Genomic DNA, 141,952 nt, shown 5'->3' on the forward strand with positions numbered 1-141,952 from the left:
GAGGTTCAATCTTCAAATGATGTAAGTCAGTTTCAATCAAAAAAATTTGTCCACTTTTATTAGTTACTTAACATGAGCCACCAAGAAGTTGATAAAAAGAAATTAACTCTCTTTCTCTTGTTTGTTTTGTCACCTCTTTGAAGCTTACCAAGCTTCCTGAAAATTCTCTTTGCATGATTGGTGCAATTTTTCTCCTCCTGTCACTATTATTTGCAATAGTGTATTTGACTTTAAAACATATTTGACAGTTTGAAAAACCTTTTTTCAACCCAAACATGGTTCAACTCAGTCTTAAATTACAGTTCCTAGTTTATACTTTATTCATGTGTGACAAGGCACGTACTTAGTTTCGAGCGACATTCTTTGAGATTAATTATTAGATTACTTTACAACTAAACCAACAATTAGGAGATCAAACTGATGAACTATATTCGCTAGGTTTGACCACCCAACCTTTGACATGTGAGTTGATTAAGTCATTAAGAAATTGACTTAGCGTAATCAAGATGTATTAATTAGAAAGGAATATTGTGATGTTTCCCTATACATGAACATGAGCATTGAGGTTGCTAATGGTGTTACTTAAATACCATACAAACTCATACTTTACTGATTGCTGATTAATTTCCTAGAGATCAATAATTATTTTCTAAGTACTATTATAAATTTTTATTGGGGAATCCTCGGGAGCATTCTCCAAGATCAACCATTGGTTTAATGGAGAACCTCAAAACATGGTTTAAGACTAATGTTTTCCTCAAGAATAATGATAAATGCACCTGGTTGGGTACGTAGCTGATGTGGCAAGGGCACAAAATCGCACATCTTTTCCCTGTGTATCCCAATGTAAAAGATCTATGGTTTTGTCTCCTTAATTACTACGTTAGCCATGTATCAAAACTGTGTGCATTCATCATTATTCTATTATTTATAAATCTGACCATCATTTACTTGTCCTTTAAAGACATAATATATATTTATAAAACGTGTGATGTAAGTGATCAAGATCTATTTTGAGTCAATTATTGATCGATTTGGTCAAGAAGTAGAGTTAAAGTTTGAAAATGTAATGTACTTGTAGTTACTTTTGTTCATCATACAAATCTATTCAAACCTATTAATTCAAAAGTGTATCTATCACCTAAGGAGAGGTGTTTACACCTTATAATCATCATCATATCATTTGTTACACTTTACCCAAAATATTGGAGGTGATCATAATGAATCTTATTTCATCGTTTATTTCAAATTATGCATACAACTATGTGATATGTTGTCAAATCGCACTTATAGATGATGACACATGATCAATCTTATCCAACTCGATCGATTATATATATCAGTGAATGGCAGGGGCGAATTGATAATGGGGGCACTTGCCCTCACAAGAATTCTTAAAATTAATTTTTAAGGATTTATGTGTTGTTACAACTAATAACAAAGGCGAAAAAAACATCCATCATTATTGTCCTCACAAAAAATTTTAAATTTAAAAGGTCTTATTACTTACATGCACGTTGACAAAATCGTAACTCCACCATTGTTGATTCGTAATTATTAGGTGATGCAGATTTTCAACTACGTCACGATATCAACACTCACAAATTTTAACTAACTTATCTTAATTCATCTTGTTTAATTACTATGTTATAAGTAAAAAAGTTTTTAAAGAAAGAAAGGCTTTTATTATCAATAAATATTCTATTATTTAAAAAAAAAAAAAAAATTACCATTACTTACAACAGCTGGCCACGGACCTCGGTTTTGAAAGTGAGTGCGGTCCTCTATCATAGTGAGCTCTTCCTTTCTTGGTGGCTTTTGCTTAGTTGGCTATGGTCGACAAGCTCTGACTTGTGTCACCTAAATATTTTGTCTTCTATAAGTCAAAATCAACTCCTTTCTGATCACGCCAACACATACTCAACATCCAACAACTTAAATCGAACACAGCCGTCAAAAGCCCCCCACGTAGTTCGCAAGGGGTGTCAGTGGTCCCCCCACGTCCTCATGGGTTTGACATACATTACACCCTACTACTAGCCAACTACTTTCGTGACATACTTCTTCGTAAATTTTTACTCCCTCTATATTATTATATGAATGTCTTCAAGCTCAAGTTAATAATAAATAATAAAAAATTGGTCTCTTGCACTGCATTTAATTTCTTCTCTTTTTTCAAAGGATCAGATCAGTTCCAAAATTATAAATTAGGATTTCAAGTTTCTTCCAAACCTAATTTATATATATTGTGTTATATGGACTAAATGTCTATGTGACACTCAAAACAAAAACATTATCGGCACTATGAACTCATATATAATAAGAAAATGCTTTATTGCTTGTGTTGGACATTGGGTCTAACACTGAGTTGACCTGGTTGTGCATAAAGAATTGTTGATTTTCTAACTTGTATTTCGATAAAATGAATTTATGGTTATCTGTGCACTGTCAGGTCAACTCAATGTTGGACCTAGTGTCTAACGCAAACAATGTAGCATGACTCTATTAACATGTGATCCCAACTATTATAGCATGGAATCTACTTGTCGGAATTTACCTTAGGTATGGGATATGACCTTGATCTTCTTGATTGCTTGTTTATATGTAAGTCATCTTCATGGATAGCAATCCTATATGTTGTAGAAACTAATCTTTTATTAATAATTCTTAGATGATTAATGCAATACCCTATTGGTTTTATATAGATTCAAAAGTTCTACCAAAGAAAAGACAATCAATTATTCTTATCTAATTGATTATAACTGATTCAAATCTAAATCTTCAAGATATGTGACTAGATGCAATGTAGCAGTAAGCCGAGTCTTGATAAGTTCCTTAAGAAGACTGGGTCAAGAGATTGAAACCCCACAAAGCAATGAATTCCTTGTGGTCACCATCCAGGGTCATGTTGACCATTGACTCAACCAGTTGCAAGTGGACTTTTCGAGGGTCTCACTCAAAAGGTGGGGATACCCACAAGAGGCATAAAAATAAAAATAAAATTATTTTTTAGCAACTTATGAATATTTTTTTTACCTTCCCAAAAAAAGGCCTGTTATGAAGTATGTTCCTTTTACATAACAATAATTAATATAAAGAGTCGCAATATTCTAACTCGAAAATTTTCACTCGGTCTATACTTAGCTCGATCAAAGTGGCAAGTGCATAGAACCATCGATCTTTATCTTCAGGATATGTAAGGAAAAAGATCTACGGTTCTGTGCACTTGCCATGTCAAGCGAGTACACACCACCGAGTGAAAATTTTCGATTATCATGAGTCTAATATAAACTAACCAAACCAAACCTCAGTTCATCTAATAATCGGGTTGGGCCTTTTAAAAAATTGATATATCCAAGAAAAGATCGTATCAAGCAAGACCCACTTGCTTCCAGGCTTATTTTGGACCGGGCTGGGCCAGCCATGGTTTTGCTCTTTGCAAAGCCTTAACCCAAATATTTAGAGAGTCTAAAACCACATCTTTGTCACTGTTAGTGTGTCGTTAATATATTGTAATCGACCTTTGTTAAACATGTCCAATTCATTTAAGTTGACTTTCTCTCCGTTTATTTTTTTTTGTTGGAGTCGTCGTTTGCTATGCTCAATTTATTAGTGCAATGCATCTTGACCATCCAATGTTTAATTTCATAATTAAAGACTTAGTTGACCTTAATATTATTTATAAAAAAAATTCTTTTAATTTCATTGATATACATTTTTCACACATCACTCTAGGGATATATCTCCACTTTTTAATCGTTGAACTATAATTCTATAAGTAATATTTAGCTCTGATTATTCAATCTTTCCATTCTTCCAAATAAGAAATTTGAGATTATGAAAGTAATCGTTCCAAGATACTTCTAGATCATCAGTTTTATTGGACATTCTCTTGTGTGTCATTTCTAACTATATACTTGCATATTTGACTGATTGTGGCAAGTAAAAAAATGTGTAACCATGCTTTCAAAAATCGTTTTGGTATCATCTGTGAGCCGAGCGAATTTCTTAAAGTGAATTGTCTTTCACATTAACGTGTTTGAAATATTGGATGAGTTAATAAAACTCAATCAAGTCAAGCAGACTTTTATATTATTTTAATGTAAATAATTATTCTTTTACTATTCAGATAATTTTTCTTTAAATAAAGATATAATTATGATTGAACATCTACTAATCCACCATATTTATAAAAAAATATAATCATTCGAATATAAATGAATATAGTAAAAACAATAAAAATACAAGTTGAATGGGACAACTCGATATTCATGGTGAAGAGACAAAAAGTGATACCAACATTTAAACTTGTGGACACAATTTTCTCAATCCACCTCAAGATCAGAGCTTGGTTGATGAAGTCCTTGATCTTTGTCTTGAGTACTACTGATCGTACGTGCACTAAACCCTTCAACATCCAAACCAAATTTAAAGAATACTTAAAACGTTTTTTTTTAAGAATTAGATTGCATACCTTTTCCTTTGATCGTTATATTGCATTATAGACAACCTTTCTTGATTAGGTCCTTGAGATTAGGATATTCTTGGGAGTGACTCCCTGACCATTCAAGAGATGCGTTGACTTTCGACAATGTGTCAATGGGACACTTGCTCTGCTAGTTGGACAAGCTTGTGCTGATTGATATCATATGAGAATCCCGAGGATGACACGTGTCAGAATCTTATGATTTTTTTAACTCTCTACAAAACCCATTGGTGGAATCTGAGCTAATGTTCTATTTTGAGTGGGCCGAGTCAAACGGATCGTCCGAGTTTCATGACCAAACTCAAGAGTCGAGGGAACGAAGAATAGAGGATAAACGCAGTGTCAGCTTTGGTCGATTATCTGAGAAGTGAGGGTGCTGGGTGCAGCGGGAGAAGCGAAGGCCATTCTCGTATCTTCGAATTTACCACAAAAACTCTTCGATTTTACTGAAGGTATTTATTTAATCTTTCACATTATCACGTTTTGCCGATCTTCTCTCATAGGGTTTTCGATGTTTATTTAATGATCTCTATCTCATTTGGGTTCTTATTTCAGATCCTTGTTTGAAATGTTAATTGCTTAGTGTTTTTGTAATTCTCGATGTGATTTTGAGCTTCTGTAATCTGTTTAGTTTTCATTTGAAATTTCGTATTTGGTTAATTAGATCAGGATTTACGTTCAAAATGTTGGATTCCAGTGATAGAGATTTGATTTCTGAATTAGGGTTTGATTCGCTCTGTTTGTGATGTAAGAATTGACTTGTTATGTGAGGATTGGAATTGTGATCTATGATTTAGAACAAGAAATCTTTGATCCAGCAACTGGATTCTACATCAGTAACTTAAAAAAAAATAAACATTCTTCTTCAGTAGCTAGAGATTTTGTTTGATAAATGTTTGATTTCTACAAAATGTGAAAATCTAACGAAGATAATGTAAGTTATTTATCCACCCAAAAATGTGGCCGTAGCTTTAATCGACCAGTAGAGCTTTAACCCGTGAGGGATTGGTGTTTGAAGAGTTGGAAACTCCAGAATAAGCACGATTCATATTGTGAGTGGGTGATCGAGATTGGAGAGTGATTCAGAACCACTTTACTTTGATAAATGTGATTACCCCATCCCCCCATTGAAAAGACAAATGTGCTGCTTTCAGTCACAAAGTGACCATCGTTCTGGTCATTTCAATAAAGGTGACTATGGTTTTCCACTAAAGAGGTTCTCAGTGCTCCCCATTTTGACAAAATTAAGGGGGTTACTGTAATCGCTTCCCTTGTTAGATGAAATATGAAGCATGTACTTATTGTAACGAAAAATATATGTGAGTGTTCTTCTCCAAGTAGCAGAATTCTTCTACCTAGAATGAATTTCTAATTTTTGACGATTTTCCCAATCACAACATTGTACCACTTCTTGGGGATTCTGGTAACTAAGTATGTGTTTGGATTAGCTCTAAAATAGTAAAATGAGCTTCCAACTCCAGTGGTGAGCTGGAAGCTCGTTTCTTTGGAGTTGCCTCATGGGTGCTCCAAGCTCCAGCTCAGCTCTCAGCTCTCAGCTCTTGCGGGACCTATTATTACCTAAATTTTCTTTTCCCCTTCTCGGTGCTGGTTCCCAAAAACATAGCACTTCTCCAGCTCTTTCTAAGAGTACTTCATCTTCAACTCTTTCTTGGAGCTGACCCAGACAGACCCTAAGGTCCTTTTTGGAAAGATTCTAGATTCTTTTGTAGATTATATTGATCTCTGAGTTGATTTGAAATTTGTGGAAATTATTCTGAAATGGGTGTTTTCTGATGCAAGGCTGAGAAGCCTGTGGTGGTGTTAAACTGATGTTTGGATAATTAAATGTATCCATTTTTTTTTATAAAAAAAAAATTCTGTGGTCAGAGTTGATTTAGGGAGTCCATGGCGTCGAAGTTGCATTCAATTGCAATCCAACGCAGTTCAAGCCTCACAATTTTTATATGTCTATTGGAACACTGGTAGAGAAGTTTTTTCCTCTAGGTCCGTTTATGTTTCTTGGGGCATTATAGGTTTCTTGATTTGTTATGCTCTAGTTATTATGCTCCTCCATAGACTGATTCCAGGGTCATCTTCTAATTTTTTTAGTCCCTTCTATTTGTAACTGAACATTTACTATAATTTATAGTATTTTTTCAAATTTTCATTTTTAATTAATGTGATGTGCAATTCTGCATGTTTGAGCAAACTACTTGCTTCTTATATGTCTATTGGAACACTGGTAGAGAAGTTTTTTCCTCTGAGGCCGTTTATGTTTCTTGGGGCATTATAGGTTTCTTGATTTGTTATGCTCTAGTTATTATGCTCCTCCATAGACTGATTCCAGGGTCATCTTCTAATTTTTTTAGTCCCTTCTATTTGTAACTGAACATTTACTATAATTTATAGTTATTTTTTCAAATTTTCATTTTTAATTAATGTGATGTACTGCCGCGAGTAAGGTTAGTAACAATATGTAATTATGTATAATTTAGTGAGTTAAGGAGATAGTGAAATTATGTGTTTTAAGATATTCATTCAGGCAAGTGAATGGCAGTTGTTTGTAACTAATAGAGGGAATGGGTGATTGCGAGGGCAGACAGGCCATTACTGGAGAGAGAAAACAAGGACACTCGCTTTCACAATGATCACATGACTGGAGTGGAGACCCGTATGTAACACTCATAGTAGAGGCAACCCTATCTTGGATGGCTGGTGAGCCAATATTCTTTTTTTAGTGAACACTCTGACAGCTGGTATAGGTGTCAATCATAGATGAGTCCTCTGACCACTATAGCAGATCGGAATCTCCTCATCATGTGTGTGTGTGAGTGGGGGGGATGTGTGCGTGTGCGTGTGTGTGTGTGATATATTTATTAAATCAATTGATCTACCCTTTTACCTTTTTGGAAAACTACATAAACTTTTAATGTTTAACTTAATCAGGTGGCACACTACTAACATATTTTCATTATGGGTCCGTTTATTCTTATTCCCTCTTTTCACACCCAACTTCATAGTAATATACACCACCCTAGACTTTTATTGACCCATTTGACCCTTAAAAATGCTTTGTTCATCCCATGACAATAAAAACACTAGGTTGTCAATCATGTTCTTTGTTTGGATTGCTTCTTTAATGAGTGATTGCTTGATAACTTTTAAGTGTGTTATCATGAATTTCTGCTTCATGTGCAAATGCAGCTGGGATAAGTATATGCATATGGATGAAGAGATGGAAGAAGTTGTTGCTTGTTTACGACAAAGGAGTTCACATGGATTTTTCATTTTTTAAAAGTTCTTTGTATAGCTCTTGCCACTATTCTTCTGTACCCATTCACTTCTAGTAGGGAGAGGATGGGCATCTGCTGGCGTACTCGAATAGTGCACTCCAGTGCGGTATGTAGGCGTCTTTACCTTCCATATTACAAATGGATAGTGTATCAATCCATGTTTAGACATTGTTTATTGCTATCTTTATTCTCCTTTATGTTTGTAGTTAGATGTGAATTTTTTCTTAGATCTTCCTACTTGTATATGTTGTGTTCCCTTGCTTAAATGTTGCCACGGTGTGGGAAAAGGTCATCTTGGTTCATATTATTCAAACAACTTTAAGCAGAATCGTGCTAGAAATCCACCAATGGGTGGAACATATCCTCAGCAAGGCTACCTCCCTCCCCAGGCCCCGACGAGTTGGGGCCCACCTGGGCCTCCTCCAGTGCAGCAACTGGGCTACGGCTACATAGAGCCAGGAGCATATCCTTCACCGCCACCTCAGTATGACACGTCCCAACCAACTTACGCTGGCTATCCTCCACAGCCCATCTCCTCTGGATGGGATCAAATACCTGTCCCACCAAGCCAGCAATCCACACAGGGCAGTGGACGGGGGTTCTTCAACTCAAGATGACACCACTGGTTACAATTACCATCAAGCACCAGCTTCTAATTACAATCAGCAGCAGGGGTCCCATGGGGCACCTAATTACTCACAACCACCACTATCTGGGCAGCAGCAAGGCGGCTATCTTCAGTCGGGATATGATCAGCTGCAAGGCTATAATTCAACACCCAGTTATGGGACCGGTGGGGTTAATTCCACCCAAGATATCTCCCCTCAAGGGTGGCCTATCCAAGTGCCACCTGCTCAGCCTCCACCCGCAATGCAAGGTTATACTGGTCAGCAACCTAACACCACCCCCACAAGCTATCCCTCTCAAGGACCAGTACCACCTACTCAGTCAGGTTATCCCTCAACTTCACCACCACCGGGTTATGGAAGTCAACAGCCAACTGGGACTAGCTACGTGCAGTCGTCACCAGTAGCCCAGCATAATTATGGGCCGCCACAAGTTTAGAAGCCTCCTTCTCAGGCAGTTTACGGGCAGACCCCACCATCTAATAGCCAAGGAGGCTATATTCAGGGGGCTGCTGTGCAACCGGGGTATTCACATTCTCAGCACCAATCTGCACAACCTGCTTTGGGGTCAGTGGCTCCTCAGCAAGGTATGTTCAGCAGCCTTATGGTGTACCACCTACAGCCCAACCAGGTTACGGGCAGCAGCAGCAGCCCTATGGCAAGTCTTATGATGGTGGTTACTCACAGCCTCTTGTGCATTCAAGTGACCGCACAGTGGGTGGCAATGTACGTGGGACCATTGATGCAGTAGCACCAGGTACCCAGTCTGTTCAGCAGAAGGGAGTTTCCAAGGCCTCACCTCCAAGTTAGAGGTTATAAGGTAAGTGGATTGTTGTTTTGTCCGACTGTTTGAACTTGACTTGGTTGACTGCTACTACTTGTTCTGAATGTCTTTTTTTTCTCCTTTTTTCTTTTTGTCGATCTAAGATGCTTTTAAATATGTTGTAAAGTGATTGGTATTAGGAACAATGTTGCTTAAATCGGAACCACTATCTTTCCTTCATGCATCAATTTTATCATTTCATTCAAGATATACACCCGTCCCCCCTCCGTCGTGCATTTTCTCCAATCAAAGGTCTCTGATGCTGTATCTCTCCATTGCTGCTTGAAGGGTTAAAAAATGAATAATTTAGTTAAAGACTTTGCATGATTTTGCCAACTCATGGAACTGAAATGCATCAAAACCGCTATTTCCAGAGCCAGTGATGACAATTACCATTCACTATTAAAATTGACACCCCTCCCCCCCACCACCACCCACACACACGCCTGCGCACACAAATTTATTTACTTCATTCTTTACTTATTATTCTGATTTTACGTCGAACTTGACAGCACTCTTAGGATCTGGGAGTGATTCAGCTTTTGAGTTTAAAATGTCCCCGCTTGTTACTGATCACAAACCCTTTCTCTATAAATTTTTTTTTTTTATTTTTAGTAAAATGATAATCTGACGCACTTCTTTTCAGCGTCCCTGACGTGGCAGTTACATAACCATATCTACGGTTCTGTGATGGAGTGTCAGGTTATCACGATACTCTTATTGATAAGGTGGACCGTTGGGATATTAATGTGCATTTTAAATGAACGTAAAATATGAAGTCTTTAGCCAAGTGGAAAATGTTTCTTTTATTTTTATTTTTATATGTTTTTTAATCCAATCTAAATCATAAAGCTTAGTGGCTGAGGTGTTATTTGAGGCAACATTGCAGTCTGTGTTCTTAAGGTGTTGATTGATTCAGCTTCTTAAATCTGCTGTCAGCTTCTACTGTCAGAATCTGCTGTCAAAAGCTAAAACATTGAAAAATATGTTTGATAGAGCTTTGTAAAAGTATTGTGATGTTGACCAGAATCTGGTAATTACTGTTTGATACAGCTTCAAGAATCTGCTGTATTAAAGGTAAAATGACAAGAATACTCATAAGGTTGTTAGTGCACTCAGAATGTATTAAAAATTATCATAATATCCCTATAAATTATCATAATACCCTTATAAATATATAATTACATAAATATATAAAAATAATAAAATTATATAAAAAATTAAAAAAATAATTGTATTAATTTTAAAATTTTTGTAATTCTAAAAAAAAATATAAATTTTTTATAATTTTATAGAAATTTCGGTAGCATCTCCTCTTAAAAATAAACATATAAAATTTTCCTGATAAACAAAATATCTACATAATACACAATTCATAAACAAAATATCTACATAATACACAATTCAACATAATGTACACAAACGCATCAAAAATTACTAAAATACCCCCTATAAATATATAATTATTATATAAATATAGATAAATATAATAAAAATTTATAAAATTTTGATAGCATCTCCTCTTAAAATTGAACATATGAAATTTTTCTTATAAACAAGATACATGCATAGTATGCAATCCAAATTTCACATTTTACATAACACATTCACATTACATCATATATACACAACACATCCACAACCACCACATTTAGATTCTGACATCATTTAAACATAATAATCATAGTTAATATAATAAGTAAAATTGAAATAATAAAAAAAACATGAAAAATATACATCCAACAAATGCATACAAAAGATATTTTTCATTCTTCTTATTTAACTCCGTTACTTTATCTTGATGAACATTATCATTGATAATGTCAATTTCATCTACCCAAAGAAAAGATCCTGTATGTCTCTATAAAGTAAAATAACACATGAATTAATATCAATGTCACCAAATATAAATATGCACCCAACATTAATATCAATACCTATTACCTGTCAAGATGGATACCTATAAAATATCATCCCATAATTTTCTTTTGTTTTAGTTGTGACTAATGTCATCACTCGACCACATGAACAACATGGTGGATACGTATAATTTGCCGTCAATGTTATTCATCATACACAAAGACAATAAATAATAAGCATAGAATCTTCGAAATATACTTAAAAACACTTGAGTCGATATTCCAACATCGTTTAACAGTATTTATAATTACAATACAAAATAAAAATAACAGAATATGAAAATGTATCAATGATTACCAGTAAAAATGATATCAGCTATTAAATCCCTATGTATTTTCATTATTTGTTAACTCTGACGACCTACTAATAGGGGAACTGGATACTCTTAATTAGTGATGCCCTCTTCTTCCACTTCCGTTGACCCTTCTTCTTCGAATCGAGCAAATTCTTCATCGACGATAGCATGTTTTCTGATAAAATTGTGCAATGCCATGCATGCAACAACAATATTTCGTTGTTTGTCCAAATTATATGAACGCATCAACTTCAAGATTGGTCATTTTGCTTTCAAAACCCCAAAGATTCGTTCAATCACGTTCCGAAGTGAAAATGTAAATGATTGAATAGTTCATTTCGATCATTTGCCCGTGATCTCCTATAGTCTTGTAGATGGTATCGACCACCTCGATAAGGTGCGAAATAACTATCCATGAGTGGGTACCCAGTATCTATCAAATAATATTTACATATTATCTAAAAAAATATATTAATTTCTAAGATTGAATATAAACAGATATATTTGAAAAACTTTTAAATACAGACCTGTTGGAGGATATGGAAAATTTAAACTAGGAGTATTCAATGTGTCAAGGAAGACACGTGAATCATTAGTCGACCTTTCTCAACCAACCACCACATGAATGAACATGTCAAACGAACATGTTGTCATTACATTTTGTGTGAGTCCCTTATGTCTTGGATATCGTATTTGTTCCGCTATTGGTACAAATGCACTAATATGCGTTCCGTCTATCGCTCCAATACAATCCTACAAATTTTTAAGGTATATTAATATATAAATATTAATGAAACAAGTATTTTTCAAATATATATATATATATATATTATATATATATATATATATATATATATATAATATGGTAAAAAACGGTAAAAAAACGAGTATTGTTATGGATGTGCGAAGAGACTTCATTGAGGTCGGAAGGTACAATTAAGGACATTGATAAGTTCACCATAGTCAAAAGAACTTTGTTGAAATACTTACTAACCGATTGAACTGAGTGATCAAAACTATTTGCAACTAATTTTTGTCCTTGATTATGTCCTATTATCAATAAAAACATCGCTAGTTGTTCTTCAATAGTAATGTAGCGTTTCATCTTTAGTAGACCTTGAACTTCCAAAATATTACACAGATTCAGAAATACGTGTCGTTCCATTCTAAATAATGAATGACACGTCGCACGATTATCATCCAGTGTTTCCCGTACAAAATCAATCCCTTTAACTGACTATTATTATGTAGCTCCCTATATAAGAAATTCTCGCAATAAAATAAGGAACCTAGGACGCCTCCTGTAGTGATCGTACTTCAAACACTTGAGTCGACAGTATTGGTGGAATCATCATTTGAATCGATGGTATTAACCGTATCAGTTGAATCGATAGTATTCGTGGTATCAACATCTGAATCCATGACCTGCTTATGAATCCATATTAGTAGTATATATCTATCTAACATCAAATAAAATATCTATCTAACAGAAAATATAATATTCACAATATCAATCCAACAGTCAAAAATAACCAATGTATATTGCACTCTATAGGTGCATCATAAAATCCACAAAAATATTGTAGTAACATATAAAACATGTTTAAAAATCTTTTTTAGCCATAAAATCAAACATCTCGCCCTCCAACCACTCAAGACGAATATCTGCTGATCGTAATGCACAAAAAATCTCTCTGAATTGTTTGTTCTTCATAAATATCTTCACCGCATAACGATAGAGAGCACTATTGGTGGGTACATTTGGTAGTTGGTCTAAGAGCTCGATCGACTCTTGAATACTGTATTTTTTAAATAGAGTGGGATTGGCAGAAATGGATATCTGATTGTGAACTGCATCTGCGAGCTTCTCCAATGACTGGTCAATTCGTATAGCAGTAGTCATCTTCTGCCTACGACCTTGAGGTGGTAGAGTATCTCCACTTCTACGTCGAATGTGGACTGTGGGTGAGGGTACAATAGGAGTAGCATCATCCTCAAACTCATCAGCATCATCAGGAGTAAAGTCTAGAGGTGTCTGAGACTTTGGATGCTGGGTCGACATGACATCATCTAGATCATCCTCATCAAGATTCTCATCCTGAGGTACTGATGCAGATGGCATTGTACCAAATGCAGGTGACTACATCCGGTTACCAGTGACATATGTGCCTCCAAAGATGAAATCCAATTGTTTCGCAAACTTCAGAGGTTGCTTTCGAAATATTGCATTTTTTTTTTGATGATGCTATAAAAAATAAAAAACCTTATTTTACATAAAGAGACAAAAATCTTAAAATAAATAAAATGACAAATTAACAAGAAATGTACCTCTAACCACCCATCCCACCACTCATCATTTGCATCTAATATGACATTATCAACATCATAAGAGACGTCAGTATTCGTGCAAATCCTATTCCAACGTCCTCAAATGCCTTTTTGTCTATCCCATTTGTTCTTCATTTGCCCTCTATCGTAATAAACATTAGTTCTTTTATTAAACTCATTAACCAAGAAATCATAACTGGTCTTGTCAAGCACTTTATACGGTCTCTTCCCCTTCTTAACTAATTCATAGCAGATCTCGACCTAAACTTCATGTTGTTTGGGTGTCCAATCTGCTTTTGCATTCTTTGAATTGTTATCTTCCATATGTCAATGGTAATAACAAGAGACGACGGTAGAACGGAATATTAAATGGTCTATTTCAATTAATCATGTAAATTATTTGATTACTTACACCATCTCAACCTACAATTTTTGCACAGTGTATAATCAAAGAGAGAAATCAGGAGGCATTGTCAGGTTATCATATAGATAGTCGGAAGAACGCACAATTCTCAGTCCCATGCTGAGGGAGTCATGTGTTCTCAATCTTTGACTGTACAAAATATAATAATTGTTGTATGTGTGTGTGTGTGTGTGTGTGTGTGTGTCTCAGTCTCACGGTTGTCATTGACTTGGACTATATTTTACACTTGAAAAAATAAATGTAAATGGAAAAAAACCTAGGACTGCTCATTTCAATTACTATTGAATTAGAACCAACTCTCATGTTTTGAACTAACAATCAACAGATGAGACTGAAAAGTCACCAGTTATTTACATGTAACTAACTAAAATTTAAATTTTATCGAGGCCAATTCATAAAGAGATACAAGTTACTTTCATGCATTTAAACAAAGTAATTGCTTACTCAATTGAATATCGTTTTTAAAAATGACTTACGCTAGAGGGCCATACTTTTATTCAAATATAAAAGTTTTCATATTCACCTACAAGTACATAATCACAATGATAATTTCATTACTATTGAAATCATGTTGAAAGAAGTATTAAAATAGTTGTGCAAGGCATAGATGTTGCAAAGCTTAATATTTGAGATAAGACATATATGATGATGACGACAAATAGGGGATGCAACTACTCATGTGAAAGAAGGGATAGCATTCCACTCAAATATAACTATTTATTTATTTATTTATTATTATGGTGAGGATTTACCTCTTCAAAATTGTACATATTCAAAGTACACCAATTAATGTAATCATTGTACCCATTCAAAGTTTTCCATTAAAGGAATCAACACCAATTAATGTAATCATTGTACCCATTCAAAGTTTTCCATTAAAGGAATCATTGTACCTATTAAAAAAATACCTTATTAAAGTAATCGTCCACTTGAGTGCAATTTTTCAAAGCTTTTTGGATCACAACTTTTTTAAAGGTAATTATTGCAACTCTTCAATATGGTACACAACATTTCAAACAAAAAATGTCACTTTCAAATTATTATACATCTTACAATCTCCTACTAGATTGTAATATAGAAACATAATCATACTGATATTATTATGCATATGAAAAGGTATCTTTCAATTTAAACCTTTAGTTAGTGTAAAGATGTCAAAGTTATAATGAATATAATGGTGGCCTAAGCTTAAACTAAGGTTTCTTAATGTCAAAATTGGAAACATCACACACATTATAATATTTAGTTCCAATAAGAAGTTCATATCAATTTTAGTACTATTATGACCTTGTACTACATCCCAGTTTCATGATTATTTTCAAGAATAAACCCCGAGTTCTTGTTAGAAGTGGCACCACTTCAATGTTCATATAAATGAAGTTTCTAAATATATTTCTACTTTAAACTTTATTTGCTAGAAGAAATATACAAGTTTACTGTGTTAAAAGAATATGAATTGAGACAATGAGAGTGCAACAATTGGATTTCAATTGGATTGAGATAGTGACTAATAAAATTGAATTAGGGGGCATGATTTGTTTAACAAACACCAAATCTTGGGGATTAGGCTTTGATGATGATGATTATCCTTAAAATATAATCGAAGATAATAAATTGAGAATGAATAAAAATAAAAATAAAATAATTATTAGAATATTAAAAATAGAAGGAAAAAATTATTTGCCGATGAATTATAAAAAGATACGAAACTCGAAGAACATTAAAATAAATAAAACCAAGTTATTTTTCCAAATTGGAAAATTCTAAGTTATTTTTACAAATTCATTTTATAAACAGAAAAATTCCAAATCGAAAAATTCCAAGTTCTTTTTACAAATTCAAAGAAAAAATATACAAAACAAGCAATAATTCAAACAACAAAACAAGTAACAATTAAAATCAACAACAATTATTCACAAAAATTTCTAACAAAAAAATTTCTTTCAAAAAATTATTTATATTATTTTATTTTAATAAAAATCAACCAAAAATTAGAACCCTAACAGAAAATTTTCTGTTAATCTAACCTGAAATATGCAATTTCGTCAACAATCACACAAATTGAAATCAATGAGAGAGAGAGAGAGAGAGCTCACAGAGATTGGAAAAGGCGTTAATCGAAGAAATGGGTCAAAGGAGGGATTGATTTCGATCTGACTTCGAATCGTCGTCGTCAATGCCGTCGGATTCAATAGGGTTGTTAATGGCGTCGATTTTCGTCTGTGTCTTGATCGGGATTGGGTTCAAAGATGAATGGTGTCGATCGACGGTGGGTTTTCAAGCCTGTGGGTTTCGTTTGATCGAAGCTAACGTCGTCGTCGATGGGTTTCGTTTGAATAAAGATACCGTCGTCAAATGGTTAAATCGGTGCTTCGGTAGTCGTTGTCGTCAATGAGATCAGTCGGCTGTAGAAATCGAAGGGTGAAGTGTGAACGAGATTATAATCACGGACAATGATGGAAATTTTAAAAAAGTCGAAGGGCATAACAGTCATTTCACATCAATACGTTTTAACGCTGTTGCGCGAAACTTCTCCCATCCACTTTTTAAAATAGTGGTAAAAAGTGAAATTTTACGTTAAAAATTTCAAAACGCTGCGTTTTGACGTTTTATCAAATACGGAAAAAAAAAATAAAATGCCACGTTTTAACGCAAACGCCAATAAAATTGCATTTAAAAGCGCAATCAATCGCCCCTAAATCAATGAAAATCTTTGGTGCATGTAAATCTTTTGTAATAATAAGAAGAAAATGAGGAATCTTAAGTCTCGTACCTAATAATATCATCCGATGTACTTTTTATAATACAATACCATCTCCTTGATATGATGATCTCAGCAAGATTACAATATTTACCACGTGGCATATTCTTATGTGTAAGTAGATCTTCTTTGAAGATTCATACCCTTTGATTGTAAAGGCTGCAATCATCTTGCACTGCAAATACTTTTTCCATCATCATTGAAAGGGCCCCACATACCTTACTAGAAACAACTTTTGGATGGTTTTTTTTTTTTATACATGGAAGAGATAATACTTGAAACATTGTAAGTTAATTAGTAGAGAGTTATTAATGATTAACCCTCCTAAGTACAATAGGGTTAAAGAAAATCAACTATGATTCGATCTCCTTTTAACCTTCAAGTATGGATTTTTAGGTATAAAAATCAAAAGTTTCATCTTTATATTTTACAAGACAAGATTAAATAGACTAAAAATACATTACCAGAGGTTAACCGTTTGATGAAGAAATTAAAATAAAGGGGATTTTGGTCTTTGGCTAGAGGTTGAATATGAGGCTATTTAGGACATTTATGTCAGTCTCTCATAGATGACCTCGATAATGGGAGATTTCATCAGTTTCATAATGTTTTAAAAACAAAGTTGATAGTGATCATATCGAAATTTTGCTCAAATGCTTCGTTTGTGACCAATTTGTATTTACTAAATGATTTTTAAATGTATAAAAATAAGATATCAAATAAAAGAAAAGCAAACAAGAAAAAAAAAAGAGAATTATGAACATTTTGTAAATCAATGAAAAAAAAAGATTAAAGATTTTTTGAAAATATTTTATTTTACTTTTTATTTTTAGAGGTTTTCAACTTCTTTTCTTAAAAAAATACGAATAAAAATAATTTTTAATAATAATAATATTTTTATTTTTATTTTTCAAGAATTGGTTCATGAGACCTTGTGGTTCATTTTGTTGGACCATTGAATGAAAACCAATAGTTATTATTTATAAGAGTAATGATTTTCTGACTCCCGCCTGACATATTCAAAATATTCTCCTGATGTGGCATGTGATAGAATCATATATCTTTTTCTTCGGGATACACATCTGCAAATCCCCATAAATATGTGCAATTATGTATCTCGATGCATAAAATCTATTGTTTTGGCAAATACTACCTAGAGAGTATTTTGAGTATATCACATGGGGGAGTCCGATTATCACGATTCTATTTATAAAATACATGGCACATGCCACGTCAATTGAATGTATTTGAGGTTTTGTTTTTGTTCACTCTTTCAAAATAGACCAAACCACCATTTATTTATGAGTCGTGATAAAACGATTCCCGCACGTGGCATACTCAAAATACTCACATGACGTGGGGTGTGCCAGAACCATAGATTTTATGTCTCGAGATACACAATTGTACTTTCTAAAACTTTGTGCAGTTGTGTATCACGATGAAAGAAAATCTATGATTCTGACACAACCCACGTCAGATGAGTATGTCACGTGGTAGAGTCATTTTATCACCATTCTTTATTTATTAATAAAGAATAGTTCTGTGCAGTTGAATATCTCGATGAAAGAAAATCTATGATTCTAGCACAACCCATGTCAAATGAGTATTTTGAGTATACCACGTGGGAGAGTCATTTTATCGCCGTTCTTTATTTATTAATAAAGAATAGTTTACAATTCGAATGCAAATCAATGTTGATGGTTTGTCATTAACATGAAACCATCTATTGTGTATAATATGACATAAATGATGAAATTCCTCTCTCTTTCTCTCTCTCACACACACACACACACATTAAAAGCAAAAAGATTATATATTGTTTTATTGGGCAACCTTTCAAAAACATGTGGGGTCATATTCATCATCATTCATGTTTCAAAACCAATGATGGGTTCTTTAGGATCGCTTAAAAAGGATCTTGAAGTAGGAAAAGAGATTGTAATTGACCAGAACAATGATCTCATTATTCTTAAACAAATAAAATCTTCATTTTTAAAATTCTTAAAAAAATAAATGAAAAATCTTCATGTCTGGTGAGACAATGGATTGATACTTGTCTTTTCAGGATACGCGGAATAATAATATTCTTAGATTTTTTCTTCCATGTTATTTTCTTTTTCTTATTGTTAATTTCTGGGAGACAAACCAATCTTTCCTTCAATCTTAGATCCTATATGTATATAAATAAATATTTTCATGTCTATGCATGTTAGGGACGTATATAGATGCACCATATAAAAAGGTGGTTAGATACATTGAAGCCATCACCCATGAAAAATGTGGTGGAAGATAAGAATCACAAGGTAATAAAAACGAAATAAAAGAACATAGCCACATTAATTTGACATTTCTACATCCACGTATAAGACAAGAACAATACACTTTGATCGCACGGCAAATCATTTGTCATGAAAAATCCTTATTTTCTCATGTTTGATAACTAAATAAATTGAAAAGGACGGAGAAAAGAATTTCCTTCACAATTGAAGGAAAATCTTTTCTTACCTTCCCCCTTAGGAAAACGATTTTTCATGGAATTGTTACTGACTTGTTCTAGCGGTGTAGTGATTGTAATTTATATGTTAGATGTTCTTGACTTGTACCGGTGTAGCTTGTTATAATAAGAGTTCAACTTACCTTATTTAGTAAGATTTCATCTTTACTAAGCGTCCTTGGGCTCACCTTGTGGAATTGAACCCGATGATTTAGGGTTATAAAGGAAAATTTCTACGAATTTAAAAAAAAAATTCACTGTTGAAATTTAATTTCAAGTTTTGGAGTAATGTGAAAGTTTAGAGGTCATCCATTTTCAAAATCTTGGATCAACCTCAGAAAGAATTTTCTTCACACGCATACTTCCCCCCTGTCCATCGGAAAACGATTTGTGACAAAATTGTTGCTAACTTATTGTAATGGTGTCGTCTGTTGGTTATAATTTACACGTTAGATTTTGCTGACTTGTTGTAGCGATGTGACTTGTCGATTGTTGTTATAATGAGAGTCCGACTAAACTTACTAAGTTAGTAAGATTTCACCTTTATTAAAGGTCTTGGGACTCACCTTGTGTCATTTAAAAATATGATCCGGTGCTTCAGGGTTTTAAAGGACAAAATTCTATAAACTTTCAACAAAAAAAAAAATCCAATGTTTTTTAACTGTCGAAATTTAATTTTAAGTTTAGGAGTTATGTGGAAGTTTAGTAGTTATCTATTTTCAAAATCTTGGATCAAGCTCAAAACAAATTGTTTTTTGGAGTTTTTTTTTTTTATCTGAGATTTTCGTGGAAACTTCAAAGCTTGTGGTGTTGGATTGCTGATGTGGTAATCCATTTGAGCAAAAGGGTTATGTGGAAGTTTAGTAGTTGCTTATTTTCAAAATCTTGGATCAAGCTCAAAACAAATTGTTTTTAGGAGTTTTTTTTTATATCTGAGATTTTCGTGGAAACTTCAAAGATTGTGGTGTTGGATTGGTGATGTGGTAATCCATTTGAGCAAAAGGGTTATGTGGAAGTTTAGTAGTTGCTTATTTTCAAAATCTTGGATCAAGCTCAAAACAAATTGTTTTTTGGAGTTTTTTTTTTATATCTGAGATTTTCGTGGAAACTTCAAAGATTGTGGTGTTGGATTGGTGATGTGGTAATCCATTTGAGCAAAAGGGCCTTAGTAAGGCTGAAAATCTTACTAAGTTAGTAAGAAAAAGGGTTTCACTTATAATAATTGAGTCTGCCTAGCCTTGCTAAGTTGGTAAGGATTTTCACCCTTACTAAGGGTCCTTGGATTCACTTTGTGACTTTGAAAAAAAAACATGATCTTCATGATTGTGGAGGACAAAATTCTATGTACTTTGAAAAATCAATTCAAGAAAACTTAATTTTCTCCCTTGAACTTTAATTTTAAAATTTTGACTTAAGTGAAAGTTCGGTAGCTGTCCATTTTTAAAACCTTGGATAAAACCTAAAAGAAAAAGAAAAATTGCAATTTCTTTTTCTAGATCTTCATTTTTTGATGTAATACTTTTGATGAAATCAAGGAACCTTTAGTAATATTTAAAATCTTACCAAGTTAGTAAGGATCATTTGACTCAAATGGATTATCATATTGGCAATCCAACACCTTTCATGGAAAAAATCATATCCCAATTTTTTTTTTCAAAAAAACAATTTATTTTGGGCTTGATCAAGGGTTTTGAAAATGGATGAGTATGGAACTCCCAAATCTAAATAATTTTTCGCAAAATTTTCTATCTGTACTCAAACAGTGGAAAATGATTTGCTATGCAATATTTTCCCTGTAATCAAACATGCCGTTAGTGTTAAAAAGAAATTACATGCAGCCCTGGAATTTTCCTTATACGTCAAAGACCTCCGGTGCTGAAATACCTTTGCTATCCTATTTTGATTTTACTCTCCTGTAATCCTAAAACAAGTTACATAAGGTCATTATAATTTGTATCTCAAATACGAATCTACCATTGACGATGAGATTGTCAGTAATGATAAATGGTATGTGATACATATACATAGTGAAAACTTGTGGATGAGAGTATATGATGATGACAATAATGTCCCTAACCCGTGGACAGTTGTTCATGAATAATGTTGTTGGTGATGATGATGGGCTATAATGATATTATTGTTATCGCCATCCATTCTCATTCGACGTCCATTATAAATTTTGTATTCTATCATAGAATCAGAGCCATTGATATTTAAATATCGGAGCTTGAGACTTTACATTTATACATGCGTGCATGCATTTGTAGATACAAATACACAATCTTATATAAATAAGTCATTTTTTATCCAATCGTAAGATGAGGTGTTTTTTCCTTATGTAGATTTTTTTTTTAAAACTCAAAGGTTGATAGATTGTGATAAAATCTTAAGAACCCATTAATTATGTCTATAAGCCTAAAAAAAACCCTAGAAAAGTTGGAATCTGTGGCTTGGATGGCAGATCTTCATAAAGCTTCTCTTTTGTCTTAATTTTGTTAGAAAATCAGAACTAATCATGTAAGTTGGTATTGTTTGTCAGTTCATCTGAACTTAACTACTCTTAGATATCTTGTCAATTTCCTGTTTGTGCTCTCCAAGTCTGATTTAGATTTCAAGAAATATTTTAGAGTTGATTAATCAAGGATTTGATAAGTCATAGATTGGGAGTGGCATCTGTTGAGAAAACCCAACCACTAATATAAAGAAAGAAAATAAAGAGAAGGAATATATGAAGAGAGAAAACAAATCTTGTGAGATTTAAAAGTAATAATAGAAATGAGAAACATAAACACCCATCTCCTCAACCACCATATTTGATGTAGATCTCATGGAAATTGATATAAGGAAATTAAAGTTTGAAACAACAACAAGAGATATACCAGCTGTCATAGAAGATAAAATCTCCATTTATTAACTTGAGGTTTGATTTTGTTTGCTTTCGTATATACATATAGGTCCTTTGAAAAGGGTTGCCTTCAAACAGTTTTCTTCTTCAACTCTCATCCTTCAAAGATAATAACTAGCTTCATTTTTTTCCTTGAAAAAACAAAAAAACCCTAAATGGCTATAGAGATTGAGAAAACTATTGTTGGGTTATCAAGAATTGCAGTTTCTGATACTCATGGAGAATACTCCCCTTACTTTGCAGGATGGAAAGCTTATGATGAAAACCCTTACGATGAATCGAATAACCCATTGGGAGTCATACAAATGGGTTTAGCAGAAAATCAAGTAAGTTTCAAGAAGATTTGTCAAGTTTCATTATCATGGAAGCCTTATCCCAAAGATTTCGGGTTGGCTAACTGAATCCTATTCCTCCATTCAATTCTGTCCATACCCATGTCTTATATTATTGAAAGTGTGTTCATATCCACTTTCACTACCTCAATCCACGTTCTTCTTTTTTTTGGGTCGTGTTCCATTGGATTCGAGTTGAATACCTCAAATTATTAATTTTATTAGGTGTGATCTTATTAATACTTGCATGTAACCTTTGTTTAATTGTTTTTTGAACAGGTTTCATTCGATTTACTAGAAGAGTACTTGGAAGAACATTCAAAAACAACTTGGGGGAGTGGGATCTCTAGCTTTAGAGAGAATGCTTTATTTCAAGATTACCATGGACTTCAAACTTTTAGAGAGGCAATGGCCGGTTTCATGGAGAAAATTAGAGGTGGAAGAGTGAAATTCAACCCCGAAAGAGTAGTTCTTACTGCCGGTGCAACCGCCGCTAATGAACTACTAACCTTCATTTTAGCAAACCCTGGAGATGCTTTGCTTGTTCCAACTCCATACTATCCAGGGTAAGAATTATCACCCCATAGTCCCATTAAATCTACTGACATTATTATTTGTATTGTTTTTTCCTCTTAATTAATGTTATTGGTGAAATTTGTTTCACAGATTTGATAGAGATCTAAGGTGGAGGACTCGTGTCAAAATTGTTCCAGTATACTGCAATAGCAAGAACGATTTTCGAATTACTCCCCAAGCTTTAGAAGATGCATACAAGAGAGCAGAAGCTATGAACATCAAGGTCAGAGGACTTCTAATAACAAATCCATCAAACCCACTAGGTGCCACTATTGAACGATCGGTCCTCGAAGATATTGTTGATTTTGTTACACGTAAAAACATCCATCTTGTATCGGATGAAATATATTCGGGTTCGGTCTTCTTCCCAAACGAATTCGTAAGCATTGCAGAAATCCTTGAGGCGCGAAATTACAAAGATTCGGGGAGAGTTCACATTGTTTATAGTCTATCTAAAGATCTCGGGCTTCCTGGTTTTAGAGTTGGAACAATTTATTCGTACAACGATAAGGTTGTGATCACTGCAAGAAGGATGTCTAGCTTTAGTTTAGTCTCTTCTCAAACACAGAATCTCTTGGCTTCTATGTTATCAGACACTAAGTTCACAGATAATTACATCAAGACCAATAGAGAGAGACTAAGGAAGAGATACGAATGGATCATCGACGGATTGAAAAAGTGCGGTATCGACTGTTTGCAAGGAAATGCTGGGTTGTTTTGCTGGATGAATTTGAGTCCATTATTGGAGAACAACACAAGAGAAGGTGAATTGGCTCTATGGAATTCATTGTTGCATGAATTGAAGCTGAATATATCACCAGGTTCTTCATGCCATTGTTCTGAACCAGGTTGGTTTAGGGTTTGTTTTGCTAACATGAGCCAGAAGACATTACAAGTTGCACTAAAGAGAATATATGATTTCATGGAGCAAAGAAAGATAAATAGAAATCTACCCTCTTCACATTAATTTTCTTTTTTTTCTCTTTTGTTAATTTTTGGGATTCTTTTGATGGTAAAACCTATTTGAGGTTCAATCTTCAAATGATGTAAGTCAGTTTCAATCAAAAAATTTGTCCACTTTTATTAGTTACTTAACATGAGCCACCAAGAAGTTGATAAAAAGAAATCAACTCTCTCTCTCTCTCTCTCTCTCTCTTGTTTGTTTCGTCACCTCTTTGAAGCTTACCAAGCTTCCTGAAAATTCTCTTTGCATGATTGGTGCAATTTTTCTCCTCCTGTCACCCAAATTTTTATTGGGGAACCCTCGGGAGCATTCTCCATGTTGGTTTAATGGAGAGCCTCAAAACGTGGTTTAAGACTAATGTTTTCCTTAAGAATAATGATGAATGCATGCGGTTGGGTAAGCGGCTGATGTGGCAAGGGCACAAAAACGCACAACTTTTTCCTGTGTATCCTGATGAAAAAGATCTATGGTTATGTATTCTTGCCATGTCAGCCACATATCAAAATCGTGTGCATTCATCATTATTCTATTATTTATAAATCTGACCATCATTTATTTGTCCTTTGAAGACATAATATATATTTATAAAACGTGTGATGTAACTCAAGATGTATTTTGAGTCAATTATTGATCGATTTGGTCAAGAAGTAGAGTTAAAAGTTTGAAAATGTAATGTACTTGTAGTTACTTTTGTTCATCATACAATTATATTCAAACCTATTAATTCAAAAGTGTATCTATCACCTAAGGAGAGGTGTTTACACCTTATAATCATCACATCTGTTAAACTTTATCCAAAATATTGGAAGTGATCATAATGAATCTCATTTAATCATTTATTTCAAATTATGCATACAACTATGTGATATGTTGTCAAATCGCACTTATGATGACACATGATCAATCTTATCCAACTCGATCGATTATATATATCAGTATTGGCAGGGGCGGATTGATAATGGGGGCACTTGCCCTCACAAGAATTGTTAAAATTAATTTTTAAGGATTTATGTGTTGTTACAACTAATAACAAAGGCGAAAAAAAACATCCATCACACTACAACATTTTTGATGTACAGCGGCGGTTTATAACAGCGGATAATTTTATCCGACGCTATATGTACCTTTGTTGCAGCGGATAATTTTATCCGCTATATAAGTTCTTTTTTGCACCGGATAATTTTATCCGCCTCTATAGGAGCCACGCATACGAAAAAATTCACTTGCTAATTCACATACATATAGTAGCGGAAACATTTATCCGCCACTAAAAAATTGATTTTTTTTTTTTTTTCATTCAAAACTTTGTTTAGTGAGTTTTTTTTCGTTTTTTTTTTTAACTTAATATAATAGCGGATTATATTTTCCGCAGCAATAACTACAGCATTTTCATGTTTTTGGCAGCGGATAATTAGTTCTGCCGCGATAGAGATGCATTTATATTCAAATTTTTACAAAATAGCAGCGGATGATTGGTTCCGCCGCGATAGAGACCCATTCATATATGAAAGTCAATTTCATTTTAAGAAGAAATGGCAGCGGATAAATGGTTCCGCCACAACAGAGTCCTATTCATATTGCAAAAAATACCATTTATTTACAAATGGCAGCGGAGAAACCTATCCGTCTGTAAAAAAATTGAGGGAAAATGAAATTTAACAGAGGATCCGTCCGTTTATCTACAAATGGCAGCGGAGAAAACCATCCGTCTGTATAAATCTTGCGGGAAAAATAAATTTGAGCGAGGAAAGAACGAGGCGCGAAAATCATTTTCCCTCTTCCCTCTCATTTTTCCCTTTGTTCCTTCGTCTCTATCACTCACTCTCGTTTTCTCTTAGCTGTTGGTGCTCACGATTACTTCTACAAGCTGGATTGCAGCATCTGGTAAGCTCGCTCTCTCTCTCTCTCTCTCTCTCTCTCTCTCTCTCTCTCTCTCTCTCTTTCATTTTGATCTTTCATTTTTTGCAATTGGTACTCTAAAACCCATCGATTTATATCCGATCCTTCAACACCCATGGATTCAATCCGTAAAGACGACACAAATTTCAAACCCTAGAGTTCCATCGATTTCTTATTTGGATTTCTTCATGTAATTGTGATTTGTTAAACCCATTTCTTTTTTTTTATATTATTATTATTAATTATTTGAATTTGTGTTGGATTGTTGTTGCTCTTTATGGCTCCAATGGAGGATTATAGATCTAATTTTTGAGATTGTGAAGGAGTTTTCAAGGTTTTTTGAGTGTCAAAATATTTTCAAACTCACTACCATATTAATATTTGGAACACTCCTTATTGGAACTATGCACAAAAGTTAGACTTATTGGTTGTTTAGAACCATTGGATTTGAGCATTTTCATCTGCTAACGTTATCTGTCTGATTGTAGCATTTTTTTGGTAGTGAAATCTAACATTGTAACACACCAATCAGGTTGATTTTTTGTTGGGTTTGAAAGAGTGGAACATCTCATTTTTGCTTTTGGAGACCAAACTCTATTTCCATTTTTTTATTTATTTATAAGTATTCTCCAATATTGGAATCAAAGTAATTCTTCCTATGGATTTGCCTCGTGAAAATTCTACACTGATTGTCTTCTACTTTTTTCTTTTTTATATTAGATATGAATGTACTCATCTTTTAAAATAGTCAGTTTTTCATTGCCATTTATCTAACTTGGGAAACTTTTATAGGTATATATACGAATATGGGGTGCCTGATACAGCTTTGCTCGAAAAAAGGAAATGATTAACTATCTAAAATTTAGTGTATTTATGTTATATGAAAATATTTAAGAAAGTTAGTCATATTTTTAAACCTTTTGGACATGCTTGTTTGTGTTATTACTTATCAGGACTTAAAGAATACATATTCACCTTTCTTGCTTTCGTGGTGATTTGTACAAAAAAAAAGTGTTGTTTTTAAGAGAGTAAAGAATTTGTTCAACTCTATGGCGTAGAAGGCCAAGATACCTTTGTATTTGTTGGTCATCCATCAATCTCTATATTTATGGTACCCATTTTTATGATTTTGTCTCTAGGTGTGGAAAAATCATATATGGGTTGTGCTAGTCCTATTGATTTTTTTGTTTTGTCTGATATGTAGGATAGAGTAGCCAAATATATTGGAAAAAAGAAATAGGTTTTTGGTGAATCAAAGGGGGAAGTCACTTAACATAGGGAAGCTTTTTGGTGGAATGATGATGTTCAAAAAGCTGTCAAGTCCAAAAGAAGGGTAAAGTGAAGGACTAGAGGAGGTGAGAAAATTGTTTAACAATAGAATAGATTGAGAAAAACTTCAAAAAGGTGTAAAAATGCTAAAAAGGGAGGCAAAAATAGGGGTGAAGTGAAGGACTAGAGGAGGTGAGAAAGAATTAACAAATGAATAGATTGAGAAAAACTTCAAAAGGTATAAAAATGCTAAAAAGGTATGCAAAATAGGGGAAGAGTGAAGGAAAATGTGTTGACATCATTGAGAATAAGGTTATCGAAAAATGATTTTGATATATGAAAAAAATAGGAATATCAGGAAACAATATGATATTGTTTTGTGTTGGGCAAGTTAGCCATTGAGGCTGTACCATGATAGTCATGATGATGAACAAAGAAAAGAGGTAGAAGCTTCATATTGTCATTTTTGACCCTGAGAATTAGAGTACCTAGTACGTAATTGGTGGGAATATGGGGAAGGAAATGAGCCTCCTTGAAGTTAAAACTTGGTGACTAAGATGGAGAGATGCTTTTGAAATGCTGTGTGACTGATGTCAGATCTTTTTTAAGAGTTTGTTAAAATGTTAGCCCTCTTTTTTAAGTGATTGTTTCAATCCATCATCGAGCATTCACGCATAAACATAGGAAGAGACTTTCCAAATAAATTACTTAAATGGTGTCAAATTCAACTATGTTCCAAGATTAAAATAAAATGGGTGATTAGAGAAACTATAGCATACATGCTTAAATGTGCACCTATAAAAAAGTATTATATGCTCAAAAATTTTATTTGTCTTCTTGTAGTTATTTGCTAGTATTGTAGTATTTAAGAGATTTCTATATAAAATTATAATTTTTCAACTTCTATTAACAGTTGAGGGTTTAAATTTACTTACCTATTAAATGTGTTACACCTGTAACACAACTTGATGAAACTCTTCAATGGAACCTTGAGGTCATGAGTTTAATTTCAACTCACCATACAAGAAAGAAGATAAACAAATTATTAGAAAATCCCTCATGTCGATGCACTGTTACAATTATTTGAGGGTTTTGGATTGATCATGTTGTTATTATGTACTCTTGTCATCCTTGCTGACCATTTCATATCGCTTTTTCACAGTAAGCACTCTTGGAATGTATGCAGAGATCAGGACTCTATATACCACACCACGATAAAATTGCCTATGCTTTGTAAGTAAGGTCATCTGAAAGAGAGAAATTTCAAAAGCATCATAGGTGGGAAACAGAAAACATAGAAGACTTGGACCAATGTCCGATTCAAGATGAGAACATTATCGAGAAACCTGATCCACCAGCCATGACGTTGCTTCATTATTTTATCTCAAGATAACATATCTTTTTTAACTGATGTGCATACATGTGGAAAGGTAAATGTGTGTTTATTCTATGTATTTTGTTTTTTATGTTTGTTTTTGGATGGTTTGCTTTGTGTACTATCATGTTAATTTTCTTTAACGTGGGAAACATTAAAATCTAAGAATTTTTTATGATACTTTAGTGTTTTCAACACATACATTTGGTGAAACATTTCAGTTTTTTTAGTGTCTATTTGGTTATTTTTTCTTTGATCAGAATGTCTTGCAAATGAGAGTGCTCGGAAACTGCAAAGAACAACATTGTGTGAGTTTCCCAATCTGTTTGTTGAAGATATGTTGGTGTGTCCTAATCGGTATGATAGTGAGCTAGAAAGTCTCTAGTTTTCGTGAAAGTTCGTGGATTGATCTAAAAGTGGAAGCAGGTTCAGAAGCAACCATAAACTCAGCTGCAGCCATTGCAGAAGCAGTAACAACAGTCTCAAAGCTCTTCTAAAGGAAGCGGGAAGTGGAGGAAAAAACTACTATTTCTGTTTCTTTTGTCTGGGGTGATTGGGTCCATATGGTTATTTTGATTCATAAACAAGAGTACAATTTTGTAGATGACAGAGATGCTTGCCAACATGTGTGATGAGAGGGCCCGGATGTTGCAAGATCAGTTCAATGTAAGCATAAACCTTGTCCATGCCTTGGTCATTCTCATCTCAACCTTCTACAATTAATCAGGTTATTCTATCTTTTAACCCAAATTTTGGTTTCATTCATTTTTCAGATCTTTTAGGTAGGAATCATGAAGACCCAATAAAATTAATTGATAAGAGTCATGAAGCATTAGGTAATACCCTTTGCACGTAATTACATAGATGAGGATCGAGGTTGGCATGTCTTTGGTTTCAATATTGTATTGTAGGAATTATGATGTTGACTCTCTCTTTTCCACAAAAAACTTTTGCAGCGTATATAGAAAGAACAGGTTTTGAAAGGCCACTAACTAGTGGAGTTGCTTACGCTTTGAAAGCTCTGCATTCTGAGAGAGCAATTTGAGAAGCTGCACAAATGGACAATAAAGAAAATGAAGACAGAGGACCAATCCCCAGTTCAAGATTACATTCTTGAGAAGTTGGATCCTTCACCCATCCACTATGAATATGCACCTATTATATTCTCCCAAGAAACTGTCTCCCATATTGTCTCCTTTGATATGATGTCTGGCAAGGTGTGCTTTCTTTTCATTGCAATTTTGTTTATTTTTTTTACTCTTATTTTAAAATAGGGGTAATAGATGGGGAAATCTAATGCTGGAGCATATATGCAATAACATAGTATGTGTTCATGTGTGTGTGTATGCATAGTTGTACAATCCGTTCCATTTCCATATATGAAGGACTGTCATTAATGAAGGGGTGACATATAACTGTGTAACGTCTTTCATAGTGTCTTCACAAGATCTAATAACATATAGCTAAAAATTTCTTAAATTTTCATAAAATTCCTTCAACTGTGAGAAGTATGTGGGTATCTATAATAGAGGTGCCAAGCCATAGATAGCTTCATGGAGTTCCTTATTAGGTACTACTACTTATCGAAATGTTTGTGAAATAGAAACCTTATATTGCTGTCTAAATGAGATTAATTCTTTTATTTTATTTTATGTTTTCAGTTAGCTTCCTTTCATTCAGTGGATACTTGAACAAGACCCCATCATCCAAAATTGCTTAGTTTTATCATTGCCATGGTTCTGAAATACCAAATGTATTGTTTTTAATTGAGGGTATTTTATGGACTGCTTATGTGTTTGGTGGGCATTATATTATGACCTGCTTATGCCTTTCACTCAATAGTTTGTGGATTCTTGATTACACACTCTTTTCTAAAGTTATCATCTTCATTTCTTAGCTATGAGCACATTTCTTGGTGCTTGACATGGATACAAGGTGTCTGACATGATGCCTTTTGATCGGTATTCTTACATTCGTAAAGCGGATTTTAGATTTTCAATGCTACTTATTGCCTGGTATTTAGATCCCAATGCTGATGTTCTGCATTAGTGGAGTGTGTGAGGCTGCAGACTACAGTCCCCAAAGGTTATCAACTCCTAATCGAGTCCATGGCCAGTGCCTCTTCATACTGCATGCCTTCTTGCCTTCCATCGTGCCATTGAAGTTCGACCTTTCAATTGCACTAAAGGTGTCCTTGAACTGGCAAAGGAACCATCACATTTCTGTGTGGATGAGGTAAATGTATATGGTCAAACATTATATGTATGCCATTTCTTCTTCCAATTGGTGTGAATATTTATTTTCCCCTAGTGGAGTTTATTTCTAAAAACATAACTAGAGGTCTTTCATGTTTGAGCTTATAATTCTCTGGTTATCTGGTCCTCTTTGGCTTCTAGCAAACTTTATTTAGGGCCCATTAGGATGGAACATGAAATATGGCTGATGTTATTTTTTAATGAGCCCCAACTGTGACTTGAATTCATTTGCATGGCTATACCCATTTTCTATTTGAAATTCATATGGAGGTCTTAAAATACAGTTTGCCCTGTTATAGGGGAAATGTGCTTTCTCTCTATAAATGTTAACTCCAATTTCATTTGCACTATGGAGTCTAGTTCTTGTTCAAATGTGGCTTAGTGTCATAGGTACGTTTTGAATAAAAGATTTAAGGCATCGTATAAAACTGTCCCTTTACTCTTTCTTTTAGTTATGCATTATATGGTTGGGCTAAGATCGTCAAATATGGGCTTTTTTCACATAGTGTGTGTGGCCAAGGGCCTCCAATCTTTCTCATTGAGTTGGCCAGCAGCATTTGTTGTTCTTCACGCAGTTTATTTCTTCATCCACTATATATTTGCTCGTCAGGCAGCTCATATTGGAGCCTTGTACTTTTCATTTCTTGCCATGCACTTGGCTTCTGGTGTGCCTGGTGTATTGGCAGTACTAACAGTGGCGTTCAATTCATGTCTTTTTGGTGCAATAACACCTTATTGTAGTGGTTGTGCTACAGCTTATTATGGAGGTACATCCTTTTCTCTATAAAATATTTGGTTTTTTATTTTTTTTTTTATTTTTTTTTTATGCTTGTTTTCAAATTAATTTCTCTTTTTTCAGTCTCCTAGGATTTAATAACCGTTTCCACGCATTCTTTTATCATATCTCATAATCGTATAACTTCTTTTTGGGTAATTTCCGTTCATGTTGTAGTGGCATAGAAAATGGCCCTTTAGCCATTCATATTTTTCACATTTTCCAAACTGCTCCTACACTATCTCTTAGTTGGTCATAATAAAACATCATGCACGAACCATTGTTGGTTGTAAAATAATTTTTAGAAGTCAAGTTTCAAAGCGTGATGTTGGAAAAGATTCATAACAATTTTATATTTAAAATAAGAAGATAACTTTTGAAAAAACATATTTATCATGTGGATCATTGTAAAGATCTCAGAGAACTTTCTAATGGAATAATTTTTATCATATATCACCTAACTTCTGGGAAGTTTTGTCTTATGTAAAATTCTGAACGAAAGAGGCACATGGAGTCGCAACATGGTTGCTTGAAAATATTGTAAATTTTACAAGGAAATCTTTGTGGTTGTGGCCCTTTCTATGCTTTTAATTGATAATATTCAGGGTATTCACGAATAGTATAACAGTGACAAGGACATTTTCTACAGATTCTAGATCTATTGTTTATTGTTTTATGACAAGGTTGCCACTTTTTACTTTCTAACTCCTCGCTCAATGGGATTCATGCAGTGAGGGCCTTTCCTAAGGATGACCCAACAAAACCTTGTAGATTGACTGCATTTATGGGATACAGGTTGACTCACATTGTGAGAGATGTTGATAAACCTGGATCTAGTGAGCCTTTTCTCATTTATAGTCATTCTTGATCCAAGACCCACTCATTCTGACGCTGATGATGCTCTTGAATTTAATAAAATATCTTTCTAAATTATGTTCATGTACTACTTACTATGTTGTACTTACAAGTTCCTTTCTTTAACACAGAGCTTCACAAGAAAGAAACGCGTGAGGCAGTGACTATAATAGAGACACCCCTTATGATTATCGTTGGAGTTGTTGGTTATGTGAAAACTCCTTGTGGCCTTCGTTCTTTGAACACTGTTTGGGCTCAACATCTTAATGAGGAAGTGAAGAGGAGATTTTACAAGGACTGGTGTAAGTTGAAGAAGAAGGCATTCACCAAGTATTCAAAGAAATATGAAACTGAAGAAGGGAAGAAAGATATTCAGTCCTAGCTGAAGAAACTGAAGTACTGTTCTGTAATTCGTCTTTTGGCTCATACCCAGGTATTCCTTCTCTTCTTGAGCTTATTTAGTCTCTTTTACATATTGAGTTGACCATATTTATATTTTACATCCCCATTTGTGGTTTTATAGATTAGAAAGATGAAGGGACTAAAGCAGAAGAAAGCTCACCTTATCGATGTAACCAGAGCATAGGACCTATTATGTAAGATGGTTTATGTTTCTATTAGTTCGGATCAAATAGGTAGACATTGATGTAGCATAGTCATTTTTAATTTTTGTTGGTAATCGGCTAATGGGATAATATTAACATTTTTCTTATGAAAAGGTTCAGCATAACCAATGTTCCATTTGTCAAAAACAATGATCAATGAAAGATAAGTTTTAGTCAAATGTAAACAAGTAATGTATTATTGACTTAGATGCTCAAGCCTAAGCTCGAACTTACTTAGGACATGGGTGTGTATTGATCATTAGATATATCTTTAGGATGCATTGACACCTGATAGAGTCTTGAACAAAGTGATTTGATGTGTACGTGCGTGTGTGCACATATATTGTGTGCATAAACACACCATTTGTCAAGTGATATGTGAGCTTGTATAAATTGGACATGATCATAAGTATGCTATGTGATCCACTTTTAAAGTTGTAGTCCTTGTTGCAGATCTATGGTGATTTAGAGGGAAAACTAAAACAGATGACCCTGCCATAGGTTGAGGGTAAGTGGTAGAACTTGTCATTTTCTATTGTCACTTAATATATTTTTGTACCTAGTATAAATTTTTCACTTATACAATTGCCATTATGATGGAATCAGTCACCTATGCATTTTTTAAGGTTTTTATAACTGAGACACTGAATTCAGCCACCAACAATAACCAACAGAAATAAGTGCTTGTTTCTACATTGATTTCTAAGTTTACACCTAGAAAATACACTATGCACACTCCCTAGTCAGGATCCATGGCTACTTCTTCCCCTTAAAAGCTCTGGAACTCAAAAGTAGGCTATTTGCCCCCTTTCTTTAAAAGATGTGTTGGTTCATGGGGCAAGGTAACTATGATTTAATCTTTAACTATGGTCACACTTCTTTAACTATGATTTTTTTCTTTTACTTTATCAACTATGATTTTGATAATATTTTCCTTTTTTTTATGCAGGGTTACCAGGGACCAATATTTGAGTACTAAAGAGTTCATTAATGTTGTTATAGAGGAGCTGAGAGCAAGACTATTGGGGAAAGCAAAGTTGTAAACCCCTATCCAATTTAATAATATATGCACATAAAACACATTTAGAAAGCAATCATTCTCTTATGCCTGTTCTGTCTCTATCTGCATTATTCTCTTATCGTTGATCATTGTTGCCGATTTTGTTTAATATCATTTCATACAGATTATATCATTGTTTGGTAGTATCCACATGTTTCTGAATGTTTGTTACTAGAAAAATTAGTGTTGCACAATGGGGTTTTGTTCCTGTTGATGAGCGAATGCAAATAACTGATAAAGATGGCAATATGGTCTGTGATAAATTTTCTTAATGAGTTTGCAGTTTTTGATATCTGTTTCCAACAATTACTGATATGGTGCTTTAATATGTAGGTTCCTCATTTGTACTGCATCGGTAATGCAAATATGTGATATATTTATGAAAATGCTTTAATCATGTCATTCTTCTCTATCTCTTCCCTCTATTTCTGAAAATGCATCTCACTTATTTGACCACCTAGATAATTCTTCAATTCCTTTGAAATATTGTTTAATGCAATATCTGCTCTCTTAATGAGTCCTCGTGATTATGTTATCTGCTTTCTCTCTCTCTTTGGTGATTCCATGTGCTTTGATGTCAGATTACTTGATCAGTTCACAACCTGAGTTGCACCCTAGATGACTTGTTTTACAATTATCTTAATGTGTTGTCCACCAAGATTGTTTAGCTCCAATTCTATTTGAAGTTCATATTGGTTAATGACAGATCTTAATTAGTTGCTCCATGCATTAATAGTTTGATATATATAAAATGTTTAAACTGTTCTATCCACCGAGCCACTATTTAGCTTGAATTCTATTTTAATCATCAAAACTTTTATACTCTTGACTTTCTAATGAGACAGAAATGATATTTTTATTGAAGAAACATTATACTCTTTTTTCGTTAAGTTTGTAAATATCTTTCTCACTCTCTTTTGTGCTCAACCCATTATATTATCATGCACCGATATTTTACCTTGTTTATTGCTTTTTTGTTTCATTTTTAACTTTTTCATCCCATGTGCCATGTTAAAAGAATTGCCGTATCCATCATTTCTATTTGAACTACCTTTTGATGAATGAAACATCTTACAAAATTTTTTTGCTCCATATGTAGTTAGCTTGATTTTGAAGCTAAATAATAATTATTCATGGATTCTTTACAGGGTATGAAACCTATCAACTAGTTCTATTCTACTGTTGGTAATAGGTGTGCAGAAAAAAAAAAATTAAAAGCTTAAATTTTTTTTTATATAGTTTAGATATCGGTTTGTATCTATGCCTAAAATCTCAGATTTAGAACATCAATCTTATAGACATCGGATTTTAAATCGATGTCTAAGATTTTTTTTATATATTTAAATGCAGATTTGGAACGGTTTTTAACCGTTCCTAAGTAACTTATTGCAGCGGATATTAAAATCCGCCTCTATATGTTGTATATTCTATTATTTTAAAATTGATGTATTGCAGCGGATATGAAGATCCGCCGCTATATGTTGAATATTCTATTAATTTAAAATTTTATCTATAACAGCGGATACTAAGATCCGCCGCTATATGTTGAATATTCTATTAATTGAAAAATTGATCTATTGCAGCGGATATTTATATCCGCCGTTAAAGATATTACATTTAACAGCAGAACCTATTTTCCGCCGTTACATTTAGCGACCGAGGCAACAGCGTCGGATTTTATTTCCGCTGCTCATCGCCGCAATATCTTTTAACAGTGGAAAAATCCGTCGCTGTAGACCAAAAATGTTGTAGTGTCATTATTGTCCTCACAAAAAAATTTAAATTTGAAGGGTCTTAATTACATGCATGTTGACAAAATCGTAACTCCACCATTGTTGATTCGTAATTATTAGGTGATGCAGATTTTCAACTACGTCACGATATCAACACTCACAAATTTTAACTAACTTATCTTAATTCATCTTGTTAATTACTATGTTATAAGTAAAAAAGTTTTTAAAGAAAGAAAGGCTTTTATTATCAATAAATATTCTATTATTTAAAAAAAAAAAAAAAAATTACCATTACTTACAACAGCTGGCCACGGACCTCGGTTTTGAAAGTGAGTGCGGTCCTCTATCATAGTGAGCTCTTCTTTTCTTGGTGGCTTTTGCTTAGTTAGCTATGGTCGACAAGCTCTGACTTGTGTCACCTAAATATTTTGTCTTCTATAAGTCAAAATCAACTCCTTTCTGATCACGCCAACACATACTCAACATCCAACAACTTAAATCGAACACAGCCGTCAAAAGCACCCCCACGTAGTTCGCAAGGGGTGTCAGTGGTCCCCCCACGTCCTCATGGGTTTGACATACATTACACCCTACTACTAGCCAACTACTTTCGTGACATACTTCTTCGTAAATTTTTACTCCCTCTATATTATTATATATGAATGTCTTGAAGCTCAAGTTAATAATAAATAATAAAAAATTGGTGTTCTTGCACTTCATTTAATTTCTTCTCTTTTCTCAAAGGATCAGATCAGTTCCAAAATTATAAATTAGGATTTCAAATTTCTTCCAAACCTAATTTATATATATTGTGTTATATGGACTAAATGTCTATGTGACACTCAAAAACATTATCGGCACTATGAACTCATATATAATAAGAAAATGCTTTATTGCTTGTGTTGGACATTGGATTCAACACTGAGTTGACCTGGTCGTGCATAAAGAACTGTTGATTTTCTAACTTGTATTTCGATAAAATAAATTTATGGTTATCTGTGCACTGTCAGGTCAACTCAATGTTGGACCTAGTATCTAACGCAAACAATGTAGCATGACTCTATTAACATGTGATCCCAACTATTATAGCATGGAATATAATTGTCGGAATTTACCTAAGGATAGGTGTGGGACATAACCTTGAGAGATATTTTACAATGATCTTGTTGATTGCTTGTTTATATGTAAGTCATCTCCATGGATAGCAATCCAATATGTTGTAGAAACTAATCTTTTATTAATAATTCTTAGATGATTAATACAATACCCTATTGGTTTTATATAGATTCAAATGTTCTACCAAAGAAAAGACAATCAATTATTCTTATCTAATTGATTATAACTGATTCAAATCTAAATCTTCAAGATATGTGACTAGATGCAATGTAGCAGTAATGTATACTATTATATTGCATCTAACCTATTCCATCATCCCTAACTTATCTTTATCGTATATGTACATGATGATATAATATACGGGTCAGCTGGACTTAAACCACGGACTTAGCCAATAGTGATATGGATCCAACTACTCATGCAAATTTTACAAGAACAAATAATTATAGATTGATATTTTTAACAAATAATTATAGATTGATATTTTTAATTATTATTTTTTAGCAACCCCAAGTGGGTGGCCTAGTGGCAAGTCGAGTCTTGAAAAGCTCCTCAAGAAGAGTAGGTCAAGAGATTGAACCCCACGAAGCAATGAATTCCTTGTGGTCACCATCCAGGTTCAAGTTGACCATTGACTCAACCAGTTGCAAGTGGACTTTCCGAGGGTCTCACTCAAAAGGTGGGGATACCCACAATAAGCCAAAAAAAAATTATTTTTTAGCAATTTATTAATATTTTTTTTACCTTCCCAAAAAAAGGCCTGCCATGAAGTATGTTTTTTTTACATAATAATAATTAATATAAAGAGTCGCAATATTCTAACTTGAAAATTTTCACTCGGTCTATACTAACTCGATCGAAGTGGCAAGTGCATAGAACCATAGATCTTTGTCTTCAGGATACATAAGGAAAAAGATCTACGGTTCTGTGCACTTGCCATGTCAAGCGAGTACACACCACCGAGTGAAAATTTTCGAGTCAGATTATCATGAGTCTAATATAAACTAACCAAACCTCAGTTCATCTAATAATCGGGTTGGGCCAGCCATTGAAAACATTGATATATCCAAGAAAAGATCATATCAAGCAAGACCCACTTGCTTCCAGGCTTTTTTTGGACCGGGCTGGGCCAGCCATGGTTTTGCTCTTTGCAAAGCCTTAACCCAAATATTTGGAGAGTCTAAAACCACATCTTTGTCACTGTAAGTGTGTCGTTAATATATGTTTTTTTTTTTTTTATTTAAATTTTCTGCTTGTTATTTGAAAATCTTCAACTTGAATAGTTCATCTAAATGAAATTGCAATCGACCTTTGTTAAACTGTCCAATTCATTTAAGTTGACTTTCTCTTTAGTTATTTTTTTGTTGGAGTCATCCTCTTTGCTATGCTCAATTTATTAGTGCGATGCATCTTGACCACCCCACGTTTAATTTCATAATTAAAGACTTAGTTGACCTTATTATTATTTATAAAAAAGTTATTTTAATTTGATTGATATACATTTGTCACACATCATTCTAGAAATATATCTCCACTTTTTAGTCGTCGAACTATAATTCTATAAGTAATATTTAGCTCCGATTATTCAATCTTTCCGTTCTTCTAAATAATAGATTTGAGATTATGAAAGTAATCGTTCCAAGATACTTCTAGATCATTCAGTTTATTGGACATTCTCTTGTGTGTCATTTCTAACTTTATACTTCCATTTTTGACTGATTGTGGCAAGTAAAAAAATGTGTAACCATGCTTTTAAAAATCATTTTGGCATCATCTGTGAGCCGAGCGAATTTCTTAAAGTGAATTGTCTTTCACATTAACGTACTTGAAATATTGGATGAGTTAATAAAACTCAATCAAGTCAAACGGATTTTTATATCATTTTAATATAAATAATTATTCTTTTACTATTCAGATAATTTTTCTTTAAATAAAGATATAATTATTATTGAACATCTACTAATCCACCATATTTATAAAAAAAAATATAATCATTCGAATATAAATGAAGATAGTAAAAACAATAAAAATACGAGTTGAATGGGACAACTCGATATTTTTTTTTTTGAAAAGTATAATATATTGAGCAAAAGAAGGAGAACTACAAAGAGAGAGGCCGAGAGAGCCTCAAGAACAAACAACAAGCAAAAAGCAGCAAAACAAAGAAAAAACAAAAAACAAAAACAACATCACTGATTACATAAAGAGTCCCATCTAAAAACAAAATCGTCGAAGGTAGTCCCCGCGAACTCTATATTCTGCTTCGACCAAATGTATAATAGACCCAAAATTTCCAAGAATCTTGCACGAGTGGTACTGCTCTTGTTGTTGAACACTCTGTTGTTTCTCTCGTTCCAGACTCCCCAAGCAATAGCCGAGGGAAGCATAGCCCATAGGATCCTTTTTCTGATGTGGAAAGCGTTATTGGTCCATTCAACTAACACCGAAGAAAACTTACGAGGGAGGACCCAGTTCATACCGAACATACCAAGGAAGATTGACCAAATATTATAAGAAAAAGAACAATGGACTAAAGTATGATCAACAGATTCTCCATCACTCAAGCATAATGGACAGCCATTGGGAATGATCCAACCCCGCACAATCAAATTATCCAGCGTAAGAATCTTACCAAGGGCGGCCAACCAAACAAAAAAAGATATTTTAGACGGAACTAACCTGGACCAAGTGATTGAGCCCAATAAGGGTCGCTCAACTTCGAAAGAAAGCCATTTAAAGAAAGACCTGACAGAAAATCTCAAATCCTTAGCCCTTGTCCATTCCCACTTATCCTGTTCGTTGTCGTTGAGGTTAAACGTATGTAGAAGATCAAGGAGAGATGTCACCTGAGTTAACTCCCAGTCATTAAAGTTTCTCCTGAATCCCAAGTCCCAAGTAGGGCCAGACTCGTTGCGAACCAAACACTGCTGAATAGAGCGGTTCTTCTTAATAGAACAAGTGTACAGAGACGGAAATTGAGTTGCCAGAGGCGATGTACCGCACCAACTATCCTCCCAAAATCTAATTCTATCTCCCGAACCCGCTTTAAATCTAATCCCTCCTTTGAAATCTTCACTCCCTTTAAGAACCCCTTTCCAAACACTGCACCCATATGAATCTTTAGACACACCACTATACCAACCTAACATTTTCTCCCCATACTTGGCCTTAATAACCTTTCTCCACAAACTGCTCCTTTCCTCACCGAATCTCCAAAGCCATTTTCCTAACAGCGCTCTATTAGCTAATCTAAGGCCCCTAATTCCCAACCCCCCGCTATTTTTGGGCATGCAAACAATTTTCCATTTGACCAAATGATACTTTCTCATGCCATTCCTGTCGTTCCACAAGAAATTTCTCATGAGCCTTTCCATCCTAATTTCGACGGATCTTGGGAGCGTAAAAAGCGATAGGAAGTAAACTGGAATACTCATTAAAGTGCTTTTGATCAAAGTAACCTTCCCTCCTTTCGACAAATAATTGGACTTCCAAGTGCTCAACCTTTTCTCCAGTCTCTCAAACACCCCATCCCAAATTTTGATACTATTATAAGGTGCTCCCAAAAGTAATCCCAAATATGTCGTGGGCAAGGTATCATACCCACAACCCAACATCGTGGCCAACAAGTGAACATATGTTTCCTCACCTACCCCGTAGAGCTTACTCTTGTGCAGGTTTATGTGTAAACCTGACATTGCCTCAAAGCAGCACAGTAAAACACGAAGCGCCCTCACCTGATCCCTCGAGTGCTCCAAAAAAACTAGTGTGTCGTTCGCAAATTGAAGGTGAGAAATCAAAGGACCATCTTTCACTTTGAACCCCGAAAGCTTGCCTATATCAACCGCTCTTGTAAAAAGTCTACCCAAGGCTTCAGCTATAATGAGAAACAAGAACGGAGATAAAGGGTCCCCTTGCCTCAATCCTCTTGAACCCCAAAAAAAACCTGCCGGACTCCCATTGACAAGAATCGAAAAAGACACTGTTGTGACACATTTCATTATCCAACTGATCCACCTCTCTCCGAAACCCATCCTACCCATCATGTACTCTAAGAAATCCCAGTTCACATGATCATAAGCCTTTTGAAGATCAATTTTCCCTATCATTCCCCCTTCCTTATTCTTAATCCTAGAATCCAGACACTCATTAGCTATCAAAACTCCATCTAAAATTTGCCTACCCTTAACGAAAGCCCCTTGCTCCTCACCAATCAAACTAGGAAGAACTTTCTTCAACCGGCTCGCTAACACTTTGGAAATAATCTTGTAAATCGAGCTAACCAAACTGATGGGTCTAAGATCTTCTATCCTATCCGCCCCAGTTTTCTTAGGGATCAATGCCACGAAAGTGCTATTAAGGCTGTACTCCATACATCTCTTATCTTGCAGTTCCTTGATGACCTCCATAAAATCTCTCGAGACAATATCCCAACAATGCTTGAAGAATTCCATGTTAAAACCATCCGGTCCCGGAGCCTTATCCCCACTCATCGAAAAAAGAACAGACTTAACCTCCTCCTCTCCTATTTGTCTTTCTAACCACACCCTCTCCTCCTGATTCAGAGACTTAAACTCTAGATTATCCGGCCGCGGTCTTAAGGGTTCCTTTTCTTCATACAGATCTTTGTAGAAATTCACTACTCCATCCCTAACTTCCTCCTCTCCTACCCTCATGACATTTTTTATGTTGAGTTTGTCAAGCTGGTTGCTTCTTCTATGGAAGTTGGCTATTTTGTGAAAAAAATTTGTATTATTGTCCCCTTCTTTCAACCATTTGACCCTTGATTTTTGTTTCCAACTTATCTCCTCCATGAGCGCCACTCTTTGGAATTCTAGTTTCAATTCCATTCTCCTGCTTCTATCATCTGAATCCAAAACCCCTTCTTCTTCCTTCTTATCCAAGGTTTCGATATCTATCAAAAATTCCTTTTTTTTCTCAACAATACTCCCCAGAACCTCCTTGTTCCACCTCTTCAACTTATCTTTCAGAAATTTGAGCTTCTTCTTAAACACAGATCCCGGGAATGGGACAACTCGATATTCATGGTGAAGAGACAAGAAGTGATACCAACATTTAAACTTGTGGACACAATTTTCTCAATCCACCTCAAGATCAGAGCTTGGTTGATGAAGTCCTTGATCTTTGTCTTGAGTACTACTGATCGTACGTGCACTAAACCCTTCAACACCCAAACCAAATTCAAAGAATACTTAAACGTTTTTTTTTAAGAATTAGATTGCATACCTTTTCCTTTGATCGTTATATTGCATTATAGACAACCTTTCTTGATTTGGTCCCTGAGATTAGGATATTCTTGGGAGTGACTCCCTGACCATTCAAGAGATACGTTGACTTTCGACAATGTGTCAGTGGGACACTTGCTCTGCTAGTTGGACAAGCTTGTGCTGATTGATATCATATGAGAATCCCCAGGATGACACGTGTCTGAATCTTATGGTTTTTTTACTCTCTACAAAACCCATTGGTGGAATCTGAGCTAAGGTTCCATTTTCAGTGGGCCGAGTCAAACGGATCGTCCGAGTTTCATGACCAAACTCAAGAGTCGAGGGAACGGAAGAATAGAGGATAAAAGCAGTGTCAGCTTTGGTCGATTTTCTGAGAAGTGAGGGTGCTGGGTGCAGCGAGAGAAGCGAAGGCCATTCTCGTTTCTTCGAATTTACCACAAAAACTCTTCGATATTACTAAAGGTATTTATTTAATCTTTCACATTATCACGTTTTGCCGATCTTCTCTCATAGGGTTTTCGATGTTTATTTAATGATCTCTATCTCATTTGGGTTCTTATTTCAGATCCTTGTTTGAAATGTTAATTGCTTAGTGTTTTTGTAATTCTTGATGTGATTTTGAGCTTCTGTAATCTGTTTAGTTTTCATTTGAGATTTCGTATTTGGTTAATTAGATCAGGATTTACGTTCAAAATGTTGGATTCCAGTGATAGAGATTTGATTTCTGAACTTAGGGTTTGATTCGCTCTGTTTGTGATGTAAGAATTGGCTTGTTATGTGAGGATTGGAATTGTGATCTATGATTTAGAACAAGAAATCTTTGATCCAGCAACTGGATTCTACATCATTAACTTAAAAAAATAAATAAATAAATTAATAAACTTTCTTCTTCAGTAGCTAGAGATTTTGTTTGATAAATGTTTGATTTCTACAAAATGTGAAAATCTAACGAAGATAATGTAAGTTATTTATCCACCCAAAAATGTGGCCTTAGCTTTGATCGACCAGTAGAGCTTTAACCCGTGAGGGATTGGTGTTTGAAGAGTTGGAAACTCCAGAATAAGCACGATTCATATTGTGAGTGAGTGATCGAGATTGGAGAGTGATTCAGAACCACTTTACTTTGATAAATGTGATTACCCCATCCCCCCATTGAAAAGACAAATGTGCTGCTTTCAGTCACAAAGTGACCATTGTTCTGGTCATTTCAATAAAGGTGACTATGGTTTTCCACTAAAGAGGTGCTCAGTGCTCCCCATTTTGACAAAATTAAGGGGTTTACTGTAACCGCTTCCCTTGTTAGATGAAATATGAAGCATGTACTTATTGTAACGAAAAATATTTGTGAGTGTTCTTCTCCAAGTAGCAGAATTCTTCTACCTAGAATGAATTTCTAATTTTTGACGATTTTCCCAATCACAACATTGTGCCACTTCTTGGGGCTTCTGGTAACTAAGTATGTGTTTGGATTAGCTCTAAAATAGTAAAATGAGCTTCCAACTCCAGTGGTGAGCTGGAAGCTCGTTTCTTTGGAGTTGCCTCATGGGTGCTCCAAGCTCTCAGCTCTCAGCTCTCAGCTCTTGCGGGAACCTATTATTACCTAAATTTTCTTTTCCCCTTCTCGGTGCTGGTTCCCAAAAACATAGCACTTCTCCAGCTCTTCTAAGAGTACTTCATCTTCAACTCTTTCTTGGAGCTGACCCAGACAGACCCTAAGGTCCTTTTTGGAAAGATTCTAGATTCTTTTGTAGATTATATTGATCTCTGAGTTGATTTGAAATTTGTGGAAATTATTCTGAAATGGGTGTTTTCTGATGCAAGGCTGAGAAGCCTGTGGTGGTGTTAAACTGATGTTTGGATAATTGCATGTATCCATTTTTTTTATAAAAAAAAAATTCTGTGGTCAGAGTTGATTTTGGGCGTCCATGGCATCGAAGTTGCATCAATTGCAATCCAAGGCAGTTCAAGCCTCACAATTTGCGGCCAAACATGGGAGTTCCTACTACAAGCAGTTATTGGAGCAGAACAAGCAATACATTCAGGAGCCCCCTACTGTGGAGAAATGCAACCAACTGTCGAAACAATTGTTTTACACTCGCCTTGCAAGGTTCATTTCTCTATCTGATCGGTAGCCTTTCTGTATATTCTCTTTCTTGGTTGAGAGTAATGGAGTTTCTGAGGCACATAAATTTAACGATATATCATACGTATTTACATATTTAATTGAGTTCAGAGGCTTGGAATCATACATCTTCTATGTTTGCATGGATGTGACATATATTGCTCTTGGTAATCTACCTATGATTGAAAGTTTCTTATCTTTTTGGAATGTTTTGGCCTAGACCAAAACGAAACATTGACCCCTTTCAGGGTCAATGTTTCGGATTGTATTGGAATGTCTCAGTCAAGACTGTTGGATTTTCTCCCAATCAGAACATTGCCTTGAGATGAGATTTTATACCTTGATCAAACTCACTATGGTAGGTATTAAATTTCCATTCCATATGGATTCAGGTTTATTTGATGGTTCTAAGTTCATAATTGTTCTAACAATCTAGTCATATACTTTCTTCCACTAATATTTGGATATTTCTATCATCTGCAATTCTGCATGTTTGAGCAAACTACTTGCTTCTTATATGTCTATTGGAACACTGGTAGAGAAGTTTTTTCCTCTAGGTCCGTTTATGTTTCTTGGGGCATTATAGGTTTCTTGATTTGTTATGCTCTAGTTATTATGCTCCTCCATAAACTGATTCCAGGGTCATCTTCTAATTTTTTTAGTCCCTTCTATTTGTAAATGAACATTTACTATAATTTATAGTTATTTTTTCAAATTTTCATTTTTAATTAATGTGATGTACTGCCGCTAGTAAGGTTAGTAACAATATGTAATTATGTATAATTTTGTGAGTTAAGGAGATAGTGAAATTATGTGTTTTAAGATATTCATTCAGGCAAGTGAATGGCAGTTGTTTGTAACTAATAGAGGGAATGGGTGATTCCAAGGGCAGACACTCGCTTTCACAATGATCACATGACTGGAGTGGAGACCCGTATGTAACACTCATAGTAGAGGCAACCCTATCTTGGATGGCTGGTGAGCCAATATTCTTTTTTTAGTGAACACTCTGACAGCTGGTATAGGTGTCAATCACAGATGAGTCCTCTGACCATTATAGCAGATTGGAATCTCCTCATCATGTGTGTGTGTGTGTTGGGGGGGGGGGGGGGGGGGGGGTGCGTGTGTGATATATTTATTAAATCGATTGATCTACTCTTTTACCTTTTTGGAAAACTACATAAACTTTTAATGTTTAACTTAATCAGGTGGCACTTACCTAACATATTTCATTATGGGTCCGTTTATTCTTATTCCCTCTTTTCACGCCCAACTTCAGTAGTAGATACACCACCCTAGACCTTTTATTGACCCAATTTGACCCTTAAATGCTTTGTTCATCCCACGACAATAAAAACACTAGGTTGTCAATCATGTTCTTTGTTTGGATTGCTTCTTTAATGAGTGATTGCTTGATAACTTTTAAGTGTGTTATCATGAATTTCTGCTTCATGTGCAAATGCAGCTGGGATAAGTAGAATTATGTAGAGAGATGTCAGTCCAAGGGTTTTAGGATAACTAGAAAATTGCTTAACCGATTGGTTTTCATTGTTTAATAAAAGTGCTCTACTTATAAAAATAAAAATAAACCAAGACGGACTACTTAACGCTGGAACCTACAACAATGTATGTCTAGCTAAAATTGATGGTCTAGAAATATCTTGATGCAACCATTTTTGTTATCTTTTTTTTATAAGTACCATTTTTGTTATCTTGGGTCTATTATGCATATGGATGAAGAGATGGAAGAAGTTGTTGCCCATTGAATCAAAGTTGTATGTTTAAAGTGGAGGTGCACTTGTAAAGTACTATGTGATGGATGCTTCCTAATCAAATTGAAAAGAAAATTTTATTAGATGGTGCTAAGGCCAGATATGCTTTATGGAGTTGAATGTTAGACAGTTAAGAAGCATCATTTTGATAAATTGAGCACAAAAGAGATGGGTAACTGGAAAGACTAGGAAAAAAAATTTAGAAACAAAAAGCTTTCGTGAAAATGTAGGAATAGCTCCAATAGGCAATGAACCAGGAAAGTTGACAGAGATGGTTTGGGTATGTTCAACAATTTCTGATTATGGTCTTGTTAGAAGAAATATTCAATTCAAAGGTCGGAAAAGAGTGAGAGGAAGACCCAATAGAATATGAGTGTTGATGGTGAAAGCAAATACAAACGCACTCTCAGTAACACAAGAGGTACAAAGTTAGATGCCTTACATCTCCAATTATATATTGTTTTTTTACTTATAAAATAAAATCGTAAGATTTGCTTTATAAAAGATAGAATCATGCGCTTCCCTTTGCGTACATTTTTCTATTTAGAGCTGTCGATGCTTATCATGATTTATGTGGTCACTGGATTGTATACATTTCGTTGTCATCATCAAATCCTTATCCCAAATATCTGGGGTTGGCTGAATGCATCACGTTCCTCTGTTCAGTTCCATCTAAAACCATGTCTTTGTTGATTCAAGTGTCTTCAAATCAACTTTAGCATCTTCCCTTAATAAATGTCCTTTGATTGAGAAACCGTCCTTGAATAGTTAGATAAAAGGAAGTTAGCTACTCAGATTGGAATATGCTTTGAATGTGCCACCTTAGTGAGGTGGTAAAGTCTGTGAGTGCTAACCCCTCAGAAATGAGATAAAAACCCCACCTTCAACCTGAAACTTATCCAAAAAATATAGGAGGTTGGAATATGCTTCACTTTTACTGATAAAAAGAAATGAGATTGGAATTTTCAAGAATGCTATTGTGCTGAGAATTTATTTCTTGAACTGTACAAGCAAACAATTTCAGGGTATTGAAATTAGTGTCCATCTGAATAGATACTGTGGGAACAACAATTTCAGGGTCAATGAATTTCTTCATTTAAGTTGAACTCATTTACTGAGCTATTACTTCACTTTCATTTTCTTTTTAAGTGCATTAGGGTAATAATATGTTCTCTTCCTGGTTAAAGTTTAATTTCCTGTCTCAAGACCAAGAAACATCCCACTGGGACGATGAATGTGATGATCTAAATAATAAAGCTTAGAAAAGCTGGGTCTTTCATTGCAATTCTAGAGATCGCTGCATAGTGCACGTCACCCTAAGATATTGATATCTCGAGCCACTGAAACTTGGTAAATGCTTTCAACACCAGTAGAGGAGGTTTGTTTGTTAATTGAAAAATGCTGATTTGAGTAAATGTGTATGTGTACATGGTGATCAAATAGACTGGTTTTTGTCTACAGTATCCCAGGTCGTTACGAGACATTCTGGAAGGAAGTTGATTCTGTGAAGCAACTATGGAAGAACAGGCAGGAGCTGAAGGTTGAGGATGCTGGTATTGCTGCTCTGTTCGGGCTGGAGTGCTTCTGTTGGTTCTGTGCTGGTGAGATTGTGGGAAGAGGATTTACCTTCACCGGTTACCATGTTTGAGTGCAACTGCAACTAGGTTTGGTTTGAATTTACAAGCTTATTAGGGTCTATTGGTGGTTTGAATCACTGACCCGATTCTACATTTCAAGGTTTTTTTTTTCGTGCAAAAAAAGAAAAAAAATTGAATCTAATAAAGTCAGCTGCAGGATAAATGTGCTGGTACAGATTTTTATTTTTATTTTTTATGGTTCACTCTTTTAGATTTTATCAACAAACCTTTTTTTCACTCAGTAGATGAAGTATCGTCCAATGTTCTATCGAAGAGGTTAAGTATTGGCCTTGGTTCAGACTGCTGATTGTTTCAATCCTTATATTATTGAACCAAAGGTTGGTCTTACAACGACGTTTAAACTATTAGACTTCAAGAGCAAGATTTATGTTTGGAGGTAGTGAAGTCTTTGACCTGCTGTTTTTTTATCTGGGCTTGGAATTAAGGAGCTTAAGAGAGCTATTTATAGCCTTAAGTTTGAAGTTGAGTTTCAAGATGGTTAAAATTTATAACAAAATCCTTAGAAACAAGCCCCTGCTGGTCCTCATTTATTTGAGGATAAATAATAATTAAAAAAAGTGGACATTATAAATGATCAGAGGGCTAAATTAGGAGAGGCATGATATGTACCTCATTTTCCAAGGGGTAGAAAAACTTAAAAGATTAGAGAAGAACTGATTCATTTAAGTTGGTCGAGCTAAAACACAACATGCCTTTTCTGGGATCCAATGATGTGGATACTGGAACTGTCGAGATAGAAGAAAAGAGAGGACACTAGCAGCGAAAAACAGAAAGCGCTACGGGTGGACTTGTGTGTGTGTGTGAGAGAGAGAGAGTGTAATCTTAAATAGTTTACATACCAACTTCAAGGTTTAAAAATTGTCAATTTTTCGCTCTGGTCTTGTCCAAAACAAAACATTTTGAAACAATGGAAAACTTTAAATCATGACCACCATCATTGAAGTCTTCTCCCAAAATTGAAAATGATTGATTTAACTCATTAAAGAACATGGTAGGCTTGGGGTAGAATGCACAACACGATCAATAGTGCTACCTCGTCATGGTTCACCATTTGACATTCGAGCACGTTGTGAACAATCAACGAGGTTTCTACATGTTGTATGTTTTTCTTCAAATAAAAAATCATTTTTGCTTGCCATGTTGGATGTTTATCTTCAATAATAATAATAAAAATGGTAGCTTATAATGTACAGAAGCTGGGGAAGTTGTAATTACTTTGGTCAATCTCACTTCACCCTTTAAAATTATATATATTTCTTACAGATAATAGAACAAAATTATGGTTTGGAATACAAAATTGGAAGGCAATACATAATTGACCTGGCACCCCTTACACATTCAAGCATTAAAGCTGGCTAAAAAGAATAATCAGGACAACAAACTTCAAAAAAATTAACCCAACAGAAGCATTTACATTTGACAACTTGACGCTTTTTTTTTTTTTTTTTTTTGCCTTAATTCTCTGTAAATTGTAGTGGAAAAATAGAAAACTATGATGTGATCACAACCTTAGAGGTAGTTCCTGAATGTGGATATCAGACTTGGAGAGAAGAGTAAAAAAAATGCTAGGATTGAACCGAAAAACAACTTGATTGCATCTCTCACTGGATCAGTGTCGGCCTCTGCAGACGTGCTCTTTGCAGTTGAAATGGCAGATGCAGAAGGCAACGCTTCAATCACGGCATCTGCTAGATCAGATATAAAGGATGAAGTACAACCCAGTGCTGGGACTCTTCCCCAGTTCTCAATGCCGGATTCAAGAGCCAGCTCCTTGTATTCCATATCAATCTCTTCCAAAGTCTCTATGTGCTCACTTACAAAGCTGAAATTCGAGATAAGCAATCCACAAATTACTAAATACATTCAAAATAAAACAAAATTCAAACTCTAACTAAAATTTTCTCACTCAAATGGAGAACAAGAAATCAAGAAATGCGTTTCATGGAGAGATTAATCTGGAGTTTGGGAAACAGATTGAAGCAAAAGAACCAAATTTAATATAAGTATTCACAATGGAAACTACAAATATGAAGCGGACAAGTGTTCCAACTTGAGTCAGTGTCAACTTACAGGAACAGTTCACAGTTCCTTACTTTTCTGAAAGTTTTGGACTTCAATTATTTGTAATATTTGGATTCCAGAACCCTTGAAAAAACTGTAGATGAGCTAGACATTTTTATGCCTATGGATCATAAGAATACATTCATCCAATTGGGTTATTTTTTTAGCATTAATGGTCTCATTGGTGAAACCAGTTTAACGGTCAGTACTGAAGCTCCCTGATGATCATGATATCCTATTAGCTTCTTGAATGCTCCAACACACTGTTAAATTTGGCTCCTCGCAGATCCAAGTACTAAAATAATATATAATTGTTTATGTATATTATTTTAGTACTTATCCGAGTAATGGCTTTCTTTTGGATGGTCAAAATATAGTGCACACTGCTATCGACCATCTAAAAGGGGTGATGAGTTCATATCAAATAGGTTGTGCTATTGACTTTCAAGTCAAGGTAGATGAGTGAGGTTCCCACAATTTGCTTAGTAGGGACCGTCAATTTCAGGTTAAGAAATCTTGAAACCTCATAAAAACTCCTGAAGCTGAAGAATTGACAGATTTTTAGGGTTCTTTAAACAAAACAATATCCATAAAGTAGGACTAACGATCACCAAATTCTATCACGGTGTTTAGATGCAAAAAAAAAAAAAAAAATGTACCTTACAGGAACAGCTAGGAGACTCTTCACACCTCTCTGGCCAAGCTCAACAAGAACCTCATCAGTGTAGGGCTTCAACCACTGAACAGGCCCAACCCGACTCTGATAAAAACAGAATTCCATAGTGGGTGAGTAATGATGCTAAATAACTCAAATGGATCCTAGTTTCATGATGACAAAAAAAAAAGAGAAAAATCCAAAAACTAATGAATAGTCAAGTTGAGTTAATTGTTCAAATAGAACTACTGAAGAAATGGAACCTATGGCTTGCAAAGCACAAAGAAGGAAATTAAATCTACCTGGTAAGCAAGAGTATGATCATTGTCAATTCCTCTAGCTTTCATCTCTTGCATGATCAAGCTGATGCACTCCTCCATCTGATCTCTGTATGGATCTCCCGCATCCTCGACATAGCTGACTGGCACCCCATGTGCACTGAAGAATATCATCACCTAAGATTTAAATAGAAAGTTCAGTAACATCAGGAAAAAACTAAAAGAAATTAACATTGTTGATTAACGAGATCGGTTGCTCTACAACAAAACCTACCTCCTCAGGCTTAGAGAAATTTTGTAGTTCTTTTTCAATCAAGCTAGCCATTGACTTTATATAACCTTCACGCTGATACCAGGATTTTATAATAGACACAGGCAGCCTCGATAGATATGAGTCATCCCTGGTAGATGGAACAAATATTCAGTTAAGTAAGTCAAGGTCAAGTAACTACAAAATTTGAATGGAACTTATGAACTGAAATAGGGTGGCCATTTCTGCACCTGAATATACTTTGGAGAAGACGTATGCTTGACCCACTTGTAGAGATGGAATACTGCGGATAAAGCGGTAGCACAACAAGTCTTGTAATTCTGTCTTTCTTAATCTATCACAGGGACACACACATGTCAACTGATAGTGACCAACTAGTTTTTTTTCTTTTTTCTTATAAAAATAAAAAAATCAGCATTATTCAGTTCAAGCTTTATTATCCTGTATACGACCGCAAAATTCCCTTAACACATGCTCCGCATTTTGTAAATAAAGAAAGGAAGTAATAACCGCTAAATCAAGCTTCAATGGGTTAGACTCTTTTAAGTATCAGCATCTCTCTCTATCAATGGCATGGTTATCCGTAATAATTGAGCACCATTCTTATAATAGTTATTAGTAAAAGCTAATTAGACTGATCAGAATCTTCAGTGAAATTGCAGATAATACAAAATCAAAGCAACAAAATTAGTAAATAAAGAAATATCCATCACAAAATTTAAGGACTGACCTGATCAACTGCTTCCTCGGTAAATGGGTACCAGTATCTCATTCCAACATATACATTTACAGGCATTTTCTTAGCTTCCAAAGACATTTTCAGTGCATGTGCCTGAAACAATCTCAAACAATTTATTCCTAGCTCACAACACAAAAAAACAGATAAATACACAAAAGAAGCACAACGCCATCACCACAACACGGGGAATTTACACCAAATGAAATAACACAATTGATGAATGTTTTATTTGATTTAGAAGAGACCAAAAACCACCAGTATGTGGCAAAAGACAAAGCTCATGATGGAGGAGCAAGTATGTTACCTGCTCATCAGTTATTTTTCGCAAAGGTGACCCACCCCCAATGGCAGCATACCCTTCTTTACTTTTTGGTGCCCTAAGAACTGATATCAGTTGTGCTAACGGTCGCTGAAGAAACTGGAACATTCTGGGGAGTCGTATAATATCCTACAACAATGCACTACCATCAATACTATAAACTTTAAATTCTCAACATAATAAATTTGACATTCTTACACCACAAGGAGGATCGAATGACATACTGGATCCGCAAATAAATTGAACAAAAATGGTTGAACATCATGAAGTGTCTCAGGTCCCCCGAGATTCAGAAGCAGAACGCCAACCTTATCTTCAACATGTGAAGGAGATTCTATAACACTTTCACTAACTGGCATACTCTTGCAGAACAAAATGTTTGCCCAACTGGGTTTCTCTTATTGACGTGGCCACAAACATGTAATCCCCCAAGAATCCCATTTCTTCTGTTGGACAAATTCAAAGTTGGGACTGTAAACATTTCGTTTTTACCATGATGTTGTGATTCTGCAGCTAAATTGCAGCTGATAGATCCGAAAGATTTGGTTTGATCACATGACCTGCAACAGACAAGATCCATTGCAACCTTAATTTTTAAAGGGATGAAATTAAGGTACCCATACCAAGTGCATAGCTTTACATATGAGAGACATTCAAACATCAAATACCGATTACTTATTTATGAACCATTACCATATTTTACAGAGCATCTAATCCAACATATTGGATGGTATAGTTAACCAATTGGGGCAGTTTTCGTCATAGAAGAACCATCGCAAGTTCAACAGTTTTTTACTCACAATTTGTTGAATTTTTTCTCACATTTTTCTGATAGATCATCCTCATTGATGGAATTTTGGAAAGAATTTGAAAAAATCAGAAGGAGGCCTCTGTGTGATTAGATCAATAGAAAAATTGGAGGAAAATAAATTTTTAGTGATTTAATTCCCATGATACTAAATAAATAAAATTCTAACTTAAATGAAACAACTAATCAAATAAACACAAATTACCGAGTTTTAAAAAAGAAGAAAAAGAGAGTCGAAGACATAAAGACACATAAGATCTCTCACCTTGAAAAACATTAAGATTTGGAAATAGAATGATGTGCGATATATGAGAAACGAATTTCTGCTACTTTGCATAAATTAAGACAACAAATCAAAGTCGTCATGATCAATCAAACATCAAAGATAAGCTCTAACTAATATCAATGGAACCTACGTTAAATCTTCTCAAACTAATAACAAAATCATAATTGAAACTAAAGAAAGTAAACAACTTACAGGGAGAAATTAAGATCCGAATTGCGGATGCGAGAAGCAGAAAGATTTATTTTAGGGAGAATTCTAGAGCTCACTGTTGCATCCATGGCGTCGATCTCGAAAGTATTGATTCCTTTTCTCAGATCTTTAAGAGTAGAGAGAGAGAGAGAGAGAGAAGGGTTTTGGGAAAGTAGGTGTTGAAATGAAAATGGCGAACCTTCAACAAGTCAAAAGAGGACGACGCCTTCGCGAACCATCCGAAAGAAAAAAACGTGTTTGGTTGCTTCGCAACCTAACTCCCTAATAAATACGTCGGTATCAAAATGTTGATACTGACTGTTTGACCATATAGTATTTTCAAAGCCATTTTTTAATATTTGATTTGATTGTTCGGCCTTCAGTTTTTCTTGGAGCTTTCGCACTAAAATCAAATGATTTGTTGAAGAAAGTGGCATTTAAGTCATTTTTGATTGTATCTGAGAGAAGACTAAAGTCAAGGTTAAGTAATGTCCTCAATATCAAATATGGTCGTGTTGGAGTAACCTCCACGGAACACCTTCATGTGGTGGCAAGGCATGTCTTTAAATGCATTTTACTTGTATTTGGAGAAAACATATCTATAAGGTATGCATATACCACCATGTCAAGATGTCCCCCATGTATCCTCATTGAGGTCGTTCTGACATTAATCTTTAAAATATTCATTCAAACTTATATGCCCCTTGACATTCTCAATCTCATTACCCTTGCCTTCAATTTGAAAAAAAGAAATTCTTAGATTTATCTTCTCAAAAGTAGTTATCTTCAACATCTTGAGTTATAAATTTATTGTAGTCTTCAATTATAAGATTAATCTACTTTAAATTTAAAGAACAATAAAGAATTTTGAAAATAAAAGATGATAAGATTTATTAAAAATATTCTAAAATTTTCTACATGTGATTAAGGCGAGATTCAAAAGGATAAATTGAAAATGAAGTTCACTAGATTAAAATTAATTTAATATAAATGTTGAAAAGAAAAAATAATTAGTATTTTCAAGAAAATATTCAGGACTTTTAATTACAAGTTGAAAATGATGATACTTAGGATATGTTTTTCTGTTGGTAAATAAATGAAGAACAAGGACAAGGTGGCACAAGTGATCAGTTTGAAAACACTGGGGTGTCTAAAATATTCCCCAAAAATCTTATACGTACAAGGGTATCTAAATCGGAAAAAACTTTGAAGTGGGTAACCTGCTTCAAAATTTTGAAGAAATCACCTCCATTGGATTACACGTGACATATCCAAAGAGGTATTCAAATATTGATGAAAATGTCAATATTTTATTAGATTATTAATTTTATTATACATGCTAGAGATAAAATAAATTTACTAGTCGAGTATTCATTGGATACAAGGAGACCCGATTCTTATAAGATTGATCATTTAGAATTTAAGATAGTTATGCAAAACCGATAGCGAAAATTATCGGGTCCATGATGATACATCGGTTAATTGGGTACTCATTGACACTTCTAATACTCACCCTCACATTTCTATGTTTTCTCTTTTCTCTACATGCTAAATACTCGTTAAACATTTGATGAAGAAGTTCGAATATTTCTACAATTATAACCAGAGAAGGGTGTGATCTGAAACCACATTAAGCATTTTTTCCAAGACTTAGGATCCACAACGGCATCCCATTCCTATAATAAATGTAAGGTGTCTACATGTCACATTTTTTTTTGTTGGAGTTTGAAACATTAAAAACGAGATAGCTGTTTTCTCACTTCATTTTACTCAAAAATTTCTAAAATCTAATTTTTCTTTCATTCTTTCGCACACTCCTTTCCACCATTTATATTTCTTCCACCCGTAATCCATTCACCTTTATTCTAACTTTAAGAATTGAAAACGTTAGGCATGAGCGGATTTACAGTGGAGGCAATGAGAGCACTTACTCTAACAAAAAATTTTACAAATTAAAGGATTTATATGTTATTACGACGAATGACAACGGTGAAAAACAAAATCCACCACTAATTTGCCCACTAAAATCCATCATGACTCCACCCCTGATGTTGGGTCAGTGGCAAACAACAAACCTGTAAAATTCATTGAAGTTTCTAATGTTTTAGTTCCATTGTGATATTTTGTAGACCATCCTTTTTAGGAAAACAAATTGTTCATGATGTTGTTATGATGTTCCAATAGGATGTGATTATTGTCACTATTTTTCAATCATCTGCATCACACGTGCATCCTCCAAGCTAGCTTAGCGTATACAATTCATGCATGATTGAACCCAAATTATCTTTAATTGATGTATGTAAATCAAGTCATAAATTTATTTATTTTTTTATTTTTTAAGATCGAATCCAATATAGATCAAGCAGCGCTTTCACAATATTGGTTTCACGCTCAATTCTCAGCTTATCCACCAAACTAGTTTGAAGGGCATAGGCTCTTCGATATTTAGACATAATCAAGTCTATAATCGATTTAATTGTATTATATCGGATGGATCTCAAAATAATCTGAATTTCTCCCGATCCACCAAGCCTACTACTGAACCCATATTGATCCATCCCATCCAATGGTGGAATATTAATATTGGAATATGTTACAAATTTGGACTCCAAAACAGAGGAAATCCAAAAACATGTAATTAAATAAAGAGTGGGGATTCATGTGAGCTAAATACTTGAAAAAGGAAATTACCTAAAGAATGAACTATACAAGACAAACTGAAATGCATTAAAAAATCAATTGGAATTTCTTAAAATAGAAAAATAAAATTCATTAACATCACAAACACATTAGTATTATTTTGTACAAACACGTTTCCTAGATAGATTGAAGGAAGGACAATGCAGCAAATGCACAAGAATGGTTTATTTGTTATTTAAAATATTAGTTAGACGTATTTTTGAAGATTCCATGGAAAAAAATGATATTTTTGTAATTTTGACAGGAAAACATAAAATTACCTCAAAAGAATCATCAATAACTTCTAAACCAACAATCTACAATCAATTCATTTACAAGCTAAAGTGGTAAGTTAGAAGACCACCCAATTTTATTTTTTTTGGCCCTAGTAAATACAATTCTCTTTCCAACCTATGTACCACAGCTCTCACTCAATGTTTCAGATTTCTCCATATTCTTCTTCCATTAGAAGAAAAAAAAAAACAGTTTTCATGGCAAATTAACTCTCAAACAGACCCTTGGCACAATAAGAACCCAAAAGGAACCAACCAATAAGGAGAAAAGAGAAGGAAGCCAAACCAATCAAGAATGGCCACCCTGCCATTGTAATACCCAAGCAAAGGACTGCAACGAAAGGAAAGAAGGACCTCACAATTGACATGCTGTCAACCCAACGCCCCTTTAGTAGAATCAGAACAGCCACATTGACCATATTCCACTTAAGGCACCCACCATAACAGAGTCTGTTCAGACAGTTTGCAACATATGAGTGGCAGTTACAAGTGAAGAGATTGTAGGATTTGTGTTCAAAATAATGCATGCTCGTGTGTAGTGCATCGTCCCATGTCAGAGCTGTCCCATTCTCTGTATGTCTGTAGCCATGTTTGCATGTGTGCCCGGACAAGTTCGGAGGAAAGCAGCACTGTCAAATGTTTTTGAACCCAATACAAAATAATCAATCAATGGCCCCAACTATTCTAAATTGTCAAAATAGTATATCTTCCCTCTCAATAGTCCCCCGACACAGCACGGCTTAAAAATTTACATTTAAAAAGCATACCTGTTCTCTGTCAAGTTGTAGGTATCTGGCTACCACACCATATGCAAAATTATCTATATTCACAAAATTAGATCCTGCAAAATCCAGGATAGACCCATCTTCACGGCATAAGCCAACATGTCCAATAAAAGGTGCCAGCCACGAGACAACGGGAAGTGGAGTCCAAACTATACAACAAGGGAAAGTCGCCTTCTTCGGATCGACTTCTTCAAGGTGCCACAGCCCAGGACGCATTCTTCTGTCAGGATTATTAATATTTTGAACATCACGAGCTGTTTTTAGTTCCATTATAGAAATTCTTCCTCTGGACATCTAGCTTCATACAAACTTCGATAGGGAAACATGATCATGTCAAGCTGCACCAACCCGAGAGTGATACATAATAAAATTACTTTCCAGCTATTGTGTAATAAACAAAGTGAATTACTTCTCCTTTATACAAATTACAGCTGTTTCTTTGAGGTTGCTCAACCTCAAATCTTCGGGTACAGCCGTACAGGTACACAACAATATTTAAGGCAATAGTAGCAAGATTCTAAAATTATAAATATTCATTATGTTTTTCTATTTATTTAACATTTCAAAGATCTTGTCAAAAATGTTACCATACATATGAGCAGAAAAATTATATTATGGAAAACCATTCAAGATCCTTAACCCTTGATAGGGTAAAATTCACCTGCTTGACTCCCTTGTAAGGTGGCATGTGCAAATGCAATTGTATCATAAGGACTTATTTGTAATTTAAAATATTGATTAAAGGTTAAAATTACATAGTAAAAAAGGGAAACTTTTGTAATATTGAAAACTAATCAAGGGTTGCAATTTTCTTGGTTTTTTTTAACCAAAATGACCCCTAATTTAAATATAAAAGCGAGGCTTACAGTTTACCCCTTGAAGCTAAGGCCTTGAGGCTCTAGCCAGTCGAGCACCTTGCCTCACGCCTTAATGTCTGAAAACATTGCTCTAGATGACATGTTATAAACTATTTTATGTAAAAAAATCAGGAAAAAAAAAAAAAAGGAAAAAGATAGGAGACCATTACATTTGCAAATATGAAGTAGTGAGTTGATGCACTTCAGCACATAGGATTCTCTTGGTTCAATTAATCACACCCGTAAATTCAGGTCAAACTAAGATTTTGTGAATCCAAATCACAGATTATGAGCTTGTGCTAATATCCAAAAAGGAACCATTACCTAAAAAGAAGAAGAAAATTAACAACGGTGCATCATAGTTTATTATTTTGTTTTGTCCAACAACATAAACAAAAAAACACATGAGAGAATAGATAAGGAAAATAGAGAAGACAAGACAAGACTAGATAGGTAACAAGAGCAAGACCTAAGGGTGAGGGTGACCATGATTCATGTGGAGATAGATCTGCTTCCTTCAAAATGTAAAATCTAGTCTTCATAGACTCTCAACTAAACAACGGCCATATGAAAATGGTATGAATCCAGGTGATTGCACACGAAGGTCAACGTAAACTCAATTGAATAGAAGAAAAATATTTATTTTGACGAACACAAAGTAGTTCAGTTATAGCATCTTAACTTAAACATGTTAATATGGAAACACAATATATCATCAGCAACAAGAATCCTATTTGGATTTTTGACAACACGGAGCATGCCAACTCACAGTTGCAAAAAGTAACGATTTCTGGAGGTCTTCTATAGACTCGTCAATAAAGTTAACAAAAGAGAACAAAATCACAAGATGGTTGTCATCAATCATCAGTACCCTATTAGATGATTCCAAGTACTCCTTACATTCCAGGGAAAGAATAAAAAGACAGTCTTTTTTCCAGAGAAACCAATTGATCTTTTTAACTCAGAAAAAAGAAGATCCACCGATTTTATATTCATGCTAACCCCATTTTATCTGTCCTTAGTGTAATCTAAAACTCAATTAAACTTACCTCATACCACTAGATGGAACAAAATAAAAAAATCTGCCCATGTTGTTAGGCAATTCGATAAGATCAAAAATCAATAAAACCTAATCACAATTTTCTACACCAAAGCATAAATTGTATATTGTTTTGCTGTTTTGAAACCCCTGATGATCCAAAAACCATCCAACTCAACCTCAATTCTTCATCCACAGACAGATTGCTACAACATTCACCATTAAATTTCCATGGATTGACAATAAATCTAACAATCAAAACCCATTTAAAATAGATCACAATTTTCTAAAAATAATACAAAGCTTCAATTATTACGAAGCTTCAATTATTAATCATTCTACAAAGTTTTTACAACTCACCTAAATCTTAACCAATATTACCCAGAAATCATTGCACTCTAAACTTACTAGCATGCTAAGTTGGTCAAAGTCTGTGAGGGTTGATACCATGGCCTGGGTTCAAAACCAACCTTCACCTAGTAATTAATTAACCATTAAACCTGCTTTCTTACTCAAATAAAAAAAGCTAAATGACCTAATCATTTTACTTCCAAAATTACCAACAAGATACAAATTCTCAATTACACAGTAAGAATAGATCCATATTAACAAGTCCAAATTGATATTAAACATAAATATTTCAGGCCCTTTTGGGTTTTAAATCAAATTCTGAAAAATAAAAAGCTGATACAAATGTACATTATAAATGCATTAAAAAAAAACAGTGATACATCAATTCTGACCTTAAAATGATGAAGATTTTAGAGGATTTGATGTCTGGGCTGTGAAGAAGATCTCACCATCATCCAACCCTTCATGTTGAGAAGAGATACAGAATCAAAAAACAAACAAATGAAGTTCAGGATTTTCTGAGGGGACAAAAGCTTAAAAGAGTTGAAAGGGGGAAGGTGCATGAACCAGCCTCCTCATTATGACTATTGTTTGTTTTATTTCTGAGTTGGGCGCTTGGACCCACGGTTATGGTAAGAGTACGAATCCAGTAAGGTGTCCCGTTACTAACCAAGGTCAGGCGGCACCTCATTTTTATGCCACGTGGAATTTTTTTAATCTACTGGCGGAATGGATATGTATTCTAGGGATGCAATTTGGTCCCGTTTGATTCGATTTGAGCTCAAATGGGAACCGAACCGATATAGGTCATTTTTACCAAATAAGAATCAGAACCGAACCAAATTCTATTGGAACTGAATCAATTCAAACCAATCTAAAGTCGGTTTGGTTCTATGGCTTGTCAGTATTCAATAAATTGTAAGTAACATTTTTTAATGAACAAATAAACATATAATAAATAAAAATTTCATACAATAAATCACTAATCTATCCATAAAAAGATATTAATTTATTCATAAAAGATCATAAATCTATCTCCCAACTCCTAAAATAATTCATAATAATTATTTTATACATATATATTTATTTATTGCATAAGGATTCGGTTCTCGATTTGATTCAATTCTATACAAGCTTGATTTGATAATCGAACCAAATTGATCGTTTCTCCATTTTTGTAATCTGGAACAAAACTGCAACTTGTTTCAAACCGAACAAAATCACCTCAAAACTATTGGTTTGGTTCGATTATCAGTTTGAACCGGACCAAGTTGCACCCCTAACGTATTCCATCCATTTGTGAACTTATATACCAAAAATCATAGTATTGATAACTTGTATCCACTTGATCTTATCTCTTAAAAAAGAATTTAAATCCAACGATTAGAAATCATTCTTAATACAATGTTATAATCAATGCATACACATCACCAATCAAACTGATTTTTTATGTGTAGATTTATCAAAAGATGGATCACATATTAATACGGTTAGTAGGTCACCAAAAAATTCCATGTGCCATAAAATGAGGTGCCGCCTGACTCTGGTATCCTACTTAAACCACAACCCACAAGGCGTCTAGATTCTAGGAACACCTCGATCCAGACCAGTTAGGGTCCAACCGGGTTCTAACGGTCTGATACACCGGTTCTATTTTGGTCATATCCTACTGAGCTAGAAAATAATTTCTCTAGGAAATGAATTTCACGGGTATGATTTGTACATTTTTTTTTTTTTTGTTGAAAAATTAGCATACCATCCAAAACAATTTTGAGTCTTAGAAAATTATTTTCCCATCTGATATTATTCTCTTATTATTACACCCCACTCCCAAAACTTAAAAATCAATTATTCTTTTCCATATTTTACCAAGTACCACCAAACAGCAGAATTCCTTTTTTCTAAGAATTAATTTGTGCCGACCAATTTTTTTTCTAATAATTTACTTTTCCTTGAAAACATATTAAATTTACTTTTCAATCATCTCCTTTCATCTATAAACTTTAACTTGTTTGTCTCCATTTAAAAATAAAATAAAAAATCAAATCCAACTGTCTTTGTTGTTCTTCAATTCAAAGTTGGAGAATCAAAATTGAATCCCTCCCCTTCAAATCAAGAATAAAAAACGTTGGGTTTGGAAAAAGGGGGAAGATCGTAGAAAATGAGGGGACAACAATTCTTATTTAAACACCTACTTTTGCCCATTGTTTTGAGGATTGCTTTCAAAATGATTACCAAAAATTATATTTATTTTCTTAAAACACATTTTTTTTTTTAATGATGGGTCCTGTCTCGTAGGCTCGAATAGTAGGGGCAAACAACAGACCTCTTAGAACACCATATCTCGCCCAAATCCTCTGAGTACATGCAATACCACATACCAGGTACACAGAGAAAAACTCATGCGAGTGGCCAATGAGGGAGCATGAACTCAAGATCTCTTACTTTTTAGAGGGATGCCTTGGACATTGCACCAACAGCTAGCTAGTAGGTTAGAGGTTTTGGATTGAGCTGATTTTTTGCGAGGATGGTCACTATGATGAGAAGATCATCCTCACAAAAAATCAGCTCAATCTGAAACTTCTAAATCCATCAAAAGTGACTTACAAATTATTGGCAACAATTGACAAAAAATCGATGATCCACATTCTAAATCACTTTTAATGGGATTAGAAGTTTCATATTGGACTGATTTTTTTTTATCTTCGGATGATCTTCCCATCATAGAGATCATCCTCACAAAAAATCAGCTCAATCCGATACTTCTAACCCATATTTTGAAATTTTATTAATATTACATTGTTTTTACATATGTTTTTTCATATGTCCCTTAATCCGTTCCCATACATATATAACCTTTATTGATGCTTAAACTATCTCAACCAGTTTTTTCTTAGCTTATCACCCATTGAAGTTACGCCTACATTTTCCTTATGCACTCATTTTAATATAAATATAACAACATTAATAGGAAAAATACTTCAAAGGAAATATGAGTCCAAACCGATAATGATTGATAAACTAAGAACATTTTCATGATTCTATAGGTTTCTTGGTTGATGGAGCAATTTTGATTGGTTAATTCAGTTAATTAAAGAGACTTCATTTGATAAAGACGATGTGCATTCACTACTTTGAATCGATCACAATACCCCACCCTCTCAACAATTTCTTTTAAACCCAAACAAACGACAAAACCAAAGTTTGATCAAGTTGGGTTACCTGTTGCCACCCACTTGTTTCAGTGTTCTTACTATGTTTTTTTTTTTTTTACTTTTTTTTAAGTCGTGATAAATTGACTCAAAATTCACTCGCTTGACATAGCATGTGTATAGAACCATAGTTCTTTTTCTTCAAGAAATATAACAAGAAAGATCTATGGTTCTGTGCACATGCCACGTCAAGCAATTAGGGAATTTTGAGTTACTTTATCATTAGTTTTTTTTTCTTTTCTTTCTAATTTGTTGATTTATGTGAAGCTTTCAATTTTGGGTGTTCTATCAAGACCCACAAGTATATGGCTGAAATTGCTGATCAAGATGCATTTTTAAACTATTTATCAAAAATGATATATACCCGTTTTAGGATTTATTTATTTTTATAAAAAAAGAGTGTCCCCACCGGATGGTCAATTGCATGATTTTACTTAATTATATACCCATTCTTGTGAACTTCAAATACAAGTCCCTTTGTATGAAATTAAAAACAAGCGTATAAATGTGAAATCGGTAAAATGATATACAGCTGGTACCTATATATTTTGGTAAAAATGATAAATACCAAAATGGCTATGTGCAATTTTTTTTAAATATTTTTAAAATTTGATATATGCATTGTCACCAATCTTTCAAGCGTTTTCATTAGGAGTGCAACTTGGTCCGGTTCAAATCGAGAACCGAACCAAACCAATAGCTTTGGGGTGGTTTGGTTCGGTTTGGAATAAGTTGTAGTTTGATTCTGGGTTACAAAAATGGAGAACCGATCAATTCGATTTGATTCTCGGATCAAGCTTGTATAGAACCAAATCAAATCGAGAACCGAATCCTTATGCAATAAATATATATATATATATATATATATATATATATATATATATATATAATAATTATTATGAATTAGTTTAGGAGTTGGAACATAGATTAATAATCTTTCATAGATAAATTAATGATTTTTTTATGGATAGATTAGTGATTTATTGTATGAATTTTTATGTTTATTATACGTTTATTTATTCATTAAAAAATGTTACTTACAATTTATAGAATATTGGCAAGCTATAGAATCGAACCGAATCAAACCAAACCGACTTTAGTCCGGTTTGGATTGGTTTGGTTCCAATAGAATTTGGTTCGGTTCTAGTTCTTATTTAGTAGAATTAACCTATGTTGATTTAATTCTAATTTGAGTTCAACTTGAGCCAAGTTGCATATAGAAAAATGCTAAAGTGATCTCATTTCACACTTTCCTGACCCGGAGGTGTGTACAAACCATAGATGTTTTTAATCAAGAAACAAGTAAAAAGCATCTATGGTTCTATACGCACCTCCACACTAGGAAAGTGCAAAATGAGGTCACTAGTGCTCCATAGACTCTTTCAAATATGTTTTTAAATTCAAAGTTTTCAATCCATATTAAATTCCATAGTAGAACAATATGTAGTTTTTCACTTGAGTTGTACTGAAGTACTCAAGATTGTACCTCAAATGACACCTTCCTACATTTGAAGTGTGTTGGAACCATAGATCATTTTTCAACACTTCCACAACAGGAAAGTGTGATATGAAGCACAATCTTGATCACATCTATGGTTCTATACGCACCTCCACACTAGGAAAGTGCAAAATGAGGTCACTAGTGCTCCATAGACTCTTTCAAATATGTTTTTAAATTCAAAGTTTTCAATCCATATTAAATTCCATAGTAGAACAATATGTAGTTTTTCACTTGAGTTGTACTGAAGTACTCAAGATTGTACCTCAAATGACACCTTCCTACATTTGAAGTGTGTTGGAACCATAGATCATTTTTCAACACTTCCACAACAGGAAAGTGTGATATGAAGCACAATCTTGATCACATCTATGGTTCTATACGCACCTCCACACTAGGAAAGTGCAAAATGAGGTCACTAGTGCTCCATACACTCTTTCAAATATGTTTTTAAATTCAAAGTTTTCAATCCATATTAAATTCCATAGTAGAACAATATGTAGTTTTTCACTTGAGTTGTACTGAAGTACTCAAGATTGTACCTCAAATGACACCTTCCTGCATTTGAAGTGTGTTGGAACCATAGATCATTTTTCAACACTTCAACACACTTCCACAACAGGAAAGTGTGATATGAAGCACAATCTTGATCACTGCATTATTATTTTTTTCACTTTTTTGGTGTAGCCCAGGACACCTTTCATTTTACTAAACCTAACCTTGAGAAGGGATGAAGAAGGGTCTATTATGTATATGATTGAATTAAATGGGTGAATTAGGGATTCTTTGTTTTTTGTCTTTTTAAACATAGATATGGTATTTTTGCTTTTGTATTAGTGAGTCAATAATTCTTGGGTTTATTATTTTTTTATCTTTTATTTTTTACTTTTTATTTTTTATTTAGAGAGCAATGTAATGGGTAGGTATAACTCGGGGATTTAAGATCTGCTATTTAAACCATTTGTAATAAAGATGACTCTATATTTTTTATTTGTCTTGCAAAATGTATCTCTTATAGCGAATGCAGGTGATTAAGAAATTATAATGCAACTTTGAGGTCATGACTTTAAATTGAACTTTCCAATATAAAAAATAAATATCCTAATTAAACTTTCTTTAGTTAATTTTTAAGGAAATCATTTAGCTACGTCGAGGAATCCAATGAGAATCTTTCTACTCCACCAGCATTAAATCAGTGTCAGGGACATATCTCAGTTTTTTTTTTTTCTGTGTAGTTTGTTTGGTTTTTCTCAACTAAAAGTACAATATAAATGCATCACAAACTATATAGGGTCCTCAGGTTGGTTTTAAAGATTGAAATCACATAAAGTTGTCATTTAAGAATGACAACTGACAACTTCCGTGGATGAAAAAAGAGATAATGGGGTGAAATATAAGAGTGCTGATATTCTAGTTAGAAAGTCTTCACTGTGTTAATACTTGTGACGTGTCACAAATATGAAACCATAGACATATTTTCTTGGGATACACAATGTGCATCTTATTACAAATCTTCACACCCCATCTATTGAAGGAAAATATTAGAGTGCTGATATTCTAACTAGAAAGTCTTCAGTCGGTCAATACTTGATTGACGTGTTATGAATATGGAATCATAGATTTGTTTTCTCAGGACACACAAATGCAAATCTTTATACGAGTATTGACCGAGTGAAGATTTTCCAATTAGAAAATCATTATTCATAATATAAAGTTAGTATTTCTATATTTTTGGACTTTAATCTCATCTTTTATTTATATGTAGCTAATCAAAACTACATCAAAATCAAGTTTACATTGACAACATGATGGTCAAAAGAAAAATGAGATCTACTACATTCTAAAGGTTGTGACAAAAACCTCTCAATGGAAGGAATTGATGTTAATCTACCATGCTCAATGTAAGCAAATTCATGCAAGAGACACGATATAATGATACTTCTCACCCATTATGAATAGGTGTATACAATATTGGTTAGGTTCATATCAAATGATATTAGAACCAATTAACATTAAATCTCAAGATTGAGTTTTCAGAAGAGGCGACCAGGGGAAGGGCTACCTACTTGAGGATCAGAGAAGGGTATTGAAGGTTCTAATTAACAAAAAAGATCTGGTGGTCCTAGGAGAACGATACCAAAGTGAAAACTATCACAGAGTGGACCACATGAACATCGACTATGGAGAGTAATGGTTGTTAGGACCCCAAAAAGACGAAAGTACAACTTTTTTGCATTGATGTATTATTTAGGTTCTTATCACTACTATAACTAGTGTTATCACCCAAATCTGAATGTTAGATACTTAAGCAAAGTTTTGCAACGAAAAAACTCAATGAAACCAGCAAACATGACCCCATGTATACTGAAAAAGATGAAAAAATAAAATAAATCTATCAAAATTAAGGAACCTCTTAAGACCATTTCATGGCAAGAGAATAATTCACCAAAGGCATGCAATTTATTTGATTGCCCGTTATGAAAAACCCCATTAATAGTATTTGTTCCTCTTTAATTTCAATTCTAAGAAAGGATCCATTCTCACCATGGAATTTAAAGTCGTGCTGCTTGTGGTTCTTGGGTACTTGTGTCTATAAGAAGATGGTTCCCTTAGTTCAGCACCACCACCTATGACTAATTAGAGCTCTTGAATAATCATAAAAGACATATCCTAAAGTTAAATTATCCATGGTTTTCATTTCGTATCCATGTTTTCAAGTCCATAAATATTCTGAGAACAAAATTTAAATTTTATCTTTATTGTACATGTTCATGTAGATTGGAAACTCCAAGACTGTTTAGGTAGAAATCAAACAATCTTCAAAGGAACCCACTACTAAAAATTTCGATGGACGAGCTGAAAATGTTAAGAAGCCCTCCTAGAAGTAGAAAGAGAATCACAATAATCAAAGAAAATCCCCAAACTTGCTAAAAAAATATGCATGAAAATAAATAAGACAAGACTAATCTAATGTGATTAATTCAATTCTCCTCACGTAGACTTGAATATCGAATTGTTCATCATCCGCCCTGAGTGCCAGAGTAAGATATACTTAAAGATAGGTTGAGTCTGCACCGCTCAATAATAAAACTAGTATCTGTATGCAACTTCAACCAAGATTTAAATGTCTACTGGCACCATACGTGCCAAACCCTAGAAATAATTTTGTGGTACATATCTTGCATTATTAAGACTATTTTTACTACAAATATTGTAAATTAACTTAACTTTTGGTAGAGGGAAGCTTTGATACCTTTTAAAGAGAGACAAAAACAACAATGCAAAAAAGACTGATACTTGAAAAAGAAAAAGAAGTATAGAAAGCATGAGAAGTAAGACTGACAAACCCTAAGTATTTTTAACTCTATTCAAATCTACCACACAAACCTAAAAGATCACCAACAAAATTTATTCCATCTTTTATTGGTTTGGGTACCTCATGTGATTTAATTCTTCTTCTCACTCTCTAACTTAAAACTCCGTACACATAAAAAACTTGGCAAAATCATTGAAAATTTATTAAAAATTAAAATTAAAATATGAGGAGAATAAGAAGAAGGAGAAAAAAGAGATTCAACCATTAACAAGGCCACAAGATAGAGCCATTAGAAGGATGGCAGCTTCCTTCTCATCTTGGGGGAACACTCCATGAAAATCTGAATTCTTACTCAAACTTACCGTGAAATCCTCAAAACAAAGTTTCTTTCTCCTATCAGAAGGGCTGCCTAGTTTGCACTGTTTCTTGTATGCTGCTGCATGGCTCTTATCCAATTTCTTCTCTTTGTAGTGCACCTTATTCCCCATGGATGACGTATTGGTGCTAGTCACCGCAGCTGCAGCCAAGGCCCGTCTCGCCTTCCTTTGTCGGATTCCACAGGCGTTGCATAGTGACTGCACCATATTGTAATTAAAGTATAAGTATAATTGAAAATTTGATCGATAAGAGTAAAAAATGAAAGAGAAAATAGATCACCTTGGGACCTTTAGGACCACCCCTCCATAGAGGTGTCTTTGTTGTGTTACAATCTACACATACTCTGATAGTATTATTGTTGGAGGAGGAGGAATTGTTGCTTCTGCTATCAGTATCAAGCGGCAATCGTTGCTGTTGATCTTGAAACTTCTTTGTAGTCCTTATTGGGTCATCGGCTACCATTCGATCAGAATTCATCATCTTCCTCATCAGCCTCATCTTTGATGACATCCACTTAATTGACCCATTATCAATTTGATTATCATCTCCTTCAAGAAATGATAATTCGAGGCCACAGTGATTACTACTTGATCCACCATGCGACACATATTTAACGGCCTAATCACAAAAAAAATAGATATCAAAATCATATCAGAAAGATATTGAACCAATAAAATCAAATCATGAAAATTTTCATTTCAAATACATTAACCCTTTTGTTCTTACATGATGTGATTGTTGATGGTATTTCAGTTGTTCTCCATCATAGTTCCCTCCTTGATCTTGATGTGAGTTGAAGAAAGTAGGACATGAAAGAGAAGAAGAAGCTTGGGTTTTATCTTCATTAGGCTCTACAAGGGGAAAATTTGGAGATGGAGTCATGTAGAGAGAGAGAGAGAGAGAGAGAGAGAGAGATATGAAGCAAAGAACAGTGTTGTTGTGATAAGAGATGAAGAGATGAGTGAAAAGAGACTAAAAAAACCTGATCAAAGAGGTAAATCTCATTTAGGAGAGAGGGAATGAATGGGCATTCACATGTGTTCAGAGTGAAAAAAGGACAAGTCAAAAGGAAAAATCTAGAGAGCCAAAAAGGTGACAAAACCCTATCTAAATAATTTCACCCTCTCATATATAACTACTAGTAATACAAATAGAGATAGAGAGAATATCAGATTTAAAGGATGAGATCTCCTACACAACACCTAACAGTTGGACCACTGACTTATCGATCTGAAGTTCTAACAGTTCAATTGGCCCTCTTCGTCTAATCTCTTTCACTCTTACAAGTTCATCTTTTGTTGTGATGATCTAGATCCTGCTATGGCCTATGGGTAACCTTAACCTATCAGATTACTTTATTTTTATTTTTAAAATTTTAGATTGTAACCCCATTTTAATTCCTTGAAGAAGAAAAAATTTGTTAATATTTTAAAATTGATATTGGTGCACCCAAAATGGCCACATTTTTACATGGGAGAGCTCTCAAACAATTTTTGGAGCATCCCCATAATTTAAAAATAATGTGGTTTTACTTCCCACGTATTCATGTTAATTTCTAGTTTTCCAACATCAATCATTGATACCAATTTCTTTCTAAATCACAAATGGAATGATTTGCAATTTCGGTTAGTGTTTAATCGACTAGAATCAGATTCAATTATCCAAATTGGGAAATTGAATATTTTAAAGAAAAAAAAATTGCTCACAAAAAAATCAATCTAAGATTTCTCATAATTCTAAGTCGAGCAATCGCATGAACCTATGTGTATTGAAGACATCCCCAAATTACAGAACTACCCTTGATAGGTTTCATATAATTGGAAAGATTCTATGAAATCGTAGATTGACTTTTTCATTATAAGTCAAAAAGAAAAAAAAAACAAATCCTCAAATATTTTAGTGTTAGAATTAGTACAGCTAAGAATCAAAGGTCATTTGTACTAGAATATATTTAAAAAGTGGGCATTTGATTCCTCAAATGATCCCAAACCAAAATCAATAGAACTAGAACCATACAATTTAATACCAATGATCAAGATGGTAAAGTCTGCATGTCTATAATAATATCGAAGACCTAATAACCCTGTGGCACCCTAAGACTAGCATTATAGAAAATCGATCGATCTCATGGTATCATGATCATCAATATTGCCAAGGTAATCATGAAAGGTTTGTCGAGTGCCAACTACCTTGAGTACATATTTGTTGTTAATAAATTTCTATATTAAATTGATAAATCAATGCTATGACATTACAACTATTAAAAATTACCTAAAATGAAATTTTTTAATTTTCTAAAAATTTTCTCTCCACTAATCACAAGCGTCATGCCATTGGCTCATCAATTTAATATATAAATTTGTTAACGGCATATGTGCACTCGTCTGCCATTCCTTGCAAAAATATTGGAAAAAAAAATGCTTTATTTTTTTTATCGAAACATATATATATATATATTTTGCTAATAATTTAGTCACGAGACCATGAGATGACCACTCTTTCAAGGGGTAATGGTGGAGAGGAGAGAGGTTAGACTTGCATGTAATATATACTGCCAAAGACATTTAATGCGTGTGCAGGAAAGGTACAGTTGACAGCCAGACCCCCTAATCTTCTTACCATCAACCCTTTTTCTTTCTTTCTACCATTCTCTGTTCAATATAAGAATAATACTAAACGGACTAAACAAAACACTCGACTGACGTAGAATGTGTATAAAATCATAGATCTTTCCTTAGGTATCTCGACGAAAATATGTATGGCTCTGTATATATTTTATGTCATTTGAGTGTTTTTTTTTGTCAGTTTAGCATAACTCGAAATTTATACCTATAACAGAAGTATTTTTATTTTCTTTGTCCATCTTAGCTTTTTTTTTTAATTTAATTTCTTTCCTCTCGTCGCGGGATTAAAGAAAAACCAGAAAGGTTAAAAAAAAAAAAAAAGAGGAGTGCTGGGCTGACACAAAAGGAGACACAAGGGTGACAAAAATCTGTGGTAGTGCGCACATAGCCATAAATGCTTTTATGTGAGATATGAGTAAAAAGCATCTACGGATATATGCACGCCACCACATCATTTTTGTCACTTTTGTGTCTCTGTTTGTGTCATTTCAACATTGTTCAAATAAAAAAACACATACACAAGTACACGTGCATAGGATTTTTTCAAAGTCACATGTACCAAAAAAAAAAAGAAAATTTGGTACTTAACTGCTGTTCACACATGCAATCATCAAAAGGAGCAAAATATACCAGGATTTCTTCTGTAGAGAAAATTGGAACCCTTTTGAATTTTTTATGATTTACCTCTCTTACACATTCTAGGTAATGGTGCTGAGATCTAAGTAATGGTGGCAATCTCAGCACCATTACCTTAGAAAAATACGAAATTAATGGGTTTAGGTTATAATAGTATTGACTTGTCTAACACAGTTAGTAAATGGGCCAAGTTTAGGATAATCACCAAAATGGGAGATTTAGATACCTCTCAAGGCTTAAGGTTATCTTTCCTAGTCAAAGAGAGTATTGCTCTATCTTTTAGGGTGTCAACCTATTTTAACACGTTGAGTTATTTTGTAATTAATGTGTTGTTTTCAGTCATGAAACGTAGGTGGTATTTCAAATATCAAGAATTATTTAAGAGTTTTATAAATTATTCATTTTTTTATTATAATTTTGTAGAACTTTTTCGTTATGCTTTTTGTCAAATTTTATAACATATAAAAGGTAGTTTAAGATATTTTTTAAATAATTAAATTGAGAATGAAAAAAATACTTTCCTTACCAAGTTATTTATTTATTTATATTTATATTTTTTAAATCCAAATTTTTCATTGAAAATCTAGAATCATGTAGTTTTGATTCCCAATACGGTGATTCATGTGAGAAAGAAAATTTAATTTTTGTTAGTAGATATTGATTTATGATTGTGTAACTTTATTTTTAGTAGTAGAATTTTATTTTTGATTGTGGAAATGAAATTTTTTCTTTTTTAATTATAATTTTATTAAACATGTTACATGGGCCGCGGCAGATTAGTATTTAATAAATGTGTTGGTTTTATGTTTGAATTTTTGACACGATTATTAAATAGATTGGATTTGAGTTTGATAAATTTTCATAACACCCTTACCTCAACAAGATATGAACACAAACACCACTCGACCCATTGCCACTCCTAATTTTGGGTTGTCTATTAAGAAAAGAAACATTACTCTTATTCTCACACCAAACATTCCCTTGAAAATGAAATCTGAAATTTACAGACCCTGAGAACAAACTCCCAGAATCAATCATACAGCCCCGTGATGAAAATGATGTTGTTAGCTTTTGGCAGGATGTAGACCATGTGGTGATCCTAGTAATTTGTGTGTTGTGAATCTCGATAACCATTTAATGTTCATAGTGGTCGATGGTGACCTTTAACATAAAAATCAATCATCATCATCATCAAAATCTTATCCAAAAATTTAAGGTCACACTGACTTTAAAGATCAACAAATAACAAAAATAATTGACATAGACTCACATGACTTGCAAGCATAAAATTGCTAGTAATGATGTTCAAATGATGATAATATATACATAATAAACTAAAAATATTGGATGTAATTTTTATGATCATAAGTTTGGCCACGTAAACTAACCATGAATCACTCCTCTTCATAGGAAGAGTCCATCCTTGAAAAAGACCTTTGTCACAAATTATCAATTAGGCTTGATCAGCTTAGAGGGGAGAGAAATCTTGAAAGAGACTTTTGTTTGACAGTTTGGGAGGTACTAATCCGATTTTGATGTCCTCGGTTCGTATCAAAAGATTGCTGAAACCCTCTTCAACATGCAACATGTGTCCAAAGTCCAAACCATCTTTTACAACCATAGTTACTTTTCAGCAATCATCATGATTTGATTAACTATTGTGATCCCATCAATGTATCCAAAGAGACTTAGCTGGGAATGTGGCTTGTAAATCCTTAAGGACCACATCTTTTGAGAAAGATGACAACTAGTCCTCAACGACAAAAGGGCCTCGTTTTTGCTCCCTATATGTATTTTTGTTTGTAAGGCTCAAATAAATATAATGTTAGAGGATATAAAAGTTTGGTTAAGTGTTCATATCTTGGAGATCAACCTCATTTTAAATCTCATCCGAGAGGACTTGTCTGATATGTCTTGGTATCGTCCACCAATGGATAGACAAGTCAAACATATCGAACGAGATTTAAAACCTTGATTCATTTTTCTCATTGTTGAACGAGACAACTCAAACGTATCGGAAAACTCGTCTGCGAAGAGACTTAAAACCATGATTCAGATGCACTTAATCTCAATAAATAAATAAAATCGAGACAAATCAGTCATTCACAAAAGGCCTGTTTAAGATTTTCTAAAATAAGAAATGTTGATACAAAGGACCCATGAACCAAATTAAATCGAGAGGATAGAAGCCTTATTTAAAACAACATTACATCAAGATGAAACATTTATTGAATTTCTCATGAACCATGCCTCTGAAGGTTGTGCGCAGAGAGATTGTCGACATTCTTCATAACTTGTGACTGGCCACAAGAGTCATTATCAATGAACTGTACAAATCATAACTGCTCAAGCCTGTCGATCTTTGCATGTCATAGTATCTCATATTGATCCATATGGGTCGTAGTTTTCCAGCTGACGAAGAACCGTTATTCTTGTGGATGGGGCTCCGGAAAATTCAACTGGATCCAGCCCATAACCTGTATGCAGATCCATGCTCGCTCACACTGCCCCTCGACAGGCCTCTTACTCTCTGCCAAAACCATCTGCTCTTCCTTGTTATCAGAGGTCCCGAACTGGAATGCCTCCTAAAAGAACCTGATGACTGTCGCTCGAATCTTGCTGATGTACTGAATATGTCAGACACAGATAATGCTCTATCAGCATCGAGACTGGAATCGTAGTCTGGAAAACGGGCACAAGATGGTTCCACAAGTTGACCTGAACCAGTACTGGTCCTAGCATAAATATCTATAACAGACAAGTCTTGGCCATGACTTTCTAATCCTGCTACTTTAATCTCATCATGCTCGTTGCACACAAGCTTTAAGGCCTGTACAACTTCACCCATAAATGGTCGGTGTGATACTTCCGGTTGCACACACATTGAAGCTATAGCTGCCACCTTTGCGACACTATCAAATGGAAAATCAGGCCCTAGGGCTGGGTCGATGATCATCTCCAACCCCTCTTTACTTGTGAGGAGTGGGCGAGCCCAAGAAACCAAGTTCTCTTGACCTCGGGGTTGTGACATGTCCACAGGTTTTCTTCCTGTTAGAAGCTCAAGAAGGACTACACCATAGCTATAAACGTCACTCTTAACGAGGAGATGACCGGTCATTGCATACTCTGGAGCTACATACCTGAGAAACGTGCGAGTTATTAAAACAAGAGAGAAAGCATGAGCAAGGCAAAGAAGAAACATGTGTTACCTCCATGAGGGGGCATGGGTTTGGATTTGGGTGTCGGACTTTTTAAACCCCCAAAACTCAGGTCAGGGTTACACAAACAGACCAAACCTGAAGTTCTAGTCACAAATACATTTCTTACATCTATTGTGGAACCTATAACATGAAAATCAATCTGATAGGTGAATTATAGCCATTGGATTTGAGTTATTTTTTTTTGTTTTAACATTGGCATGGACCCAATATTTCCACTCGAGGGTCTAGAAGACCATGATAAAAAATAAAATAAAAATACTCAAATTCGACATATAGAAATCGCTGCTCATGCTGATCTTTCAGGCCTAGGTTCATCAACAAAAGGCCCAGAAAGTGTACCATGTGGAAATATTTGGAATCACAAATACAAAGGTTGCCTCTTTGTGAGTAACAGCTTGTATCAATATTTAGCATTTTGTTACTTTTACTACTACTTAAACTAGTTTCACCTTTTTAAAATATAATTAAATGTAAAAAATTCAGGTATGAGTGAGCTATATCCAACATGAATCTCTCATACCCATAATCTATGTTATGCTGTGTCCTCAATGTGTGTAGGTGCTAGGATTTAGGTATCAAAGTTAAGGAAAGGTTCATACCCAAAAGTTCCCATAACGCGAGTTGAGATGTGCTTGTTTCCCTCATCTAAAGCCGTTCTAGCCAAGCCAAAATCAGACACTTTCGGAGTAAAATCATGTTCCAACAAGATGTTGCTGGACTTAAAATCCCGATGAATAACATGAGGGATCGAGTCTTCATGTAGATAAGCTAGACCTCGAGCTGCCCCAAATGCTATTTTCATTCGGGCTCCCCATTCAAGTGGGGCAGCTTCCTTGTCCACCCCTGAGAGCATAAAAAGAAAACAATCAAAACCATACTTCCGAAGGATTAGACATAAGAAAACTTGTGAATATCTACAATGTCAGCTGAGCCCACACAAAGAATCAAGAAAACAAGATCATGTGTACTCAACACTACCATGTAAATGGGACTCCACACTGCCATTTGGAATCAGTTCATAGATAAGGCAGCGGATATGTTCCTCTACACATATACCAATCAACTTGACCAAGTTTCTATGATGCAGACGGCCAAGCATCTCGACCTCAGCCAAGAATTCCCGAGCACCCTGTTGATCATCTCTCTTGAGAACCTTTACAGCCACCTCTGTTCTGTCGTCCAGGATACCTTTGTACACACGCCCAAATCCACCTTCCCCAAGTATTCTCGAATCATCAAAGTTATCAGTTGCTCTTTCTATTTCATCTGCACTAAAAGTCTTCGCAGATCCCGTATATGTTGTGATGCTAGAGCCAAAGGACAATGATGCAGAACTGAGCCCACTTCCCAAAAACATTAGCCCAACGGTGCCTGCTAAATTTGAAAATTTCATTAAATACCTAGTCACCAAGTCAGAATATTAGTTTATAACGACAAGAGAAAACTTCGGAAAAAACAGAAAATATGGGAAAGAAATGAGAATAAAACGGGAGAAAATGATAAATAAAAAATATACATTAAAATTATGAAAAAATAATATATATATATATATATATATATATATATATATATATGCATTAGACTTTTATTCTAAGTTTCTAATATATTTGAGTAAAAATATTACTATTGAATATATATGCATGATAACATTTTTCCACACAGAATTATACATTTTATGATGTTTGAAAAACATAACCATTAATGTATCTTTTGAGTAGAATAAGATACTTGAAAAAGTTTAAACACCAAAACATCAAGATTTTATCATCAAATCATACATTAAACAAGCTATAAAAATTAATCATATGCTTATAAACAAATAGTTTTTTTGAAAAAAAAAAAAACATGTTTAAAACATAATAACGCGTTTAAAATGTAAAACATAAAAATGCGTTTTTTTTAAGATGAGTTTTTATATTGTTTTAATGGTTAAGAGTTACCAAACACGTTTAAAACGAGACTTTTTCAACAACAAAAAAAATGGAGTTTTTTTGTTACTATTATTATATACACATGAAAGGAAGAAAAGAAAAGAAAAATACTTCAGATGAACCTATAATCTGCATATTACTAGAGATCTACCTGATCGCTTTGCAAGGGAAGGTTCCAATGGCTGTGGTTCTGGTAAACGAGAATGTTCACCACGTTTCGACAGCAAAAGCCAAGCAGCTCCGATACATAAGACAACAACTAGGAAAGATGATAGAACTATGATAGCAATCACACTGCCACCAAGTCCTCCTTCTTTCCGTTTCCTACTCACATCGACCCCGAGAGGATGAACTGCCCTCGCATCATTTCCATGGTTAGAGTATGGTCCTTCATCTAAAGTAGTAATACTCGACGATGCCACAGGTGGCGAGGGAGGAAGACCTGAAGAGATGCAAGAGTTATACGGAGGTAACATAATCCAGAATATAAAGCCACAAAAAGAGTCAATAAACCGAGGATTATATATATACCAGGATAGCGAACATATAATACTTCATAGTCCCCAAAGAAGGAAGTCTTTATTACAACCTGCTTGTTCCAGAATTTTTTATAGGTCAAATTTGCAGTAGTGTCATCAAATGTTTCTCCAAGTGGTACCAGATCAATGAGGACAACAGTCTTCTCCTGTTGTTGGCTGGCCGCGTTTGCTCCTATGACACGAACTTGGCTTTGCTTCATGAAAACTCCTGTCGCTATTTCATCGGCTAACTCTGAAACTAAAGGGAAGAATGTGTATAGTGCAACATTGAGACGCACTCCAACTTGCATTGGCAACACACAGCCACATGGTGATCCAGGAGGGCGGTTTGTAAATGGATCCGTGCATGTCACTGATATACAATCTACAAGTAGGATCAAATTTAACCGTCACTTTACACTATTGTGAATGGATCATGCCCGGATAATACCACTGGATGTATCTGATATCTGATCAAAACTATGAAACCTTCTTTAAAAGCATAAAATTTATTAATTTGACATGCAAAATGCAATAGCTTTGATAGTTATTTTGTTAGATCATATCATTGTCAGGTAGGGATATGGTTGATCCAAAACTGATCCGATATCTTATTGGATCCCAGTACCTCAAACCAAACCCAAAATATCGGACTGGATATTGGGTCTGATCGGACCCATTGACAGTCCTAATTATGATGGATGAAGAATATATAGCTAGATTATAGTAAACAGAGTTGGGTGTTTATGTACCTTGATAAGGAGGTGGAGGAGGGAACGACATATTTGGCTTCCTTGGGGAAGATCTCGAAGGAGAAATTGTTGGAGGAAAAACAGTACCTTGCAGACACAAAGCACAACCATGAAATGGCATTCATTAATCATCAACTATAATGAGACAAGCCAAGTCCAGAATGTAAAGGCTAAAGCCATAAAATAAGCCTTCCCATACTGTTGGTTTGGTCAGTTGGAATTACTGACGAGGGCGAAGGTGCAGGTGAACCCTGGCTCACTGTTGAAGGAAAAGGAGGATGAACTGGAGAGATGGAAACACCTGGCATATAGGAATGTTAGAAATAAACGAAGCAACCCAGTTTACAGCACACATGAATTGTTACACTATTCTAATACCATTCATGGGTGGGGTCTGGTGGTGCCTTCGCTTACTCTTCTTTGGGAGCACTATTGGAGGATGTGAAGGAGCTGGAGGGACGATCGGACCTTTAATAGAAAATAAAAATGAAACAGAAGGGCAAAAAAAGTTATATTATCCAAATGTCATGTGTGTCATTATCTATCAATAGTTATTTTGTTGGGAGCAATTTCAGTTTAAGAGATCAAACCTTGGTGGTAGGAAGTCGGAGGAGGAAACAAATGTGACGGTGCAAGAGCAGGGATGTTCGTTCTTTTCCTTCCATGATGATGCTTATAAAATGGGCTTGATGCTGAAGAAGAAGGAATGTGAGCCCACGTCCTTTCCTTTGGAGGGACAGCAACGGGTATTCCATATCTTTTCCTACTGTTTCTGGGGAGAGGATCTGATGTTGGAGGGAGAGCTGGGTCTGTAGCATAATATTGGGAAAAACAAATTTAAGATATAATTCAATTATGTTTACAAAATCTATAAATGTTTATGAAAATATTTACTGTGGCTCAAGCATGTTTGTACAGCCTGCCACTTAGACAAAATTCATGTTCAGTTGTCTCAACATGTATACCCATGAGGAATTTGAAGGATCGTGGAACCATAACAAGTGAAAGAAAGTACTTAATGTGGTGTCAATCGATCCACAGGGGAACAAATTATACAACAATGTAAGAACTCCTTAAATTAATGGTTACACCAGTAATTTATCTAACAAGGAGCATCACAGTTCAAAATTACATGCCGTTTCAGAATTTTTGGCCGAACATTCTAGTTCAGCTGAAACCAAAACAAAAAAATTGTCCTCAAAACTTTGAATGTTTCAGGAAAGTTTTGGAATGTCTCGGGACGTTTGGGAGTGATTCATAATGATCCAATCAAGACAGTTATGAAAATCAAGTGATGGCACCAGACTTATGGGGTGGTGATACCGTCATAGAATCTAAACTGATCCTGCACCGTTTAACCATAAATAAGCTCTGTCGGACAGTCATGAGATCAGATAAAATATATGGTGTTAGGATATAAAAAAATTTACAGTTGAGCATAGGAGATGCACTTGGTGTGATGGTTCTCAGTGATTTTCCATGATAGCCTATTCCAGGTCTTTTTTCTTCCGTACGGAGAAGCGTAGAAAAAATTGCTGATGATGGGAATATACTGTATCCTGCAAAAGAGCACAAACAAGCAGCATTAGATTTTGGCACACACAGACACACGAAAATTACCCTTAACATACAAATAATTTATACATAATTGGCCAACCTTTAACATACAAATAATTGATAGCCAACTTCTAAGAGATAAAAATTTGATAAATAATTGGGCAACAAATAAGATCATCAATCCATAAAGCAGCAACTGCACACTTGATTGCACCACCATCTGGGTGATCTAGAAATGAAGGAAGAGAAACAAGAAATTGAAATTGTACACGTTTTGTTGAAAGAAATACAGACATCTAATGCCATTGAAAATGAACTATTCCTCCAACCAGCCAACCATGCTAGTCGAAGTGACTGAGGATCTCCATCTATTGGTCTCACTACTTGTACAAAGCAAAACCAATTATGAAGCAATAATGGTTCTTAAAAAAATATTAATGTATCCAGATGGAGATTACTAAGAATCGGTTTTTTAAACTGATTATGGTTCACTATTTTTTTAATTTTTTCTATAATGGCAAGTTCAGATCAAAGCCCAGATACAACAAAACTGAATTGTCTCCAAAACATTAGACCAAATCAATTAATAAACGATTTCGACACCAACCCAGATCCCCAAATTGGTCTAAAAACACAATTATCATTAAATCAAAAAAGTGAACCGCTTTACCTGAATTCAAATCTATATTATCAAAATGGTCAAACTGAACTCAACCTATAATCAAATAAAAACATCAAAAAAGTAAAATCCATTACCTGCAGATCCATGAGTTACCAAAGAAATGAAAATGCAGAGTTTTAGCACCAGAAGAACCAATTGCATCCCCATACTTCTCCCAAAGTAAATAAAAAATAAAAAATAGAGAACAAATCTCACAATCTCCCACCCAACATTCCCACAAACTTCAAAGAGAAGAAGAACAAAAAAATAAAATAAAATGGGATTAACAAACTAAAATGAAAGATATGTGTAATCTACAAGGAAGTACAAAAGGGAAGTTAAAATTATAGGAGAGAGATAACTAGTAAGTGAAAAGCAATGAAAAGGAGGTTAATTGAAAAACCCAGAAATTGTTTAGGAAAGAAAAATCTGAGTTTTGGTTTTCTGATAAGAACTGAAATTTTCGAGAGATTTTGAGATGGTTGTGTTGGAGACAAAAAAAAGCCGTTTTTCCTCTCCTGTTCAAAAGTTATTAAAGAGAATTGAAACTGAGGAAAGAAATGTTACAGGGAACAATCACAGAGCTTAAAACAGATTCTTTCAGAGAGAGAGAGAGAGAATTTTACAGAGAACATTTACGGAGCTAAAACAGATTCTTAGAGAGAGACTAAGAGACAAAATAGGGAAGAAGGATTCTCTGATTAAGATGTTGAAACTGTTTGAATTTGTATGTTGGAATTGATCGACTAATTTTCCTTTTTTTTATGGCATTAGACATTTAGTAGAAGTGTGATCTGGGTCAACACTCATTGACCCCAAGTCAACCACTCAGAATTTTGTGTGGCTTTGGTTCACATTCTAGAATCTGATTTTGCTCCTAATCCAATTTTAGATTTTGATTTAATGATTTTTTCATATAAGAATCAGAAATTGATTGATAATTTTCTTGTATTTTTAGGATTCATTTCCTTTTAACTTTTTTTCTTTCTTCTAAAATAATATTTTTGTGTTTAGGTATGTAATATTTTGTATAAAAACTGCAATTATAGATTCTAAAATCAACTTCTTAAAATAATACTTTTTCTTGCTTTAATTCTAATAATCAAAAATCAAAATCTGGTAATCCTTACATGCCTTCAATTATAAGAGTCCTACCCTTTAATGACATCTTACCCTCAAAATTTGACTTTGAATGGTGATTCTCATCAATCATATATACCTTGTTTACGATTCTTCATCGAAGGGTGAGAAATTACAATTAATACCCCCAACCAAGAACATGCCCAAGATTTTATTAATGATTTTATGGTGTAAACTAAAATAAAAATGGGGCCACCACATACCTAACATAAATGTGGTTTCTTAAACTAACATGTTCCATGGTCCCTACCCAACTCAACTGGTTTATGGTAGCTTTGAGATGCAGTGTTGAACAGCACTCCATATTATCATTCATGACTATGTGGCATGGCATATAATGGTCACACCACATAGATCTAGTAGATTGTGATGTTGAAATTGGACACTTTTGCCAGAATAAAAGAATGAAGTTTAATAAGACAAGACCCATATCCGATTAGGCCTATCTAATCATGAATTTAATGCCACTATTTGGTTCCTAAAAAATAATATTTCTTCATCCGAGCTAAATTTGAACATGGAAGTATTCTTTCGTTTTTCAATAACATAAGTTGCTCATCACCCTAATTCATTGGAAAATATATGTTTCAATTTTTCAAATTTTTTTTTTTTTTTTTGCATTTTATTTCAGTCAATTAATTCAATCAATAAGTTTGAACTTTTCTAAGAAGATAAAAGGATAACAACGTAGATTTCCAAAAGATCAATTTTGATTATCTTCTAAGAGATGAATACATGTTTTTCTTGAGATACATTTTTTTTTCCTAGGAATCCCTAACATCCAAACAGTCATGTTTATAGAGAGCTACAAAGATCAATGACTCTTATTACTTAATACACTATTATCAAGAATTTTTGGATTTGGATCAAAATTTTGAGTTTTGATAAGGATTTGATTGATAAATATATTTATTGAGTCGTGATAATATGACTCGTCAGGTAGCATACTCAAATGACTCCATGATGTAAGAGGAAAATCATGTACCCCGAGGTGTTCAGATCTACCATACCCGAACTTGTCATGTCATGGAGTCATTTGAGTACGCTACCTGATGAGTCTTATTATCCGGACTCATATTTATCTTTCATGAAGTTATGGAGAAGTATATTATATAAACATGAGGGTCCCATGGCATGTGATCCAATGTTTCTTGACTTGTACTCCTCTTGGGTTCACTCACTTCTTGTAAACTAAGCGTGTGAGTAATTCTAGAGAAAACATTTTCTTCATAAAACAATAATCGAAAAATGAATTTTTTTCAACGAATGTTTGCTAATGTTTGATTGCAGTAAGGAAAATCTTAAAAGAGAGTTGGTTTTTAGTTTTCCAAATAGGAGTAATCATGAGAGAATAATATCATGATTTTCCCAATCTTCATGAGAAAATCATTTCCTAAGAGGTTGGATGGAGAATATTTTTTCAACAAAAGAAAATCTTTGTCTTGAAGAACATAATTTTGCCATAAAAACGCCCAATCGTAAACCTACAAATTGCATTTTCACAAAAGAATCATTTGCCCACCAAATTTCCTGCGCAAGCATGGAAAATGGGTAGAAAAATGTTTTTTCCCAAAGAAAAGAAAAGAAATTTTCAGATGTATAATTTGGGAATTTTACCTTGAAAACCATTTTGCAACCAAAAAAACTTTCTCCTCAGTGAAAAAAGGATTTTCTACTCCCTACCCCCCGACTCTTTTTTTTTTGCTAGACAAACAAAGGTGTTTAATAATCAATGTGGAGTTGGGTCTAACATGATTTGAACCAAGGTTGTACGATCAAACACTCCACACATCTTTACCAACTTTCTAATGTGATTCTCAAAAGATTACGACTACTAAAAACTAAAAGTCAACCCTCCTTTCAAGATTTTTACCAAGTGCAATCAAATTATAGAAAAAAAAATTTCTCAAAGAACTCATTTTCCCATTACCAATTTTTCGAGGAATTCATATTCCAATGAATTCCCTACCATCATACAAACCCTAAGTTTCATCTATTTTATATGTTTCCTTTTGCATAATAATCGTTTCTATTTAAACCCTTTTAACGAAGTAAACAATACAAAGAAGTTGAGATACCCTTGGACCCATCCAATAGAAAAGCTTTTCTAACTTCTCAAGAATTACGTTTAATTGGATATAAGTCCATGTTATTGACCAAAAAGTAATTGTTTATTGCACTTGTGTTCCTTTGCTTTGCCTTTTTTAAGGCTGAAAAATAAAAAGGGAACATTTCCCACCATGAGACATGAGTATTCTTTGTGACCCCATCAAACTACTTCTCAAGCAACCTTTTATGATTCATAAATTATAATATCATTTGAGCATAGTTGATTTAGTTCATAACCTTTTTATATCAATTTTTATTGATTTATTTTGCTTGAGAGATGCCAAGAGACAGGATTTGACCAATAGGGCAGAGCGCAAAGCCAAATAACTTTTTGTGCACATGATGGAGCTCTTTATTTGGATTTTTGTTGAAAAGTGGAATTGTAATTATTTGAATTTTTATTCAAGGGGGCGTTAGTTAGGAGGCCCTAAAGAGAGTCAAACATTGTGTCAAATATTTTTTAAAACAAGGGTTATGAAGAGATCATCCTCACCAAAAATCAACTCATTCCAAAACTTCTAACCCTAGTTTACAAGTTGAAGAATCGTTGGCTATCCGATTTTTATAAATCATTTTTTATGGAGTTAGATATTTTGGAATAGGTTGATTTTTTGTGAGAATGATCTCCTCATCATAAAGATCATTCTCACAAAAAATCAACTCATTCTGAAACTTCTAACCCTTATTTTGAAAAAAATTTGGCACAATATTTGACTCACTTTAGGGCAACCAAACACCACCCTTTATTCAATGGTAACAAAACTAATAAAAGTTTCATAATTGGTACCCAAGTTGGTAAGGGGCTTTACTAAATTGCACCTCACAAAATGTGCTGAAATCTGAGAATTCCCCATTTTTTTTAGCCACTATGGATTGTGAAGAATAAATTGTGTGGATAAAACACATGATCCCAATCTTTTAAATACAAAATCCAACGGCTGAGATATCTCTTTAAAATAATTATTCTTGTGAATTATGATATGTGTTATCGAGATATGTATAAATCTCAACATTGAATTTTGTATTTAATCAGATCCATCATGTGTTTTCTCAGGAGTCATTCTTTATGATTACTAAAATCCGTGGATTGATACCTAACATATAATATTGTATCTATGTAAATGTGGGTTTTTATATATGTGTGGTGAAGAAAATTTGTAGGTACCGTTAGTGACAAACGAGCTAGGATAATTGGAGTGAGGTCTAACAATAAAATCAAGAAAGCAGGCTCAAATGATACAAAAACGAAAGAGACTTGGAAAGAATGGAGATGATGGTTTTAAATCTCGTTTGAGACTGAAAAGACTCGATTGATACATCTCGATGTCGTCTGCCAACAAGACGGATAGATAAGTCAAATGTGTTAGATAAGATTTAAAATCACGGTTCATTTTCATCATTGTTGAACGAGACTTCTCAAACATTTTAAAAAACTTGTTCGAGACGACTCGATCTCGTTCATGGATGAGACGCCAATACGAGCTTTAAAACCATGGCCGAGATCCCATCTTCAAAAACAATCAAAGTTATTAACAAAAAACCAAACCATCTTCCTCATGCAATAATTTGATAAAATTATCTCGTCACACGTTGGAGAGGATAAAAATATCCTACCAATAGCAGCATGACATGTATCACCATGAATAAGAACTAAGAGCCGCAATGGTTGATTGGATAAAATAGGGATACGTAAATTCGGTAGAATCAATGCGAATCCCAAAAAGGTCAGAGTCAAGCCCAAACGTACTGAGAATATCTTCGTATATTGTTGAGTCTATAAAAGGGCAAATCAACCTAAAGCATTAGGACTTTTTTTTACTAAAAATAGGAAAGTACCATTAATCCTTGTTTAACTTGATCATTGGAGAGGTTGTTTTGTAGGAAAGAAGTATCCATCAGATCAAAGTCTTAACCGTTATGAGAATGTCCCAATAAAACTCTGAAACACTCGAGTGAGCCGATTTTGCACTTCTACACATATCATAGGGGCTGACAAGACAATAGCCCACCAATCAGACTCACTTACTGATCAAAGATACACGCAACCTGACATACTATGATCTAAGTAATGGGGCATAAATATGAGACTGAGTCAATATAAGATTCCACAAATATTATTTTGGGTCAGGTTGAGTTGGATTATACGTCGTTAAGCCTTAGTTTGGCCCATTCTTTAACTAGCTTAAAAAATAAAAGTCATATCTTTCTTTGCAGGCGTAAGATTTATTATTACTTAAAAGTTTTTTCTGGTGGGCCGGGGCCCACCTTCAAATTGACAAATCTAAAGCTTATTGTCGGTGGTAGCCGTGTTGTAGACACACAACTTAGATGCGCTTTTGGGCTTTTGAAGCCAGAAAAAACGTGCTTGAGACGGCCCACAGATACAATGACAGCTTACCTATCTATCTATCTAAACAAAATCTTGACCGTTGAAATATAAAATCTATCGATTGAGATTTTATGCATATCTCAATAATACATATATAGGTGATATTTATCTCGATGATAATTTTTCAATTATTAGATTTTATATTACAGTGACATGATATTGCGTCATTTCTTGAGTCATATTTCTTTTGAGTCAACGGAATCTAACCCATATATATATATATAGAGTAGCGTTCAATGGCCAACAGTTTGGCAAACATTTTGGCAAACACATTTTTCAAAACATGGGTTAGAGGTCTTGGAATGGGCTGATTTTTGGTGAGGATGATCTCTATGGTGAGGAGATCATCATCACCAAAATCAGCCCATTCCAAAACTTCTAACCCCATCAAAAATGGTTTACAAAAAATGGACGGTTCACGATTTTTCAACTTGTAAAATGGGGCTAGAAGTTTTGGAATGAGCTGATTTTTGGTGAGGATGATCTCCTCACCGTAGAGATCATCCTCACCAAAAATCAGCCCATTCCAAGACCTCTAACCCATGTTTTGAAAAAGTGTTTGCCAAAATGTTTGCCAAACTGTTGGCCATGTTTTGATATATATATATATATATATTTGGTGTAGCTTTGTATGTGCTACCTGATAAGAAGATAAAACAATAAAATAATATTAAGAGGTGTGAAATCATTTTCCCACCCAGATTGAATTTATTTTAGGTCAGAAAATGAATTGTAGCAAAAATAAACAAATCAGGTCTGAATCGACTTGATGCATTTTTTAGGTAACTCAGTGGAACTTCTGAGTCAACTTGATCATATTTGCCTAGTTGGTTTCATCAAGTTTTGAGTCTGGTTCACCTCGAGATCGAAAGATCTTATAAAATATTCTCATTTCCTCATCTAACTCGTGCTCTTCATCAATGTCTTTTAAAACTAATAAAGATGATGTGAAAGGGATCTCTCTTGATAACCATGGCCAAGGTCCAGAGATCTTTCAACATCGATTTAGATATATAAAACTAAATTCCAAAGAATACTTGGTCTGACATGTCAGTGTGTACGTACGCCTGATGCACTCGAAGGCAATTCACAACCTACCACCTGATGAACCTCGCACGTGATAGATATGTGGCTCTAGCACAACTTTTTTTATTCTGAGTCAGGCTAGCCTGACTAACTTAGTAACACGTGAGCTCACATTGTATCATCCAAAAACATGATCCGATGCCACACAGATATAGAGAACAAAATTTTAAGAACTTCGAACAGCTATTTTTTTATTTTTTATTTTTAAGTTATTTTTCATTGTGAAATTTTAATTTTTAATTTGAGAGATCAAGAATCCTCTATTTTCAACACCTTGGATGAATCTCAAAACAATTTTTTTCTTTTTTAATATGAGTTTTTTCATAAAATCTAGAAGACAAAATATTATACTTTAAGATTATAAAAAGATTTGATTGCAATTAAAATAAGAACCTTGGTAATATGACTCTCCTCTCTAACAAACACCCCCTACGCCTCCATCACAAAATCATAAATCAAATGCCTTGGGATGCACAAGAAAAAGATTTATTATTTTATGCATCCCAAGGCAAATAATATACGATTCTGTGATGGGGGCTTTTGTAAAAAGGGGCGTCATATTATCACGACTCTTAAAATAAATTATTAAAAAGCAAAGCTTACAACTTATCATCTCACTTTCTCTAAGAAAAATTGAAAAACTTTAGCAAAAACTCAAATTAATTTGTTCAGAATACATAAATAGTACAAAGATGAAATTGCTCATAAGGAAGATAATAAATAAATTACCCTAAAAAACTGAATCACAATCCAGAACAGTGCTAAAATAGGTACGACATCTACATATGGCACATTTTGGTTGGAATTCAAAATACAGAATCCTAACCAAACCATTTTCTATTTAGCGGTGTAGTTTGATGTGTTTAAACTCCAATAAAAACATGTCATGTAGGTATTGTATGTTGTCATCGAGATAGGACACTATTCCGGATAGTTGGCTCTAAAACAATTTGGGTTATGTTAACCCTTGCATTACCCCAACCAGCTCAAACGAGGAATTGGACCGATCGATCCTTGGAATAAAGTCCCTCCAAATATATTACTAGAAGACAAGGCATAAATATACAAAATAATGAGTTAAACAGATCATATTCCCCAGTTAATTCCATCAAATTGATGGTCCACATTGGTTTAAGTGAGTTCACACTCTTAAAAGTTGATTCATCGTGTGGTAATTGAAATTTAGTTGGGGACTTCACTTATAATATAATTCTTCCTATTGAGTTGTAATTCAATATGATAAGGAAATATTTATTATGGAACTGAGGTTCATCATCCTCAGTGCTCCTTCCTTCAATCATGTACTTGGAGCCTACATGATTGTGGAAAATTGTTGGAGAATTTATTTTTTCTGAAAACTGTAATTTGCTCATGTATAGTATGTTTTCAATTGAAATTTTTTTCTTCTTTAGAGAAAATGATTTTTCCTTCTTGGTGGAAAATTTTCACCTCTTCACATTCATAAGTAAATGGTTGTTCTCACCATGGTTTCAAAACTCGTCCAAGACTGAGACGTATAATCTGAATCGTTTTGGTATCACGCATGGATGAGACGGATGGACAAGTCAATTTTTCGGATAAGATTTAAAATTCCGTATTCATTTTTTTAATTTTGAACAAGACGTCTCAAAAGTATCGAAAACTAATCCGAGACAACTCGAAATCTGTCATGAACAAGCCACGAAACTGAATATTAAAGCCATAGTTCTCACACGTTTACTCTTACCCAAAATTAAAAATATAATCAACTTTTTTCTTTTTAATATTTTTTCGGGTGTGTTCCAATATTGGTAAACACTTTCAAAGAAAATTATTTTCCTGTAACTTTTTTTCTAAGAATTGTAAGAAAATATTTTCTCATAATTTATTTTCACAAAATGAGAAAATATTTTCTAACCCATAGCCCTATTAACTCCAACTAAAGCTCAGCCAACATGTCATACATGCATGCAAATTTAGTGACATTGCTCATAAAAAATGGATTCTAATAAGCTCAAATACTGAAACAAATTAATAACAACATAAATATGCTACGTGGACCAAAGCATCCATGATCTTCTACACTTTCCTTAGCATAACTTTTAGAAAAATAATAAACTGACTTAAAAAATAACAGTGTTCAGCACTATATGCACAGAACCATAGATTTTCCTCGAGATACAAGTGTTGTATAATCAAGAAAAACATATAGTCCTTCACACGGGCGAATTTAAAGCGAGAGCAATGAGGGCATTTGCCCCCACAAATTTATAGCTACGGATGACAACGACGAATAAAGAAATTCGTCGCTATTAACCCCACAAATTTTTTTTCCAATCTTAGTTGCCCCCACGTGAGTAAAATCCTGGCTCCCCCCCTACCTTTGCACACACAGAGTACTAAAGGTAGTGTTGTAAGAAGTCTGTGTATCTTTTATACAAAGAGCCAATGATGATTGCAGTGATATTATTTTCACTGAAATATGAGTTTGTTCGAAAAACAATTGCGAAGAAATAAATTATGTAGAAAAATAAATTTTATTGTTTGATTGCTTATAGGAAAATTTCAAAAGGAGAGTTGGGGGTAATCGTGCAAGAAGTACATTAGAAAGTTGGGGAAATCATGATCCGGAGGAAGTGAATTATGTGGAGAAAATATGCAATCATACATCTGAAAATCAAAGAAAAGTCATTTTTTTTTAATATATGTTTCAACATGCAAAGAAGTTAAAGATGTTGAAAGCAAAGTTTCTTTTTACATTAAAAAATATAAATTAAATCTAATAATCAAAACGTAATAATTGTGATTAATGAACTAAAACAAGTAGTCCCGAAGAAATTCCAGATCATAGAACTATATTTCAAAGAATATTTTGTCCGTTCATACGCCCTGAAGCATGAAGACAAACACATGGGTCCAACCCAATTGAATGATCGCGATCTAACCCTTCTGATTCCAGCTTTCCAAGTCTATGAAAATCACAATCCTCATCATCGAAATCTTATCCTAAATAGACTTGGGTTTATGTAAAGTCCTAAATAAATATGTTTCCTTCATTTAATTTTATCTTAAAAATGGATGATACCCACTGTACACTTAAAATATTGTTTTAAGTATGATGAAACTAAGGTCCATGATCCTCAGTGCACCTTTATTTTCTAGACCATGATCCTTTGATTCTAACAGTTCCTTTTCTTCTAGATTGGAAGACTAAGATCTTCTAGTTTTAAACTAGATTTCAATGGTGGCTTTCAGCAATTGATTTTTACTCTTGTAATTGATGTTGGAGATCACACTCCGCGCAGCACACTTAAGTCAATAAAATTTTTGGTAGAATAACAAAGTATATCAGAATAAAATTAAGTACTTTTATCTTTGTCGCACACATTTATATGATTTTTGAAATCTCTGATTAAATCATGTTAACTTGCTTGTAATTCTTTCGAGGCTTCATAAAAATTCTTTTGAACAAGATGAGCACATGTCGATGTTCGATAGTAGTGTTTTTATTTCATTTAATTGTTAGATCACGTGCACGTTTTCTAATTAAGTCATGGTTTGTTTGTTTGTTATTTGGTTGAATTATTCTAACGTTCTTCTTATCAAAACAATCCAAATATTATTACATTTTTGAGAATAACGAAAAAAGACAATAAAAACTAAAGAGATTTTACCCAACAGACGTAATTGTTACATTTTTATTATACAGAAAAAAGCCACTCCAAGGAAACTTACTTTATGAAGTTAGTTACCCATCAAACTTTAGAGTGGCAATCCACGTCATAAAATTCAAATTGACGGGTTTAATTTGTTACTTAAAATAGCTTGGACGACAACATTATAAGAACTTAAAAAATATAATTTCAGTAAAAAGTTAAATTTTATTATTGAATTTCAGTTTGAAATCTTGGACTTCGGCAGTCATCCATTCAAGAGAGATTTTTGTTTTAATATTTTTCTTTGAATTTAAGAGTTTTTTTTTTTTCATACGAGATCTAAAGGATATGGTGTTCAATTTTCAATTTGATAATCCATGTGACCCAATGAACCTTAACAAGATTTAAAATCTTACTAAATTAATCATGCTAGCCTGATTCATAAAATAAGTCTTGGTTTAATAACAAATTTATAAAATAAGGGAGTTTTTGTAATAAAATTATAATAGATAAGTTTGTCTAATAAATCTCTCTAAAAATTAATTTTAAGGGTGTCAATGGATAGTCAAAAATTCGAATTCAAAAAATTGGATATCGGGTTCGAATTCAGATAATTGTATATATTTGAATCCTTGTCATATACGGATTTAGATATTAATATTTCGAATCTAATAATATCTTATTCGAAATAATATATAATATATATTATTTGACTTGATTTATTTATTATACAAATAAAATAAAATAATATATAAAATAAAATAATATAATAATAACATATCAATTAGAGAAGGAAAAATTATGTTTTTTTATATACTAATTATTCAAATTTTAATCGGATATTCAATAGGATAATCGGATTCGAACTCGGATGTCAGATAAAAATTTCGGATTCGGATTTGAAAATTAGTGTAGTCGAACCGATAAGCATCCGTTGCCAACCCTAACTAACCTCATAGTATAAAGTCTCCTCAGTATCTCTATGGTCGTGGTGGGTAAACCAAAAGAAGAATCATCTCTGTCTCTCTGTAAAAATATATTTTTTTCTTTTTGTCTGAAAAAGTAGAAGAAACGCAAGAGAATCAACAACAAGAGCCCACCATGCTTAATGAATCAGTCTGGGCCTACATGAACAGTTGGTTCACTCCAGCTCTTCTCTTCCTCTTCTTGAACATTATGATCGGCACCATCGCCATTGTTTCCAGTATTGGAACCAAGAAACACCACGAACAAAAACAACAACAGCCCCATCTCGCTAGAGTCCCATCCGACTTAGATCGCCTTAAATCCTTCAATCTCTACAGCTACAGATCCGAAGAAATAAAAAAACATATTTCCCTCCATCACCACCACAACCTTCCATGAACAACAACAACCAACAGAAGACACCCAACAAACCCTAGAACAAACAACCCATGAATTAAAAGAAATTATAGATCAAAACCCAGATGATGATGATGAGATAACAGATCATCATCATCATCAAGTTACAAGGACGAAATCTGAAACAAAACCAGCATCTGGAAACATGCCATTGAAGCTTCGGCAGAAAATGAAGAAATCAGGGAGTGAAAAATCTGTTTTTGGGCATTTTGAGGAAGTAGAAGAGAAGGTTGAGCATCGACCATCGACTGTAAGAGAGGGGAAGAGTGAGATGCAGAGATTTGGAGACGAAGGGGTTGATGCGAAGGCGGACGATTTCATTAACAGGTTCAAGCAACAATTGAAATTGCAAAGGCTCGATTCGATCATCCGTTATAAGAATCTTCTTGCCAAAGGCCGCCAAATTTAGGTTTTTTTATTTTTATTTTTATTTTTCATGGGTGTTTAGGCTTTTTAGTTGTTTAGATCAACTACTCTTAGCGGCATTGTCGCTAGTATATTTATATAAAATTAATGTTTAGTTTCTGTTCGGCCGTCCCGACAAAGAAGAACTAGAGAAGAAGAAGAGTTGAAAAAGTAGTGATATTAATTCTGCCAGGAATTTATTTTCTTTATTAAATGTTTCTAAGTTCGTTTAATGGATTGTGGATGACGATAGAAAAATGTTCGGATATTTATTTAAGGGTCAGGTTCAAAGGACAATCATTTCTACACATATAGACAATGTGTTTTGTCTTATATGGATAAAAATGTTTGGAATAGACTGATTTTTTGTGAGGATGATCTCTGTGATGAGGGGATCATCCTGACAAAAAATCATCTCATTTCAAAACTTGTAATCCCATTAAAATTGATTTACAAAAATTAGACGATTTATAATTTTTTAACAAAAATTAGACGGTCTAAAAATTTCATAATGAGCTGACTTTTGGCAAGGATGATCTCCTCATCACACCGAGGAAAGAATTTGTAAAGCATTCCAATGTGTCTGACAATCTGACTGTATAAAACGTGACTGGTGATGTCGCATGCTGGCTTTTATATTTTAATATAATGGAAAATAAAGAATTACGAAAATACCCATTCACTTTAGGACTGAAAATGGGTATCATGTTTCCATCTATGGTGATGATGATGATAGGCTGTCAATAGATTGGGTATTGGCCCGGCCCAAATATTTGGATTGGCCTGTTGGGCTATCTGGCTTATAATTTACAAAAACACTTTCTCAAATCGACTTGGGTTCAACTAAATAAATATGTTTCCTTCATTTAATTTTATCTTAAAAATGGATGGTCCGGCCCATTGTACACTTTACATCATGCCATGCCATGTAATACTTTCATTTTAAACACTAGAGATAGAGATGTTTTTTTCGAGGCACAATATAAGCCAATTGACCGACCAATCATCAAAGTACATTATATAGACCTTATGAGCATCCCATTGCATGTGATCCAATGTTTCTTGGGTTTACTAAGGATGTGTGTGATTGTATAGAAAACATTTTCCTTATAAAATGGTCGATAAAAAAATAAATTTTCTCAGCAAATGTTTGTTAATTTGTGATTGCACCAAATTAAATGTTAAAAGAGAGTTGGTGACTAATTGTAAGAAAATAATATTATAATTTTTCCAATCTTGATGAGAAAATCATTTTCCTACGAGGTTTGATGATGGGAGAATATCTTTACACCAAAAATAAATCCTCATCTTGTAAAAAAAAAAATGCCCAATGGTACATATATAAATTGCATTTTCAGCAGAAAATTTTGACGTCTGTCCATATTACTTTGAAAATTTCCATTTTATCACCCCAAAGAGATTTCTCCCCAAGTGGAAAAATATTTTAGAAACATATACGCATTTTTCTATAAGACCTTCATTTGATGGGAGCGGTTAAGCAGCCCTAAAGTTTGCCATACATTGTGCCAAACATGAGTTAGATGCTTTGTAATGAGTTGATTTTTTGTGAGGATGATCTCTACGGTGAAAAGATCATCATCTCCAAAAATCAGTTTATTTTAAAATTTCTAATCCTAGTTTACAAATTGAAGAATCGTGGACTGTCCAATTTTTGTAAATCGTTTTTGATGGGGTTAGAAGTTTTGGAATAGGCTGATTTTTGGTGAGGATAATCTCCTTATCATAGAGATCATCCTCACAAAAAATCAGCCCATTCCAAAAAATTTAACTCATATTTTAAAAAATATTTGGCAAACTCTAGGGCCGTTGAACCGCTCCTTATTTGATAGTCAAAACAACTAAGATATTATTGAATTAATTTAATTAAGAAAATCAAATTTGAACTTAAAAACATGAATTTAATTTTTATGAGTTGTCTACTTCTATGTTAAGTGAGTTTTCTACCGTTATATGTTAAAAATAATGGGTAGGGATCCCCAGACTTAAGACTCATGAAAGCAAATTCACATTTTCAGATATAATCTTGAGTGTCTAAGTGAGATCCAACAGTTGAGATTTATCTTAAAAGATTCATGATATATTCTTCGGAATCTTTTATCCCATATATTCATTAATTCTCACATTTACACAACTGGGATTAAGTGCGAACGCATGAGTTCACTTTTTAACAAGTCTACGTATCCCAACCCAAAAATAGTAGAGTAATGATAAAAGGACATGTGACCCATGCACAGTTTGTATGTGATAGACGTGATAAATGCACAGAATCGTACATCTTTTTCTTCGTGTATCTTTGAATAAAAATATCAATCTATGATTGTGTGTACTCGCCACGTCAATCATGTACGTCATTATCACGTCATTTTATCAAGACTCAAAATAATAACCTAAAAAAAAAATTCAAAGTAGAATTTAAATTCGATCATGCGCCAAATCAGTGTGAAAACAGGAAGAGACATATTAAAAAGTGGGAATGCTAATTAGTGGCAATAATCACAAGACACCTAGAAAGCAAGCAATTAATTATGGAGAAATCCTATTGGCACACCAAAGAATACTTTGTCTATCAATTCCCCTCGAAGCACGCCATACAGGAAGCACGTCGACAGGTATGTGGGTCCAACCCATGACCATTTCAATTCCGAGTCCATGAAAGTCACAATCGTCATCATCAGTATCACCAAAGTCCTCAGCGCATTATCCTCAGTGCATAGGCATTATGTAACTAAGGTTCATAATACTCAGTGCACCCCTTTTCTTGACCATGATCTTTAGATCCTAACCGCCGACGCTTTTCTCATAGAATAGAATAGAATCTTCTAGTTTTAAAGTGACTTTTCTCTTAAGTCGACAATGAATTCCAGCTGTCGATCTTCATTCTGTAATTGATTATGTAGGTCGTCACACTAGAAAGATTTTGGGTTGGGTCAACTTTGCTTACTATGACAGACACAGGATATCTTGTGAAACCCTTCACGAACCTCTTGATCTTCATCTTGATCTTGATCATCATATGATTTGTTACTTAATTTTCATACTAGTACCTGAGAGCTCAAAGGATAGGAATTTGATCCGCTAATTGCTCACTAAAAATCAACCAATGACATCGTACGTTGTCATCAAAATAATAACTCTCTGTAGTAATGTAGTACACAATCATAACTCAAACAAATGGAAAAGCAATGGCCATAAAGGCATAAACCCTCATTAATTACTGACCACTCTTTTTTGAATCAGGATTTACTGTTTTGCGCCTTGTTTGTTAAGGTTTCAAATCATTATAAATCTACAAAAAAAATTATTATATTATTCTATGAGAGATGATATAAAATTGGATTATTTTTGGAGTCTTTAATTGATAAAGGGTTTATAAATAATTTTATAATATTTACAGGTTAATTGGTAAATATTAGAATGTTTTAACGTGTATACCAGGACTTATTTGTGTGGCTGCTATTGATTTATTTAACAGCTAATTACCCAAACTCTAAACCAGCAAATATCGGTGCTTGTTTTCCATTCTTCGTATGTGGAGTGTGGAGTGTGAACGCGTATTTCTTCGAGATTAGAGAAAAAAACAAAACTATAAAAACCAACCAAATGGAACACAAGTTCAGGAATTAACCAACAAGTCTCCTCTCCTACTCCTATCCAAAAGAAATATCTTCATCTCTCCTCTCCTCTCATCTCTAAAAAAAATATCTTCTTCTACTTCATATATACGCATATTTCTTCATCTCTCTGCAAAAAATTTTGTCTGAAAAAGAAGAAAGCCCAGCAAACATGCTTGAAATACCAGACTGGGCCTACATGAACAGTTGGTTCACTCCAGCTCTTCTCTTCGTCCTCTTAAACATTGTGATTGGCACCATCGCCTTTGGTCCTCGTATTGGAACCAAGAAACAGCAAGAAGAAGAACAACAACAACAACAAGTCCGTCTTGCTAGAGCTTCATCCCTCTTAGATCGCCTTAATAAATCCTTCAATCTCTACAGCAACAGATCCGAAGAAGTTAAAAACACCTCACCCTCCTCCAATATCACCACCACAACCTTTCAACAACGAACACCACCACCAATAGAAGATAAAGAATTTACAGATCGAAACCCAGATGATGATGATGATGATGATGATGAATGTGATTATGTTGAGGTTCCAGATAATCATCATCTTTCCAGGACACAATCTGACACAAAACCAGCATCTGGAGACGTGCCAGTGAAACTTCCGCAGAAATTGAAGAAATCTGCGAGTGAAAAATCGGTTTTTAGGCATTTTGTGGAAGAAGAAGAAGAGATATTGGTTGAGGTACCTCGACCATCAACTGTAAAAGAGAAGAAGAGTGAGTCGCAGGGAGACGAAGGGGTTGATGCGAAGGCCGACGATTTCATTAACAAGTTCAACAACCAATTGAAATTGCAGAGAGTCGAATCAATTACTCGATATAAGAATCTCCTTAACAAAACCCGCTAATTTTTTAATTAGGGTTTATGGTAGCTATGTTTTTCTTTAATTTTAATTAATGTTTATGGCTTTTTGGTTATTTTCCTCTTCTAGTAATTCTGATCTTGCATATCTATTGAGATTGATGGCTGTTGCTGTTTGCACGCACAAAGAGAGGAGAACTGAAGAAGCATAGAAGGTTTAAAATTATAAGGCAAGTGATATTGCCAGGAATTTTTTATTTTTATTTTTATTTTTAAATGTTTAATGGATTATGAATCTCAATAGAAATGGTTTGGATATTAATGCGTAAAAATAATGTCTTAGTATTAGTTAATGGATTATGGATAATGGAATTTTTTGTGTTTTAACGGCTGGGATCATGTGCTGTAATATTCGTGGTTGAAGAGCAATGCAACGTGAATCACGTCTTTCAGTTGTGATTGAAAATGAAGATAGACTTGCTAGGCTTCCTAAATCCATTATTTTGGTACTAGCCGACTTCCTGGTGGGCCGCTATCGGGCTGGACTCGGGTTTGTGTTTTTGAAGTTAATTAATTAATTAATTATTTGTAGATTAATGCTCGAGTGACCTCTTTGGGGTGGGGTAATCTTGACATGGTGGCGCGTGGATGCCCGTAGATGTGTTTTCTTTGACATATGAGTAAAACGTATCTATGAATATACATGCACCTCCACGTCAAAGTATCGCCCACTGAGGTCACTCTTACACGACTCTTCTTTGTATTCATGTAAGGATTAGATTATGATGGCCCATGTAATGGTTTATAAGCAAAATCCAATAATCAAGATTCATCCTTGAGATCAGTATATCAAGTTATGCATAAATCCCAATCATTGTATTTTTATGTATACATGATCGGAGTCACGTATTTTTTCACGAATCACCTTATTCATATCCTTGTTTAAAAGTCTGTTATCTATGAAAATAAAAGTTTTGTGATCGATAGCTTACCTATAAGAAGAAATTACAATAATAAATAATAAAATACAAATATGAGGGTTGAGATTGGTAGATTCATGAAAGAAAATTATAAACAAACAGGCAATCTCAATTAAAATGTTTGGGATTTATCTCATGGATATGTGTTTTTATCATCATTAGATTTCATATTAACATTTGGGAATGTGTGATTTTAAGACGATTTAAATGATTTGATTCTATGTTACCCAATTCGTTGGTACAAGTCTGCACCACGAATTAGTACAGATTGTAAAATCTAATGAACCACGAACCTATTGAATTTTGATTGGGTTTGGCAAACTCAACAATTTTTTAATTGGTTTGTTGGATCAAATCAATTTATTATATTTATTATTATTATTATTATTATTTATATTTAAAATTTTGAATATTGTATTAATTTTTTTTTATTTAATTTAACGTTTTTAGCATTATAGTTGAACTTATAACTTGTATACTTGAATCATATATACGCTTCGAATATTCCTTACTCATTGAAAAGAAAAAAAAGAAGTAAAGTCATAACCTCAAGCTAAAATCTCATATTGCACTTCTTGATTTGAAAGTGGATAGGGAGATACTTTTTTCACTCATATCTAAATGAAGATACACTTTCATGTTAAGAAGGGAGATACGAGCTTCCAGCTCGAGGTCACTTTAGTATTATTTATAAAAAATAAATAATAATAATTGTACAATATAATAGCGATGCATTATCCAAATTATATACGTGTCCAAGCCCATTAAGTGGTATATTGTATATGTCAATGCATCCAATCCTGCCCAGCAGTAAGATAGATCAAGGTAGAGATGCCTAGCTTGGCTGGTAGGATTGGAAAATATTATTAAAGACCTGGCCTACTTGACAAGGTCATTTTGATTTGAGTATCTGTATAATCCTGATTTTTGTATATCAAGCCATGAGATCTCGGAAGAGATCCTCCCCAGAATTAAGGACTTAATCCCAGAGATCCCAATTTCGTTTAGGATCCTTGCAATTAGGGATCCCATTGTGACCACATTTCAATTAAGAGAAAAATCCTGATTCAAAATAAGGATCTATAAATTGAAAAATTAATAGAGACAAGAGAATCTTTTTGATTGATTGAGAAAATAATGAATTATTATTATTATTATTCTACAATTCCAACTTGAGTGTCGGAGAATTCTTGATAGGTATCACATTGATGCTAGTAGGAGAGACAAGGGAGCAACTTCATATCATCACCAAATCTCTCCTCTGTAATAATAATAATAATAATAATAAATAATAAGGTGGCAAAAACACGTGGCAAGTGCCACATATTTTTTGAGATAAATATGACTCGAAGGAGTAAACTCAGCATCTGTACCGGCCGAGACAAGATGAGAAACCGGGTTTTAAGACCTTGTTCACAATCACACAGACATATAAAGAGTTTACAAGAAAACCATTGCGTTGCCACTGCAACACGTCCGCCACAGGAGAGTGGAAGACGAAGAAGAACAAGACTACCATTAAAGCAGGAATGTTAGCTCGAAAGCTATCTCCTTCGAAACTCAAGCATTTGTTTCCACTCTCCTTCACCTCTTCTTCCTTAAACCCTCAAACCTCTCGCATTCACTCTACTTTCGACTTCGAACCAAAACCCTACCATCTACAAAACCCTAATTCAAACATCTCTCTTCCAACTCACAGAGATTTCTCTTCAGAAACTAAAACCTTTATCAAGTTCTTAAGAGATGGAAACTACGACGAAACAACTTCTCATGATCTCATCTGCCCAGGTTGCGGCGTTTACATGCAAGAAATGGATTCCAAACTCCCAGGTTTCTTCAGCAAACCCTCCAACAAAGACCCAAATTACAAAACCCGAATCGATCGACAACCCGTAGCCGAAGAACCCGAAATCTCAAACTCCCTCAAACGAGGCATTCTCAAAGAACTCGTCGATCCCGAAAACCCCAATCCTAACCCTAACCTTAACCCTAAACCAGTAGTTTGTGCTCGGTGTCATTCGTTGCGCCATTATGGGAGAGTGAAGGATGCGGCGGTAGAGAATTTACTTCCGGATTTTGATTTTGACCACACAATCGGTCGAAAACTGGTTACCACGGCTGGGACTCGATCGGTGGTTTTGATGGTAGTTGATGCTTCTGATTTTGATGGGTCATTCCCTCGTAAAGTTGCTAAATTGGTTTCGGCTACGATTGAAGAGAATTCGACAGCGTGGAAACAGGGAAAATCGGGGAATGTACCTAGGGTTGTACTCGTGGTGACGAAGATCGATCTTCTTCCTCCATCTTTATCCCCAACAAGATTGGAGCATTGGGTTCGGCAGCGTGCTCGAGAGGGTGGAGCGAATAAGATCACAAGTGTTCATCTTGTTAGTGCTGTAAGAGATTGGGGACTAAAGAATCTTGTTGACGATGTTTGTGAATTGGCTGGTGTGAGAGGAAATGTTTGGGCAATTGGAGCGCAGAATGCTGGGAAGTCAACATTGATCAATTCGATAGGGAACAATGTCAGCGGGAAGATTACTCAATTAACTGAGGCGCCAGTGCCAGGGACTACTTTGGGGATTGTTAGAGTTGAAGGTGTTCTTCCTGGCCAAGCTAAACTGTTTGATACACCCGGGCTTTTGCATCCTCATCAGATAACAACGAGGTTGACGAGGGAAGAGCAGAAACTCGTGCATATAAGCAAGGAGTTGAAACCCAGGACATATAGGCTCAAGGTTGGTATTATTGGTTATTAGCTCAAAATGGTAAATTTTATAAGAATTCCATACTACATGTTGAAAATGCATTATGAAATGTTTTATAAAGAATGGTAAATTACCATTTCATGAGCTGAATATGAGAAAATGCCCATTCCAGTACACTGTTCATTTTGATTCCCAAAACATGTTTTTTAGCGAGATCGTCACTTTTAGAATAAATAGCAGTGATCTCGTTGTTAAATAGGGAATGCTTATAAGGATTGAGGAATATAGCTATCATAGATAGCTTCAAAAGTGATAATCATTTCAGTGATGTACTCAAGGTCACATATGAGGTATTATTATTATTATTTTTCCAATTATTTAAAAACTCTTTGAATAAAATTCGTGAACTGGTGTTTGGTCATCAAAGAGGTATCATTTTGCTCAGGAGTGTCATACATTTTCGTCAGATGTAATTTGTAATCTCACTTAACTCTACTGTGTGAGAGTCAATTTGGGCAAGCCAAATAAATATAAATTAAATTAATTTATATCACAAATAACTTTGTATTATATTTTATATTATTTTATTTTGTTTTTATGGAAAAAAGTAATTAAACATAACATATAACTTGGCCGATTTTGAGGTCCGACTTGACTTGGCTAGTTCCGATTCAACTAAACGAGTTGGTCCAAATGAGTTTCAGTTTCTTGTCGAGTAGATCAGTTCAAAACATAGAATAGGAGTTACTATGGATTAGTAAAGTGGAGGTTTAGTGGTGTTTGAGAATTCTCATTAGGGGCGTTTTATATTCAGAGTTCAGACACTGGGTCAGGTTGTGAAAATTGAAGATGTATATAGTGTATTGTTGACAGTAAGAGGAAACTTTTGGAAATTTGGTAGACCATAATCACACTCATTCCCTGTTCGAACTTCTTTACATACGTGACGGTGTCTATGGTTCTTAATCAGCATAATACATAGCAAGCTAAAGAAAATATTAGATTGAAGGACTGGAGAATATGCTTAAGCTTACAGATTCTAGCTCTGGCTTTGTAGCAACCAGACCTTTTGTTTCATAATTTCGTCTTCTTCAGCGTCCATGTTTTCTCTTATCAAAAATGAAAAATGAAGCATCCTTCTTTTCTTCTGTCTATTTTTTTTTTAGTTAGGTTTATGGAGGATGAGTTGTTGGAAGGCCATTGTTAATAATTGTTGGGGTTTTTAGTGTTGTGTAGGAGCCATTCTTTCTTGCCTGTTATTGATTTTTGGAATGACTTGGTTTTTGGTTGAAGAACCACATTTGTCTTTATTCTCTGATCACAATTTTTGGTGCATGAATCTTAGTTTCTGGTGATTGCACTATTTGTAAAGCATAGTTTTTGTTATTTCCTTACAGTCTATGGCAGGATGAGTTGAAGGTTGGTTTTTGGTGAGGTTGATCTCTTAACCATGAGATCATTCTCACACACACAAAAAAACAGAAGTCTGGAACTTCTGGCCTACTAATTGTTGGTTCAATTTTTTTTTTGGAGGAATTGATGTTCCAGATTATCATGGAGTTCATCTTCACCTAAAATGAGCCCTAGACTCATCTTGACGTGAGTTCATAGACCCATTTAAAAGTCGGGTACAAAATAATAACCTGCCCCTTAATGGATTGCACGTTTTTTGTACTTTTCTAAGGGTAGTTTTTGCATCCATCTTTTGATTTTTTTCCTTTGTTCCCATTTTAATGTGTTTTGTTTGGGTATGAGAATTGACAGGCGGGTTATACAGTTCATATTGCTGGACTCATGAGGTTGGATGTAGAGGAAGCATCTGTCGAGTCTATTTATCTTACAGTCTGGGCATCTCCTTATCTCCCGCTGCATATGGGGAAAACAGATAAGGCATGTACAATGCTAGAAGACCATTTTGGCCGTCAATTACAGGTATCTTTTGGTATTATGCTTATTAATAATAATTATTTACACATTTGCATAAAAAAATAATTCTAACTAAGATGCATTATGGTCACAATAATATATCATCCGATCCATCGTTATTTAATTGTCTCTGCAGCCACCTATAGGCGAGAAACGTGTTGAAGAGCTCGGGAAATGGGAGAGAAGGGAATTTCGTATCTGTGGGAACAGTTGGGATGTGAGTTCCGTAGACATTGCAGCTTCCGGTCTTGGTTGGTTTGCTGTTGGACTTAAGGGAGAGGTGGTTTTAGGAGTTTGGACGTACGATGGAGTTGATGTTATATTGCGAGATTCTCTCATCCCTCAAAGATCGCAGTTTTTTGAAGTTGCGGGGTTTACAGTCTCAAAGGTTGTCTCCAATGCCGACCGTGCTTTAAATAAGCAACATCAAAATAAAAGGCCAAAGAAACAGAGTTGTCACAAAGAAATAGTTTCTGATACATTACCAATAACGGTTGATGCTGATTTAAGTTCTGCCCAGTAGTTGCAGATTCACTGCTTTGTTAGTCACAAAAGAAAATCATTTATTAAATTTCTTTGTAGCTGTAACTGAAATTATTGGGAAAGCATCATAGACAATCAAAGAAAGAAAAGTCGTCTTGTTGAAGAGGTTTATAGTTGTTGTCTCAAGCAACAACAGATATACAGATATGCGGGATTTGACTGTAAATGAAAGCTTGTTCTAGTGGAACTGAGACTTGAAGTTAAAAACAAAATGAGGGAACAAATAAAAACACAGTCATACTCATTTGAGGATTTAGACCCAAATTCTTTTGATGTTGCCATGAACATGTTCTTATCATAGAAGATTTGGAATTCAAATTTATTGCTGCTGGAGGAAACCGTAGACAATTTCAACTTGTTGTAGAGGTTTTGAATAAGAGCTCGATATGATCCAATACAGTTGGCATATTTTTTTCTCCAGTTTGATTATTGTGCAGGGCTGCTAAAACACGTTAGCACTGAATTGGGTAAAATTCTATATATTCTTGAAAAAATAATGATTAAAGTTGCATGTGCTCCAAGTATCTACTTGAAGGATAAATGGATTTTTGGTGAGGATGATCTCCCCGGATCCATCCCCATTAGATGTTTTTAGCCTCATAAAAATGATTTAATTATAATTTATCTGCCATCACCACTGATTTGAATCTCTCCATTTATAAGGTTAGAATTTGCTAAAAAGGGAATTATTTATTTATTTTTTTTTTTTAAAGAGAGAAAAAAAACTGAATCCAATGGCTGGAAGTCATCTAGGAAAATGCTCAAATCCAACGTCTAGAAAAACAGCATTGAAGCGATCCTCTAAAAGATGGGCCACAAGTTAGTGCACGTTAGTGGGCTCAGTCTGTAAGAGGCCTTTTGTAGAGAACTTTTGTGGTGGCATTTCATAACGACGATCAAAAATCAGAAAAAAACTGAAAAAGAAGAAAAAAGAAACAAAGAACAGAGGGAGGGAGGGAAAGAAAAACAAAAGAGAGAGAGAGAGAGAGAGACAGAATGCTGTGGGTGATAACGATGAATCCTCGCATGCCAAGGGCAAAGAGGACCCGTCTCTGGGGAGGAGTTATCCTCTGTTGCCTCTGTTTAATGTTGGCGGCACCCAAGATCCCTCACTCACCCAAACACCATGTTTTCGCTGACATGCGCAATTTCCTTGGTAAGTCTCTCTCTCTCTACTTCCATTATGTACTTCTTGTTTGATCTTCAAATTGTGTTTGGTTTCTGGGTTTTCCTCAGGCGTCCCTAATACCTTGAACGTGATATCAAATTTCCCATTTTTAATTGTGGGTGTTTTGGGTCTAGTCCTCTGTCTACAAGGAACTTTCCTATCTATAAGGTTTAGTTTTTCATTTGATTTCCGCTTTTTTTTTTTTTACTCTTTCGACTTCCACATTTGTACTAATTTTATGTGTTTTGGGTGATTTTGCTTGCTGGGTTGGTTGTAGTTTACGAGGAGAGGTTTGGGGTTGGGCCTTTTTCTATGCTGGAATTGCTGCAGTAGCGTTTGGGTCTGCTTATTATCATTTAAAACCTGATGACAATCGAGTTCTTTGGGATCGACTTCCGGTTAACATTCCATTTCTGCTCATTGGGTTTCAGATGAATTGGCTAATTTTTTTCGTTGTCACGCATTAAAATTGATATTGCATGATTTGATGCAGATGATGATTGCTTATGCTTCGCTAATGTCCATTTTTATTGTTGAAAGAGTGGGTGAGAAGATTGGAGTAACCTGTTTGTTTTTGCTCCTTATGTTTGCTCTTCTTAGCATTGCATATGAAAGGTTAACTTCTTATCTTTGTTGCATTTTATTTTTTTTGTGCTGAGTCTTGTGGCTTAAAGGACATTTAACATAGTCTTCTGTTGAATATGCCATGTTAGCTGGTTGCAGGACTTTTGACGATCTTCGATTGTGCTTGATGTTTCAATTAATTCCATCTATTGCGATTCCAGCATTGACATTTCTGTTGCCACCCAAATATACCCATTCCAAATATTGGATTTGGGTGTCAGGTCTGAATCTTTGAAAACCCTACTCATTTATTCAGATTTGTTTTTACCATGATAGAAATCTGTTTTTAACAAAAATTTTAAGAAGATGACTTTGAAATACTATCCATAACCACTTGGTAACATCTCGTAAAAAATTGGGATTATCTTACTTTGAATAAGTCCCCACCATGTGTTCATTAATCTGATCACCCAAAAAAAAAAAAAAAAAAGACTGAGCTAAAGAGCGAAAGGATTTTTCATGTCAATGAATACTCTGCCAGGAAACACATTGGCTGAGAGTTCTCTGCCTTTCCATCTGCTCTTCACAAGGAGCTTTTGTTAACTTTTAGAATACATGTTATAGGAAAGAAATGCTCTTTTAATATAAACTTGAAGTCTTAGGTTGGGTGTCCTTATTGTACTTGTTCTCTTGGTGGTATCAATAATCCCACCGAACCATTGCTTTAAGGATGGTACACATAAAGATAAAGATGCCTTGTGCATAGGGAATCCCCCCCACTCCCGTTTAATTACAAGTATCATCTTTGTTGGAAAAAGAGTGATGATTTAACTGAAAAGGATATGAATGAGTCTTATTGTAAACTATGTTAACGTTTAGTTGAGATTTCCTTTGAGTGGAAATTATGTCAACAAATGTTGCTTATGGAGATGTTTGATGCAAAACTTTTTAGAGATTTCTACCTTTTTGATTTCTGGTGACAAGTGCAGAATGGAAGGAATGATAGTCTTTGAAAGCAAATCTCATTCTTTCGAAGCTATTTGAAGGTTGTTGGTAAGAGATTTATGGCTGTGCAGGCATCTATTTTAAAGGGGCTTTACATTTTCAAGAAGAGTGATACTATGATTTGTTAGTGCAATATCTTATCTTGTGGAGCAATGGAAGTAAAACCATCCTCTTGTTGGTGCCCACTAAAGTGGGGGTGATTGAAGTTTGTTCTTGATTGACATTCTCTGATGAAACCTAGGGCCTCTATGGATTAATATTTGAAGCTCTGAGGAGACCTAAATTTCTTTTCTAGTAAAAATTGATGGTCTAGAAATACCCTGAAGAAACCACTTTCAGACTATTATATGTAAGGATGGAAAAATTGAGGAAGATGTTGTTCATAGGATCAAATTTGGATGGTTACAGGAGAGGTGTGCTTCCGAAGTGCTATATGATTGACATGTACCAGTCAAACTAAAAGGAAAATTGTATAAGACTACAATAAGACCAGCTATATATGCTTTGTAGAACTAAATGTTGGGAAGTCTAGAAACATCATGTTAATAAATTGTGTTGTACCAAAGATGAGAATGTTGAGATGGATGACCAAACAAAAAAACTGTTGAGATGGATGAATAGAAAGGCTAGGGAAAATAAAATTAGAAATGCACACATTCGAGAAAATGTAGGAGTTGCTCCAATAGACACCTAAGAGAAAGTCGACTAAGATGTGGTTTGGGCATGTTCAATGAAGGCCAATTGCAGCCTCGATTAGAAGAAATATTCAAATTGAAGATTTTAAAAGAACAAGAGAAAGACCCAAAAGAACGTGGATTGAGATAGTGAAAATGGATATAAATATTTTCCTATAATAGAAGACTTGGCTATGTACGGAATGGAACGGATGAACAAGATTTATTTTGTTAATTCCAAATCCTTGGGATAGTTATACATAAAATGGGCCTTTACTTCAGTGTCTTCCTATTTCCAAAAACCATGTCCTTGATCCCATGCAGAAGATTTTTTCCTAACCTATTTCTTGGGCTTCTGGATAGGAGGGGACTGTTGGAAGCTCATGTTCATTCTAAACATGACTCTCAATTGTTTTTAGTTCATCATGTACAAATTATAATAGCATATAAAAAATAAAACACACAAATAATAATAAATTTTGGGGAGTATAGGTACAATGGGCTTTATATGTTCAAAGGGGTTGTCTGTAAATTAGCTGATTTTTTCTTCTTAGTTCAGACAAATACATTCCTATATGGTATATATGTAGTTGGAATACATTTATGGAAGTTGGGGGATATAATGTCTTGTAAATGCAATGCCCCTATACATGGCTACTGAAAAAGTTATTTTCTTCTAATATCTGAAATTCATTGGGTACAGGTGTTTACCTTCTCGCAAAATGTGAAGCTGTTGCTGATAGGAAAATTTATGGCATAAATCATTACATCATCAGTGGGCACTCCTTGGAGCACTTATGTTTAGTGATGGTTCCTGTCTTGCTCACTATGATGCTTATGTTCAGAAGTATTAGAATTCCAAGGTAATTTTGTTGTACATTTGGCATAACAGATGAATTAATGTTTAGTTATGTTCTTCTGCATCAGCTACTTGATTTTATTCATTTAGTATTATTATTTTGTGTGTGTGTGGTGGGGGGTTGTACTTCTGGCATTTTTAGTTTATTACTGATATCTCAACCTTATGGGTGTTTGTGTTACCTTGAGGATTGAGACAATCAGCAATTTTTTCCCTCTTTTGTATCCTCCCCCATTTACAGTATCTTTGCTATAATATAAAAATTGAAACATTAATCTTTTTTGCCACTTAAACCCACCAAATGCCCTGCCTAGGCCTCAGGGCATCCACCACCTACATCCCACCTAGTGCTTTTGACAACCTTGGTAGTCAGGGAACCTTTATGAGAGCTTCTTATGCGGAAGCTCGCCTGTCAAGGTGTCAACGAAGGTATAGTGGGAGGTTGTTGGCAATTAAAGGAATACATACAAATCTTTGGGAGGAATATTCATGAACTTTTTAGGTCAATAAATTTTGTGAGAGCGAATGTTAAATCATTATAATTCAAAGAAATTGTTTTATACATAAAGAAACAAGATTCAGTCAGCCAACTACAAATATAGGGAAAATTAGAGCATGGGTGCATATAAAAAAAAAAGAACAAAAAATAAGTCCATGGGTGGAATTTCTTGTACTCATTTTTGTTATGTAGGATTATATGTTATACACTATCATCGTAGAGTTGATCAGTGAAGTTGAAGGTTCTAAAAAGAGCGAAAGGAATAAGAACTTAGATGGAGATAGTGAAAGCAGATAGAAACACAATCTCAATTACAATAGACTTGACTTGACAGAGTGGAATGGAGGAAGAGGATTCATTTAACCAACCCCCCAATCTTTGGGGTAAGGCTTTGTTGTTGTTGTTGTTGTTGTTGTTGGAGTGGATCAGTCACAATTGTTTTTAATTACTGTGGAACATTCGTAAGTTCATTAAAGGTGGTGAAGTATGAGGTCATTTACATTTCTATGTTGCATTAATACCAACTATTTGAAAAGATCTTCTCAATCTTACATGGCAGGTTAGGCGAGCTTAAAGAACGTCTGTAAAAATGAGTAATGAGGTGAGGCTGATGTAAAGAGATGCATTGCAGTTGGTGGAATGAAGCAGAAGAGTATCGCTCCTCGTAGTACTTGCTGTTAGTACCACTCATGATAAATCAACTCTTGATTTAGTTTACAATTTTATTCTGTCACATTGATTCTGAGAATTTATTAATGGTTTGGTGTTGGAATCAGATAACTTCCCACCTAATGACATTATGAGTCTATTATACAAATGTGTAGCAATAAGTATTGTTCAAATATGCAAGTAACATTATTGGATCTCAATGTTAGAATCTGATAACAATTGGGCCCAGTAACACTATCAAAAACCGGTTCACAACGGGTTGGGCTGAACTTGGACAAAGCCTGGTCGGTTGAAATATTGTATCCATTATCATGTTCTTACGAAACCATGCAGATGTCCCATCACATAATAAAGAACCAATTAAACAACCAAATTATGTGATCCATATAATTGCACTTTCGGGCTTGAACCATAAGCTAATACGAAGATCACGTGTGCCACGTGTATAAACCTCGCCCAGCTAATAACAGCGTCAAGAAGATAAGCGTGTTATTTGTCCGAATTGACCTTCCCCTATAGAGTAGAGAAAGAAAAAGAGATTCCATATTGGTTGAAGTGGAGACATCTCTTTCAAAAATTTTGGGTGGTGAGTTTCTCTCTCTATCTCTTACCTTTCCTTCCACATTCCTCCCTTCACGTCTCATCTGTTTAGACCCTCTCTCTCTCTCTCTCTCTCTCTCTCTCTCTCTCTAAATCTATTTTATCTCTCCTTCCTCCAAACCCTAACCCTAGAGATCTCCAAAAACCCTAGAAAGATGACCTCTAACCCTCCTCGAACCCTAAATGGCACCACCAACCATTCTTTTCCCGCCACCAAAGCTCAATTGTACGGCGCCACTCGCCCTAACTACCTTCCTCAACCCAAGCCCACGCGCCGTCGTAAGAGAAGCTGCTGCTGCGCTTGCTTCCTCTGGACATCTCTCCTCATTATAATTTTGATCTTTCTCGCTGCTATCGCTGGAACTGTTCTTTATGTTCTCTATCACCCTCATCGCCCATCCTTCTCACTCACAACTCTCCGTATCTCACAATTCAACATCACTACATCTAAAGATTCTTCCTCTCACCTCAATTCAAAGCTCGATCTTACCATATCTGCTCGAAACCCTAATAGAAAGCTTACCTTCATCTACGATCCAATCACTGTTTCTGTAAGCTCTAATGGCGTTGACGTTGGTGATGGATCGATCCCTGCCTTCGTTCATGGAACCAAGAACACAACAGTTTTGAGAGCTTCGGTCAGTAGTACAGCTCGAGAGCTGGATTTGGCTTCTGCAACTTCGTTGGGTTCAGATCTGAAGAAAAAGAGTGGATTACCTTTGAAGATTCAGTTGGAGACTAAAGTGAAGGTGAAGATTGGAGGTTTGAAGACTAAGAAAGTTGGGATTAAGGTCTCTTGCAGCGGAATTCAAGCTGTTGTTGCCAAGGGAAAGACTCCATCATCTTCATCGTTGTCTTCTTCTAATGCAAAATGTAAGGTTAAGCTTCGCATCAAGATCTGGAAATGGACTTTATAAAAATTGTCATTTTTTTTATAAAAATCTTAGAATTATGTATATTTTAATTTGTTTGGTTTGTAAATGGTGGAGAGATTGTGGTTTGAGTTAGAATTCAAAACTTAGGACAAATATTTCGAATATATTAAGATTTTTTTTTTTTTTTTTTAATTTTTTAATTTCTGTCGAATGTAATTTGTATGTGTTTATTGATTTGTTTTAGTCCTTGGTGAAATAATGTTACTGATGAGTGAAAATCAGTGGAAATGGATGATTGATGGTTCTGTTGTAATTGTTTCGAGTTTCAGCTTCTTGAAATGTTTGGAAGAGAGATATGGACCCCCTTTTTGGGAGGATTATGGCATTTATGGTTTAAATAAAAGAAATGTTATATTACCACACCAATCTTTTAGTGCAGCACACCATTTAATCTTGTCATTAGGATTTGTTTGGTTATGGCTGTACTCGTGTGAAGGTTGGACTTCTGAAAGTCAACATCAATAGAGCGTGATGGTGCTTAATTTAATAATGAGTGCTGATATTGGCACCCCAACTTTTACTTAAAAAACATAAACTGCCGACATGACGAGGTCATAGAACCATAGCTCATTTTCTTTGAGATACATGCACAAGGAAAAAGATCAATGATTCTGTGCCCTTGACACATCAGTCGTGCATGTTTTGCTGTGTTGATTTATCATTAATCCTTTATTTATTACACGCCAATTAAAAAATAAAGAAAATAGCTTAATGGTTGAAAATAAATAAAAGCTGAGTTTTTGGATTCAGGATTTTATATGAGCCTAATCATAACTATAAATAACTAATGAAATTGTTTGGTAGAGTGCCACAATGTTTTGGAATTTATGGAATTTGAGCCAAACTTTTGTAATGTTTGAAGAGTGTGTTTTAAATTTTAATCTTTAATTAAGATTTAATAAGTAAAAGTTGGAGTGTCAATAGCAATTCTCTTCATTTTCGTTTCATAATATTGAAGAAAATCATCTCTATTGCCACACCAAGTATTACTAATGCCACACCAACTGTATGGGAATACTCTTTGTGGTTTCCTCCATATTGAAATATATCATGAGACCTATAAGTTGGTTAGCGACCTCGATATTAACTGTTTAGCCTAAAAAAAGTAATATTTTTCGATGGCAAAAGAATCGTCGTATGTCCTGAAAGAAAGATTATTACGAGTCATACTTGACATTCAGGTATCCACTGCAAAGGAAATTTGTTTAAAGCTACCTATAGGTGGTAAAAGTTGAGTTATTGATGTGAGATGAATCTAGATAAATTCATAAACTACTTATGTATTTATTTTGCAGAAATATGAAATCAAATTGGTTATGGATTTTCAGTTCATGGGGGGCAGTATGGGATGCGTAGTAGGCGAGAAAATCACCCGTTTGATCGAGTATGCTACTAATAGATCTCTACCTGTTATTATAGTGTGTGCTTCTGGGGGAGCCCGCATGCAAGAAGGAAGTTTGAGCTTGATGCAAATGGCTAAAATTTCTTCCGCTTTATAAAATTAGTATGACATTAGTAAAAGTTGGTGTGGCAATATTAACTCTAAAAATTTGATAATGGTTTCTCGATCCACCAACATCAGGCCCAAAAGCTTATGGGTCAGTGGGTTCAGACGTGTGGGACATGGCCTGTTGTGTATCGCACGTCCATCATATTTGATTTGCGACGGTCTTGTTGTGTCCTTGAAGATAAAACCGTGTCGGTGCCGTTGAAGTGGTACGTGTGAAAGATAATGTACAGCATCCACCAACTGTAATATATGCATACACCTATAATAGTGCAGTACAACACCGACCATCTAATTAATTAGCCTTCTTTTGTCTAAAATATTTCATAAATCATAATTGAAGAGTGGGGCCTCTAGATATACGGATGGGATGATCTGATCAAGTTGTTAGACTTGGACCATCCTTTGTAGTTGGACCTTTTTACATAAGAACACGTCCTACTCTAGAATTTCCCTAATGTACAAGTTGAAACGATGGAAGCTGTCATATTTTGGATGCTTGTGCCAGGATGTTTCGAGTTGTTAAGTTGCAAATTTTCATGATTTTATTATAATATGTTGTAATAATATAGTTTAAGTTGACGAATAAATTTTTTGAATTGGTGGATCTTTAGCTACATCGCAACGATAGCCTACCAACTGAAAAGACATTGAACCCCTCAAATATTCCACATGCACCTTCTAATGAGGTGGTTTGTAAACCTTGATTTTAAGTTGCCATCCGAAATATGTTTTTATTATGACTAATGACGCAATTAAACATACGCCTTTGACGTGGCAAATGCACAGAATCGTTGATGATTATGTGCACTTGCCATGTCATTGTGTATTTAACGTGTCATTGTATCACGACTCTCTTATTATATCAAACATTCTATTCAATAATATTAGATAAGGTGTTATGGTGGGACTTCAACCTTGTTAATAACCACACCCCCCCACCCTTTCCATTTCTTTTCTTGGAAGACATGTAAAGATGGAGTTCTCGACTATAATGAGACTAGTAGTACTAGTCCCATGGCATGGAGAAATAATAGAGGGGGAGATAACCATTTTCCTTTTCAAATTATTTGAAGAGAAATCGAGAGTAATAAGATCAATGGAAACCATGGAGAAAAAACAATGGTAACAACACTGATGATGCAACATTAATTTTTGTTGTTACTGGTGCAATTTCTTCAACGATCAAGAGACACAAGTGAGAGACAACGAATCCATGGGCATGAGAGTTACTTTGGAAAATACTGCACTTGTGCATTTAGACATGGATTTTGAGAGCTTGTAAGTATTGTTTAATTCAAGGTGTAGAGTTAATGGAAAAATCCACAACCGTTTGTTTGTTTTTTTTTTCTTCTCTCATTCTCCTTGATAATATAGTGGCAAATATTGAAAGTTGATGGAATGAAAACTATTTCTCCGCTTAAGTTCTTTGAGAAACAATTACCTATTGATAGCTAGAACCAACATGGGAGATGGAGAGAACGAGAAAATGGTCATAAGAGAAAAGGGCAGAGAGGTTGTGAAAGAGGGAGAGCAAATCAAAGATGAGAGGCAGGTTGTGAGGTGGGGACTAAAAGGTAAGTGTGGTGAAATACCTATATAAAAGTTGGAGGCTGACCATTGTTTTCTTTTCTTCCATCACACCTCTTTTCTTTCTCAAGACACCTCCCTCTCGTCTTTTATTGTTAATTCTAATGTTCAACCTTACTAGATTTTTTTATGAGAGTGAAAATTCATGTTCTGTCAAAGAAAAAAAAAATTCAAATAGAAATGTGATTTTTCATGGAAAATGAATTTTCCTATACTGTTTCAATTTTATTGTCTTTTCTCTTCTATCATTTTAACCCCAAAAGAGGATACCCATGCTGATTGAGTACTGTCCTCGCTCCAAATCCAAACATGAAGCAGGCTTAGCCCCATTTCAGCCCATTGACAAATAACCATAGGGGATATTGAAATAGGGAGGTGGTGGCGTGGGTTGGGCTAAGGTTTCGGACTGCCCCACCAAGCATCTAACCCACTTATGCACCCACCAATTAAATAAGCTTGGCTCTGCCCAACCCACAATGATATGGGTCTATTTAAATTACCAAGCCTGGGTGGACTGGATTGGGCCTTCCAATTGTAGTCCTATCCAGATTTGCCTTTTTAACTACTTTATTTTGTGAAAAGTCATTTAAAAATAAGAATTATAAGATTTTTTGGGATGAAAAATATTTTCATTTTTAATTGATGATGAAAATGCCTGAGACTATTCATAGAATTATCTCTCTCATCCATGGTTTTAAAACTCGTTTTGATGTCTCGTCTTGTCCGTGAATGTGACCAAGTTGTCTGGACGAGTTTTCTAAGACGTCTCGTTCAACAATGAGAAAAATCAAACGTGGGTTTTAAATCTCGTTTGATACATTAACTTGTCCATCCGTCTCGTTGTTGGGTGATATCGAGACAACTTGAGCAAAACATCTCAATCTTGTACGAGTTTTCAAACCATGCTCTCATCTCATCTTCACTCATTCTCCTTGTCACAAAATCGATTTTTAGTTTATTTCACTTATGTCCCACAATCTATGGAAGCACTTATCACAATCCTTACCTAAGCGGTTTAAAGATAAATTTTTTGAAATCGTAGCTACATCAAATAGGAGAAATGAGAGGACCACATTAATTTACACATGGTCACATTACCTTTATTTCAACAAAGACATCTGATGAGATTGAGATTTCAGATCCTAAAAGAATCAAAGAGAAACATTTTCCTTACTAACTTCGTAAGATTTTAAGCCTTACTAAGGGTCTGGAGTACCACATTTGCTATCCAACTTAACAGCACTCTAAATTTCATTAAAAAATTCAGATCCAAAAAAATAATTTGAAAATTTCAATTTTTTAGCTTGATTTATAAGTTAAAAAATGGACGGCTACTGAACTTTCACCCGACTCCCAAATTTAAAATTAAAATTGAACGGTGAAAAATAACTTTTGTTCTTTCAAAATTCATAGAATTTTGTCTTCTACAACCCTGAACCATCGGATTACGTTTTGGATGACACAAGATGAACATAAGGATCCTTAGTAAAGGTGAAATCCTTACTAACTTAGTAAGGCTAGTCAGGCTCAAAATCAAATAACTAGTATCAAATCTAGGGATGGGCCCAATGCCAGACCCATAGTAATTGGAGGAATCAACGGCTGTGATGCTATCAGATGATATGATTCGTCCCACCAAGTTTGTTCCTTCACTTTCGGGTCTTATGCTGCAAATAATGCAAAAATCTGCAGGAGAACAAAGAAAGGTAGAGTTAGTGGTGATTTGAAGCGAATATAATATAAAGCATTCGATTCGACAATAATTAGTTTACTTTAGATAAGTAAACAAAGTTGTGTTGCAGAGCTCTGCTTTAATGGCGGAGAAACCCCAACCAGTTCGAGTTCTTTATTGCGCGGTCTGCAGTCTCCCTGCCGAGTACTGCGAATTCGGACAAGATTTCGAGAAATGCAAACCGTGGTTGATCGAGAATGCTCCCGAACTTTACCCAGATCTCCTTAAAGGTTCTTACAAATCCCCATTTTGATTTCTAGAAACCCTAATCTCCATCCCCGTTCGAATTTCTTTTTTTAATCTCTTTTGTGCTGATTTTATTTTTTCTGTGTTCAGATGCGAAGAGCAAGGAAGCTGACAAGGTTTCAGAGCAGCTCGAATCGATTGGAATTTCTTCAGGTGGGGCTCCTGAAGGATCTTCTGGTATATGTGACCTTCTTCTTTATTGATCTCCATTGTTATTCTGTAAATCCATTGGAAATTGAAATTCTCTTTTGCATTTATGCTATTGGTATTAAATTAGGGCCCAATTGGAGACTTAATTTAAACAAATGGTGATGATATATTAATTGTAGATTTCATGGGTAGATCATCATTTTCAGCTAAACATTGTGTTGCCTTCTTCCTTGTTTTTTCAATTAGAGGAGAGTAGATTACCTACTATTTTTATGTATAGTGCTTCAAATGCTTTCCAGTAGTGAATGGAGATAAAAAGAACTGTTCAACATCAAAGAACCATTGCTTTTATAATCACATTTGAATGTAGAGACTTCTGTCCAAATGCGACTATAAGGAGGATCCAAGGTGGGATTCCATGCTATTTTTTTTGTTCTAACATGGGTATTGTGAGTGCGGAGCCCTAGATCAGTAATCTATAGTCTATACGATGAAATAAACAAGAAACCAAAAAAAACATACAGGATTTACATGGTTCAGCTTTACCTACGTCATGGATGAGAGAGAGAATGATTACAACCTTTATTTATAAAACTATAAGTTTTACAATCCAAAACCAACTCTCCTTTTTCATTATTTAAATTGTAACCACATACGCATAGCATGTACAACACCATTTGAATTGTTTTATTAGAGTAGGTTTAAATGTGCTACAATACAATTTAATGAATTTTTTTTAAATTTATTTTAATAAATGAATTCTTAAGATTGGCATATCTTGTGCAATGATGATGAGTAGATATTTCTATTTGTGCGAGTATACACTCATGCATATTCCAGTGTCAACTGTTAGTTAAACAAATAGACATTCTAAACCTATCTATGAACCTCGGTAGCATCCTCAAAGCATGTTTCTGTTTTCCGTTGGTACTTGGTAGTGGCCACTGTTAATGGTAACTGATATATTAAATTTGGATGGAGTATAGGTTTCTCATTTAATAGCTACATCAGATGTAAGAGGTATGTTGACATATTCTTATATGTGTTCCTATTGTTTCAGGTGGTACTTCAACATCTAAGCAAGAAGAAGTAAAACGTCTTCCAGGTGGGAAGATAAAAAAGAAAGTGAGTCTTAACACTTAAAGTTTTAATGGTTTAGTGAATGAACATAAACAATCTCTTTGGTTAATCTCAATCTCATAGCATTTGAAATTTTGTTTTGACTCTTGTTCAGTTTCTAGTTGGTTTATGCACTTTGATTCACTTCCTATAGTTATTACTTATTTTTTGCATACCTCGTGCTCTATGTTATTTTATATGTTTGCATTATTTAGAAGTATGTAACTGGATGAATTTGCCTCTACCATAAAGTCCATCCATTTTTTTGTTATTTCTTTGTTCACAAGGGAGAAATAGTAGTCCATACATGGCGTTTACAAAAATGGGTGTTTTTCACCGGAAGAAATTGAGTAATGATCACAATTTTTTGGAGGGTGTTCATCACTAATTAGCGTTTTTTCACCCCTAGAATTTACCAGTTGTGATAGTGGTATGTTTTTGGTATTGGTTCTTAATATGAAGGTTTCCACATTACTTTGCCCCATTCTTTTATAGTTTTTAATTTTTGTCACACCTTATTTGATGCTACTAAACATACATGAGTCAGGAGTAGTTGTGCCATCATATTAGCGTAGTTTATACGTCTTCTTCTTTTTTCATTTCAACAGTATTAGTGACACTTTTGGTAATTTTTAATTGGGAATTGGTTAGGGATTCTTTGCCAAGGGCTACATGCCTTTATGGATTAGCGATAGACTTTCTTGATTTATTGTGATGTAGTGGTCAAACTGTGTTGCATAGATATGGTTCCATGTGTTAGAACCCTACACAAGTTACTTAATGCCCTATTTGACAAACCTTAAAAATAGGATCAATGGACTTAGTTATACTTTAATTAATTGACTAACGCATTTATTTTAGTTTATAAAAAATGTTTTATGATATGAATCACATAAGGAGGGGTTGTGTATTCATCTGTTGTCTGTTGTAAGAGTTCTTTTTCTTTCTTTTTTCTCAATTTTTCCAGGTCTTTATGTGATAAAGTGAACATTTTGGGACCTATTTATCATGGGTGTTGGGACCTCCATTTGACTTTTTCTAGGCATGTTCTACTTTTTGGAAGTGAGGACGTGAGTTTTACCTATTTAGAACAATCAGTTCAAATTCGGATCAAAGCTACACTAGAGTGTGGGAATTTTTGAGGATTTAGGCAAGGAAACCTTGCATCTCCTTTCTTACTTTTGTTAATTGTTGAAGCACTAATTAGGATGAAATCTAGAAATGTTGATAGCAGTAGATTGGAGAGACTTATGGTGAAGGAGGGGATGATAATATTTTATTTGTAGTTTGCAAATGATACCCTATTGTTTAAGATGGATCCAACAACCATCTTAGATATCTGAGAGGTTTGATTTCTGTTTTGAGAGTTGTGTTTGGTTATACTTTTGGATATCAAAGAAACCTTGTTTCTTTTGTTCAAGACGTATGAGGAGTTTAAAATGGCATTTTTTTTAGGAGGTTGTATTTGGATGGGAGTCCGTAATTGGGTGAGGTGTCAGTTACGTTCGCTTTGGTGTGGGGATCTTTCAGATGTAATGTTTCTGTTGAATCGGGCTCTTAGGTTGGTCTTATCGTCCTCCTTTTGAATCTTCCTTCTCATTGTATTATTGCATCTTTTTGGTGCTGTAGATTCCTTTTAATTATAACCCAAGGGGTTAGCCTAGTGGCAAACCAAGCCTTGATAAGCTCCTCGGGACGGGTAGGTCAAGTGTTCGAAACCCCAAGAAGCAATGAAATTCCTTGGGGGGGCCACCCTCCAGGGTCCAGCTGACCCTCGACTCAACCAGTTGCACGTAGGACTTTTCAAGGGGGCAGTGCGTGTGACCGTTGGATTAGTCTCACCCCAAAGGGTGGGGTTACCCACAATAAGCAAAAAAAAAATTCCTTTTAATTATCTCCCCCCGCCCACCAACCACACACACACACACAAAAAAGGGTCATGAATAGAATTAACTTTGTAATTTCATCTAAATTTAAAGTGTATGAGACAAAATCTAAACCAAAACTAGCAACGTTGGGTTATTGTAACGATCCATGACAAAGCTACATAAGGGTTGCAACCTTGATACTAGACTTACTTTTTAGTAATAGTGGTGTTGGAATTCCATCTAAATTAAACATATTCGAGACAAATTTAAAGGCAAACTGACTGCCTTCAGAATTTCCAGAAAGCATTTTTGTAGAAAGGGAAGTTCAATGTTGCTAATGTAGAGAAAAATGTCATCATTGCAAATTGCAATACCTGCATCTTACCTCCATGTACATAGGTGAAATTAATACCCAGCAAGAAGTTTAGAGCTAATTTATTGGTCATTTATAATGAAATTTCAAGGATGGAGTTCATCCATTGCCTCCATTCATCAAGTGAATCTTGTGGGGTGAGATACTAATTATTGAGTTTTACCATGTAAGTCTACTATTCTTAATGACCCTTTAGCTAGTTCTGCACATGTATTTTAGGTGACCATGAAAGGAGCAGTCTCAACTCTCAATAAAACTGATAGAATGAGCTGGCAGTTACCTCACATTGAAAAGGTTGTGATGCTTCTGGTTCTTTATGAATGTGTATATATTGAGTCCTTGAACTCAGTAGTTTTTAACCGTTGACAACTGTCTAATACTATAGGCATATTATTGAAACAACTGCTCACTAACTTGAAAAGGTTTCCTAGGCATTAAGTTAATGATTCTTATATAAAATAATAATATACTCTGCAGAAAGAAAAGCAATGACAATATTATTGCGGTATCCTCTATATTGTACACATGTTTAATTAATAATTTAATATTAATATGAGTCTCTCCCTTGTGTACCCATAGTACTTATTTCAGAACTAAATAATAATAGGAATAATAATAATCCAAGTATCCAATTACATAGTTTATTTAAAATGCTTGTAATTAAATGGCTTATGTTTCTAGCTGATGTTCTTTTTTTTTTGAAAAGTATAATATATTAATGAAGGGGGAAAGATAAAAGGAGGCCGAGGAGGCCTCACAATGAGCTACAAAAGAAAGAAAGCTAATAAGTCAATGATTACATAAAGCGTTCCATCTAAAAAGAAAGTCATCGAAAGTAACTCCCGTAAAATCTATGTTCTGTTTAGACCACAGATACAATAAGCCCAAAATCTCCAGGAATCTACCGTGAGTTCTAGCTGATGATCTTATCTGAATGCCGTCTACATTTCCCATCTTTGCTGAGCTCAGGGATTTTTTTTGCATATCTTCACATATTGCATCCATGAGATTACTTATTCAATTAGATTTGGGATTTCTTTTTGTAGGAGAAGAAAGAAGTTGTTATTGAAAAAGTTGTGCGTAACAAGCGCAAATGTGTCACCATTGTGAAAGGACTTGATCTCTTTGGTGAGCAATGTGTAGTGTTGTTTTTGCTCAATTTTTCTTTCAAAGGGTTTTTAAAGAGTGTAGGAGCGATTTTTAAATGTTTAACTTGATTTTCTAACTCAACATCCTTTGAGGAACAATGTTTCAGGTGTTAAACTCAGTGATGCTTCAAAGAAGCTTGGGAAAAAGTTTGCTTCTGGAGCTTCCGTTGTTAAGGTGCTGGAGTTATAGTCATTTAATATTGAAATGTTATTAGACATAAACTTATGCCATTTCTTATGTTTAACTTCAAATGATTGGTTTTAGGGGCCAACTGAGAAAGAGCAAATCGATGTCCAGGGGGATATAGCCTATGATATTGTGGAGTTCATTACAGATACCTGGCCCGATGTAATTCACTATAACCATAATCTTTTCTTTCATTAATTTTTTTTTTATCAACTCTTCCAATTTTTTGAATGGTTGAATTTTAGTATAGGCAGCACAGGAAAGAACATGTTTTTTGCAGTTTTAAGTTTTGTTTATGATACATGTCATACATTTTAAGCATTTAAACCTTGATTTATAAGATAATACTAATCTAGACATGGTCGTTCCATACAATTTATTCTGAAGTAAAATTACCTTGGTATGGGAATCTAGAAAGGGTACATTGGGCATGGATTGGTTCCTTTTCCCCACTTACAATAATTTCTTCCTACATTGATACATATGTTTGATATTGTTATGAATTGACTGTTATTTGACTCGATTGTTTTTAATTTTGTTTGTGTGTACATGTGCATGTGAAACCAGTGATGAAAATGGATTTCTGTTTCTCACCACAATCATGTGAGACACCTGAGTGTCGAAAATTGATGAAGATATCTATGATTTTTTTTCTTCTCAAATCTGAAAGCTTTCATTTCTTTTATAATTTTACACGGCCTCTTATTTTAATTGATCAGTGTGAGTGTGACAATGAATTCAAGTCTACCGATAGATTTTCATGATTGACAAAATAACACCTCCTACTTATTTTGAATGTTTGCTAACAAATTACAAAGTTATGGTTTTTCAATATTCGTAGTTAGCTTCTATTTCAGGGTTTAGAGGCTCCCTGAGAATATAGGATTTTCTCTCCCCCAAGCTGTTAAGATCATTAAATCCCTTCAGTAAACATCATCATTCCTTTTTTTACAATTTATTTTGTCAAACTTTTGTCTCAGATTTCCATGTCATGCATTTCTTATAATCGCACCTTATTTTATTTATGGTATCAAGTAAGGTCAATGGGTCCATGATATGGGAAAATAACAGAATCTTATATGCCACTGTTACTTTTAATAGTATGTGCCGTTTTCATTTGTCAATCTGGATTTTTCAGGTTCCCGAAACTGCAATTTACTTCATCGAAGATGGCAGAAAGGTTGCTGCTGCATGATTAGGTGTGTCTTGAAAAGAGACTTGGGGCTGACATCGAACTAAATAACTTTGAGCCATGCTGGGAAGATGGAGCATCATATTTCTTTTCCAAAAGGGCGACTTAATTTACTATGTTCTAAGTAGACAGTACAATACAACAAATTTCATACATTTTCTTTCACCACCGATCCTCCAACCTTGTTACTAAAGTTAGTATCTATTTTGTATTCGGAAATATGTCTGGAAAGTAATGGATGTGATTTGTACATAGGCAATGTGACAGTTGTGAGTTTTTTCTGTGAAATTTCAAGGGATATGCCTTTTTGATTGCCTAAATTCAAATGAAAAGCTGCTGCTTGACTGATAGAGAATGGTTAATAATTCCATTTCAAATTTATTTTAAGCTCATAGTAGTTGGAGAATGACGAGCCTTCCAATTTAAGTTCCCTTAGTTTGTGATTGCAGAATCAATTCAAGGTTCCCAGAAGAAAGATACTAATCCAATTTCTGTTCTTGTATCATGTACATTGGTATTTACCAGTCCTAATTTATCGATGCAAAGCCGACTGTGGTACATCCATGGGAAATGGTTTCATGGATTTCGAAGTATATATCAAATTGATGGGAGATTTGGTTCCATGTTTCAGAATTAGAGACCTATGGATGTATTTGACTGATAAAAGACACCATCAATGCGTCCCCATTGTTTTGCTCAGAGTAAGTCTAAAAAGCATATTTTAGATTCTTTCAAAATTGAATGGCCAGTGCCCTGTTAATAGGACTCACTTTCCACCCAATGAGACAAGGCAACAAAGAGCACTGAGGATATGTCTGATTCCTCAAGGTTGTACTTGTGAGTTCTGAAAAATTAATAAAAATTGTACTACTCTGAGTTCTGAAAATTGAACTGGTTTAATTACAAATCCAATGTAAATTGGAGTTGTAGAGAACTCTTAAAACTCCATGACTTTGGTCAATTTAGACTCATTGGATTATTACTCTCAAAGAGGGAGAGCTACAACTATATTAAGTGGTGCATTCCAAACATGAATAGATATAGCAACTTCTGTAAATTGCCAAGTTTGGCTTTCAACTCTGCTTCCAAAGACAGGTACCACTTGGTGCTACACAAAAAAAAAACCTTTTCCACACGTTCCGGTAATTGGGCTAGAAGTTGTGTTAAGAGCAAGCAGGATAGCATACACCTGCGTTCATTTCCCATCATACTTCTTCTATCATTGAAAACATGCTTACACACACACAAAAGAAAAATAGTGCCTATTGTATTTGTAGGGGGAAGAAATGATAAGTACATGGGGGCTGGCAAGGCGGAAAATATCTTTTTTCAAATATTAGACTAAGATAATAGAGTAAAATGAGGTTGAAATAAAAATAAAAATAAAAAAACTCCGGAAAAGATAATTCAAAATACTTGTTTAACAAAACTCGATTGAGAATTTCAGGGCTAGGACATGCTATTCAGTTGGATGACACATTACAATGCAACACAATTGAGGTGGCCAGTTCTAACACCAGCTTATCGTATCAACCTAAAATGGAGAAAAAATAAATAAAAAAGAAGACATTTGCTGTGGCGGCAGGATACAGTAGGGTTGTTTCTAGCAGTCATACAAATTCCTGCTTTATTTTTTTATAGATAAGCTGGCCTTGAACCCACGACCTCAAAAGTCCTGCTTTATTAGTTAAAAGGAAGTCCAAATTCTGAAAGGTAAATGTCCTCCATACATCAACACAACAACGTATCAGATGAAAATCGAAGCAGAAGGCAAGAATGCAACAGACGATGATGCACCCTTCATCAAAAGATCTTCTGGGTCAAAAAACCCAATGCAATTAAATAACTGAAACAATCAAGAGACTCTTGATAAAATGCATTCAATTAAAATCTGAAAACCATCTCATTTCATCTTTTTTCTCCGTACTCTTTTTAAGACAAGCTGAGCAACAAAGTAATTGTTTAGAATGTACTGGTGGCAAGGAAGCATGAGAATATAATCTAAGCGTAGAGGTTGTGAAGGGTAAATAATTGATGAAACAAAGCACTCCCAGTAAATTGGGAGGGTTGGGAAGGGAAGGGAGGGGCATTTTCATCTAACCTGAGGTAGCAATAATCCAGTTTTCTACATCTTGTGTTCACTCTCAAACTCTAAAATGATTGCCACATAATAGGACTTCTTGGTGACAAGCAATTACAGTTTTAAGACGGTCTTCTGATCTTTATCCTAAAGATAAGGAACCTGCAGATTGGTTACTATATGCACATTGATTCTGATACATAGAAATGTGGTGGGGGAGGCTAGCCCCACTTGCATTAAGATCCAACAGGAGCGATGCCTTTGGCCTTTGCTGCTGTGGCAGCAGCAGTAGCCGCTGCAGCTGCGGCAGCGGCAGCGGATGCCGCTGCATTAGGTGCAGAAGGAGGCGGCACAGATGCTGATTGTGAACTGCTCTGTGATTCGACTGTTTGTTGCTGATGTTGCTGATGAGGCAGGGAGTTAACTTGAGCAAGCAATGTATTGATCTGACTCCCAGTAAGTGTCTCGTGCTCAAGCAGAGCATTGGCTAGTGCATGAAGCTCTTTGCTGTGGGTTGTCAGAATAGTTTTTGCATTGTTGTAGGCCCTATCCAAGAATTCTCTCACCTCCTCCTCAATAAGAAGCCTAGTCTCAGTACTCATGCTCTTCCCATTGTCATTGTAGTCGTGGGAAACAAGCCCAACTATCCTGCTCATCCCATACTTTGTAACCATGGCTCTGGCCAGAGATGTTGCCTGCTGGAGATCTGAAGATGCACCCGAAGTCACTTCATTTTCTCCGAAAATTAGTTCCTCTGCAACTCGCCCACCCATGCAAACATCCAATCGAGCAAGCATCTGCTTTCGTGATATACTTGTCTCGTCTTTGTCGGGCAACTGGGCAACCATGCCAAGAGACATTCCTCGTGGGACAATAGTTGCTTTGTGCACTGCAAGAGCCCCGTCCGTATGGATGGCCACAAGTGCATGGCCACCCTCGTGGAAAGCTGTCAGCTTTCGTGATTCTTCAGAGATTACAGCTGATTTGCGTTCACTCCCCATCATGATTTTGTCCTTTGCATACTCTAGATCAGCCATGCTCACTGCTTTAGCACCATCCATCGCAGCTTTGAGAGCAGCAACGTTCACCAAGTTTGCAAGATCAGCACCAGAGAACCCAGGTGTTCCTCTGGCTATGATCATCAGATCTACATCATCTGCCTTGAGAACCTACAAAACAAAAAAATTTATGTGGAAATTATAATTCAATCCTGCAACTATAAAGATGAAAGAAACAAGTAACCCAGTTGGTAAATCCTTAGGAAGGTCAATCAATAACATGTCGGTATATGTGGGAACAAGCAAAGGGTTGGAAACCTTTCAGCTGGCTCACCAGGGAGAACACTCAGCAGAAACCAACCTTTTGTTTTTGCAAGGCAAGCGAGACTAGTGGCCAGAAATTCGTAGGTAAAGGCAGGTTTTGAACCCACGTAGTGGTATCAACACTCAAGACTTTAACCAACCTGATCAGATGATCATAATCATCTTTCCTATTGCATTCTTGTGGACAATTATAACGATTATCTGAATCAGTCAATTCTCTCGGCATAAGCAGATAATCTGGTTCATAAAATTGTGAATAATCCCTTTCCCTCAGTCTGGGAACATGAGGCACATTGGCAACATGTACCAGTTTCCCATACAGTCCTAAGGGTCTACCAACCATTAACATAGATTTTCTGTAAAAAGATATTGATACCTTTGACATATGGGATTCCATGATCTGTCTCCGTCCTTCGACATCTGGATTAGGGACAACAATGTGACGGTCGAAACGTCCAGGTCTAACCAATGCTTTGTCTAAAGACTCTGGGAAGTTGGTCGCAGCAATAACAATAATCCCTTCATTTTGTTTAAAACCATCCAATTCAACGAGCAACTGATTCAAAGTCATCTTCATGTACTGTTGATCCTTTGGATTGCGGCTCCCTCCAATTGCATCGATCTCATCAATGAAGATTATACAAGGAGATCGCTTCTTCCCCGCTGCAAAAAGATCCCTTACCCTCCTAGCTCCCACACCCACAAACATCTCCTCAAACTCACTGCCACTGCATGAGAAGAAAGGCACTCCAGCTTCTCCTGCAATGGCTCTTGCTAACATAGTCTTACCCGTGCCAGGTGGACCCACAAGCAAAACGCCTTTTGGGAGCTTGCCTCCTAGACGGGTGAATCGCTACAACAGCCAAAAGAAAAAAATAAAATAAAATAAGGAAAGGTAGAAGACCTGAGAAACCAGTTTAGTAAATGTCACTATGTAGTCACCATTATTTTCGATAGGCAATATCCTGCCACTGTTACAATTGAGTAAATGTAATACTGAAAAATGCATCTGTAACACTAAGCTGGTCATATGACTTGAGAAGAATACTTAGGACTACAGGGTCATTAACACTGAAAGAGAGGATAAATACAAGACGGGAGAATAATGAACAGATGAATAGTAGGTGATCAAAAATTGCTTGTAGAAATCAGTTGTTTCAATCTAATAAGTACTTACTTCGGGATTAAAGAAACTAAAACACTGCATAAAATCTACACACATTTGAATAACAAGATAAACTGTTCTCACATGCATGCTGGAAAAGGAAAGCAGTTAAAAATTCAGTCTCAACATCGTAAAGCCAATGGTGTGTTTACCTTGGGATCCCGAAGATAATGAACAATTTCTTCCAGCTCAGCTTTCGCCTCGTCAACACCCTTGACATCACTGAACTTTGTGTTAGATTCCATGCTAGGCTGTACCTCTTCATTTAATCCCAGTCCTGGAAAGAATTTTAACATTTCATCAACTGAAAAGTGAATCCAAGTCACTAAAATATTTTAGATCAAGCATCTAAACGTTATTAAGGAATTTAATACCTTTACTGATTCCTCTATCCTCTATGAGTGCTCCAACACCTGAAATTAGAAGAAAGGCCAGTGCAATAGATCGAAATGTACGCCATAACTGCTCTTTGAAATGTCCACCTTCTGCTGTCACCATATGAATAGGGGCACTAGCAGTACCAAGGACACCATCTTTTGATGATCTTCCCACATTCCTCAAAGCTGAAAGACCAGCAATACTTTCTTCCTCCCTTGGTGTACTAGAAATCCCTGCAGATAGCTCTTGTTTAATAATTAAAATTCAGAAAAAGTTTCCAGATAAAACTAAATTTTCAATCAGCAACTTGAAAACAAAGAAAAGGAGCAAAAACTAAACAAGTAAAAACCTCCCAATAAGATGAGAGACAAACAATACAAAAGTAAATGGAAATTAATAAATAACGGGGATTACTAATAGAACCAATATCTCTTTAGTAACAAATGATGATTACTGATATATGAGAATGCATTAAGCATTGCAAAGAGTAAAAGTTTGCTGTTTCAGCCAGTGAAAGATAAATAAAAGAAATGGGGCCATTGTTTTTCTACAAGCAATCAAAGAAGTAGTGTCCTACTTAATTCTTCAACTTCATAGTTTTTTCTTTACTTAGAAAAAGGTATATTTAGAAGAGACTTGGCAAAATGAAACGGGCAGTAAGAACATGCCACTTATGAAAAAAACCAGTACAGATTTTCTTGTACCTTCTTCACATCCAAGTAACAACCAAGCGAGCTCGTTCAAAGATACATAACTGGACTCAGAGATAGAGAGAGAGATCTAAAATTCTATCTCTCAGCAGAGCCAATAGAGACCCTGACAAGCAAGGATCTAATTGGGGGGAAAGGCATAAGGCACTACAGGACCCTCCATCTGACTAAAAATTACACCACAACCTCGTGAAAGGTAAAAAAGGACACCCTACCCAGCCCTGTCAACTAAGTATTATATTATAAGTATTTAACTGCATTTACACAAACTAGTTCCATGGAACACCAATGGATTTTGTGGGAAAATGCATTCTGATGTTTGATTGAACCTAGGAAAATGTCAAAGAGACTTGGTTTTTGGTTTTGATGATGGGGGTAATTGTAAGAGAATAACACTAAGAGATGGGAAAATCATTTTCCCTTCCAGGGGTGGAAAATTGCTTTGGGCGGGAAATTGCACAATCATACACCTGAAAATCGCATTTTCTAGGGTAAATCATTTTTCCACTCATTTTCCATGTGTAATTACACAGAGCCTAAGATTTTCGCATGCAAATCAACACAAGTTAACTTTTCAGAGGTCCCTCAGCAAGACTTTATCCACAAACTATGATGTATTAAAAATAAACAACACAAGCAGATACATGGTGACAAGAGTCCTTCCAAGGCTTAAACACCAGTGCTTACAGAAATGTCTATATTAGAAGGATAACAATCCAGACAGTTCTGTATTAACATTCATAACAAAGCAATGGAAATGCGACGGTGTGTGACACAACTGCGAAGTATCAAACTCCTACAAAATGATAGGCAGACACATCCATACAATTTATTTCATTTTTTTATTTATAAGTCATACAATTTATTCCATATGTTGAAAGACATTTTCTTAAATGTTTTATATCATCTTTAAGTAGACGATGAAAAAAGAACGTATGCACATAAACAAATACATAAAATAAACAAATAAAAGCTCAATAATATATTTGAACAAATAATATATTTCTTCATTGAAGTGTGCCAGCAAGTGTCCAACACGGAAACATTCTTATAAAATGGAGTGCCCTTGTCACATAGGTGTAAAGGATTAAGAAATGTAATGTTATGAACAAACAGTACTAAAAACCGGTATCATGAATATAAATGTAATGCTATGAACAAAACTAATCACTAAAAACCAATAATGTTTCGATTCCAAAGAGCACCTCTCTGCAATGTCTTGAGCAATTCACTTTCATCCAACCTATCCATTTTCACTAATGCTTTAACATATTCAGCAAGTGCTGATGGATTAGAATGCATTGAAGGTTGACTTTCAAATATTCTTATCACCCCCTCTGGATCATTTCGGCGGCATAGCTCTTTAAGCATTGATATATCGTTCACACCTTCTGCATCACGTACTCTGCGAGCTAAATTGCCAACATAACTTGACTGAAACCTTTCTTGAAAAAATAGAAACCTATTCACTGCAGGAAAAAAAGAAGAATTATCAGAAGAAGAAAAAAAAAAAAGTCATAGATATATATATATATATATAGGACATGAGGATAATTTTGGGAATTTGTTGCAGGTTAATTAAGTTGGACACAATGCTGTAACTCATTTAGAAACTTGAAAAGCCATCTCAATTGACCTTACAAACTCAAAACCATAGACCAGGTCAAACCCAAGACTAACAAATTGTTACAAAGAAGCTACAAATGTAAAGAAACACAGGTTAGCATAAAGAAGCCATTTCCTCAATCCCTCAAACTATTGTTCCCTCTAAACATACAATATGATTATAGTATACAGAGGAATATCTCATCATAATTATTATGAATGGAATGGTATTGTGAAACAAAATCAGAGGATAAGGTGCTAGGGTTTAAACAAAATCAGTGAGTAAGGTACTAGGGTTTAAACAAAACTGATAAAAAGGAACAATATTCAAGCAACCAAGCTTGACAACAGGAGCTGTAACTTCCTAGACAGACAACAAAAGAAAATTCTATCAGAAAAACAAGAACATTACATGAAAAGAAATAGATCTAGTAAAAAAAAATTCCTATTTCTTTTCTTTTTTTCTACTTGATATAGATGAAGAGTTTCTATCAAGAAAATAAACATTAGGTGCAATATTTATATATATGGGAGGGGTTCCTGGGACAGTAATAAAACCAGCAATTGTGACAAAATGCTCCGATCGGTAGATCTAACAAGATCCAACAGATGTGATTAGAAAACCGAGCTTTCCAGCTGGAAATCAACTAAAAGTTAAAGAAATTTTAAAATTACAAAGACCTCCCGCTTACAAAACATAACCTCCCTCTTCTAAATTAATGATAGCTATCATCCAATCTCCATACTTATTTCTAGTACTATCGGGCTCCTTTTCTTTTTTTCTTTTTTTTTTCTGTTCACACTCCAGTACAAAAAATGGAAGAGAAACATTTTCCTTACTAACTTAGTAAGATTTTAAGCCTTACTAAGGGCCATTTTGCTCAAACGGATTACTGCATCAACAATCCAACGCCACAGCCCTCTAAGTTTCTTCAAAAAACACAGATCCAAAAAAATTATTAGGTGCAGTGCGCCTGAGTTTTAAAATTTGTAGTTGTAACTGCATAATTTTGATTTGAGAGTGGCTATGTGATTTGTAGCCACACCACAAGTTTTATCACTTAAAGAGCTATATAATGTGAATTTGACCACTCTTACTGACTGAACTAAATTTACCAGACAAATGCTAGACATGTAGGAGTTTGGCCAAAACTCAACATATAATAAGGTATTGCAAAATTTCTAAATCTGCACCTTCAAATATCAATGACACTAATGAAGGCTGATATCCTATCTATCGCCGATATACTAGACCTCGCCAATACTAAATCAGTACATAATCTATATTAGACATGTAAAATTAAATCAGGATAGAGTGGAATGGAGGAACAGAAGTCTTTTAATCGACAAAAAAGCTTTGGGATAACTGAATCAGTACATCATCCACACAGGTCAGCTTCAAAAACCAATGAACAGGTGAACAGAAATTAAGAGCCCCAAACAAATAGGAGAAATTATAACCAGAAGCCACAATAGAAAGACAACATCCAATGACCGAAGGCAACAGATTAATTAACATATACATTGAAATAGTCACCAACAGTATAAACATACCTCCACCACTTGAGATCTTGTGCAAAGGGAGAATGGGTCTAGCATATAAATCACCAAAATGTCGCAATTCGGAATTCTGTCTTGAAACCTATCATAGTAAGAGAAAAACATAATTACAGATAAACAAGAGCAGAACCTAGATATACCAGAAAGCATTGCACCCACTCTATCAACTAAAGCAACAATTCCCAGAAATAGGTAAGTAAGGGACATAAAAAAAATTTGTTAGAGGTTGAAAGGATTTCTTTTTATGGATCTTAAACTCCAGAAATCTACAGTGAGACCAAACTCCAGTCCTTAGAATTAATGATTCTACTACATCTTATTGAAGTTGTAGGGTTGGGGAATGGCTGAAACTTTGGTCATCAGGAGAGATGCAATTGGTCTCTCTATCTCTATCCATAAACTGAGATAAAACCCGAAAATATTTGATCTTTCCAATAGGAAAGTGAGATCAGTAGCAGTTATTCCAATGTGCAGCCCGAGATCTCTCAATAAACAAAACCCATCAAAGAGTGAAACAGCCAAACCATTACTATAACTACCCTTTCAAACATTCGTGGTCTCCATTAAATTTGTGAATAAGAACCCCAAAACACATCAAGAATTCGAGATTAGAACCCCAGAGAAATTCATAAAATTTCCACAGTTGAAAAACATGAAATTAGGGTTTTTGAGAACTTAAGAAAAGCGTGAAATTAGGGTAATCGGTCAAAAGGGTATTCAGATATACTATGAAGGAATCCATTAAAGAGAACAAATCATAAATCTCAATCTTGTAAAAGGAAAGATTTAGCTGACCTGCAAAAGAATCCGCCTCCAAGCCATATCCCCTTGAAGATGCAATCGTCCTCTAATCTCTCTCTGTGTTCGAAATTGTATATTTTAATCGAAGGGCGAGAGAGGTCTCGATTGTTCTAACAGACAGAGCTATAGAGGGAACGGTCTTTCAGAGAAATCGCGTAACATCACCTCGTACAGTCGTTCTTCAATCTTCATTCCTGTAATTTATTTTCTTTCATTCAGACGTACCCTTAACATTTTGGTAAATGCTTTGGATTCCCCTGTGTTTTCAAATTGATGATATACCCCTTGACCTTGGTCTCCTACGATAGACTATTTGAAAAAGCCCAGGTGCCCTCATCTTCAAACTCTAGCGGGAACCTCTTTTTTAAGTCCAACTAGCCTTACCAAGTGTCCTTGGGTTCACCTTGAGACATCCAAAAACATGATCTGATTCTTTAAGGTTGCAGAGGACAAAATTCTATGAACTTCAGAAAAAAATTCAAAAAAATTTATTTTTCAATGTTGAATTTTACTTTTAAGTTTTGGAGTTATGTGAAAGTTCGATAACTGTCCATTTTCAAAACTTTGTATTAAGCTTAAAAATAATTGTTTTTTTTTTTTTTTAATGTTAGATCTGAATTTTTCAAAGGAATTTAGATAGTTGTGGTGTTGGATTGCTAATGTGGTAATCCGTTTGAGTAAAAGAACCCTTAGTAGGATTTAAAATCTTTACTTAAGAAAATGATTGGTTTTTTTTTTTTTTTTTTACAACCACAAAACTGTCAAGTGGAAGCTCTTCTATTTCTATTATAAATTATTATTGGGTAATTTATGCATAACCCCTTATTTTTTGGTGAATATTAGAGAATACCAACTTTGGATTTTGAAACTAATGACATACCTCCCTTACCTATGTCTCCTTAATATATTAATGGGAAAATACTAAAATGTCCGCATATTCAACCTCTTCATCCTTCACTTCAGTCAAGAAGAATTTATCTACATCAACATTCAAACCTCAAGAAAGAGGATTTTTGTTGAAGTCTAAAACAATGAAATTTTGGGTACAAAAAAAATAGGACTTTCTACAATGGGTCAAGACGAGGTGAAAATAATGAATCAGGGAAAGAGTTGAATAGATTGACGTTACTAAAGAGGTTGATGAGCTTGATCATGATTGTTTTGGGAAGAACAATAAAATGGATTTTTTTATGAACAAGAAACAATGGATTTTTTTTTTTTTTTAAATCAAAGAATTTACAAAGTGTTAAATGATATATTAAATGATGAATTGAAGAGAAGATTGAGTAGATTACAAAAACATAACATAAAGATTTAAGATCTAGAAGATGACTGGTTTTAAGAAGAAAAATCAAAAGATTTTGACTAGAAGTTAAAAACGAGGATACTTAGGTCTTTTTCCCTTAGCCTGTTAAGGTCAAGGGAGGCATATCATCAATTTCAAATTATAGAGGTTTATCTTTAATATTCACCAAAAAGTGAGGGGATATGTCTAAATCACCCGTTATTTTTAATCTATTCAATCCATCTTTTCGAAACTTGCTCATTTCATTATTGAAGACCCTTGATCCATCATCTTTTGCTTCTCCGAAATCTTATCTTGCTCTTGAGTTTTGATGATTGAAGACTTGGGGGAAAATTATCTAAGAGTTTGAAGATGACCATTCCGAAAGAAACGTTGAGGATTTTTGGTTAAATCTTGAATGTAAGGGTATATAAGTTATTTTATATTAATCTATCAGACAAGAATGAGGTCAAGTAGTGTGTCATCAGCTTGAAAATGTGGGGTTATCTCAAATATTCGTTAAAATGTGAAGGGGTATCTCTAAATATGGTGCGGATCCGCTGCACCTAACGCTAGCGGGCCAACTTAGACGGATTGTACTCGATGCTTTAAATGGGCAATTTCCATCGACCCTAAATATGCAAGTTCGGGCCCAGTCTATTTCTTCCTTGGGCCACATCAGACCGATTCACTCATACGGAGAAAATAACGAGACGAAAGCCATAGTTATTAAGTTTGGATTCAGGAATTATTTGGCTAAGGTTCAATTCAGCTAATTTCAATAAGTTCGAGAAAGTATCTCAGAGACTGGGGAAATTTTCAAAAATTATGCAAATGATGTGTTTGGGTACCCGACATCATTGAACCTTACTAAAATCCCTATCTTGTTCTTGAGATTTGAAGGTTGAAAAAGATAAATATTTAGGTTGAAGGGTTAAAATGTTATCATATTCTACAATTAATTGATAAATTATTAATTAATTTGTAATCAATTTAATTGATTGATCCCTAACTCACGTAATTTTATGATTTTTTGAAAAAGCTAATAGAATTTTATGACTATGTCGAAAATTGGATGCATGATAATGGGATCAATTTGAAGTTGTGTCAGGTAGGGCTGTCAATGAATCTAGCCATACATAAAGTCCAATCCATTTTGAATTCAAAACTTTGGTTATGGTTTGAGGGTTTGGGTTTTGATAACGATTTGATCCAATTTGATAATTCTACCAAATTCGTTTTGGATCAACTATTTCTTTATCCGATAGACCCCAATTTGTAAAATGTGAGAAATTGTTATGCTTAAATACGTTAAGTCTGTCTATTTTGTGTTTTGTTTTTTTTTTTTTAATCGAGGTGTTCAAGCCACTTAGGGCACTCGACTAATTCTCGAAGCACGTGCAATCTTAACTCCCACACTCACTAGGCAATTTTTGGGATAAATCCTCGAGGGTGGTTCCAAAGGGGGGGATTTGAACTTAGGACCTCTGCTTCCTAAGGCGGTGGTCTTGGCCATCTCACCAACCTTTAGGTGGTTTTATACCTGGTTACCGAATTCGTTATAATGGTATCAAACTGTAGAACAATTCGAAATTGAACCAGTTCATAGTACATGTATGAGCATTAATTCTTCGAGAGCCACCCGCGAGGGTGAACCCTCACTTACCTGGTGCATATGATGTGCAAGCGTTACACGTGCCCCGAGACTAATCCCTGAGCAAGACCATGGTCTATAGACCGGGCAAAACCGAAATACAAGCCCAAACCGCTGTCCGCAGGGATACCCAATTATATAAAAAAAATATACATCTTCTTTGCCCTTCAAATTTGTCATGACCAAATAACCTTCAAATGTCCTCATCTCTATCTACCCTAACGTGAAACCAAATTCGAACTACGGATCAGGTAACATAGGTTTTGTATGTACATTGACATCCCTAATGGGGACAAAAATATGCCAGTAACCAAACAACAATTCTCCTTATCCTTTTTTGTTTTGCATCGCTTTACTTTTCTACATACGTTACTCATTTTAAGTGATTTGGTCATACGTTACTACTGGATCACTGAATTATTTGCCACTCCTTTGGTGGATCAAAATAGAGAATATCAACTTGATAGGTGATTTCTGATCATTGGATTCTACAGATAGAAATCACCAATCAGGTCAACTTCTGTGTACAAACCCAAAGGGTGGAAAGAGAGTGTCATGTAGGAGAAAAATGGGACTTGGACTTAAGGTAATTTTGGACCCCTGGAGTACAGGATCATCACTCTTTGTAACCTACATTTAAAAGTCTTCCTCTTAGTTTTGTTTCATAAATTATAATTTTCTTTTTGGACTATTTATATCCTTATTCAATGGGTTATTATAAATATATGCTCTCATCATGTCATGTGTTACAGAAAAAAAAAAAAAAAAAAGTTGGTGAAGTTATAATTTAAAAGTCTTCCTCTTAGTTTTGTTTCATATATTATAATTTTCTTTTTGGACTATTTATATCCTTATTCGATGGGTTATAAATATATGCACTCATCATGTGAGTGTTACAGAAAACAAAAAAAAAGTTGGTGAAGTTGGTTTGACATTATAATTATTTTTAAACTCTTAAACCCAACATTAAGAATTAACAAACAACTATCCAAAGATTGAATGTTGTCTAAATGGGGTAGATTTAAAAGATTGAGAGAACTACAAAAATGGTTATCAATCCATTTTTATAATTCATAAATAATATAAAAATTGTCATAAAAAAGGTTATTTACCAACAAAAAAAAAAATTAAAAATTCATACCGATTCTGTAATTTTTATTAAGGTCTAGAACACCCTTTTAAGATTTCTACTTCTATTTTTTTTGGGGTGGAAATATTTAGTAGACCTCTTATTCAAAATTTAAATTAATATTTCTACTTGTGTCTGATCTGACCTTACTAGCAATATATAAAACTTGTAGCTATATTGGTTCTTCATTTGCACATAGGAGCCATGGCTATATCCATTGTTTGGTTGATTGGATTGTGTTCAGTTCTGCTTGGCTATGGAGTTGTTGAAGTTGAAGCCTCTCATCATATTTACAGTAACCTTCTATCCCATTCAATCAAAAAGCTTTACAGAACTGCTTATCACTTCCAACCCCCCAAAAACTGGATCAATGGTAACCCTTCACATTCTTCTTTTTCTAAGTAATAATAATTTATTTTTTTTAAATGGTTCTGTTTCTGTCCTTTGACATGTACTGACTGTGGGCAAATGGGTGTTATTGGATTCACAGATCCTAATGGTTAGTTTCTTTTAAACTCAATTTCTATTGTTTTAGTTGCTTTGATTTTTTTCAGTTTATATGTCTTTATTTTTATCAATGATCATATAAGAAAACATTGAACATCCCAATTTTTGTAAGTTTTGTTTGATCTACGGATCCAAATGGTAAGTTTCTTTCGAATCCAACTTTAATTTATTTACTCTCTTCGATTGTTTTCGGGTTTCTGTTATTTTTGTTTTCATCAATGCTCATATAAAGAAGCATACATGATTCAAACACAAATCCCAACGGTTAGTTTTGCTTAATTCACTGGTTCTAATTTTTATTTCAACTTAAATTAGTATTGTTTTGTTTTTCCTTTTCATCAATGATCATATAAAGAATCAAACATGATTCAAACAAAATACCCAAAGTTCTAAACCAGAGTGATTAATGTCCTTATTGCAGGACCAATGATTTACAAGGGGATTTACCATCTGTTCTACCAGTACAACCCCTTCGGTGCAGTCTGGGGTAACATCGTGTGGGCTCACGCTACTTCAACCGATCTCATCAATTGGGCTCACCATGATTACGCCATTTACCCATCCGCACCATTCGATATCAATGGTTGCTGGTCTGGGTCCGCTACGATCCTTCCTGGGAACAAACCCGTCATACTTTACACTGGGATAGACCAACAAAACCGCCAAGTTCAGAACTTGGCAATGCCGAAGAATCTCTCTGACCCATACCTTAGAGAATGGATCAAATTACGTGAAAATCCTCTAATGGCCCCCACACCCACCAATGGTATCAATACAAGTTCATTTAGGGACCCCACCACGGGTTGGTTAGGCCCTGATGGAAGATGGAGAGTGATACTTGGGAGCAAGAGAAGACGTCAAGGAATCGCAATTCTCTATAGAAGTAGGGATTTTGTTCATTGGGTAAAATCTCAGCATCCACTTCATTCGGTGAAGAATACTGGAATGTGGGAATGCCCGGATTTCTTTCCAGTACCTCTTAATAGCACGAATGGTGTCGACACTTCGGTGATTAATTCAAATGTTAAACATGTTCTTAAGGTTAGCTTGGATGATACCAAGCATGATTACTACACAATGGGGAAGTATTATCCTGACAAGGATAAGTATATTCCGGATATTGGATCCTTTGAAGGCGATTCGAGCTTGAGATATGATTATGGAAAGTTCTACGCTTCAAAGACATTCTTCGATGGCACCAAGAATCGAAGGATATTGTTGGGTTGGGTTAATGAATCTAACACTGTGTCAAATGATATCAAGCAGGGTTGGTCTGGAGTTCAGGTAAATCGAATTTTAACCATCTTTAACAGTGTCTGGAGATTTGGCAAATGAACTCATTTGTCACGAAGTCGAGACACCCTATAATTATGGTTGGGGTCTGCCTAAGCCCATCTTTATTCTCCACAAAAAAAAAAAAAAAAAACTGTCAAAGTTGACTCAAGTTAAGCAAGGATACTGAAGTTTCATAGGTTTTGTTTTGCAGGTAATCCCTAGAAATCTTTGGCTTAATAAAAATGGAAGGCAGCTGATGCAATGGCCAGTTGTAGAAATAAAAAGGCTACGTGCGAACAGAATAGATATGCTTAGTACAGAGCTCAAGGGAGGATCGACGCTCGAAGTTTTAGGTGTAACAGCCTCACAAGTGAGTTATTAGCCCTTATGTGAATGCATCTTTCATCCAAAGAGTCCTCAACTTAAAATCCCACACAAAATCACAAAAGGAAATAAAATAGAACACAGATTAAAAAAGTTTTTCATGGTTGTGACATTTGAAGTGCCTTCATCCATGGGTGGGATGAGAGTAATTCACTAATCATGGTAGAGTCACAACCCAGGATTTCTCTCTATGATTATCTAGAGCCTTAGGGGCTGTTTGTTTGCGCTTATTTTCAGCGCTTAATCCTGAAAAAAAAAACAATTCAGCACTTTTTGTTTACTCCATATTTTCAGCACTTATGGCTGAAAAATAAGTGAAGTTGGGTCACTTAATTTTTTCGCTGAAGTAATAAGCACCGGTCTTTTTCGGTATGGATAAGTATGCCCTTATACTTAAAAGAATATTACCTTTTATGTCCCAGGGATAATTATATAAGCACCCCCACAAATTAATAAAACAACCCATACCATAACTAAATTATTTTGTCTTATATTGGTTAAAGTTTCGGAATGAGCTGATTTTTGGTGAAGATGATCTCCTAACTTCTAACCCCATCAAAACAAGTTCAAGAAACGTAAATCATCCAATATATATACATATATTAAACCAGTTTTAATGTGGTTAGAAGTTTCAGAATGGGCTGATTTTTGGTGAGGATGATCTCTGGACCATATAAATCATCATCACCAAAAATCAACTCATTCCAAAAAAATTTAACCCATATAAGACCAAAAAAACTTGGCTATGGTGTGGGTGCCCTTATTAATTCGTGGGGTGCTTTTATAATTATTCATCATTTATTTCCATAAAAAATTATTTATCCAAAATTAAGTTCTTTCATCTTTGAAATGAAGGGATGTTCCAATTGTTACTACGAGAGAGAAAATCGTGCGTGTTGTATGAATAGATTTAAATTTGAATGAGAAAATTATTATCTTGTAATTTAAAATTTGGGTACAATGAATTATGTACGTAATTTAGAACATCAAAACATATTATCTTCCACATTTATGCTCTTTTTGTCAAGTATGATGTGAATTAACAGTTAAAACAGTCAAATAGAATATATTATGATTGAAAAGGGTAATGTAATTATTTTGTCAGCTTTCACTAACAACTAACAAACAATATTTTGTGATAACAATGTTTAATTTGAATTAGTTCAACACAATACAAACAAGTAAACAGATAACACTCTCAACACTTAAATTCAACATTTATATAGTTTCAGTAATTATAGTCTTTCGACACTTATTTGCTTAGTTTAACAAATGGTCCCTTAATGTGTGTTCGGTAACACTTTTGAAGAATGAATGGAAGTGGCAATCTTTAAAATTCAGACTTCAAAAGTTTTATTTCTATTTGTTTCGTTTCAAATTTCAGACTTCAAAATCGAAATTCAAAAGTTTGGAACCAATGAGGGGAGGATGCTAGATGAAACTTTTGAAATTTGATTTCTAATTTTCAAATTTCAGAAGTATTACCAAATATAACCTTAATGTCTCGTTTCCTTTTTTTACCGAAATCAGAAAACCTTCGAACTACATAAGATTTCGAACAAGGATTGGACATGTTAGCCTTGTCTTATATAGGAGGGAGTTATGTATTGATAGAAGGGACTATACATCAAGCAGCAGATTTCTGCAGGTCTAGCTAGTTTTGGATTACGAAACCTATGATTTTCGAAGCACTTTAAGTCTTTAACCATTCTCAAACATAATGGACCTAGGCATAGTCAAATCACGTAAATCTACTCTGTTTTCTCGATTTATTACTTGTTTTCCTGCTTATTTTATTGTGTCCATCACTAGGTCTAGGGATCTGTGCTTACAAAAAGATTGGCTTTATAGACATCCATTTGCATCTATAATATTGAGACCTCTCTCTCTCTCTCTCTCTCTCAGGCTGATGTAGAGGTCTCATTTGAGCTGTCAAAGTTAGAGAAGGCTGAATTCATGGAGCCAAGTTGGGTTAATCCGCAAGTGCTTTGTAGCCAAAAGGGGGCTTCAGTTAAAGGAAGTGTAGGTCCATTTGGTTTGTTGGTTTTGGCTTCTAAGAACTTGGAAGAACAAACAGCTATCTTCTTCAGGGTATTCAAAGTTCATGACAGATATGTGGTGCTCATGTGTAGTGACCAGAGCAGGTCAGTTCTCTCTCTCTCTCTCAATCGCATTTCAAGCCATCAAATCACAACTTGCTTCAAATAATGAAAACAGGTCTTCTTTGAGTCAAGAGACAGATAAAACCACATATGGAGCTTTTGTAGATATGGATCCTCAACAGGAGAAGCTGTCCCTAAAAAGCTTGGTATGTTGATTCATGTTTTCTCTTCCATTATTGTCTCCTTCAATTATTTATCCATCCACAGAAATAGATAAAAATAAATAATAATAAAAAAAAAAGGCTTTCAATGGGTCAGGATCGGATCAAATGATCTAAATCAATATGAGATGACATCTGAATTGGATCTTTACATGATAATATACTTATCAAAAAAATATGTCATACATCCAAACAACCTATATTAATACTCTCTATATATTTTCTCACGTGCCCGTACTTTAGGATCGGGTCCTTTACCAGATAGTGACATGGTTGATCTAAAGCCGCTCTGTCAGGTTATCTTTTTTTTTAAATGAGCCCTTGTCTTAACCACATACTTGATCATCTTCCTCCTCTAAGCCTTGCCCCCAAAGTTTTGGAGTTGGCTAAAGTAATCTTGCTCTTCAATTCCACTTCGTTCAAGTGTCACGCTCTATGTTATTGAAAGTAAATTCATATCTATACTTATCTCAATTCTTATTTTTTTTACGGTCATCGTCTCACTATTTTAGAACCTTCAACTTCAGTATTTATTCTACTCATCACCAATCAGAGCTAAGCCTACATCTTTCAAAATGCAATTGTTTCTTAGTACTCCTCTTTGCAGCCCACCATTTAACTCCATAAGACATAGTTGGTCTAACTAGTACACGTCTCCAAAAATGCTCAATCCCTTTAACCTTTAAAAAAAAATATTCCACGTAAAAAGTCTCTATTTTGGTACTAATCTATTTGAGCTCTCGTGTTGCAGATAGATCACTCTATTGTGGAGAGTTTCGGTGGGGGAGGAAAGGCTTGCATCACCTCTAGGGTTTATCCCAAGTTGGCTATTGATGAAGGGGCCCATCTTTATGCATTTAACAATGGAACTGAGAACGTAAGAATCTCAAGATTGAGTGCTTGGAACATGAAGAGGGCCCAAATCAATTGAAAGACTAGGTAGATATGCTGAAACAGAATAAAAAACCTGTCCCATTGTAGTTTATTAAACAGAAATAGAATAAACTCTCTTTATCTGGTTTTTGGGTTTTTTCTGTATCTATTTGGCCTTATTTTTTATGTGATACCTCAAGTGCAATAATGTGAAAACACGATAAGGTTACAAACCATAACCAAAACATAGACTTACAAATAGTTCATGGGAAGTTCACAGCACAGAGGAAACCCACAAGGAACAAAACAAATTATACGCCACTGCCTGATCACAATCCCAAAAGAAAACCCCTAAAAAATGATAATTTAGAGTAATAAAACAGAAAAAAGAAGAAAAAAAAGTCAAAACTTTCCCACCCCACCCCCCACTTTTTCCTCTCAATCTCATTCACCACCACCTTCTTCATGGCTAATCTAGACACTTACTGCTGCTTACACTCGGGGGGTCGCTCACCCTGCTTACCTTCCCCGATTTGGGCTCTTCCACTCTTCTGCAGTTAAATACAGATGCAATTGTTAATATATATGTTACTAAAGATACATCAAGTCAAACCCAAAAGCCCCACTTAATTTTGAATTCAGTAGAGAAAAGATGATTTGGTGAAACTATGTATCTTACCTTTGGTCCAGCTGATGACTGGAGGAACATTTGTACAAGTGATTGCAAAAATAATTGCAAAAAAAAAAGCTATTAGTATCATCCAATTTCAAAATCTACAGATATTACAAGAATGAGTAATTCAAGTAAAGACTATAGCATATGTACCTTCTTCCTGCTCTTGCTGTTGTCTTCCTCATCATCGTCATCTTCATCTTCCTCATCATCATCATCTTCATATTCATCTTCCTCGCCATCTTCATCCTCATCATCCTCCTCATCTCCTTCAATGTCTTCAAACTCATCCACTTGAACAGCCTCCCCTGTGAACCACGACACTGCATGCGGAATAATTTTGTCTCTAATGGTCGACCTGCACATGGGACACAAACTCCCAACTCATCAAGGATGAAATAAATTCAAAATTTTCTTTTTTTACAAAAAACCTCCAATATTCCACATCAAATAACCCCGAGTAAATTAATTCATAACCAGTGATTTTCACCATCTTATAAGAAACATGAGCCTCATAAACAAGAAAGAAATTTAAAACTTACCCAACGTCATAGTCTTGTTCCATTTGAGTCTGAAGCTCCTCAGCCTGTCAAAGGATAAAAAATCAGTAATTTAGCATTCAGTGGATGCAATGTTTTCTACGCATACAATGATGCTGAACTTACAGTATCTTCATCAATGTCATCATCATCCTCAGGGACCTGTGGTGGATTAAAGAAGTTGAAGAAACTCTTGCAATTTTCAGTTTTAGTAATGGGCTTTGAATTCTTTGATCCCTTTCTTGGTTTCTTTTTCAAAATTTTCTGTGTCAAGCTTTTCCCTGGATACCATTCAATCTCCGTCCTAAGAAGCCAAACATAAAATGACTTATAGAAGGAAGAGAACAAGTAGCAATTCTTAAGACAGGTAGCAAATAAACTCACCCGATTGCTTTTTCTAGAATAGGGTCATCCTCATCAATCATGTGATATGTTTTTGTCAAGACAGAATTCTTGAAAAATGGGTTGACATCAAAGAAGAATTCAAGCTTGAACCCCTTAGGATTATCAATCCTATGCCACTTGATATCTTTGAGATATTTGAGTGCCCCTTCATCACGCTCCGAAATCTGAATTCCAGAAAAGGGAACATAATTCCAACCACAGATAACATAGAAGAAAATCATCAAATTATAAAGACATTAGAATCCCTTACCTCCTCGGCTAGTATTTCATTAGTCTTCATTGCTGTAAGCCAAAAATCAGGCACTCCTTTCTCTGTAAAGTAATAATAGTGAGATAAAACAGTGAGAAATTTTTAAATAAATTGAAGCACTGGCCTCCTTTTTTCTAGTACGTCGATGGTCTGCTTTGCAGTGAGCCAAAATCAGACACTCCTATCTCTGTACAAAACAAATAATACGAAATGTGGAAATAAATTGATCCATTACCTTCTGTCGCTTTATCCTCTTCTTGGTCCATTTCAGGTTCTTTTGCAACTCCTTCAACTTCGACTACGCCATTCACAATAT

General features: G+C 34.7%; 17 protein-coding genes and 1 pseudogene across 26 annotated transcripts in view; 12 read left to right on the forward strand and 6 right to left on the reverse strand.

The window, feature by feature from the left end:
* Positions 1-2,040, forward strand: part of LOC147412167 (1-aminocyclopropane-1-carboxylate synthase 7-like) — a 3,941-nt gene extending 1,901 nt beyond the window's left edge. The window contains exon 4 of the mRNA XM_086432587.1: positions 1,915-2,040. Coding sequence (XP_086288713.1) covers positions 1,915-2,040 — 126 coding nt within the window. The remainder of the gene's footprint in view (positions 1-1,914) is intronic.
* Positions 2,041-7,661: 5,621 nt separating this feature from the next.
* On the forward strand, positions 7,662-9,353 carry LOC147412168 (uncharacterized). Its single transcript, XM_086432595.1, has 6 exons — positions 7,662-7,740; positions 7,797-7,885; positions 7,986-8,367; positions 8,429-8,808; positions 8,892-9,171; positions 9,265-9,353. The coding sequence occupies exons 1-6, from the start codon at positions 7,662-7,664 to the stop codon at positions 9,351-9,353; spliced, it is 1,299 nt and encodes a 432-aa protein (XP_086288721.1).
* Positions 9,354-22,510: 13,157 nt separating this feature from the next.
* LOC147412169 (1-aminocyclopropane-1-carboxylate synthase 7 pseudogene) lies at positions 22,511-24,230 on the forward strand (annotated as a pseudogene).
* Positions 24,231-25,634: 1,404 nt separating this feature from the next.
* On the forward strand, positions 25,635-35,476 carry LOC147412170 (large ribosomal subunit protein uL3y-like). Of its 5 annotated transcripts, XM_086457115.1 has the most exons (9): positions 25,638-26,111; positions 28,558-28,825; positions 29,031-29,436; positions 29,544-31,792; positions 32,532-32,636; positions 32,787-33,088; positions 33,179-33,251; positions 33,714-33,768; positions 34,210-35,471. In XM_086457115.1, the coding sequence occupies exons 4-6, from the start codon at positions 31,480-31,482 to the stop codon at positions 33,035-33,037; spliced, it is 669 nt and encodes a 222-aa protein (XP_086313241.1). In that variant the 5' UTR covers positions 25,638-26,111; positions 28,558-28,825; positions 29,031-29,436; positions 29,544-31,479; the 3' UTR covers positions 33,038-33,088; positions 33,179-33,251; positions 33,714-33,768; positions 34,210-35,471. The 5 variants fall into 5 exon arrangements, with proteins under 5 accessions (XP_086313265.1, XP_086313248.1, XP_086313256.1 ...); XM_086457139.1 differs by lacking the exons at positions 32,532-32,636; positions 33,714-33,768 and having other exon boundaries at positions 25,635-26,111; positions 29,544-29,987; positions 30,794-31,005; positions 34,210-35,469; XM_086457108.1 differs by lacking the exon at positions 33,714-33,768 and having other exon boundaries at positions 34,210-35,469.
* A 7,245-nt stretch (positions 35,477-42,721) lies between these two features.
* Positions 42,722-48,157, forward strand: LOC147412171 (uncharacterized). Of its 2 annotated transcripts, none has more exons than XM_086457161.1 (3): positions 42,722-42,877; positions 44,323-44,522; positions 47,771-48,157. In XM_086457161.1, exons 2-3 carry the CDS (start codon positions 44,341-44,343, stop codon positions 47,955-47,957), a joined length of 369 nt encoding a protein of 122 aa, XP_086313287.1. In that variant the 5' UTR covers positions 42,722-42,877; positions 44,323-44,340; the 3' UTR covers positions 47,958-48,157. The 2 variants fall into 2 exon arrangements, with proteins under 2 accessions (XP_086313287.1, XP_086313293.1); XM_086457167.1 differs by having other exon boundaries at positions 42,773-42,877; positions 44,237-44,522.
* A 1,079-nt stretch (positions 48,158-49,236) lies between these two features.
* Positions 49,237-53,822, reverse strand: LOC147412172 (ferrochelatase-2, chloroplastic-like). Its single transcript, XM_086457149.1, is given in 10 exon segments — positions 49,237-49,789; positions 50,688-50,788; positions 50,986-51,138; positions 51,236-51,362; positions 51,463-51,566; positions 51,963-52,064; positions 52,276-52,419; positions 52,515-52,648; positions 52,651-52,850; positions 53,577-53,822. Coding segments are annotated over 10 exon segments (1,464 nt in total). The 5' UTR covers positions 53,663-53,822; the 3' UTR covers positions 49,237-49,476.
* Positions 53,823-56,529: 2,707 nt separating this feature from the next.
* Positions 56,530-60,156, reverse strand: RTE1 (protein REVERSION-TO-ETHYLENE SENSITIVITY-like protein (DUF778)). Its single transcript, XM_086457179.1, has 5 exons — positions 59,970-60,156; positions 58,358-58,511; positions 58,197-58,264; positions 57,313-57,668; positions 56,530-57,174 (listed from the first exon to the last, which is right to left on the reverse strand). Exons 4-5 carry the CDS (start codon positions 57,622-57,624, stop codon positions 56,752-56,754), a joined length of 735 nt encoding a protein of 244 aa, XP_086313305.1. The 5' UTR covers positions 57,625-57,668; positions 58,197-58,264; positions 58,358-58,511; positions 59,970-60,156; the 3' UTR covers positions 56,530-56,751.
* A 7,627-nt stretch (positions 60,157-67,783) lies between these two features.
* On the reverse strand, positions 67,784-69,090 carry LOC147412174 (putative GATA transcription factor 22). Its single transcript, XM_086457188.1, has 3 exons — positions 68,708-69,090; positions 68,261-68,599; positions 67,784-68,178 (listed from the first exon to the last, which is right to left on the reverse strand). The coding sequence occupies exons 1-3, from the start codon at positions 68,861-68,863 to the stop codon at positions 67,861-67,863; spliced, it is 813 nt and encodes a 270-aa protein (XP_086313314.1). The 5' UTR covers positions 68,864-69,090; the 3' UTR covers positions 67,784-67,860.
* A 4,253-nt stretch (positions 69,091-73,343) lies between these two features.
* Positions 73,344-80,627, reverse strand: LOC147412175 (receptor-like serine/threonine-protein kinase ALE2). Of its 3 annotated transcripts, none has more exons than XM_086457202.1 (11): positions 79,977-80,627; positions 79,115-79,222; positions 78,254-78,472; positions 78,042-78,131; positions 77,863-77,964; positions 77,664-77,750; positions 76,925-77,296; positions 76,545-76,835; positions 75,441-75,836; positions 75,062-75,305; positions 73,344-74,381 (listed from the first exon to the last, which is right to left on the reverse strand). In XM_086457202.1, the coding sequence occupies exons 1-11, from the start codon at positions 80,047-80,049 to the stop codon at positions 73,697-73,699; spliced, it is 2,667 nt and encodes an 888-aa protein (XP_086313328.1). In that variant the 5' UTR covers positions 80,050-80,627; the 3' UTR covers positions 73,344-73,696. The 3 variants fall into 3 exon arrangements, with proteins under 3 accessions (XP_086313328.1, XP_086313324.1, XP_086313327.1); XM_086457198.1 differs by having other exon boundaries at positions 79,094-79,222; XM_086457201.1 differs by having other exon boundaries at positions 75,441-75,833; positions 79,094-79,222; positions 79,977-80,626.
* A 10,634-nt stretch (positions 80,628-91,261) lies between these two features.
* LOC147412176 (uncharacterized) lies at positions 91,262-92,299 on the forward strand. Its single transcript, XM_086459254.1, is given in 2 exon segments — positions 91,262-91,605; positions 91,607-92,299. Coding segments are annotated over 2 exon segments (690 nt in total). The 5' UTR covers positions 91,262-91,341; the 3' UTR covers positions 92,033-92,299.
* A 3,352-nt stretch (positions 92,300-95,651) lies between these two features.
* Positions 95,652-96,592, forward strand: LOC147412177 (uncharacterized). The gene has a single exon (XM_086457203.1). It carries the CDS (start codon positions 95,833-95,835, stop codon positions 96,520-96,522), a length of 690 nt encoding a protein of 229 aa, XP_086313329.1. The 5' UTR covers positions 95,652-95,832; the 3' UTR covers positions 96,523-96,592.
* Positions 96,593-98,880: 2,288 nt separating this feature from the next.
* Positions 98,881-102,732, forward strand: LOC147412178 (P-loop containing nucleoside triphosphate hydrolases superfamily protein). Its single transcript, XM_086457211.1, has 3 exons — positions 98,881-100,194; positions 101,929-102,096; positions 102,227-102,732. Exons 1-3 carry the CDS (start codon positions 98,986-98,988, stop codon positions 102,611-102,613), a joined length of 1,764 nt encoding a protein of 587 aa, XP_086313337.1. The 5' UTR covers positions 98,881-98,985; the 3' UTR covers positions 102,614-102,732.
* A 308-nt stretch (positions 102,733-103,040) lies between these two features.
* LOC147412179 (Alkaline phytoceramidase (aPHC)) lies at positions 103,041-108,780 on the forward strand. Its single transcript, XM_086457221.1, has 7 exons — positions 103,041-103,789; positions 103,870-103,969; positions 104,079-104,199; positions 104,295-104,416; positions 104,525-104,646; positions 106,748-106,907; positions 107,962-108,780. The coding sequence occupies exons 1-7, from the start codon at positions 103,630-103,632 to the stop codon at positions 107,987-107,989; spliced, it is 813 nt and encodes a 270-aa protein (XP_086313347.1). The 5' UTR covers positions 103,041-103,629; the 3' UTR covers positions 107,990-108,780.
* LOC147412180 (NDR1/HIN1-like protein 13) lies at positions 108,634-109,859 on the forward strand. The gene has a single exon (XM_086457227.1). The coding sequence runs from the start codon at positions 108,827-108,829 to the stop codon at positions 109,586-109,588; it is 762 nt and encodes a 253-aa protein (XP_086313353.1). The 5' UTR covers positions 108,634-108,826; the 3' UTR covers positions 109,589-109,859.
* A 4,499-nt stretch (positions 109,860-114,358) lies between these two features.
* Positions 114,359-121,073, forward strand: LOC147412181 (Translation initiation factor SUI1 family protein). 2 transcript variants are annotated; one of them, XM_086457259.1, is made up of 7 exons: positions 114,359-114,665; positions 114,772-114,834; positions 115,892-115,956; positions 119,238-119,319; positions 119,447-119,514; positions 119,605-119,688; positions 120,665-121,073. In XM_086457259.1, exons 1-7 carry the CDS (start codon positions 114,518-114,520, stop codon positions 120,719-120,721), a joined length of 567 nt encoding a protein of 188 aa, XP_086313385.1. In that variant the 5' UTR covers positions 114,359-114,517; the 3' UTR covers positions 120,722-121,073. The 2 variants fall into 2 exon arrangements, with proteins under 2 accessions (XP_086313385.1, XP_086313378.1); XM_086457252.1 differs by having other exon boundaries at positions 114,361-114,665; positions 114,772-114,858.
* Positions 121,074-122,582: 1,509 nt separating this feature from the next.
* On the reverse strand, positions 122,583-130,537 carry FTSH4 (FTSH protease 4). Its single transcript, XM_086457238.1, has 7 exons — positions 130,334-130,537; positions 129,533-129,620; positions 127,579-127,842; positions 125,660-125,896; positions 125,438-125,562; positions 124,497-124,973; positions 122,583-123,967 (listed from the first exon to the last, which is right to left on the reverse strand). The coding sequence occupies exons 1-7, from the start codon at positions 130,358-130,360 to the stop codon at positions 123,035-123,037; spliced, it is 2,151 nt and encodes a 716-aa protein (XP_086313364.1). The 5' UTR covers positions 130,361-130,537; the 3' UTR covers positions 122,583-123,034.
* Positions 130,538-134,762: 4,225 nt separating this feature from the next.
* On the forward strand, positions 134,763-139,875 carry LOC147412183 (beta-fructofuranosidase, insoluble isoenzyme CWINV1-like). Of its 2 annotated transcripts, none has more exons than XR_015182495.1 (6): positions 134,763-134,906; positions 135,336-136,198; positions 136,401-136,559; positions 138,479-138,717; positions 138,808-138,881; positions 139,648-139,687. XR_015182495.1 is itself a non-coding variant. In XM_086457270.1 (6 exons), exons 1-6 carry the CDS (start codon positions 134,876-134,878, stop codon positions 139,825-139,827), a joined length of 1,563 nt encoding a protein of 520 aa, XP_086313396.1. In that variant the 5' UTR covers positions 134,763-134,875; the 3' UTR covers positions 139,828-139,875. The 2 variants fall into 2 exon arrangements, 1 of the variants encoding a protein (XP_086313396.1); XM_086457270.1 differs by having other exon boundaries at positions 138,791-138,881; positions 139,648-139,875.
* A 99-nt stretch (positions 139,876-139,974) lies between these two features.
* LOC147412184 (nucleosome assembly protein 1;2-like) overlaps positions 139,975-141,952 on the reverse strand; it is a 4,421-nt gene continuing 2,443 nt past the window's right edge. Inside the window, exons 5-12 of the mRNA XM_086457283.1 lie at positions 141,872-141,952; positions 141,637-141,698; positions 141,366-141,550; positions 141,108-141,285; positions 140,985-141,028; positions 140,596-140,800; positions 140,449-140,466; positions 139,975-140,320 (exon numbers count right to left, since the gene is read on the reverse strand). The exon at positions 141,872-141,952 is cut by the window's right edge and continues 7 nt beyond it. Of these exons, the coding sequence (XP_086313409.1) occupies positions 140,252-140,320; positions 140,449-140,466; positions 140,596-140,800; positions 140,985-141,028; positions 141,108-141,285; positions 141,366-141,550; positions 141,637-141,698; positions 141,872-141,952 (842 nt within the window). The 3' untranslated portion in view covers positions 139,975-140,251. The remainder of the gene's footprint in view (positions 140,321-140,448; positions 140,467-140,595; positions 140,801-140,984; positions 141,029-141,107; positions 141,286-141,365; positions 141,551-141,636; positions 141,699-141,871) is intronic.

This window comes from Akebia trifoliata, chromosome 1 (assembly GCF_017979445.1).
Source record: "Akebia trifoliata isolate Shusen 1 chromosome 1, ASM1797944v1, whole genome shotgun sequence".
Lineage (NCBI taxonomy): Eukaryota > Viridiplantae > Streptophyta > Magnoliopsida > Ranunculales > Lardizabalaceae > Akebia > Akebia trifoliata.

Excerpts from the sequence above, each read along its gene's own strand:
- LOC147412168 (XM_086432595.1), top strand. The coding sequence starts at position 7,662 with ATGAATTTCTGCTTCATGTGCAAATGCAGCTGGGATAAGTATATGCAT. Across the intron at positions 8,809-8,891 it reads GCTACGTGCAGTCGTCACCA|CCAAGGAGGCTATATTCAGG; the intron begins GTAGCCCAGCAT and ends ACCATCTAATAG. Across the intron at positions 9,172-9,264 it reads AGTAGCACCAGGTACCCAGT|CTTGGTTGACTGCTACTACT; the intron begins CTGTTCAGCAGA and ends GTTTGAACTTGA.
- LOC147412170 (XM_086457122.1), top strand. The coding sequence starts at position 31,480 with ATGCATTATATGGTTGGGCTAAGATCGTCAAATATGGGCTTTTTTCAC. Across the intron at positions 31,793-32,531 it reads TGCTACAGCTTATTATGGAG|TGAGGGCCTTTCCTAAGGAT; the intron begins GTACATCCTTTT and ends GGATTCATGCAG. Across the intron at positions 32,637-32,786 it reads TGTTGATAAACCTGGATCTA|AGCTTCACAAGAAAGAAACG; the intron begins GTGAGCCTTTTC and ends TCTTTAACACAG.
- LOC147412171 (XM_086457161.1), top strand. The coding sequence starts at position 44,341 with ATGGCATCGAAGTTGCATCAATTGCAATCCAAGGCAGTTCAAGCCTCA. Across the intron at positions 44,523-47,770 it reads TTTTACACTCGCCTTGCAAG|TATCCCAGGTCGTTACGAGA; the intron begins GTTCATTTCTCT and ends TTTTGTCTACAG.
- RTE1 (XM_086457179.1), bottom strand. The coding sequence starts at position 57,624 with ATGTCCAGAGGAAGAATTTCTATAATGGAACTAAAAACAGCTCGTGAT. Across the intron at positions 57,175-57,312 it reads TACAACTTGACAGAGAACAG|TGCTGCTTTCCTCCGAACTT; the intron begins GTATGCTTTTTA and ends AACATTTGACAG.
- LOC147412174 (XM_086457188.1), bottom strand. The coding sequence starts at position 68,863 with ATGACTCCATCTCCAAATTTTCCCCTTGTAGAGCCTAATGAAGATAAA. Across the intron at positions 68,600-68,707 it reads ACCATCAACAATCACATCAT|GCCGTTAAATATGTGTCGCA; the intron begins GTAAGAACAAAA and ends TTTTGTGATTAG. Across the intron at positions 68,179-68,260 it reads GTGGTCCTAAAGGTCCCAAG|TCACTATGCAACGCCTGTGG; the intron begins GTGATCTATTTT and ends AATATGGTGCAG.
- LOC147412175 (XM_086457198.1), bottom strand. The coding sequence starts at position 80,049 with ATGGGGATGCAATTGGTTCTTCTGGTGCTAAAACTCTGCATTTTCATT. Across the intron at positions 78,473-79,093 it reads TGCATCTCCTATGCTCAACT|ACCCAGCTCTCCCTCCAACA; the intron begins GTAAATTTTTTT and ends ATTATGCTACAG. Across the intron at positions 75,837-76,544 it reads TTCCCTTGCAAAGCGATCAG|CAGGCACCGTTGGGCTAATG; the intron begins GTAGATCTCTAG and ends TTTCAAATTTAG.
- LOC147412177 (XM_086457203.1), top strand. The coding sequence starts at position 95,833 with ATGCTTGAAATACCAGACTGGGCCTACATGAACAGTTGGTTCACTCCA.
- LOC147412178 (XM_086457211.1), top strand. The coding sequence starts at position 98,986 with ATGTTAGCTCGAAAGCTATCTCCTTCGAAACTCAAGCATTTGTTTCCA. Across the intron at positions 100,195-101,928 it reads CCAGGACATATAGGCTCAAG|GCGGGTTATACAGTTCATAT; the intron begins GTTGGTATTATT and ends GAGAATTGACAG. Across the intron at positions 102,097-102,226 it reads ATTTTGGCCGTCAATTACAG|CCACCTATAGGCGAGAAACG; the intron begins GTATCTTTTGGT and ends TTGTCTCTGCAG.
- LOC147412179 (XM_086457221.1), top strand. The coding sequence starts at position 103,630 with ATGCTGTGGGTGATAACGATGAATCCTCGCATGCCAAGGGCAAAGAGG. Across the intron at positions 104,200-104,294 it reads TTCTTTGGGATCGACTTCCG|ATGATGATTGCTTATGCTTC; the intron begins GTTAACATTCCA and ends GATTTGATGCAG. Across the intron at positions 106,908-107,961 it reads AGAAGTATTAGAATTCCAAG|GTTAGGCGAGCTTAAAGAAC; the intron begins GTAATTTTGTTG and ends CTTACATGGCAG.
- LOC147412180 (XM_086457227.1), top strand. The coding sequence starts at position 108,827 with ATGACCTCTAACCCTCCTCGAACCCTAAATGGCACCACCAACCATTCT.
- LOC147412181 (XM_086457252.1), top strand. The coding sequence starts at position 114,518 with ATGGCGGAGAAACCCCAACCAGTTCGAGTTCTTTATTGCGCGGTCTGC. Across the intron at positions 114,666-114,771 it reads TTACCCAGATCTCCTTAAAG|ATGCGAAGAGCAAGGAAGCT; the intron begins GTTCTTACAAAT and ends TTCTGTGTTCAG. Across the intron at positions 114,859-115,891 it reads GGCTCCTGAAGGATCTTCTG|GTGGTACTTCAACATCTAAG; the intron begins GTATATGTGACC and ends CTATTGTTTCAG.
- FTSH4 (XM_086457238.1), bottom strand. The coding sequence starts at position 130,360 with ATGGCTTGGAGGCGGATTCTTTTGCAG. Across the intron at positions 129,621-130,333 it reads GGAGGCGGATTCTTTTGCAG|GTTTCAAGACAGAATTCCGA; the intron begins GTCAGCTAAATC and ends TTACTATGATAG. Across the intron at positions 125,897-127,578 it reads GCTCAAGACATTGCAGAGAG|GGATTTCTAGTACACCAAGG; the intron begins GTGCTCTTTGGA and ends AGCTATCTGCAG.
- LOC147412183 (XM_086457270.1), top strand. The coding sequence starts at position 134,876 with ATGGGTGTTATTGGATTCACAGATCCTAATG. Across the intron at positions 136,560-138,478 it reads TAGGTGTAACAGCCTCACAA|GCTGATGTAGAGGTCTCATT; the intron begins GTGAGTTATTAG and ends TCTCTCTCTCAG. Across the intron at positions 138,882-139,647 it reads AGCTGTCCCTAAAAAGCTTG|ATAGATCACTCTATTGTGGA; the intron begins GTATGTTGATTC and ends CTCGTGTTGCAG.